Genomic DNA, 144,179 nt, shown 5'->3' with positions numbered 1-144,179 from the left:
CCATAATGACATATGTAATCATGATTTTATGTATTTATTGTTAATAAAAAAATAAATTTATTATTGTTATTCTTCAGGCATAGGTTTCATGCTCAAAGGAAATTTATTTTTAGGTCAAGTACCCATTGAGTGCTTCTAAGGCTTGAAATTGAGTCTACAAGTCAATTGAGTCATTTTCATGTATGGAAGACCCATTTGGGCACGTTACATATTGTAAAAGAAAATTTATATAATGTTAAAAGTTTCAAATAGACCCCTCCAAAACCTTGTCATCATGAAAAGAGTAAGTCGGCCTTCATGAGTAGGCAAGTCAACCTAAAGGAAGAAACTCGACCTAGAAAGAAGCCTATATATAAGAAGACTTCAACCTCATTTGAATATCATCAATCCAACTCTCAAGAAGTTTGATTTAAGAATAAAAGAGGACGAATAAGGAATCTGAATACTTAGCAAAGAAAGAGAAGGAGAAAGTAGATTTTTTGGAACTGTTTTTGGGCTAATATCCACCACATGTGAGAAAGAGTTAGGGCATCAATTACAACAGGAAAGACGAAATTGCAGTCAACTGAGGAGATCAAAATTTGATGTCAAAAGACTAAGGTTACTGGTCAATTACTCAAGAAGGATAAGGCTATCCAAGCGAGGAAGAAAAGTAGGTAAATTAATCTCACACGTACAATCTAGGGTTTTTGCAGAAGAAGTTGTTTGGGTCTAAATTGTAGAAAATCTGTTGGGGTTCGAAATTGCAAAAAAAGGTAGTTGGGGGTCGAAGTTTAAGAAGAAATTAGGATCAAGTTGTTGGAAGAAAAGATTATCAAGAAGGAAGGATAAAATTTCTCTTGGAGGGGACTTTGACAAGGGTCTTAGGTCTTGGAATTTGTCAATTGAAGTTCTATAATAAGAGAATAGTTCTTGTGGGTTTTTCTCTCAAGTGGAGAGGTTTTGGCCCTGGATGATCACCTATATATTGTTTCCTCTTATCTCATTGTTCTTTATTGCTTTGGTAGCTATTTGATTATAAGAACACAATAATAATCAACTTAGAGAAGAAGCTAATCAAGCTAATTAAAAAGACACCACAAGCAGTTATCAAATTAGGAGAAATATTTTAATCTATTTGCCCTAGATTTCTCAATACCTCTGAAGGCATCTATTTTCAACTGTCAGGTGCACATCAAGCCTCAATCTCCTCCAAAGTTGTCACCACTTCTATAAATTCAAAAGCAATGACAACAAACTATTGGTTTGACTTCAACTGTTTGATACTGTTGCAACTATTTACTGTTTTATAATATTTGTTATGTTTTAGTTGAGTGTTTGTAGGAGAATTTGTTTCACTCTCTTATTGTAAAGAAGGCTATAAATCTCTCTCTTGAACTCATGCAAAGGGTTCTAATTTTTGGAGAAAAAAGAAAACTTTGGTTGCACTTTTGTACTTGAGTTTTACTTTATAATATATCTAACCATTCCAATTTCAGCATGAACAAATCATTTGCATATTGGGAACTTTTATCAATTTGGTTTACTTTCTATTTTTAAATGGAATTGTTTTAATTGTTTAAGCATTGTTCATGTATATGTTCTTACTTATTTAAACATAATCACTATTGATGTGTGGGATCAATTCATTATAAAATACAGTGAACAACGAAAGTGCTATTTCATATGTGTTGAGATTAATATTAATTTGATTAACTATTTAATCAAATTAATTCTTTAATCGATATTATGAACGTTGGTTTATGAGAATCTTTATTTTCATTAAATAACGTTATCTTTTTATCACATATGATTTGAGATACCTAGGTAAAGTAAGTAAATTAGATTATTTTTAATTTATATCAATATTTATATTAGTTTTGTCAGCCACCACTACTACCCTTTTCATTTCCACCCAGACTTCATTTTATGAGTATCTAGACCCAAAATACCAGTCAGAACCACCATCCCAAATGAAAAAGAGTCTAATTTGGGGCTCTGACCGGGTGGATTCCCAAATGTTGATGCAGTTAGTTTTGGCCATCAACATTTTTGGCATAAGTAGGAGGGATATCAAACTGTGAATGGAAAAAAATGTCATATATTAAAAGTAGTAGCCATCCCAAGAGTCAATATCCTCCCCAAATATCTCCTTCAACTTCTAGATCCCATTCTAAATCTCCACCTCCTAGATATGAAGTTACAGAACCTTCTCATAAATATCCTAGCCCCGTGAGAAGATATTCCAGTGAGCCTTCGGTAAATACTCCTCTTCTTATTCAATCAATTGAGCCTCCTGAGATTCAAACCATTATACATAAGATTGAATGGTTTTCAATTTATGGAGAGAAAACTGATATTCCCAAGACTTCTGAAGGAAGTATTACATCTTCTTTAAAATATTTTCGAGTCCTGACCAGAGTGCAGAGTGAAAAATTAGGAATCAATCCTTTTAAGTTTCCTTTACAAGATCATTGTAAGAAAAAACCTGTTGTTGTATTTGATTCGACTGCTAGTGAGAATATCACACCTTCTTTGCCTCCTCTTACTCCTACCATTCCATTGATCCCTTCACAACCTTTACACTCTTTTTTTATTCCTCCTTCTATTTCTACTTCATCAAGCACATCTTATAGTTCTCCATCCTCATCCTCATCTATCCTTCCACCCTTGTATACTCTTATTTCTTCCACATCCATTGCTATCTCTTCCACCACAGGTCCTATCATAATCACCAGAATGGAAAATTGACCTTGGAATTCCCCGGAGCTATAAATATGCTAACTCCTTTTCATCCTTTTCCCATACATCTAGAGAGATGGATACCAAAGTGTTGAAATATGTAACTAGGTTTAGTATTCATAATGACATATGTAATCATGATTTTATGTATTTATTGTAAAGAAAAAATAAATTTATTATTGTTATTCTTGAGGCATGGGTTTCATGCGCAAGGGAAACTTATTTTTAGGTCAAGCACCCACTGAGTGTTTCTAGGACTTTTCATTGAGTCTACAAGTCAACTGAGCCATTTTCATGTATGGAAGACCCATTTGGGCATGTTACATCTTGTAAAAGAAAATTTATATAAAGTCAAAAGTGTCAAATAGTCCCTCCAAGAACATGTCATCATCAAAAGAAAAAGCAACTCGACCTAGAAAGAAGCCTATATATAAGAAGAATTCAACTTCATTTGAAGATCATCAATCAAATTCTCAAGAAGTTTGATCGAAGAATAATTAGCAAAGAAAGAGAAGGAGAAAGCGAAGTTTTTGGAACTATTTTTACGATAATATCATCCACACGTGTGAAAGAGTTAGGGCATCAATTGCAATTGGAAGGCCAAAATTTCAGCTACCTCAGGAGACCAAAATGTGGTGTGAAAAGACTAATATTACTGGTCAAGTATTCAAGAAGGAGAAGGCTATCCAAGTGAGGAAGGAAATGTGTTAAATTCATCTCACACGTACAATCTAGGGTTTATGCAGAAGAAGCTACTGGGGGTTGAAATTGAAGAAGAATATGTTAAGGGTTGAAAGTGCAGAAGAAGGTATTTGGCAGTAAAAGTTGTAAACGTAACTGGGATCAAGTTGCTGGAAGAAAATATTAACAAGAAGGAAGGATACACTTGGTCTTGGAGGGGAATTTGACAAGGGTATTAGGTCTTGGAATTTGTCACAGTTCTATAAGGAGTTCTTGTGGTTTTCCCTCTCAAGTGGAGAGGTTTTGGCCCTGGTTGATCACCTAGATCTTCTGTTCTCTTGTATCATTGTTATTTATTGTTTTGGTAGTGGTTGATGAGAATAACACAATAATAATAAACTTAAAGAAGAAGCTAATCAAGTTAAGTAAAAATACATCACAAGCAATTACCAAAGTAAGACAAATATTTTAATCTAGCTGTCCTAGATTTCTCAACATGGTACCAAAGCTAAGGTGATAAGACAAGGAAAGGAAACCTATAGAAGGACCACAAAAAGGATTATCAGGAAAGGTCAAGGCATCAAAGAGGACATTGAACCATCAAGAAGGGATACATAAGGGCCGATAAATCTAAGGAATATTCAAGAAGATCTCAAAATCCTAGCTCATCCAAAGAAGGGTTCCACACATGAAGCATTCTTGGGAAGCTCACACATCATCTAAAGGAGATGAAGATCTTAAGGACCCCATCTCCACTCAAAGACAGGACTACACATTGAAGCATCTTGAAGTCTTTACATCAAGGAAGAAGCATTGTTATCTTCAAGGAAGCAAACACCATCATCAAAATCAAGAAGGCATCAAGTTGAAGGGATAACCATCGAAGGAGCATATTCACTTGAAAAGTAAGTATATTATATCTATGACTAAATATACTATCAAAATGACTACATTCTGAAAGGAGAGCAATAAATCGGTTGGGTCATCAAATTTCCTTGCATGGAAGAGGAGGACATATTTTATCCTCATAGAAAATCAAGTCATTCAACATGTTAAGGGTTTATTATCGAACCACCAAAGGAAGAAGCTCAAGCTCTATAAAATTATATGAAGGCGGAAATAAGGGCTCAAAGAATCCTTATAGAATCAATCAAGGATTCTCTCATCCCTTATGTAGAAAAATTTGAGAAGTCAAAAGACATCTACGATAAGCTTGTATAATTATTCTCCGTAAGCACTGCAGGAGAAGTGATATCTTTGAGAACCAATCTATATAAGATGAAGGTATCAAAAGAAGAAGGGATAGCCTCATATCTTATGAGGGTTTTAGAAATAAGAGACCAACTGCATGAGTTGGGGGAAATAATTTCCAATAGAGAAATGACCATAGGTGTGCTCAATGCACTACTAGCGGAATGGGGCAACATTAGATCAAGAATCTATGGAAATAAGGAAGCCAACCCATTCCATGAACTTCGGTCATTGTGTAAGATTGAATAAACCAGGTTAAAAGCAGAGAGTGATGTGGGACCAAGCAAACAAGCTAAAGAATTTGTTGCCATGACTAGGAGAAAAGAAAATTTTTGAAATTTAGTCCTAAAGAAAAGAAGATCAATATTTCAAAGATCCAATGCTATGGCTGTATTGTAGTGGCTACAACCACCCTCCAAAATTTTTCCTATGCTTTGATTTTGGAGTCTTCCTTCCTATCCAAAGGAGCTTATCTTGCATTGATTAAAGTATTCATGTTATGAATATGAATTACATTTTTCATTTGTGCTTGTGTTTTCTTGTTTCCAAGCTTAACTCATTTTTCTGAGTCACAAGCTGATCTCCTGACTTGGTCTCATATTAGTTCTTGGCTTGCCTCTAGAAACTGCACAATCCTTGAGGGAAAGTAACCTTGATGATTGGAATTGCATAGTTCATACTGGAAGTTAGCCTTGACCTTAGAAACTACGTAGTCATGGAAGGTAGGGTAGCACTGAGCCCAGAAACCGCACAATCCCTCGCTGAGCTCAGAAACTACGCAGTGCACTAAGTAGAAAAGTTTCCTAGTTCCACAGAATTGCACAGTCTTTCTCGATAGTGTGCATGGCAAGTTTCCCTGAAAAATGAAAAAAATCTAAAAAATCTAAAAACATTTCGAAAAAATAGGCATCCATTATTAGTATCCCAAAGGAGGCACTTTCACTATTTTTAGAAACTTCCGCCAAGTGTCGCTTTTTTCTTGATTTTAGGCATGCATGTCATAAACCCTAATTCACTCAAATCTATTTAATAGACGCCTCTAGAGATAATTTTCACATTTGATTTTGGAGCTATAGCATTTCCGAGGAGATAAAGGAACCTTCTGTGCAGTCGTCGTCGCTTTTCTAGGTGATTTTCGCTTTTGTCGTCTTTTGCCACTTTTTCTGTCGCTTTTTGTCATTTCACTTATGTGAGTTTTGTTTTACTCATTTCTGTTCATGGTGCTAGATTTTTGACTTATTTTAACATGTAGAAGTGTTTTTCTAAATTTTCGTTTGCCTTTCACAAGTGTCGCATCGGTTTTCCTGTTTTTTCACTAATGGTCGTCATTGTGGTGACTCTCCTCACATACTTGATTTTCCTTCTATTTGATTAGTTTCTACACTTGATCTACATTGATTTACTCATACTTAGTCAGTTTTTCACTCAAGCTCACATCATCATTCACTTCTGCTCATTTTTCACACTTCCACCGGGCATATCTGCACTTTCCTTGGCCAGATCTTGCCTTTCCCAGCTGGGCACTGCGCAATCCTAAGGCTCAATCCAAGAGCTTGGGCTCTAGAACTCAATAGTGCATAGTACAAGCTGGCCCACCTATGCATTGTGTAGTTCCAAGGCTTAGCCTATCACCTTGGCCTCTGAGACTACAAAATGCATAGTCTCTCCCAGTCTCTACCTAGGCAGAACTCCACATTGCACAGTCTCAAGCCTTAGGATGCACCATTGGCTGTTGGAACTGTGCAATTCATAGTTCACATAGCCAATATCCCTTGCTTGTTGATGAAAATTGTGCAATCCCTCTCATCAATTTTCTAGTTTGCTGCTTGATCATGCTTTGAAGGTAGATTTTCTAAAGCTAATGTTTGCTTTCCATGAGTGTCCTTTTTGTCCCACAGGTACCACACTTGTGAAGCACTTCTCTCTAGTAGTCAATGTTACCATCGAACCAGAAATAGCTACTTCAAAAGAGATCATTGAAAGCAGTACTGGGGAAGCAATTGAGTAAATTTCATTAGACTTTCTAGTGTATGCAGACACTCAACTGTTTATAGAAAAGGGGTCAACACCAAAATTGAAACAAGTTAATGAAGCTCTTTAAGCAAAGAGACTGAAGATAGATGTAGAGGACCGACATGTTTATCTCAGTATTTGGGAGTTAGGACTACACAAGGTTGCATGCAGATATCTAACCTTCCCATGTGCAGATGTCATTAGTCAGATTGTTTCACACATTAATGAGAAGACCATGACATTTAGCAGTTCCAGTGGACAAAAGCTTGCTACTTTTCAGGCAGAATATTATCAACTCATGTATCACTTTCCCGAGCTAGTGAAGCTCATAGACTCATTTTTCTATGCCACCAACAACTATGTGAATACACGAGAAATTGTTAAAGATTGGGTGAAAGATCCATCGAAGTTTCGACATACACCCATCCATTCATATAAGACAAAGTCTCTCAGGAAGGCCTACCATCACTTGGTTATCTTAGCTTTCAGAATCCATGGTCAATAGAGCACAAATACCTTTACTGAAGGGTGGTAAGTCTTATTGAAACAGGTTGTGAATGAGGGGAAGTCATTCAACTGGTCATATCTATTGTCTTGACAGTTGAGAACCCATGTAACACAGGCCCGGAGTCATCCTAATGGTGAGAAATCAAGGTTTTATATGTATGCATATTTACTGGATGCAATTTGTGCACAACATCAATTCCCTCACATGAAATGGACATGGACACCACGAGAAACTGCCACACATATTGACTATAGACTACTTTCAGAGTGCAGTCATAGAGGAGTAATGGAACAACTAACTGACCATTTCATCATCTCGCTTTACAAGCTCATCTTTGAAGAAGATCCACTTTGCGTTTCACGAGGAGCAATAGAGGCAATAACATAGATCACATATTGCTATGCTTCACCACGTGGCACCTTCATTAGAATATTCGGCAGAGGGAAGCCTCTACATGTCTTACCAAGGTATGCCACCGATAAGATTTTCATGCAAGAAGTGTCATATCATCTCGCCACAGGGTTGTCAGTAGCTTTACACAGGTGGAAGAAAGAACCATGGCCCACTCTTCCTTTGCAAATTGGATTATACGAGATAACAAACTTGAAAGTCACGAATATCGATAGAAGGGACATATTGAAGTTTGCATTTGGTACTCAAGACTTTAATCTGTATGATCCCCGTTGTATTTGCAAATACCACTGTGCATGAATTCACTTTCAGTGGCTCAGTGGGGATTTTCATTGGCTAGAAGAGGATCCATGGAGGAAGTCGAACTGAAGTTGCAGGAAGTAGAACAAAATTTGAAGGAAGAACGAGAGTAGAGGAGGAGAGAACAAGAAGAAAAGAAAAAGTATGAAGAAGAATAAAGGCAAGGCATAATGGCAGAAGAAACAAAGCTGATACATGTTGAAGAGCAAGACTAGAACCAACCAACAACTAAGGAGGAAGATGAATAGATGCAGGATAGAGAGCTTTCCCAACAGATTGAGCACTTGATTGAAGTAACAAACATGGAGATTGAACATTAGCCATAGAATGAAGATGTTGATCTGATACTGAGCGCACCACAGGTCATCATTCTGTCTCCACCATCTCCAGTAGTAGAGCCAACACCGAGCGAGGAAGGGGATGTTGTCCCTCTTGATGATGATCCGTAATGGATATCTACAATTTGTCATTTGATGAGTTCCAAAAGAGGATTGTACAAGCACAAAGAAATAATTTTTCGGATGATCACGCATCACCTGCATTCGTTAGAGAAAGGGTGATAGTGGCATACACTAGGAAGAATCCAAATTCCATTGCCGAAGCCAAATTGGCCTTTGCAGGAGCAATGAGATTAGAAATTTAGTATTTGAAGGCCCATAATGATCAATCTGCTCAAAACTTGTAGGCTGCCAAGTAAGAGGCAGAATAACTCTGCGCAACAACACATAATGCAGTTTCCACATAGGTCTACTTGGAGGAGATGAGAGACACGATACTTGTTGAAGTATAAACTCTTAGAGAAACCATCATTACGGGAATTTTGAGGTCTAAAATGGGTCTCCTAAGGAAATTATAAAATAATAGTGGAAATAATAAAATGAGATTAGATTACATCATCGAATTTTAGAGGGAAAAATGAAAAAACTATTTTTTCAACTCATCTCCATATGGGTTTACTCAAATTTTGAGTGACAACACTCATTGGATGCGGATTTTGATTCCTTGTCCAAGGAGTACCCATGTTTCATACTTTTGATGGACCCCGTTGCACGAAAAATGAGATATACATGAAAAACGTGATTGCAATCACATTTTTTCATGTATTTCTCATTTTTCACGTAGCAGGGTCCATAAAAAGTATGCAACATGGGTAGTCCTTGGATGAGGAATTAAATTTTGCATCCAACGAGCACTCTCACTCAAAATTTGAGTAAAAAGTTAGGGTGATAAGTTGAAAATACAAGTTGAAAAAGTAGTTTTATTATTTTATTATTTTTTGATCTTTTTACTTTTTTGCTCCAAAAATGGTGAATCATCCCCTATGGTTGACATCATGATATTGAATCATATTGGTTCTTATAAAGTTTTTTTTGGTTGTACTTTTTTCTTAAGAGGCCCATTTTAGACCTCAAAAATTCCCTTAATGGTGGAAACTCTATGAGGGGTTGTGACTGTACATAAAGAAATTGTCTGTTTGCATGGTCTACAACAATAGAGAAAATATTTTTTTAAAACTCTCAAGAACATACAAGCTTCCATTTCTTATGTGCAAGAATGGACAATGCGATACAAAGGGGCACCACTTGACTTAGTAAAGAAAATGAAGCCATAGGTAGAGCTGGAGAGAGCGAGAGTTCAGATGTTGATTCAAAACAACAAGAAGCTCGCCTCATTTATTGGTAGTATTCAAGCCTCATATGTACGTTTGTTCAGTAGTTTGGATGTCTTGGCAAAGACACACAAGATCCCATTAGATGGTTCACTCACCAAAGCCAAAACCAAGAACCAAGTTCGAAAGGAGATCGAAGAGTACTTAGAGAAGCTGAGACAAATTGCCACCAAGGAATATTTGGAGCTGAATAGACAGAACATGCATAACTACATCGATGGTCCTGTCCAAATTAGAACAATGTTGCTCATGCTTTAGGAAAAAGTTGAAACTAGTTCCAAGTCATTGTACATGTATGCCATGGAGGCTAGAGTCCACTTCCATCCAGGAACCATTACGTAGTTTGGGGATTTCATCACACAATACCGAGCTTGGCACCAATATGTTACTGAGAAGCATCAAGTGGAAGTCGCTGAGCTAGAGTTTTCCTAAACTCAAGCATCATGGTGTTTTGTCTTGTTAGGCTGTCAAGTTGTCTCTCCCCTATTTCGTCTTATATGGTTACAAGTGTAAATTGTAATATTATTTGTAATTCTGTTGCAATTGAAATTCCAAGTGCCAGCATTGCAATATGAAGAGTCATGATGTAATTTAGTGATTCATTTTTTAAAGAAGTTGAAGAGTCATGAGGGTAGTACAAAGGTCACAAATGGGAGTTGAAGAGTCACCCCCTCTTGTTATAAATAGGACCTCATAAATCATGTAAAGGGATTTTGGGAGCCAAGATTTTGGCTAGGATTAGGCTTAGAAGGCACTTGGGAGTATTATGAAGAGCCTTGGCTTCCTTGTAATGTAGAATGAGGCATAACATTACCACCCACTGCTGGGGCTCCTGCTCCAAACTGTGTGAGGTCTAGTTGGGACTTCATATCGAGGAGATCCCCTAAATGTTGGCGGGTCCAGCACCGTCAACATTTATGGTGCTAGAAGGAGGGCTATATGACAAGTTGAGCCCTTGAAGTCTGTTTTGAATTTCTGCACTCATTTAATGACTTCTTCCCAAATCATAACCCCGACATGTTTTTCCAGACACACAAATCTGAAAGTGTCGACGAGAATTATTAATGAATTTCCAAATTTGAAATTCAATGGCAAGGGTGAAATAACCTTGTTTGAGCACATCGCACATTTTCTTGATTTCTGCACGAAGCACAATATCCACTGTGAGGATGTTGGCTATAGGTTGTTCATTCTCACGTTCGAAGGGAACGTACGAGAATGGTGTAACACATTTCCTAATGACTCCATACACTCTTTTGAACACCTTATCACATAGTTGTTTTGTGCTTTTGATATGTATGGTCGTAAAATTCTGTGCAAGAAAATTTTAAATTTTTTAAAAACACCTGATGAATCTATCCAAGATTTTCATGATCGTTTTATTCATCTTTTCTTTGAATTTCTAGAAGATGATGTTGATTGGTATTTCTTGTTTGATATATTCCTATATCTTGTTCACATTTTGGATAATCTGCATGAGCTTAAATCCTTCGAACCTCTCCCAACATACCTCGTTATTAGAGCTTTTGAATCTGTGACGGATGGGGTTTCTCTTCCAAGTGACTCTCCATCCCCTTCTCATCAAACAACTCCAATTATGCAGGTTGAGGTGGGAGAATTTGAGAATTCATTTGCTGATCTACCACCATCTTCTCCCACCCCACATACTAAGAATTTCAGCACAAGTTTTGATTGCGAATTTAATGGTTATGATGAAGCATTATCTCCTCGTCCTCCATCCTTTGGTCCCTTTGATCCTCCAAATTTTGAAATTTTGAGTTCACCTATTTTGAATCCTTCTTTTTATGTTCATGAGGATCAAGTTTGGGATGGAGTTAGTGTTGAGAAACCAACTTGCGATATCATTTATGATGATTATGCATGGGAGCCCATAGCTGAACAATAATTTGCGATGAAGGATGATTCTTCTCCTTCCGCACCTCTCCCTCATTATCCTGAAATCTTCCATGGTCATTTCATCCCTGTCAAATATTCTGAAGAATTGATTTCCGACCAATCTCAGAACACATGGGAGTTCAGTGTTTCATCTGAAGTCAGAGATGACAAATCTATTTTCCCTGATCTTTCCAATCTCTCATATTATATTTATAGAAATATAGAGGGTGAAATTCATCATTCTCCATCATCCCCTCTTTACGATTCGTCAGATCATGAGGATGCCTCTATCTGTAATCTTGAACTTTCTGACCGTGGCTATCGTGATCTTTTCAATTCATTTTATTGCGATTATTATTTTTTCACTTTTGATCTTTCCAAGCCACCAATGTTTGATGATCCATCTTCTGAGGTATTGGAACTTCCCCAAGATGTCGAGACACTTCAGTCCGAGCTGATGGTTATGTGTTGAAAAAATGTGTAGAATATTTCCAGGCTCCTCATCACTCTGTTGGACACATTGAAAATCAATTTGTTTTACAATTTTCACATCCTCCATCTGTATCACATGATCATATCACTCAGTCATTGGAGGAGTCATACATGGCAGGCATGGTCACAAAATTAAAATTTTCTTCTTTCCTTATGTTCACCTATTTTTGTAGTTTGAAAGTTTGTGCTTACATGTCTTCAGGTTGCAGTGTATCTACACACCACCATGCACCCGCAAAATGTCTCCCATGCGCATTTCTTTCTTTATTTTCCGCGCATTCTTTCAAACTTAGAACGCTTGGTTTGTACCGCCTTATCTTTTTTGATTGTTGTTATGCTTGTATATCTTTCTTAACATGCATTCCCTTGTGTACATAGGCCAACCAATGCACCAATAGCTGTATTGGAAGTATCATTTCACGTAAGTCTGGCCTATTCACTGTTAGATTAGGAGTAGGAGTAGTTGTTTTCATTCATTGTTTGTTTCTTTGAATGTTTTATTTTACTTTCCGCTCCACACTTTTCTTTTGTTTGTTTTCTTTCAATCATAGGATAGCTTTCACATGAGATCGTGTTTGGCTTCTCAGAAAAGCGGGGTGAAGTCCAAGCTGAAGTTGTATTAATATCAATGCTTGGTTATTTGTATAATCCCTCTATTTACGTGAATCTTGCATTTATTTTAGTCAATGGTACTCTGATGGAAAATACATTCCTTTCAGAGAAAGTCACATCAAAATCATGATGCTTGTACTTTTAACTAGTACCTCCTACTCTAATCTGTATTCTATTTTTTGGTTAATCCTTGTCAACTAAGTTGAGTAGAGTAAGGAGGGGAGGAAAACCTTAACAAGTATGTTAGAGGTCTACATAAATATCCTTCTTTGAAGGGACAACCTCTTCGGCTCCCAATAAGTCAGGATCCCTCTTCTGCCCCCATGAAATAAATAAGTGCATATGCACAATTATTTGAACAAATAAAATTAAAAAAAATGAAAAATGAAATAAAGGGTGAAATGAGAGAAAGCCTTCCTACTCAGAGAGGTGAAGCAAGAAACTCTGTCAGGTTACTGGACAGGCTCGCTGGCAGCGGAGCAATGCTTGTGTTCCTGAAGTGATTAGGCTGGGGTATTGTCCAGGCTTGCTGGTAGCAGAGCAACACCATAGATGGAAACTAAGACTCTGACATTTTCTTTTACTTGTGCATTTATATACTCCTCATCCCCAATTGAAACAAATTAGTCTGACTTGGCTTGGTATGTGTGCTGCCAATAAAGGGAATGGTAGGGACTATATGTTTAACTCAAGCTAAGTGAAGAAGCAGTGACAATTGATGAAATGAACAATACTTATAGAAGAGTTAGAATTTTTTTGCATGAGACAATATCCATACAGAGAGCTAGAGTTATACTAGTGTGTCACCATTGTTGTAGTGGCTACAACCACCCTCCAAAATTTTTCCTATGCTTTGATTTTGGAGCCTTCCTTCCTATCCACAGGAGCTTATCTTGCATTGATTCAGGTATTCATGTTATGAATGAGACTTATATTTTTAATTGTGCTCATGTTTTCTTGTTTCCACTCTTAACTCATCTTTCTAAGTCATAAGTTGATCTCTCGACTTGGTCTCACAGTAGTTCCGAGCTTGCCTCCAAGAACTGCGCAATCCTTGACGACAAGCATCCTTGATGATTGGAATTGCGTAGTTTAGACTGGAAGTCAACCTTGAGCTCAGAAACATCATATTCATGGAAGGCAACCCAACAATAAGCCCAGAAACTACGCAATCCCTCACCAAGCTTAGAAAATGCGTAGTGCACTAAGCCAAAAAGTTGTCCAGTTTCCCAAAATTTCACAATCTTTCCCGGTAGTATGCATGGCAAGTGTCACACGGAATGAGTCGTTCTTGCGGACAAGATCGACCTCCCTAGTATCTAATGATATCTAGCGACAAACAAACCAATCAACTTCTATCTTTCTCTAAATATGCAGTTTATAAATAAAGCAAACAAGTGTTTTAGGCATACCTTGGGTCCAATGCAAGTTTGTGGAAGCCTTGCTCCGTTGATCCAAATGAGCTCCCTTGTAGAGAATCTGCAAACACAAACAAGCACACAAATTAAATAGCACCTGAAAAGCCATTATAATAAAGCATACTTATCATGATGATCAAGGAATTCATGAAACAAATCACATAAGACAATTTATTGAGAACAATGAATCTGATTGTATTAACTTAAATCAAAGAAGAACTTTACAACCTTATGCCTTGATGCTGTACAAGCTCCTCCCAGCGTCCATCAAGAAGTCTCCTCTACTTTGACAAGTTTCACTCTCTTCCCAATGAAGCCAAAAGGTATGTGATCTCTCCTCTCAAGCTTAACTAGGAAGTCTCAATTCCAACAACATTTACCCTATAAAATGTTCAGCTTCTAACCTCCCAAGAAACCAGCCCAATGCCTTAATTTATAGTGCAATGGAGGGAATTTACTAGGTCCACCTTCAAAGGTATAAAGCCCTCCTTCAAAGGGATAGCTCCTCTCATCAAGGGATTATCTCCTTCTCTTTTGGGATGCATGAACCACCTAAGAGCGAACCATCCACGTCAAAATTCCTTCTAGAATCATCTAGAATTAACCCAAAGTGAGTTTTTTAGAATAAACTTGCGCCTTTTTGACTTTCACAGGGGTCCGCACCCACTCCTTTAGAGACAGAGCGGGCAGGTCCGCAGGTAATATGAACAGGGGGTGTGGGACCGCAGGCAATAGTGAGAGAAAGTGCGGAACCAGAACTTTAATGATTTTAAAGGTCTTTCTCTCATTTTCAAAGCTTGACATGAAGAGCTGAGGTCTGAGACTTGCTTAGGAGGACAGTATGAATGATGATAGACCCATACTGACTGCAAATAGTCATGGTGACAATATTTTGTGTAACAAGTTTCCCCGAAAAAGAAAAAAAGCTAAAAAAGAAAAAATCATCTCTAAAAAATAGGGATCCATTATTAGTATCTCAAAGGAGGCACTTTCACTATTTTTAGAAACTTCCACCCAATGCTTTTTCCTTGATTTTAAGCATACGTGTCATAAACCCTAATTCGTTCAAATATATTTAATCGAAGCCTCTAGGGCTCATTTGCACATTCGATCTTGGAGCTCTAGCATTCCCAGGGAGATCAAGGAACCTTCAGTGCGGTCGTCATCGCTTTTCTGAGTGAGTTTTGCTTCTGTCGTCTTTTGCCACTTTTTCTGTCGCTCTTTGTCGTTTCGCTTATGTGAGTGATGTTTTACTTTTTTCTCTTCATGGTTGTTGGTGTTTCAATTTATTTTAACTTGTAGAAGTGTTTTTCTAAGTTTTCATTTGCCTTTCACAAGTGTCAGATCAATTTTCCTATTTTTGCATTGATGGTCGTCGTTGTGGAGACTCTTCTCACATACTTGATTTTCCTTCTTTTTGATCAATTTCTGCACTTGATCTACATTGATTTACTCATACTTAGTAAAATTTTCACTCAATATCACATCATTATTCAATTCCACTCATTTTTCACACTTCCACTAGGAAAATCTACACTTTCCTTGGCCAGATCTTGCCTTGCCCAGCTGGGCACTGCACAAACCTAAGGCTCAAGCTAAGATCTTGGCCTCTGAAACTGTGCATTATGCAGTACATGATGGCCCAACTATGCATTGTGTAGTTCCAGAGATCAACCTCTCACCTTGGCCACTGAGGCTATGAATGCGCAGTATCTCCTAGTCCCTGCCCATGCTAAACTACACATTTCGCAGTCTCAAGCTTGAGGCTGCACCCTTGGCTGTTGGGACTGCACAATGTGCAGTTCCCACAACCAATATCCCTTGCTTGTTGATGAAAATTGTGCAATCCCTCTCATCAGTTCCTGGTTTTTTGATTGATCATTATTTGAAGGTAGATTTGCTAAAGCTAATGTTTGCTTGCCATGAGTGTCCTTTTTGTCCCACAGGTACCAAACTTGTGAAGCACTTCTCTCCAACAATTATTGTTACCATCGCACCAAAGAGAGCTATTTCAAAAGAGACCACTGAAAGCAGTATTGGGGAAGTAGTTGAGCAAACATCAATAGACTTGCCAGTATATGTGGACATTCAATTGTTTATAGAAAAGGGGTTAACACTAACATGGTAGCAAGTTAATGAAGCTATTTCAGCAAAGAGCCTCGAGGAAGATCTAGCAGACCGACATGTTTATATCAGTATCTGGGAGTCAGGACTACACAAGGTTGCATGCAGATATCCAGCCTTCCCATGTGCATATGTCATCAGCTGGACTGTTTCACACATTGATGAGAAGACCCCAGTGGACATAAGCTTACTACCTTTCAGACAAAAGATTATTAGTGCATGTATCACTTTCCCAAGCCAGTGAAGCTCATGGACTCATTTTTTCTATGCCACCAAAAACTATGAAAATACACGGGACATTATTAAAGGATGGGTGAAAGAGCCATCAATTTTTTCACGTACGACCATCCATTCATATAAGACAAAGTCTCTTAGGAAGGCCTACCAACTCTTGGTTATCTTAGTTTACAGGATCAATGGTCTACAGAGCACAAAGACCTTTCTTGAAGGGTGGGCAGTCTTATTGAACTAGGTTGTAAATGAGGGGAAGCCATTCAACTGGTCAGATATGTTGGTTTGACAGTTAAGAGCCCATGTAGCACTGGCCTTGAGTCCTACCAATAGTGAGTAAGGTTTTATATACCTTCATATTTACTGGATGCAATCTATGCAAAACATCAGTTCCCTGGCATGAACTGGACATGGACACCATGATAAACTACCGTGCATATTTACTGCAGGCTGCCTTTAGATTGTAGTAATCAAGGAGTAATGGAATAACTAACTGAACATTTCATCATCCTACTTTACAAGCTCATCTTTGAAGAAGATCCACCTTGCATGTCACGAGGAGAAATGGAGGCAATAACAGAGATCATAGATTGGTTTTCCTCACCAAGTGGCACCTTCCTTAGAGTGTTCGGCGGAGGGAAGCCTACACATGTTTTGCCAAGGTATGCCACTGACAAGCTTGTGAAGCAAGAATTGTCATATCATCTTGCCACAAGGTTGTCAATAACTTTTCACAGGAAGTACAAAAGCACCATGGCCTACTCTTCCTTTGAAAATTGGACTATATGAGATAAATAACTTGAAAGTTGCAGATATCAAGGGAAAAGAGATAGTGAAGTTTTCATTCAGTACTTGAGACTTTAATCCGTATGATCCCCATAGTATTTGCAAAGACCATTATGTGCGAATTCACTTTCAGTGGCTCAACAGGGCTTTCCATTGCCCAGAAGAGGATCCATAGAGGAATTGCTAAAATTCCTCCAAAATATGTGAGTCAGTCAGTTTAGGAGGAACTTTACAGGCTAATCCGTATAGGGCAGCAAATACAGAAGAAACAACAATGGAAGGCTGAAATCTCATGCAGGACAAGGGAAAGAGAAAGATTGTTGATAGTCCGGAGGGAGAACAAAGCTGCAAGATGAAAGTAGATCCTATTATCATGAAAGCAGCTTTAGCAACAGAAGCAAAGAGGAAGTAGAGGATACAAAGAGTAGAGTGGTGGAAGAGAGACAAGTAGAGGTTGCAGGAAGTAGAACTAAAGTTGGAGGAAGTAGAATAAAAGCTAAAGGAAGAATGAGAGAAGATGAGGAGAGAATAAGAACAAAAGCAGAATCAAGAAAAAGAAGAAAGGAAAGGCACAATGATAGAAGAAACAACATTGATACAGGTTGAAGAGCAAGACTAGAACCAACCAACAACTGAAGAGGAAGGTGAATAGATGCAGGATCGGGAGCTTGCTCAACAGATTGAGCACTTGATTGAAGTAACATAAATAGAGATGGAATAGGAGCTGCAAAATGAAGATGACGATCAGATGCCAAGTGCACCACAGCTCATTGTTCAGTCTCCACCACCTCTAGTAGTAGATCCAACAACGAGTGAGGAGGGGGATCTTGTTCCTCTTGATGATGATCTAGTAATGGATGTGTAAAATCTGTCATTTGACAATTTCAGAAAGAGGGTTGTACAAGCATGAAGAAAGAATTTTCCAAATGATCACACATCACTTGAATTCTTTAGAGAAAGGATGATAGTGTTAGACACCATGAAGAATCCAAATGCTTTTGCCAAAGCCAACTTGGCCTTTGCAGGAGCAACGATATCAAACATTCAGTATTTAATAGTCGAGAATTAGCAATTGGCATAGAACTTGCAGGCTTCCAGGCAAGAGGTAGAACAACTCCACGCAACAAAACAAAATGTAGTTTCTTCATAGTTCTACTTAGAGGATATGAGAGCAACGATACTTGCTGAAGTATCAACACTTGGAGAAACCAGGCAAAAATTATATGAGGGGTTTTTGACCGTACGTAAAGCAATTTTCTATTTACATGGTCTATAGCAGCAGGGCAAAGATTTTGTTAAAACTCTCAAGAACATACAAGCTTCCATTTCCTATGTGCAAGAAAATATAATGCGATACAAAGGGGCACCACTTGACTTATTAAAGAAAATGAAGCCACAAGAAAAGCTAGAGAGAGAGAGAGAGTTCGGATGTTGATTCAGAACAATAAGCAACTTGCCTCATTTATTGGTAGCATTCAGGCCTCATATGTATGGTTGTTCAATAGTTTGGATTTCTTGGTGAAGACACACATGATCCCGTTAGTTGGTTTAGTCACCAAAGCCAAACCTAGTAACCAAGTTTGGTAGGAGATCAAAGAGTACTTGGAGCAAATGAGGCATATTGCCACTAAGGAATATTTCAAGCTGAAGAAATAGAACATGCATAACTACATTGGTGGTCCTGTCCAAATTAGAACAGTTTTTCTCATGCTTTAGAACAAAGTTGAAACTAGTTCCAAGTCATTGTACCTAGATGCCATGGAGGCTAGAGTCCGCTTCCAGCCAGACACCATTATGCAGTTTGGGAATGTCATCACAAAGTACTGATCTTGGCACCAATATGTTACCGAGAAGCATCAAGTGGAAGTTGCTGAGATAGATTTTTCCCAAAATCAAGCATCATAGTGTTTTGTCTTGTTAGGATGTCAAGTTGTTTCTACCCTATTTTGCCTTATATGGGTAAAATTATAAATTGTAATATTATTTGTAATTATGTTGTAAGTTAAATTCCAAGTGTTAGTATTGGAATATGAAGAGTCATGATGTAATGTAATGAGTCATTTTGTAAGGAAATTGAAGAGTCATGAGGGTAGTCCAAAGGTCACAAAGGGGAGTTGAAGAGTCACCTCCTCTTGTTATAAATGGGACCTCATAACTCATGTAAAGGGATTTTGGGAGCCAATATTTTGGCTAGGATTAGGATTAGAAGGAGCTTGGGAGTATTGTGAAGAGCCTTGGCTTCTCCATAACATAGAGAGAGTATACTTATTTGGAGGAGCAGGTGTTCTTGACTTTAATGTTCCACTATTGGGGCTAGTGGTCCGTCAATGGTGTATGTATGAAAGGAACTTTCAGTTATAATAAAACTTAGAGTCGACACACTATCATGCATATGTTGTGAATATAGTAGGACTATTCTTCTTGTATTTGCAATGTATGTTATTTAACTTACGGTCATGCTTATGAAATATTTCGTTTGCATTTGTATGTATCTTGTTGAATGCGTGTTGTTATACTAATTCATCACCTTAACTTGTGGTCTATTCCTCATGTTAGCTCGTGATGTCATCATGCTTGTGTGTTCCTTTTAAGTTGTGTACTATTACAAGCTTACAAGAGGTGCACTTCCTTTTTCCTTCGTGTGTTGGAACATTCATGCATCGCACTTGATTGTTCATAGGTTCACACAATTTCTCTCACCAAAGTTGTTGTACTTCAATTTGTGCATTTTCATAGTCAAGGCATAACATTACCACCCACTATTGGGACTCCTACTCCAAACGGTGTGAGTTCTAGTTGGGAATTCATATTGTGGAGAACCCCTGAATGTTGGCAGGTCCAACACTATCAACAGGCTGTCAGGAATATGGGAATTTCAAGAGGGATTGACTAAAACTCAATAAGGACAACAAGAAAAGGAAAGAAAGGAACGAAACTCATGTCATCGAAGAAGTGGAAGAACCTGAGAAGAAGAAATCAAAGGAGGAAGTGAAAGATCTATACTATGATTAAGATAATATCCTTCACTTAGTTCTTTTCAATTTTTGTGAAAGATAACTATCATGATAGAAATCATTGTAAGGATGCATCATATTAGGATATGGCATCCGATTGAAGCAAAATCTCATTATAAGAAGCTTGGAAGGATAGCTGAAGTAGAAAGTATACATGGATGTTGTAGTCATCATAGAAAGGAAATAACTATTGGTAACCTCATTGAAAGCATAAATGGTTGAAATAAAGTCATTTAGCATGATATAAGATAGAAAGAATTCATCATACATCATCATCATTAGGAAGGAACATTTGCAGGATGAGGACAATCAAAATCCTCCATTGGAATATTCATTAGAAGGTTCACCTATACTTGGGAGAAGCAAGTGTATTTTTGATCATACCACTTTGTGTGAGATCTATTGTTTAGAATAATGATGGCATGGGGACAAAATAGTGCAGCATGTCAAGATGGTTAAAGAACTTTCAAGCAAGGAAAGGAAGTTGTTGAAGAAAGTCTAGATGACCAATAGGAGAAAAGAGGTATGTATATATTTGATAGATTAATTCATGTCATCATATAGTTGCATATAGCATGGGTGAATTCTATACCTCATGAGCATGATCGAAGAAAAAGGATCTCTTCCCTTGGAAAGATGCATGAAGGCATGGTTACCATATTGGCAAGATGAAATCAACATAATATGTCCTCATATGGAATATGACATGGTTGAAAAAGATGACGGAACTACGGGAGAAATATGTAAAGAAATAAAGAAGAGATCATGCAAAATGCAACTATAGTCACAATAAGAAATCAACATCGATGACTAGAGGATTGGCTATGAAATATGCGTAGAGAAAGTATAAAGACTCTGATGAAGTCTATAAAGAAAGGAAACCCTTGGCATTGAATGACTTGGAGATGTGCTTATAAATGTGCAAGACGTTGATGCTACAAGAAAGCATATGTCATGATGAAAGGTCATCATATAAGGTAACTCTGATTTGATGTTCATTTTTATTTTGAACAATATCTGGTTGGGTTGAAATAGGGCAACCAAAGGAGAGTTGTAGATGTAACCTACAACTAACACTCATGTGATTCGGTGGAAGATCCTGAAAGAAACATGACATGGAAAATGTGTTAATTTTTCTTAGGGCTATATTGTTCTTTAATTTGATAATTGGATTTCTTCATTTACACATTAAATTCACCCCTAAACATCATAACATTATTTATGTTTACATCACTATTAAACGACAAATGCAACTATGTAGAAAGAACAATATCATCATCATCAATGCAGTGGAACATAAAGAAACAATAGAATAAAATAAGTCACACATAGAGACACCAGGATTGGTCAGAGACTAGGGAAAAACCCACTATGGGGAAAGCAATTTCAAATTCTTTTTCTTTTTAGATTGTCATTGAATGATTCAATAAAAGAGAGTACACTGAGACATATCTTCATCCATATACCTATCTAGTAAAATCAACTAAAAAATATCCAAGAGATTAACCCAACAATGTTAATACTCAACATCCTACATCAGAAGGCTGAAATAAACTGTCATTTTCTGCGGTCAACTACCGAACCCTGCAGTCAACGAGCGAAAAATTTGGTCAATAGAAAAGTGCAACTTTAGGTCCCAGTTGCAAGGAGGAAGTGGGCATGTGAGCGACTAGGAGATTTAAGTCACTCCCTTAAGCATGCAATCCAGTGACCAGTCGAATCTGTTCTTTGGTAAGCCTGTGGTGATCCATTCGAGTTGTAAGATAGGAATAGTTTGATGAAAACTCTTTTTTTCATCGAATCAAATCACTGCCGGTGCGCCTCTCTCATAAGACTAAGAAGTTTATCCTCTGTCCGCACCTTCCAGCCAGCCTCATCATAAGACTAATCAGTCTCAATCAATCAATCATTCACTTCCGTTGTACCGCCCCACCCCTGAAACATGTTGGCTGTTTTCTGTCTGTTGAACCGCCCCAGCTCCAACTATGTGTGGCATCAATTGAATAAATCACTCTTCGTTGGTGACCCCGCACCTCACACACATTATTGGTTGAGTATGGATTCGTCCGTTCGTAGGCCCACTCATTTCGAAGACCTCTCTACCCCGACATCTTAGTCCCGCCGGAGTATCAATCAAATTTGATCCACTTACTTGTCTTTCCTTCTTCGATAATACGTGTCCAGGGCGTAATCCTCCTCCTCCTTTGTTACGCATAGTGGTCCTTTGGTGACGTGTCCTGGGCGTACTGAATGCGTACTGGGTATAATGCGGCTTGCACGTAATGCGTCCTCGTATTGGGCCGTGAGATGGGTCAGTGGTTGGAACGCCTCTTTTGTAAGATGGGTCAGTTGTGGGATCACTTTTCTCGGAAGAAGTTATCAAGTGAATCAATGCCAATCAATCAATGCCTCTGCTGGAAGATGGGTCAGTGCTTGGTCGGTAACGCCTTTCTTGGCAGGTCAGTTTTTAAGGTTGCATTATATACGTTATAATACAAAACAATTGGCTTAGCGACCTCTCGGTGATAAGAGAGCTAATTATTCTGTCACTTAGGGGGACTTTCTATTGGGAGGTAAACTTTGATTGGCAGAAGGTTCAGCAGTTGTAATTCCCCCCCCTCATAAGATGTTGGCAGTAGCGGATTGAACAGAAAGCGGAGGTAAAGGGGAAGGTAAGGTTCGTTCGTAGGCTGCATGGAGTGTAAGGTCCTAGGAGGTGTGGCGAAGAAGAAGAATTCACCCACATACTGACTCGGAATAGTCCTGGGAACCTCAGAATCATATACCTTGAAAACTACCTTTGAAAACTATGTCTTTGGGTGGGTGGGAATAGCCTTTGGAACAACCTACGCCCTACAGCATATGACCTCACCCTTGGTAACTTCAAACTACTAGACCTTCTTCCTTGCACTAGGAAGCGCAAGCCCCTTCGGGACCTTGGTGGGATCTTGAAACTCCTTTGGACCTTCCTGACACTATAACTCAACCTATGCTACCTACTACTGACCCTCCTGACACTCAGCCTTTGGAACCTTTGCATCATAATTTCTCCTTGCCCTCAGAAGCGCAAGCCCTCTGGACCTTTAAGTAAATGAAGAGGATGCGCAAGCAGGCTCGACTGCTAGGGAGAGGTTTTGTCAATATGTGACAACTAAACTTTATTGCCTTGGCGGCTAACCTCGCTGGTTGATCTCCTTGACATTGGAACCTACCTATGCTCTTATGGACCTAGTTCAACTTCTATATGCCGGTATAGTATTTGAACGGACTACGGGAGGACTCCTGACACCCTAATACGGGATCTCTGCTTGGTCGAGCCTCAATGACAACATCCTGCCACGAGGGAAAAGTCCGGAAATGGCCTAGTTAATATAGCTGAAATTACACTTTAGGTCTCCAGATGGGAGTGATTGATCAATTTGATTTATGATGAGTCTGCTGCTTCCCCTAACGCGCCCAGGCGCCTGTACTATAGCATGGTATTTGAAGAATTTCAATTGATAAGTATCCGTTATATCTACGTATATATAACACTGCAGCTATGTGATATGGGCTATGGCTCATAGTGTAAGCTAACTCACTACGTGCTCACAACGTAATAACGCCCACGACATTCCGGAATGACTCACAAACGACCCCTAACTAACCAACCTCATTGTTGCATATCGTTCGTTGTGGCACCTCAATTGTAAAGCTCCATCGGTTCCCAAATAGAAAAGAAGGCATTGCATCCTGAGATCAACTAGCGACATCTACATCTGATTCGAGTATCGGCATCGCGATTGCATAAACTCTTGGGCATTGAAACCTGGGATTGACTACCGGCGGCTATCGGCTATGATTGGCTCTTATATTATATAGAAACGCCGTAAAGGGTATAGTTCATTAAGAGGAAAATACACATCGCGGGAATACAACTATATTTTCTCTTGACTTAAATAGGCACTTGAAATTAGTTTCTATAGCCGGGATGCCCTTTCCCCCTTCACTAGCCAGAGGATAAGGAAACATTTCCCACATATTCCCAACAGATAAGAGAGATTGAGCTATGTCGTTTACTTACGAGCATATCCAATTTAGCCACGTTATCGCCAGAAAAACGAGATTGATCAATCTCAAATATACCCTTAGGAAGTTGACCTATGATTGCCGGGATGCCACTAGTCGATTCAAGTGGCGATCCACTCGGTGACGATGGATTCTTTTCTTTTTGCGAACGATCGCTAAGGTCATTCAATCGTTCGTTATATATGAGATTATTACATTTTCCCTGCATCGTATTAGGTGGGAAATGATTGATAGATAGTTCTTTTTTTAGGTTTTTTTTCGCTAGACCTCCTCTTCGGGAAGCACTAGATCGGCCGTCCAGATAGTATATCAATCTCCTCACGAACTCGTACAATCGATGCCACAGAGATGGTCAACTCCATCATCGGAGAAATAGGTAAACGAGCGACGATTTGACACCAGATATCTGGAGGTGCGAAAAAAGCTGCTGTGGGAAGCGGGGAAACCATGAAAAAATGACGATTCTTCGTGGAAGTTTTCACAGAAATACCCTTATCTGGCAAACGGATCACAATTACGGGTACTTGGGAGCATATTGATGAAATGAACGAAATACGAACAGTTGACATAATATGGTCAAAAATCTTAGGTTGTAACTTGATCATGAGCAAATTAGTTGATGTTGTACCCGCAAAGCATGGGAAGTGCCGAACATTGGGAACTACCCGGGAAAGAGTGAGAAACAAGAACGGGAAGAAGCGAAAACCACTTGGGTAAAAAAATTGATTGTATCTCGCCCTTCGTTCTCCGTAGCAACTGGGGATCGAAGAGCACCAAATTTGATAACTTATGGAGGGAAAGACGGAGTAGGAGCATGCTACTGGAGACGTAGTAACACATGTTGAAGAGGCCTCCGTCAATCGTGTACGAACGGAATACGGGTCCAAAGGTAGGGTCGGAGAGGGTTTAGCTGATGGAAATATTGACTCTTCCGGGAACTAATGACGCGTAAACCATGTCGAACTAAGACCAATCAATATCCGAACGGAACTAATTCTAGCTTCTCCCGGAGGAGTTTTCGATGCAAAATTCGTATGATACGGATGAAAGATTCATACAATATTCGCTCGTCCGTCCAGCGCAACGAGCGCCAACATCTTCGAGGGAAAGGGATACCGGGGAAGGGATAATGGGAAAGGAAGCAGCACTTTAGCAAGTGGGTGCTTCTGAATTTGTGTAGGGATAGTTTCAGGATAGTGAGTGACAGAATTTGCCTTCCCTACTTATATTTATTCCCCTCAAAGGGCTCTGCGAAGTCCTGGTCTTACCTGCCTGCCTGCCTGAGTGAGCTAGCTCTGCAAGGTCCCGGCCCTTGATTTCTTCCCCTTGGTCGAGGGGAAGGAATCAATATAGGGATAAACTTACCTACGGGAAAGGGATCTTCGCTACGGGTCCTGGCTGGGCATAGCCCTTCGCGGAGCTTGCCTCTTCCGGCACAAGACCTTTTCAGACTTGATTTCAGGTGTTCCTCTCAATTTACTTATTGGGTGGGGGGGCTCTCCTTAACAGTCGAGCACCTAAAGGTGATGGCGGCCTTAACAGTCGAGCTTGCTTACGCATCCTCTCGATGTTGGCCCTCTCCTCTCCTTATCAGTCGAGCCCCCTAAAGGGTCCTCTCCTTAACAGTCGAGCCTGCTTACGCATCCTTAACAGTCGAGCACCTAAAGGTCCTTATGGTCGAGTACCTAAAGGTCCTATGGTCGAGCACCTAAAGGTCCTCTCCTTAACAGCCGAGCCTGCTTACGCATCCTTATGGTCGAGAACCTAAAGGTCCTCTCCTTAACAGTCGAGCCTGCTTACGCATCCTTATCAGTCGAGCCGATGGCGGCCTTGACAGTCGAGTGTGCTTACGCACCCTCACCATCGGAATAGTGAGTGACCCCTATGAAGAAGTAAGGGCCCTCCGGTCCTTGATGCTTATTGGGTGGCCCCTCTCAAATAAGTAACTAAAGGGTGGTCGAGCCTGCTTGCGCATCCTCATCCTTTTCTCCTTTTTCATGGGCAAGTGAAGGCATATTAGTATTTATACATTGCGCTTCTACCTCTTTCTGGTCCCAGACAGATCACTTCCCCTTCTTCTTGCAAGTCTCAGTCAGATCCTAACCCGAATGAACAGCTTCCCATCCATTGAGATAGTCTCAGGCAGAGTCCCGCCCAGAAGAAAGATCCCTATTGGATTCAGACAACGAATTGAAATCGGGAGATCGCCAGATGGAATTCGACCATCACGAACACAGGTTCCTCCATGTCGTCCGAGAAAACCCAGATCTGAAATACCCTCCTTCCATTGCTCAATCCAGCCTTTACGGTTCCCAGATCTCCACACATGGGCGAGTTGTACCTCCAACCGATCGGCTACCCGACCACCCTACTTTTATCTAGCCTTCATCACAGCGGAGTAATCCTGAGGGGCTTCCCGGGAGAGCGATTAGGTGCTCCTTTTCCTTTTGAACAGTTTAGGACCTTGCCGGATTTATGCCTGTGGAAAGCTGTCAAAATCTCTTTCGAGCCAGCAGCTTCATCTCTTCCTTGCACTAGGAAGCGCAAGACCCTACCGGACCTTGGATTTCCTTGGATTCGAATCTGCACTTCCTGGTCTACCATAAAAGGTCCCTACATCTGCCTTGGGATATGGAGATTCCTTTCTCCTTCAGCTGGTAGATCCCCTTGTCCTTGGCGCCACCAACCCTAATTTGAGGCGAGCTAGGAATTGAGAAATAAGAAGTACCCGTGGTTATTTCTCCTCCTCTTACCCCAACATCCCCTACCTACGGACCCATCCCCAGACGAATGTCGGTTGAGGAAAAGTCAATCATAGATGTTTATTGGGTGGGGAGCGATGGTCGAGCAAGAAATTGATTTGACTTATTGGGTGGCCCCTCTCAAATAAGTAACTAAAAAGCCATGCGTTAGCATGATGGCGGCCTTATCAGTTGAGCGATTTTCATTCATTTGACTTATTGGGTGGCCCCTCTCAAATAAGTAACTAAAATCCTACTTCCTTGATGCTTATTGGGTGGCCCCTCTCAAATAAGTAACTAAAGGGTGGTCGAGCCTACTTGCGCATCCTGAAAGGTCAACCCCCAGGACCAACTTACTGCCTGACCGGATGACCAAATTCTTAGGGTTATATTCAGCCTACGCAGGGTAACCCGCTTGGGCGTTTCAAGTAGCCATAAAACACACGCAAATGCCCTCTCCTCTCCCTCTCCTCTCCTTAACAGTCGAGCACCTAAAGGTGATGGCGGCCTTAACAATCGAGCCTGCTTACGCATCCTTAACAGTCGAGCCCCTGACGGACCTTATGGTCGAGCACCTAAAGGTGATGGCGGCCTTAACAGTCGAGCCTGCTTACGCATCCTTATCAGTCGAGCCTGCTTACGCATCCTTTCAGATGATTTCTGAGGTCTACACAACCTTTGGAACCCCAGCTTGAGTGTGTCAAGTAGCCGTAAAACGCGCGCAAATGCCCTTTCAGACGAGATTCCATGGGGCTCTCGATGCATGCCTCTGGAAAACTACCGCAACATAGGCTAGCTAAAGAGAGATAGATCGAGTAAGTCTACATTGAATTATATATGCCATTACGACAGCATCTGAATCTCTATTTTATGAAGCCGCAACTACCACATGCTCATATATAACTACCACCATAACAAGTTGGATTGGTGATATGGAAGACCGGAAGTCAACTTCTGGATATGTGTTTCATCTTGGATCTAGTCCAATTGTTTAGTCGTGTAAAGAGCAACAAAGTTGTTTCCTTATCCACCGTTGAAGCTAAATACAAAGCAGTGAATGCTGGAACTGAGGCAATATGGAGTCGCACCCCGATGAGTGAGCTTATATTCCCTAACATAAATTGAACTACAGTGTATTGTGACAATAGAAGTGCAATACAAGCATAACCTGGTCACACAGTAAGATGAAGCATGTTTAGCTTCATGCGCACTACCTCAGACAGTGGATATAGTATAAAGTGGTTTCTCTTATTTAGAGCCAGACAGATTCTCAAATTACTTCTATTTTGACTAAGCCATTAAGAAAAGCCGTAATATAGAGCCTAGGTCTATAGGTGAATACGTAGTTCTGGTTCAACATGTGAGTAGTAATCTAAAGGTCAATATGAGGTATTCATATCTGTTCCTTATACCATTATATAAGAAACGGGTTGTTAATAGCGATATCTGCTAAGCACCTAATTAATCCAAGTCTAGGAAGTCCCAGGTGGGGCACAGGTAGGTAGGTGAGGAAACCATAAAATAAGGGATTGTTTCATGCATGCAATGCTGGGTCTGCTGGTCTTCTATAACTGTCCCTCCTGAGCGCTTCATTCATTCAGTGTTTTAGGACGTATAGCTCTTAAGGTGGACTGAACACATACATATAAGGGGGGGTAGGTGGTATCATGCCTGTCATGCCATTCAATCAATCTGCTCGGTTCTCTAGCGATACCTCTCGTTTCATTCATTCAATGGGTATAGGGTAAGAGTAGTTAGTAAACACATAAGTGAAGAGGAAGAAGGGTAGGAAGGAGTTGTTTCATGTCATCCATCTCCGTGCCATGCCATCTAATATAATAAGTTCTGTAAGTGATTCATTTTCATAGGGAAGTTACGATCCGATCCAACGATCCACCACCTGAGCGGTCTAACATAAAGGTAAGGCAAGGTCAAGTTCATAGTCATAGTGGTCCCCTCCGAAGTAAGGAATATGTAAGCAAGCGCTGCGGAAGCCGGTCAAGCTATATGGCCCGTCCACCCCACCAATGTGAGACAGTTCAAGTTCAATAGAAAGGTGGGTAGCAATAGGTTATCTCAAAATAATGAAATGATTCAGGCCTAAGCCAACCCATGCCATCCCATAAAAGCATGATAAGAAATACTAGACAATGAAACAAGTCGTTTCCGCGCATACGATCCAAGGGTGGTTCCTGTGCCACTTCCATAAGCTCCTAGCCTAGTAATGCTGGCTGGTTGTTTTCATTCATCAATCATATCTGTAAGCTCGTCTCCCCACCCCAACAAGAATATGAATAGTGCCTGCCTACCCCCTCCGTCTATGAAGATTCATCAAGCATGTAAGTCCAGCCCGTGACCAATGCTCTTTCTATGTTGAAGCCCTTGAAGCAATACCGAAATAAGAATATTTAAGCAGCAAGTGCGGGTGCCCCATGCAGGTGAATGCTCTGCTCTGCACCGTCCATCAAATATTACAGTTCAAGTCTGCCGGTCTCAGCAAAGGCGTAAAAGAGTAAAGGGTTAGTGCCCGGTAACAGTTCTTAAGTAAAGGCAAGTGCGTGAATGCTAATCAAAGTTCAGATCTGTGAGCCTATGTAAGGGCGGAAAAGAAAACAAGTTGGTTGGTAGCGGTAGGTCGTCGATTTAAGTAATGCAATAGGCTAAAGTTTCTAGCAATGGTAAAAGTGCCTCCCTCCCTAAGCAATTAGGCACTGAACGTGAAGTTTGTGAATTCAGGAAGCACATAACCTGGGTTGCTGAGGTTGTGAAAATAGGAAAGGAGTAAAGGTAAGAAGGTCTCTAAAGCCTGCCCGAAAGAAACATCAACTGGTTCAGCTTTGTGATAAGGGAGATCCGTGAATCGACTAAATGGTCTGGCAAAAAAGGGAGGGTTTCTGTTTGGATTCAACCTTGTCCCACAGGATGGTGGGTATGTATGTCCGCTTTCTCCGAAATTGTATGGCTGCTAGTGTAAAAAGTAAGGATAAAGGTCTGGATTACCTAAAGCCTGTCTGTCGTAACATGAATTCTCTGCCCAAAGGTAAGGGGTGAATATCCAATCAAAAGTGAATAAAGAATTGCGCCACCCATCCATATAACGCGAAAGGTTTTGTGCTAAATAATCTAATCCTAAATAGAAGGTGGGTCGAAGCAGGAAAGAGAGAAGGTGAGAAAGGAAGGGAGAAGAAGAAAAGGTCGAGATCAGCAGGTAGGTACCACTATGGCTTTAGGTGAACCGTGTAACGATGGGGAACTTACTGTTACTTCTCTCTCGAGTCTGGATTGTACTTCTATAGACTTCACGTATTTGAACTGAACTGAATGTAATGAATAGAACTGAACTCTTTCATTGAATAGAACGTTAGTAGAGGTTCGAGTAGAGAGTATCGAGTAGAGATAGAGATATATAGATTGGTAGAGAGTATCGAGTAGAGATAGAGGGTAGGGATGGAGGGTAAGGATGGAGGGATGAGGATGAGGTAAAGGATGTTTGGTTTCCAAGGTGCGAAGCCGCTTGTCCCTCCGGGGGCAAGGATATTTCCAAGAATGAGTATGAGGATACCAAGGATGGAGGTTAAGGATGAAGGTATCAAGGGCAGAGGGTAGAGGGATGAGGTTTCCAAGGAAGAGGTAGTATGGAGAGTTGATGGATGAGTAAGATAATGGCTAGGTTAAGTTGTTACGGGTAATTAGTGGTAAGCCGTGACCCGTTCATTGGTAAACATCATGCCAGGTAGTATCGTTGATTCATTTCATTGGTGCACCTAACTCAAACAACTTCTTTATTGCATTATATAAGTGAATACACAAACAAAAAAAGCTAATCATGCCCCCACCTCACACACACAAAACTCGTTCACATTGGAAACATCACTTGCTTAAGCTCTGGTTCGCTCATAGGAAACACATTATGCCATTATCGTGGGTTCGTGTACTCGGTGACCTCCCTCATACGACTTGGCTTTTTTGGTCCCCCATCAATTGGCGTCTCCTCTACGGCCAGCAATAATATCCTAATCTTTGTAAGAATCAAATAAGTATGGGTGTTTTGAGGACTCGTTGCACCCACCCATCCCGAACCATACTTGAAAGACTGTGCTTCTTCCCCCGCCACTGCCACTCTGTCTTGTTCAACGTCAATCTATCTTTCATCATAGGTAAAGGTTCGGTCGGCAAGGGTCAGAAGTAAGGGGTAGATAAAGGGTAGGATCGCTAGGTAACAAGTCATGCCAGTATCGGTGGTTCGTGTACTCGGTGACCTCCTTCATACGACTGGTCTTAGGTCCCCCATTCCTTTCCTCCTTTGTCGGCTCTTTCCCGTCCAGCGAGCAGCATAAGTGTAAGAATCGGATCAGTTCAATCAATAAATCCAGCCAAGCCACGTCGAATGATGGAGTTATGTCTGTTCAGTCCAATTTTCATATTTCCTCGCTCCCGACAAGTCAAATAAAGAAATCTATTAAGTAACACCCACCCCAATAACTCACTCCTTTCCTTCCCTCCCCACAAGCTAATTACTACTGATCAGCTGGCCTTTACTTACCACCGCTCGTTCCGGCTCTTACTTACCACCGCTCCTCGTGCTGGCTCTTCTTTCCTAATCAAGATATCCCCGCCTGTTATATCACACCCACGTCTTCTCGGTAAGGTTAGCTTTGTGAACCCCCACGATAGACCACCCATTATTTAGGGACCATCTATTTAGACTTTGCTTGGTAAAGGGCCATCACAGGGTTTACCTGATACCGCTTGGTATAGAGAAGTGGCTAAGTCGTGAAAAACAGGGTCGGGTGGAACCTTTTGCTTTTTCGGCCATAGGGACCACCCAATTCATGAGATATTCCCTCCGCGTTCTATACTTCAACTGCCTTCCTCTGGGATCATTACCTACCTATAGACTGCTTAGGAGGAGAACGGAGGTTCTATATTGTTACTACCCGTCTACCCTAACGGGGGTTCAATCTCATGGTGTAGGACGACTACTCAATTGGCTCCCCCTCACCTTTTCACATTGGGCTGGCCTACCTCTGCCCTACCTTTTATTGGTCAAGGTGTAGCGTGGTTTTTCCCCCAATAGCTCCCTAATAAATGATGGTGGAAAAATCATATTGCATTTACCGATCAGACCGGAAAACCATGGTAGAGTGAGTGGCTCATGTACAAGTGGTGATTCGGGGGCTTTTGGGGGCTTTACACTTACTTACACTTACTTAGTCCATACAGTATCCATTTCTTTGGGAAGGGAACATGTTTTCTTCTTAGCTTTGGGAAGAACAACCAATAATTTGTTATATAGCTTGGGCTTGGATAGGAGGAAAGGAGGCAGAGGAGATCAGTAGGATTCATCATTGCTGTTACTGAACAACCTAGATAAGAAATACTTAAACTATCTAATATTCTTCTTCGCTATGATGACTTCACCTTACAATAAGAGCTTATACTTATAAACTACACTACAGGCTTTCATCACATCATGTAAGTGATTTAAGGGGGATCACTTGGTATATATAGCGAGTCAAGATAGGAAGAGTTAAGTAGGATAAGTAGTTATGCTAGTTAAAGTATGTTCAGTCTACTAGGAAAAACTATGACTATGTTAAGTATAGTGGTTGCTTGGTCTATCAATCTTGGTTAGGCTCAAGTGGAGTATTTCAACAAGTTACAAGTGGAGTTCAGTCAAGTAGGAAGTGGGAACAAGTAAGTCAAGTTGGATAGGTAGGAGCCCCGCTTTCAACAAAATATTATTATACTTAGCATGCTTCGATGAATTGAGATAATCTAAGTTTTGCGCGTTGCATCGAAAGAGAAAGTAGTAGAAGCTGTGACTTAAATAAAGATCAAGTCCGGGCAGTCGAATCAATATCAATCTCATTGGCTGGGCTAGGTAACTAAGCATTGTATATGAAGTCACTTTAATGGAATAGGATAGCATAGATGATGATCTTTCCACCTCCATCCGGTTGTCTCAATAATAACAGTGTACTGCCGAGCCGATTAGGTCCTTCGCTATTTCTCACTCAACATCCCTGAGCTCCTGAATAGATTGGAAATGAATAGAAATGTTATAATACGAAACACCCTTCGATTCCATGATGCAAAGTTGATATGTTTCAATGTCCTCGATCAAATTGGTAGTTTCCAGTCGTTTGACAAGGTGAAAGGTACTATCCTAGACTGGTTGTTTCAATTACTTCATAATCATGTAATCTTGTTGCTTGGTAAATAGTCCAATATGTAGTATTTAAACAAGAGAGTTCTCCCTGACTTCTCTGGCAATCTGATCTTGCAATGCGCTGACTAATCTATCTTGCTGCTTCATAAACTGAATGATCTATCTTGCAATGAATAAATAAATCAATGGGTAATCTTGCTCCTCAATGTCTTGCAATGTAATTCCCTATGTTGCAATGGAATTCCCTTTGTATGTCTTTCTGATTAATGATACCAAATATTGCATGACGTAACTGTCAAGAGGATCTCCTGTACACGCTAATAAATAAATCTGTGTTTCCTTCCTCTCCTCTCGATGGCGGCCCTCTCCCTCTCCCTTATGGTCGAGCACCTAAAGGTCCTCTCCTTAACAGTCGAGCTTGCTTATGCATCCTTATGGTCGAGCGATAAATCCCTCACCATCGGAATGGTGAGCCCCTACCGGGCCTCTCCTTAACAGTCGAGCCCCTCCGGTCCTTATGGTCGAGCACCTAAAGGTCCTCTCCTTAACAGTCGAGCCTGCTTACACATCCTCTCCCTATGGTCGAGCACCTAAAGGTCCTTATGGTCGAGCAACTAAAGTTTCAATTTACTTATTGGGTGGGGGGGCTCGTAACCTCGGCCGAGTCGATGGCGGCTTTTTAGTCGAGTGTGCGTTAGCACCCTTCGGGCCTACTGTCGAGAGTTCGGCTGGCTCACCCTCACCCTTATGGTCGAGCCTTAAAGCGCACCTCTCCTCTTCTTGCCTCCATTTTCAGTTCCGGTTAGTATACACTTCAGTACACCATCTCATGGGAGCAGGATTACCCCATGGGAAAAAGCTTAGCCAATAAATACTTCTTCTCTTGGCGGAGGTTTTTCAAGATTTCCCTCCTATTATAGCATTTTCAGGAGGCGGAGGTTTTCACATATTTTGATGGCGGCCAGTCGAGCCCTACCAGGGGCATGATGGCGTTGGTCAAGTCATGCTTACACATCCTCTCCTCTCCTCTCCCTTATGGTCGAGCACCTAAAGGTCCTCTCCTTAATAGTCGAGCCTGCTTACGCATCCTTATCAGTCGAGCCCCCTAAAGGGTCCTCTCCTCTCCCTTATGGTCGAGTACCTAAAGGTCCTTAACAGTCGAGCCTGCTTACGCATCCTTATCAGTCGAGCGATGGTGGCCTTTTAGTCGAGCGTTCGTTACCTCTCCCATAGGTCGAGAGTTCGACAGGCTCACCCTCATCCATATGATGGATGAGCGATAAATCCTTCACCCTGCCGGACCTTGCCCGGTGCGGACAAGCGACTACGTACCTTCTCATTTGGTCGGCCTTCGCCCCCTTCAAATGAAGGCCACCCTACAAGGCAAGGCCTGAGATGGATGGTAGAAATCTCTCCTCTCCTTATCAGTCGAGCCCCTGACGGACCTGGTTGGTCGATATTGAAAGGCCTGATTACGCTTCCGAGTCAGGGTACCGCAACATATATAAGAGATTTCAGTCATTCCACTACTAAACTCAGGCATTCCGCGACTAGAATGTGAGCCATTTCTTCATGCACAATGACATATATAGTAGGCTCGATTCATGCATCTGATCAACCACCGCAACATATATAATATAGTGATGGACTTCCGCTAATGGAAGGCATTTCCCTACTGGAATGTGAGCCATTTCTTCATGCATAATGACATATATAAAGAATGAACCAATCTCTCCTCTCCTTATCAGTCGAGCCGATGGCGGCCTTATTAGTCGAGCGTGCTACGCACCCTGACGGACCTAATCAGATCAGTGACAATCTTTCTCACGGAATGACCTATCTCATTCAGGCAGGGCAGGGATCATGCTTGGATCATTCATTCACCGTAATGACATATATAATGAATGAATGCATAATGACATATGCCCATAGCAACATCTGCTATCCACACCATTTAGGAATAGCCAAAAGCGCCGGCACGAAGATCTGAGATGTCTTCCCGGGCGGGCATCATTGTCAGACGGGAAACACACTCGATCCCATACCAACCTCGATATGTGAAATCGTCTTACGCCATATGTACTGATCTTTCTCAGGAGACATGGTCAAAGCCTGCTCTGAGATCTGAAACTCAAAGGATGCGTAAGCAGGCTCGACTGATAAGGAGAGGACCTTTAGGTACTCGACCATAAGGATGCGTAAGCATGCTCGACTGTTAAGGAGAGGACCTTTAGGTGCTCAACTGTTAAGGATGCGTAAGCAGGCTCGACTGTTAAGGACCTTTAGGTACTCGACCATAAGGGAGAGGAGAGGACCCTTTAGGGGGCTCGACTGATAAGGAGAGGAGAGGGCCGTCATTGAGAGGATGCGTAAGCAGGCTCGACTGATAAGGAGAGGTCCGACAGGGCTCGACTGTTAAGGACCCTTTAGGGTGCTCGACTGATAAGGATGCGTAAGCAAGCTCGACTGTTAAGGAGAGGACCTTTAGGTGCTCGACCATAAGGGAGAGGAGAGGAGAGGTCCGGCAGGGTGAGGGTGAGCCTGTCGAACTCTCGACCTATGGGAGAGGTAACGAACGCTTGACTAAAAGGCCGCCATCGCTCGACTGATAAGGACCGGCAACGGGGCTCGACTGATAAGGATGCGTAAGCAGGCTCGACTGTTAAGGAGAGGACCCTTTAGGGGGCTCGACTGATAAGGATGCGTAAGCAGGCTCGACTGTTAAGGAGAGGACCCTTTAGGGGGCTCGACTGATAAGGATGTGTAAGCATGCTCGACTGTTAAGGAGAGGACCCTTTAGGGGGCTCGACTGTTAAGGAGAGGTGTTGAGTCTTGAAAATGTCATTCATTTCCATTACACTTTCACTATTATGTCCATTATATCACCTCCATTTCACCTCCATTTCACTACTATGTCACCACATTCATCCCACTTTCATTATCATTGGGCCACCTTTATGTTTTTCCAATCTTTATTATTTCTAAGCCTTTTAAGTGAATTTGTGGTTAAACATTAGAAAATAATGTGCATATGCTTATACCTAACAAATGGGTTGAGATTGTTGACATGTGTAGGTTGAAAGGAGGCTTCTAGAAGACCCTTATGTGGCACCCCAAGGCCAAATTCGAATTTGAGTGGAAAGAATCATGGGATCATGAGGATATGTGTCACATCTCCTAATTGTATTGTAACTCTAAAAAGACATGTGTCTTATCAGTTCCTATTTTGATTAGGACTCTAGAGGTAGAGGGAGAAATTCATGGATTCTCATTAATGAGATGGCTCTCATCTTTTTGTATAAATAGGAGATCTCTCTCCTTCATTAGTTAGTCTTTTTAGTCCTTTTTAGTCTTTAGTTCCTAGTTCTTAAGTTTGTAGTTTTTTCCTTGATGGCTTTTGGAAGCTTTGGAGAACTTTGTTGTACTTTGTACTTTTGAAGAATTTGAATAAAGCTTTGATGTTCTCAACATGGAAGGAGATGTGAAGTAGATTTCATGGAGCACATTAGGATGTAAGGTAGAGTAGATTTCATTTTGTAAATATTGCTTTGTAGAATGTAAGGTAGATTAGATTTTTCATTCATGCAATTTTAATTCATGCAAGTGTGTTTAATTTTGCTTTGATTTCATAGGTAGTAGGGGGCCCCTGCCTTGTATAGTTGTCATTTAATTTTGCATTTTATTTCACCATGTATATTAGCTGTACATAACAAAGTTTTTTTTGATTACTGTTGTTTTACATTTTTCTCATGTATATTAGCTGTACATAAATTGCTTTCAAGTTGATTGTAGATTAGTGATGCACATAGCCTTTTAATGACTAATGAATGACATGATAGAATCATCTTGTCCTTTTGCTGAAGCAGCAAGGATACTGGGTCTCATAGTCACTAGCTCATTGTTTTGTTATTGCATTTTATTTTGATTGAACTAATGACATGATAGAATCATCTTGTCCTTTTGCTGAAGTAGCAAGGATACTGGGTCTCATAGTCATTAGCTCATTGTTTGGTTATTGCATTTTATTTTGATTGAACTAGTTGTATATTCACACTTTTGTTTAAATACTAACTCCATCAATAACATGTTTTAAGTTCTTTTGAAGTGCTAAGTTTTGGAAGTTACCATTAGAGACATAGGCCTTGTCTTGAAATCTTTATCCATACTTGTCCTTTAAAAGTATTCTTAAGACCTTAGAATAGGATTTCCATTTGCATTAAACACTTTAGAAAACCAACAAGAACAAAACCCCAAAAACAAACATAAACTATAAAACAATGAAGTAAGAGAAAGGTTAACTAAGCACATATAGTGCACCACACTTCATCAGTTTACGATACCCGGATTGATAATTTATGTAGAGCAATTTAAGACATTAAATTGACTAGACATTTTTGGCGCCGTTGCCGGGGAAGTGTAATTATGAGACCTTATTTCTTACATCTGAAAAAAAAAAGGTTAATAATTCTTGAGTATGCTCTCCTCTTGCACTTTGTGTGATCTGGAGGATCAGAAAAAGAATTGTTAAGTAAAAAAAAAAAGAAAAATAATAATTCTTGAGTATGCTCTCCTCCTGCACTTTGTGTGATCTGGAGGATCAGAAAAAGAATTGTCAAGAAAAAATAGGAGACAAAATAAACTTCATCACTTCAATTGATTCAAGAAAAAAAAAGAAGAAAAAAAAAGGAGAAGAGAAAAAAATAAACTTCATTTCATTTCCATTTTCACTCCATGCCATCCATTTCATCAATAAAAGTTATTTCCCCATGATAATTTCCATTAAGATTGCCTAACTATCTCTATTTAGCTAAGTGGTTGCTGTAACACTGGTTTCCGCAGCTGACACTGGTTTCCGTAGTTGATACCGGTTTCCGCAGCTGACACCGGTTTCCGCAGCCACCACTCTGTTTTTCAAACTTACAGTCAAGATGTTAGTGCAATAAAATGAAAATACAAGAATGACTAAGTAATATAAAAATTCACAATTTCAGAGAAAAAAAGAGAAGAAAAACAATCTATGGCTATCTCCATTCCTAGTTTTCGCTGTGGCTTCGTGACTCTTCAAATAGTGTGTTCTTTATTGATGTGTCTTTCCTATGGTTGGATTGGAATTTCTTGTCTCCCACATAGATCTCTGATAAGGATCAACAGTGTGAAACTACCACCATCAAACAATGTCGTACTGTCTTACTTATGGTATTGATATAGTGTTTAACACATCCCTTTTAGTCCTGGTCATGAGATTATTGTAGGAAGCCGACAGTGAGGAAGATGATATTTAGCGTCAGATTAATCAAATAATTCATCTTCAGCAAATAAGAGAAGAGGTTTCACTAAAATGTGCTCATAACCATTGCAACAATGGAATAGATAAGCACTTCATTTTCAGCAGTTAAAAACCACTGTCTCTCTATGCTCTAGGTCAGCTCATATAAGTCATCTGTATGCGTCCTATCTAGATACCCTACCCTCTAAGATCATAGCAAATACTATCTCTTCTTATTGGAATGATGTTCTCTGTCTCAAGGCAATAACTTCTAGCTGCACCGACAAGAGCTAATTGCTGCACTGAAAGGAGCTTCATTCTTTCATTCACGGGCAGACCAGAGCTTCATTCATGTTGACCAGAGGTTCACGCACTTAACTGAGTGTCCAATGAGTCTTTCCATGGACTAGACCTAATTCCCGATTAACAAGAACTTAATGCACTGCCTAGCTGCATCTACCTTCTAGCTAATACTTCCAACGGTAACTACGACTAGGTACTATCGGCAATAGAGAAAAGCCAATGACTAGGGACAATGATTGAACCTGTGTAATACACCTACAAAACAGTAGATCAAGCAAGAGAAACGAATGCAAATTCATAAAAGGTAGAACAATGAGAACAATAAAACTCAGAAAAACGTAAACACAGAAAAAACGTCAAACTTCAAACGTTCGATTTGCCCAAATGGAGACGAATTTCAAAAAACTAAAACTTGGGGTTTTTTTCCAGGTGGGTTAATTAGATAACCCAGAAATCGTTTGAAGAAATTTGTGGCGGTTTGGGAGAAATATTCGGTTCTTTGGAGCCTCTTTTTTGCCGCCGCGTGAAAAAATTGAGTTATTAACTGACAGTTTGATGTATTCCGCGTGCCTGAAGAAGGAGAATTCCAATTTGATTATGTGCTGGACTCTTTGCCACCACGTCCTCTGCCCATATGCCACCCGTTGCAATTCATTAAAACCAGCAGTTTCAATCCCAGACGGCGCTCCATTACATAAACTGGTTGGATACGGCTCTTCACAGCCGATTGATAGACGTGGCGTGAACCAAGTGACCAGTTTCATTACGGCTCTTCTCCACCGTATAACTCTTATTTCCGTTGTTTATCTTCTACTCCCTCATACTCATACCATTTCTACTCTCCATTCCCGCTGCAAACTCCACGGCTGTGCTTCAAACCTTGATTACAGTCACCAATACGCCTTGCAATTCGATTATGGCCACTCCACTTGCCTCAAGAATCCCGTAATCAGTTTGTTTTTCCCTTGAACATCCACACACAGTAAAATTTTCAGCCGGAGTTGAAAGCCGAGAATGGGAAAGCTTGGCAGAGCTGAACCGTGAATTGCATTAGTTAAGTTAGTTGTCTTGAGGGGGCACTTACACTGTTTCAAAAGATTAGCAGTCAGTAGCATTAATCATGGGAATAGTTTTCCATCTGCTATTGTAGTCTCTAGCAATACATAATTGTGTAAATTCCCATCATTTGCAATTGTGTTCTTGCTACAATAGTCTTTTACTGCAGTGAGTTTTGAAGCAGAAGAAACATTGCATTTTACAATCTTCACGTATATGGACTTTGAGTCAAGCACAAAATCCTTCAGGTTCACCACTTCTGCAATAAAAAAGGGTGGTTCCTTTGCTATTGGAAGATCAGTTCGTTTACACCTTAACTTTCTGATGCTATAAACTATTAATGTCACACAGCGTTTCCACAGCTCACACAGGGTTTCCGCAGCTGATCTCGGTTTCCGCAGCCAATCCCGGATTCCGCAGCTGTTTTCTTAAATGCTATGTTCCAGGTGTCCTCCGGGTAGAAGAGCCACATGGGCAAGTTTGTAGGATCAAGGACATGGTGTGTGTCCTTCCAGCTCATCCAAACCGGTCATCAAAACCCGTGGTCAACGAGGAGGCAAATACGGTCAAACTGAACTAAAGGCAGAACCGGAAGGGCTTAAGTCTATGAAAGGGTCAAATAGTCATGATAATGGTTATAGACTGTTTTTTCATCAATAAAACTATTTTTCTCTGCAGACAATTAAAAAAAAAAATAAATTTTTTTGATGATCAAACTGTTTTAGCCACTTTTCGCAGCCAGCTCAAACTTTCCGCAGCTGTTTTGTTAAACTCTAGGTTGCAGGTGTCATCAAGCAAAACAAGTCACATGGGTAGCTGGGGGAATGTTGGTACATGGATGGTGTCCTATTCATTCAATCAAATTTGATGAAAAAGACCCCGGTCAAAGGGAAGTCAAATTGTGTGTTATCACTAAGTCGCCACACTGAGTCGCCACACTGAGTCGCTGCATGTCAAGGAAAAAATAATAATTTTGAATCAATGAAATGAACAAGTTATTTTCTCACTTTTCTGAAGGTATTGATTAATTTTGGATTGATGATGAAAAATGAATGGCTAACTTTGTATCCAAGATTTTTTAGCTACAGAACTGTGCACATTCCGCAGCTAAAGTCCAATTCCACAGCCAGAAAAACCTCATTGTTCAAATTAGCCTATCTTTCTCATACAAAATCAGATTTTGATGATTTAAGTATCGTTGGAAAGATCTCAACAAGATCTATATAATTAGAAATCTATCATTAGAGTTTGAAATGGAAAATAATGAAATAAATTGCTGAAAAGAAGCAACATCAACTTGAGGCACCAATTTCAAAGCAGGTATAAATTCTTTTGATTTTTCCTTTGAGAACTTGTTTCATTAATACAAATTCTTAGTTTTGTGTATAAATATCATAACTAGAGAGATTGATCACCTCTCTCCTTTGATAATCTTACATTCCATTGCAGAAGAAGTATTAGTTTTTTTGCAGGTTCCAGGAGGAAGGACAAATGACTACAAGAGAATGGTGTCTCTCTAAGAGACCAATTTGTTTCATAAGAGGATGATCAACAACAAAGAGGAAATATGTTGATGAAAAATCAGATCCAAACACTTGAAAAACTTTCAGATACTATTGTCTCCATTACATCCATCCATCACATTCATCCATCACATCCATACTTCATAATAAACCATTCACCTCATTCCACTCCATACTTTCCATTTTCATTCACATACACTTTCCATCTCTTTTTGTCCATTCATAACCCACAAATAAAAGCAAGAGGCTCATTCATATGCTTATTTCCCATTGCCATTTCTACTCTCCATTGCCATCTTCCATTTTCATCTTCCATTCCTTGTCATTTTCATTCCGCAAATAAGCCCTGCTTCAATGCAAATTATTGAGTCCATAATCCTTTGAGTCTAAGTTCTTTGTAAAAACACCTTGAGGCTTGCATGCCTTAATGGCAAGCCCTCATGCTGACAAAAAATGGGAATACATTAATGTCCCTTGTTCGTTAGATCTTCTAGGTGACTCGACATCAGCAAATTCATTCGTACCTAGCAAGATGTGTTTGGGCATCTTGACTCTCATTGTCATCAATGGTGAGAGTTCTCGTGTTGACTAGTGGCATCCATTAATGGCCACTAAGCCAAAAATTTCCTACTATGTTCGACGTCAGAACATCTTTTCACATAGTAGGAATTGTGCCAATGAGTTTTGAAGACATGAAGACTATTATTTTCAGCATTTTGGAGCAGATTCAGCAAGTTTTAGTAGAAGCAATAAAAATCATCTTATCTCTCTATCCATGACTCCTCTTGTTCAGCCACTTGAAGAAGAATATGATCAGAAATTTTCAGCCACTACACATACAACTCATCCATTCCAAAAGGGTAAGTGAAGGTACGTCATTTTCTAACTTTTGACCATAGAATTCCATAAAAAGCTAGAATGATAATTGTTGGAAAAACATTTCTCTTCCTCATTTCATAAAATTGCCAATACCATCAGTTGGGGGGGAATACATTCATATTCATATCTTGCCATGTCCATATCATATTCAGGAGCTCACATACTTCCAACATATATTGATTATTACATTGCTATTATAAGCATACAATGGCTTTTGAAAAAGTGCTTAAAGGATAAATTGGATACAAACAAAATCATGGTTGTCACACAAGAACCAACCATCATGCAATCCAATAAAGATATACTTTGCAACAATAATCAAAATATCATTATGCAAAGTTCAAAGATCAAAATAGAAGGCAACAATAGAAAAAAATTGGTTGTAACACAAGGACCAACCATGTTGCAATTCAAGTAAAACACTTTGCAGAAATATGAAGTTATCAAATGATATCATGCAAAGTTAAGCCAAAGCTCAAGGATCAAAAGAGTTAATGTAATATATATTGCATGAGGACATGCAATAGCTTCAGTTGGGGGGTATGTTGAGTCTTGAAAATGTCATTCATTTCCATTACACTTTCACTATTATGTCCATTATATCACCTCCATTTCACCTCCATTTCACTACTATGTCACCACATTCATCCCACTTTCATTATCATTGGGCCACCTTTATGTTTTTCCAATCTTTATTATTTCTAAGCCTTTTAAGTGAGTTTGTGGTTAAACATTAGAAAATAATGTGCATATGCTTATACCTAACAAATGGGTTGAGATTGTTGACATGTGTAGGTTGAAAGGAGGCTTCTAGAAGACCCTTATGTGGCACCCCAAGGCCAAATTCGAATTTGAGTGGAAAGAATCATGGGATCATGAGGATATGTGTCACATCTCCTAATTGTATTGTAACTCTAAAAAGACATGTGTCTTATCAGTTCCTATTTTGATTAGGACTCTAGAGGTAGAGGGAGAAATTCATGGATTCTCATTAATGAGATGGCTCTCATCTTTTTGTATAAATAGGAGATCTCTCTCCTTCATTAGTTAGTCTTTTTAGTCCTTTTTAGTCTTTAGTTCCTAGTTCTTAAGTTTGTAGTTTTTTCCTTGATGGCTTTTGGAAGCTTTGGAGAACTTTGTTGTACTTTGTACTTTTGAAGAATTTGAATAAAGCTTTGATGTTCTCAACATGGAAGGAGATGTGAAGTAGATTTCATGGAGCACATTAGGATGTAAGGTAGAGTAGATTTCATTTTGTAAATATTGCTTTGTAGAATGTAAGGTAGATTAGATTTTTCATTCATGCAATTTTAATTCATGCAAGTGTGTTTAATTTTGCTTTGATTTCATAGGTAGTAGGGGGCCCTTGCCTTGTATAGTTGTCATTTAATTTTGCATTTTATTTCACCATGTATATTAGCTGTACATAACAAAGTTTTTTTTGATTACTGTTGTTTTACATTTTTCTCATGTATATTAGCTGTACATAAATTGCTTTCAAGTTGATTGTAGATTAGTGATGCACATAGCCTTTTAATGACTAATGAATGACATGATAGAATCATCTTGTCCTTTTGCTGAAGTAGCAAGGATACTGGGTCTCATAGTCACTAGCTCATTGTTTGGTTATTGCATTTTATTTTGATTGAACTAATGACATGATAGAATCATCTTGTCCTTTTGCTGAAGTAGCAAGGATACTGGGTCTCATAGTCATTAGCTCATTGTTTGGTTATTGCATTTTATTTTGATTGAACTAGTTGTATATTCACACTTTTGTTTAAATACTAACTCCATCAATAACATGTTTTAAGTTCTTTTGAAGTGCTAAGTTTTGGAAGTTACCATTAGAGACATAGGCCTTGTCTTGAAAGCTTTATCCATACTTGTCCTTTAAAAGTATTCTTAAGACCTTAGAATAGGATTTCCATTTGCATTAAACACTTTAGAAAACCAACAAGAACAAAACCCCAAAAACAAACATAAACTATAAAACAATGAAGTAAGAGAAAGGTTAACTAAGCACATATAGTGCACCACACTTCATCAGTTTACGATACCCGGATTGATAATTTATGTAGAGCAATTTAAGACATTAAATTGACTAGACAAGAGGAGAGGAACTTTAGTTGCTCGACCATAAGGGAGAGGAGAGGGCATTTGCGTGCGTTTTACGGCTACTTGACACGCCCAAGCTGGGGAACCTGCGTAGACCTAATTGCAAAGCAATATTGATTAGTTAATAAGTATCATGCATTCGCTTTACCCTCATACTAGCTGGCTGCTTCTACCTTCCCCACGATAGCTAACTAAGGACCTTCATTCCACTCGCCTCCCATTATGAAATGCACCCCCTTACTTCACAAAGAGAGCTTAAATCGCTCGCCCATAACATTACTTCGCTAACCTTTCCGGAACGGGAAGAGAGGGGGGGCATGCATCCACCAGGTTTGATAACTCTCAATTTGCTTTAGCTAAATAGACTCCGTGCCTGCACTGCATTGAAAGTTATTCCATCTATTCATGCAAGATCAGGGGTCTGGTTGTTGCAGTTCATCAATTCAAGAGGGCAGTTTCCACGTACGATCAAACGGTGGTTCCTGTGCCACCCACCTACTGAAATGAATCTAATCTAGTAAGTAAGTTTTGGTTTTGTTCATATGAATGCTGAAAGTGCCGACCCGAGAGCCAGCCAGCCCTTCCTTCCGTCCAATATGCGGAGGTCGGGTTTTAGTTCCTGAATAGGGCAGTTCCGATCCTCCGACGATCCCACACAAAACTCAGCGGTCTAAAGAAAATAGGGAGAGTACTAACAAAGGTCTAAGTGGTGCCGTCCGTACCAAGTACGAAGATGTAAGCAATTGTTGGTTATTGAAGCCCCCCGTCTAACAAGGCTCTCCTCTCTGATGGACCATCACTCCGTGCCTAAAGCAAGTGGTTGTTTAGAACGCTCTTCCAAGAGAAAAGTGAAAATAGACTCAACTGCATTCAAAGTGTAATGGTTTTTATAGCTTGTACTAATCACTAGTATAAGCTGTGCAATCACTACGAGTCTAATGGTTTGAATAAGGTAACAGACAAGATGCTTAGTGACTATGAGTAAACCGTATTCATTACAGGTGATATCGAAACATGTATACAAGCTAATACAAGTACCTATGTAGTTACGTAACCATTACTGTTCAATCTTGTCACTATGATTCCATAATACAGGTAATGCCTGAATACGGGTAATCAATACAAGCTGGTTACAATGGTTAACTATGTACAAGCTGGTTCCTTTATCATGACTCTATTTGCCTAATCAATACAACACCCTTATCGATGTGACTACTTCATAATGCCGAGAGATATGAGTGATAGTAAACAGTGGTAAGAGATAGAGTTGCACGTTTCACGAGTACTGTCTGTTTCATCATATTGAATAAGCATAGGTTTATACATTCCATATAGTGAGCTTAGATACTCTTCATACTTAATCACACATCCATATCATGTAGCTATGGCAGATCCAATTGATGATTCAGTGGACCCACCCATCAGTATCAGTAGAAGCAAAGGATACGGAGACATAGGCCATAGCAGCAGAGTAAGCATCCTAACCAGATCGAGTGCCAGATACTGTAGTAATAGAGTCAGAGGCAGCTAGAGCAGCAGCTTCTTTCCTAGCATTACTTCCTGTTCCTACTTTTGGTACATAGATAGCTGTTCCGGGAGCATTGACAGTTGAAGCAGCAGTTTATTCAGTTGAACCACCCGCCTCAGTTTATGGACTAATCGCATAGTCCTTTAGTAATCGCAGTAATAAGCCTATGGTTGAGTGTCTCGGTTATTGGGATGGGTCCCTGGACCAAGAAAGAAGTATACGGTTCTAGGTTAGTGAATTGGCAAGTAGTAATTAGAATCGTTTTCTCCTGGTTTGTATTGGTCGCAGTTATTAGTCTACAAGAGGGTGACCGCGTGAATAAGCCTGTTAGCGCTTTTCTTGGAGATAGTGATGGGACTGGTGTACGCAGTTGGTCCATTGGCCCAGGGAACTAGTATATGGACCTAGGTATAAAGGAGTCGATTGGCCCAGGTAAGAAGGAGTCACTAGTGGTACGGTAAGTCCAATCGCAGTCAAAAGCCTATTGGTCTCGTCGGTGATTTGAATTGGTAAATGAATAGGTTAAAGGAGAAGGCCCCTACTAGTCAATAGGTGTACTGAGTTAGTTCATTGGCCTAGGTGCGTAAGAAGTAGGTCTGTCAGTAATAATCAGCCTATCCATTTGAGGGGCGGTTAGAAGCGTATTAGTGCCGGTGATTAGGAGCGAATAGTTCGTTTACCCATAGTGATAAGCAGTCCTTGGGCTTAGGGGAGGGTTTAGTCCCTCGATTAGTCAATTGAGAAATCTGATCAATAATGAAGTGGATGAGTCGCTGGCACAAGGGGATTAGTCCAAATCAAAGCGAAGCAAAACGAGTAGGACTATGAGATTTCCTCTCCTTATCAGTCGAGCCCCCTGTCGGGTCCTTGCACTCGGAAGCGCAAGACCCTCCGGACCTTCCTAAGATTAGAGTGGTGAATTTCCCAACATTTCTGCTTGGAAGCAGATGGGAGAGAAAGCAGCTAGTAGCTCACTATAGACTGGGTGAAATGCCAGTTGTTACGGGGAATCGGCCCGACGAGACAAGCCAGCATGTTCCCGTTTGATCTCCCAATTATAGTCTTCACCACTTGTATCTCATATATAATAAAGCTTGCTTGCATGTGCTGACCTTTGTTGAAGAACACCGCTTCGGCCAGAATGAAAAAGAAAAAGAGCCCCCCTCCCTGGAGTCAATTCTATAGTAGGAGACAAGCCTTCCCGAAAGGTTCTCTAGGAGGATAGGAGGCAAACCGAAACCCGACTGAGGTTATCTGATAAGCTTTCCCATCTACTCTCCTTTCCAGTTCGCCCCTCACCAGCAAGGCGAGGAAGCAAGCCGGGAACGGAACACTAGGACGAATAGAAAGCCAGCGGGGTGGGGCACAGCAAGTCAATTCGGGGCGAGCCAGCGCATTAACCAATAAACACGGAATCAGAGAGAGAAGTCACACTCAATTCATTGCGACTACTCGCAAACATATCCTTGCGGTTCGATTCGCTGACGATTCATTTCATCATTATAGACGAGAAGTCGGTTCGATTCATTCACACGTTCCATTCACACTAGCACTTGAAGGAGAAGCGCCGGCCTACCGCTTGCTCATCCATCCCTTCTGGCTTATCCATTCCTTCTGGCTTGCTTATCAGTCGTGAAAGTAAGTGTGCCGCTTCCTTCTTGGCATTCGGTGTGTTGGTAGTGAAAGAATGAATTGAATAATCCCGCCTTCCCCTTCCTTTCTTCGGTTCAATAGTGCATTGGGCAAGCGTCACCACCTAAATCAAATCAAAGAATTTGTCATCCCGCACACGAATTTATGCTTCAGCCCCTCCTGTATTCGAAAATAGAGAAGCCCCGCCCGCCAGTAAGAGATGGAGAAGCAGGCAGGAAAGAAGTGATCCCCCGGCCCTCGAAGGAAGGGAAGGTTATGAATTGGGCGGGAGGTAACTCCTATCGAAGCTTTTTACCTATCGAAGCTTTTGAATGGATATTAATACTAATGTAACAAAAGGCGGGTGGGCCGGCAGGTGGAGGGGATTTCTTACTGTGTTCCCTGCCTTGTATTCATTCCTTGATGAACGGGATCCTGATTTCTCCTTAGCAGGTTAACTCTCCTCAGATTCCTCATTCCTTGACTCGATTCATCACAAGCGGAAATATAGAATTGGCCTATATCTAGTAGGAGTGGGACATCTTTCTTTCATGGGCGGGATATCCTTATTACTCTTTCGTGGGATGAGATCATAAATAAACAGATTGGGAGGGGCAGGTCATCAAAAGGATTAGTTACTGGTTCATTCACTATTACGTCTATAAGAGCTCGCATTCGCCAACTATAGTCGGGTTCAATAGGGCCATCACTCAGGTTGTCACTATCCTATTCCCTCCCAAGCTTAGCGGGGAAGGGGGTTGGTGATGAGTCCGCATGTCGCCTACCTATCAACAAAATCTGGTTCCATATTAACGTGAGTAATCTGCCTACCCGCGGGCAACTATAGTATAGAGCGTGGGTTCTACTCATTAGTTAGCTGGTGATGCTCCTTCAGAAACTATTGAAACTCTTAATATTCGCCTCGCCTTACCCGACTAGAAAGGAGTAAGGTAGTTCATTAATAACAGTACTTATTGGGGAATTACTATGCTTAATCGCGTGGGATGGGCGCTACTATAGTTGTTGGCAGGTCATCAAAAAAATGAGTTAGTTACCAGGCGGATGTTACATCATTGGTTCAGCGTATAATTTGGTTTCATCACTGGCTCACTGCCCAACTATAGTAGCGGTAGGGCCCGCCATTATAGAGTAGGGACCTCGCTCACTATGCTTGCTTATCACATGGGAGGTCTACTTCTTTATCACATGGGCTTGAATCACTATTGGGGCTACGGCATCTACTATTGGATTTACGGTATCTATTTGAATAATGGGAGGACCCGCCTGCTCATGCTTTCTGTCCCGCTTATACTATGTTTCCTGCTCATGTTTTGTCTCCTGCTTATGTTCCGTTTATTGAACCCCAACCCTATACACCCGATGAACTCAGGGAAGTCAGCCTATCCATATATATCTCCTCATGAGCCAAGGAACAGGGGGATAGAGATAGTAAGCAATATAATAAATGAAGCCCCCTCCTCTTCTCTAGTTTATGATAACCATAAGCCCAACTCACACACATAATGCCCCATTGTTTATATAGGCGTCCTACCTTTCTATAGTGGTAGTGGTCGAAGAAAGGGGATTTGAGGCCCCATCATGATTGGATGGATTGAATTAGCTAACACCAATGGAGGACTAGTGGAGATTTCTAAATCAAGGAGATCCCATCCCAACCTTATTCAGTCTTCCCCCGGCCCCCCACTGGAGCGAGACCTGACATTTTGTTTCTTGTTCTTGGATCAATATCTTCATATTCGATGTAATGCCCCGCCGATCCAACCACTTGAGAAAGGATTGGGCATTCGCAACGTTGAGTTCTGATCCAGCTAGCTCTATTCGCTCCGTGTTCTGTTCCAACCTAGCCTTCTCCATTCAATCTGTTTCATCTCTGTATCCGGATCCAACGCTCTGCTCTGACCTAGTTATGTTCTGATCCAGCAGCTCCACTTTGCGCTGATCTTTGTTCCTAATCCCACTATAGGAAGGAAGGATAGAGCCCATCGATCAGCTTCCTCATTCTATTTAGTGCAACCGGAAGGGTGCCACCACCTACAATATGAGTCTACCTGGCTGAGAAACAAAACCTTAGAAAAATATGTGTGAGCTTAGAACCTTGCAATTTCACCTTCGAGCGAACCCATTTCTCTGCGGACTTGCCTTAGATATGTGTGAGTCAAAAATAAGAAAGAGAATATAAGAATGATCCATGATGATGTACAAATGTGGTGGAGGTCACTTATATTTATAGCCTTCCAAGGGTGTCCAATTTTATTTAGGGCCCATTACCCACCACTTGTGGGTAGTGTATATAGGAGAAATTTTTTCTCCTAGATGGTTGTTAGCCAACATCCAACAACCCCTTACAACCACAAGATAGCTCAATGTTCCATCGTCTCCGCCACTTGAGCTAGCCATATGGTCCCTCGATCACTTGTCATGAATGTATGTTTGAAGGTGGCACTCCCGACCCTAAAGGTATGGATTTTCATTAGTATAATTGAGTAAATTTCCTTGATTATCATGTACACTTTTGGGCATGAATTGGTGGGGGGATTTGATGGAAAGACTAGGTTAGGCTTGTATTCTTGTATCCACTATCCGATTATGTGGTTACCCTTGTATCGAGTCTTGTGGATCTCCTTTACTAGCTATTAGCTTTAGGAATGGAACTACATGAGAAATCCTGATTTTGGTTGCATGGTCCCACTTCCCGATACCACCTACATCACTCCCCTTCCACTCATCTATTTTCCCATCTGGTTCCACATGTGTCCACTTGGTCAACATAGGGTTAGCCTCGCCCTCCCCTTGTCCACACCTTGGATTGGGCCTAGAACGATCCCTCGGATGGGTATGCAACTAAAAGAAAATAAAAAAGCATAATTTGACCACTCTCAACAGGAAATGTACAAAAAAATGCAAAATATGTCTGGGACACACAAATTTAGCATGCTGGCAAAAGTCAAACATGAGCTCTACCCCTTATCCATGGCCATCACTCTAGTTCCTATGGGCCCTAAATGATCCCTCTTCATCATTAAGGAACCCATGATTGTCCCAACCCCTTGTGGGCAATGATTTGCCCCACTTCAAGGGGGTATCCACTGCTACATATTACACATCATGTTCTCCATCCCTTAAAGCCCCGAGCCGTTATGAAGAAAAAATAATCAAAGGAAAAAGGCATATGAAGAAGGGTAGAAAAATAAATGTTGGGGTAACTCATGTACCATGATTTGTTCCCTCCTACACTCATATACCCAGGTGTGGGCTTCCCCTTATTGTAGCTGTCCATGAACCATGACATGTGGTCTGGATGATTCCCCCTAATCTCTACTTCGCACCATTATTGTATCATTGCCGCCTACCATTTTAGGGATGTACCATGTAGATGTCACCCATTTAGAGGTTGAAACCACCTAATAGGGTCCTTGGTTAACCCCCCTAGTGAGTTTGGAGACACTTGTACATGACAAAGCCCACTATGGAAGGGCATGCCACCATGAAGTGCCTCATTGATCCCGTGACTCTTAAGCTTTATTACTTGATTATTCTAATGAATTGTTGTATTTGATGGAAAATAAGATGCATTAGATCTTATGCAGGATTGCGAGTGAATCTCCATTTGGGGCTTGGCCTCCCTATTCAAGGTACTAACCATCTAGAGGGCCACAATGACACTTGTAGGGTGAGAATTGAGAGCCCTAGGCCTCCAACATAGTAGAGATTACTTCATGGATCCCTATCAAAGCTCATGGATTGTTTGTATTCCACCTTTTGAATGAGGATGATGTACCTGGTTCACCATGCCCAACCGACTCCACACTTTCACCATACACTTGGCAGATGTTCCAAGTTCCAGAGGATCTCTCCTACTACAGAAGGAGGGCTTATGTCATCATTCTAGCCCTTACAGATGGTTTACAGAAATCTTCAATCCATTTAGAGACCCATGAGGATGTCCTTTATGCACTCACACCCACTTGGGAGCATTACAGGTTCTTGCTTGGAAAACAAGGGACCAACCCCTTGTCCACTATGTTTGGAGTCCATTTTCACATCATGGCACCCCTTGGATTTCATTAGGCATTCTTAGAGGCCCAAAAGCTCACTATATTGATCATTCTTCCCTCTTGAGAGGCTAATTATTCTTATTATGGAGCTATTTGGTGGGCTTGTCACCAAATCTAATGTTATTATGCACATTATTTTATTTTAGGGGCTCAATTAGGCCAATTTAGCTAAATCGAATTCATTAGAGAGTGTATAAATAGAAGTGAGATGATTCATTTTCATCATCATCACTTGGATTGGGTTATTTTCTCTTGTGAAATTTTCGCTATCCCTTTTGGAGGATGAGTTTGGATGTTATGGATGAATTTTGATGTTTGGATATCTCTCTCTTGTCTTGGAGCTTCATTATTGGCATAATTTGATGATTGGATATACTCTTTTATACATGTAAGTACTATTTTAATGCTTATTCTTGTCATTTACTTTTGTCACATGAATGTTGCTGGGATTTTCGCTATACAAGTTTGAAATTTACTACTACTCTATATGAAATTGTGGGAATTTTTGTTCTTTATAGCGTTGCATCATGTCATGGGCCATGTATGAATGGGTGAATGTTCCTAGAGATAATTTATGTTAAATACATCTCGATAAGTCATCATTTATTGCAAACCGAAGTATAAATCCTTGCAACAGTTGTTCTCATGCTCTAAATGCCATGCAAAGTTGTTGAAGGCCTCCTTGATTGGGTGAATTATTCCCAAATCATAAATTCTCCTTGACTCCATCTCTCCCAAAGGACAAGGCACTAATCCTCCATTGATGATCATTTTCAATGCTTATTATTTTTCACCTCCCTCTTTTTCTAGGCCTAGTCTACATAGGTCACCTAGGGCATCAATTATCTCATAATATAGCCATCCAAACACTTTTATTTTTGGTCCACAACTGTGTTGAGGTTTTCTCTAGAGTCTCTCCAATTTTGAAACAATTTTGATGGTGGGATCTCAAGATATAACAAGCCCTAGCTCAAGGACCATTTATTTCCCTAGTTTTCCCTTGGCTAGTGTCCTCATTAAGACCATTGAATTCAAATATCAAAGAAAATTTGTCCTTTTATCCTCTTCTCCTCCCTAATTAGGTAAAGACCCTCACTTGGTGATAAAATTCATACCCTTGACCTAATTTTGGGTCCACTTGGTCCTGTGTGGGCCCACAACCTATTGATGCCAATTCCATAACAATCACACAAAGACCGATTCTCCATAAGGATTTCTAGGCATAGGAATCATATTTTCAAGGTATATTCCTAAACCTAGCCTTGATAACCCTCTTATCCCTTCCTAGAGAGCATATCACCTTGCTTCCCGAGTAAGAAAGCCATATAATTGAGTCTGTCTTGTGAATAGGCCTTAGGAATCACTTCTTGCACTCTCATTGTTCCATTCATCTAGTGATTCCCATTTATACTGGGTCTCCTCCCATCAGTGAAAGTTCATAAAGAGCATGGAGCTTTAGTTGAGGTGATAGTGGGCTATCGCTCCATTATTTCCATTGACATAGTAGTTGCTCTATAGGATCCTATACTAGGACCCCTACAAGTTTGAGTGGTAATATTTTTGGCACCGTTGTAGGGGACACAAGACACGTGTCTTGTTTCCTTTATGAAATTATTGATATATCATTCTTGGTGACTCCATTGGAAGAACAAAGCCCTATATATTCATTGTACTTTAAGGTCGATGCTTGTAGGGTGAATCAAGCATTTTTCTAGGCATCCTTAAATTCACCCTAGTGAAACCTACATAATTTACATGTATATCTCAATAGGATGTCTTTCTTTGATGATTTTCCCATTTTTGACATCACTAGCATTCTTGGGCACCCTAATTATGTCACAGGAAGGATGGTATGTGGGGTGCCCACATTTGATGGTGATCCACTCTTCGTAATTGATCATGTGGAAATATTTATTGCGCATGCTTCAAAGGAGAAAGTGGTCCACCAGGATGTCCTTATACTATTGTTCATGAGCTCTCTCCATGGTCATAACTCATGGTTGCATAATCACAAACCTAGGAGCATCTCATCTATTGAGGAGTTCGTTGATGGCTTTCTTAGACATTTTCAAGTATGCCCTGCATTAAGCATTCAAGAGGAAGCCTTCATTAAGCATCATCAAAACCTTGAGAATCTAAGTGATGAGCGGGAAGACAAGTCCTCCTTGGGTCCACATGATGAAAACGATGATTTTGAGAACACATGTGTTGGGGAGGATGAGTCTATGGAAAGTCAAGTTGAGGCTAACCTTACCTTTCTCAAGGACATTACTCCTGATGACTCTTCTTTTGAGAACCTTGGGGAAGGTAATCCCATTAGCCCCTTGGAAGTTGATATTGGAGATTACTTTCATATTGAAAAGGAGAAATGGGAAATTGTTGGTCCTCAATTTGATTGTGCTCCCATTTATGATACTGACAAGGAGGATGAGGTTGGGATTGGTCTTCCCTTTATTTATGATGACATATCCATTGATACCCTTGGGAAGGAGGATCATTATTTTCCCTTGCATGAAAGAGGGCAGTTGGAAATAATTGATTCTCCTTTTTGGGAAAACCCTATCTTTGATACTAATGATGAGGCCCTTGCTCCTACCTGCCTTCCTTGTGATTCTGGGAGTATATCCAAATCACTTGAGCCTTTAGAATATGATTTTTAGGAAAGGAGCCCCATTGATACCTCACCTTCCCCATCACCTTTCCTTCTTGTTCATCATTTTGAGTCATCCATAAGTGATTCCCTCACCCCTTTTCATATGATCTCAAGTGACCATGAACCCTTTCCCCCTTCTGAGTATAGTGTCAAGGAAGATCCCCTCATTGAATATACTTTATCTCCTTAGACACACCCTCAAGATTATGATAACTCCATGGCCTCCCCTCTCTAATGTGACCATCACCTTGAACAACTATTTGTTGCACTCCTTCCTTCCCTCACCCTTTGTACCCCTCTGATCTGATAATGAGGATATTAGATTACTTTTAAGGTATTAACGACTCATGTGCATGGATTTTCCTATATCACTTAGTGCAATGGATCGATAAGATTGCGAATAATATAGACAATGAGCAGTTAGAGAAACATAATAGACATAACACATAACATAGCAAAATAATCAAGAAGTTCACCCAAAACTCCTGGGCTACGTCTCCTGGTCCAACCTTTAGTGGTGACCTCTCTATTATGTCTTCAAGAGCAGAGTTTTACAAAAGTGAGCTCAATTTGAGTCTCAACACAACAGATACAAAAAAGCAGGAGTTTACTTGAATCCCTCAAGTCTCTCTGATTACATAGATTCTCCCTCTCACTTTCTGTCTCTGTCTTCTCTCTATCTCAGTACTACCTCCCCCTGTCTTTGTCATTCAGTGGCTTTTAAGCCAATTGGCATTGGTCTGTTTATTTTCTCCTTCGGGCTCTCTGGCTCTCGACCTCTGTTCGTTCAAATCCCCTCTGAAAATTAAACAATCATTGTTGAACGTATTCAGGGATGGTGGCCACCTGTTTTGTAACGGAAGGGACCATCGGCGCATTAGGAATCCCAAAATAGTTGTTCTCTATTTACATAGAGAAATACACAACAACACTGTAAAAATCTGCCAAAATGCCTTTTTCCGGACTTAAAATATTATTAACTCTGCCCTAAAATCCGTCGGGTCCTCCTTTGATCGTTATCGCAAGTCGCAAGTGCCCTTGTGTCGTGGTTTCCTTTGTATTTGCAAAATACATTAAAACACTGAAAATCCCGATGAATGGCTTTATGGTGGACTTTAAATAATACACAAATGCATTTATAAACCCTTTTGGGTTCGGTAATATCACATTGGGCGCATTTCCTTTGTATTTCATTTATTTAACGAAAATGCAAAATACATAGAAAAACCCATTTACTGGAACTCAAAATATATCAATTATCATCTATAACCCCATTGGGTCCAGCTTATCGCAAGTCGCATTTGTATCGGCCCCGCTCCTTTGTATCGCTCCGATGCGATATTGCGATGCGATATATCACAATCGCATATCGCAGAGTCCCCGGGCCTTTGGTAGCACTCCTTGTATTTTGCCGATGTGATATTGCGAGTTAACCTCGGCCATTGATTTGCGCGCTTGATCGACGATCCTCGTTGGCTCGCACTGATCGCTATCGCAAATTTCACATGGTAGCCTCTGATAGCCTCCGCTTGCCACCTTCGATCGCGATATGCTGATCATATTTGGATCGTTGATCGGCCAGATCCGATGGCTCCTGTGCAAAGTTGTTCAAGCCTCTGATAGACTCTGTTTTTGGCCATTTTTTCATGTTTTTCCTCTCCCAATAGTATAATCCACCTCATATGAAGGTTTTTCCTTCGCGATAGTTTTTGATCTTTGAAGACTTAGAGGGTTTTTAGGATCCCTTTTGGATCATGCCTTCCCACTGAAAAGCTTTTGTACCACCAAAAGTTGGTTTTTAAGCATCGATCAAGTGAGGATACAACTTGCTCACTTGTCCAATTTCTATCCATCATGCACTACTTGGTTTTGAACCTTTGAGTCTGATTCTGAGGTACTCAACATCCCCTCTGCATGTAGTTCTCACCTTCCTGTCCAGAACTGTGTCTTCTTGCAACTCATTGAGATATTCAAGCAACAGATCATCAATAGAAGGCAACTGACTTTGCTCTTCGGGATCTTCAATTAATGAAGGTTCAAACAGTCTCAAGTTTTCTGCATTAATGACTGAATAGATATGCATGTAAGATGGCAAATCAAAGTGAAAAGTGTTTCACCAATTTTCTCAAGTATTTGGCTTCAGCTTCTTACCTTCACCCTGCATTCTGTCTTTGCTAATATACAGCCAGACTTGATAACCAACTTGGAAGCTATGCTCAATTCGATGCTTGTCATGCCTTGCCTTGTACTTGGCCTGGCTTCTTTCCAGTTGTTCCTGCACTGCTTGGTGAATTTCTTGGATCTGTTCAATGAACTTGGTTGCTTTGTCCACATCACTGTGTCCATCAACTGCTATGTCTTTACTAAAGACAAAATCCAAGGGAGACTTTGGTATAAAACCAAAACAAGTCTCAAAAGGATATCTCTAAGTAGAAGAGTGCTTGGCACGGTTGTAAGCATGTTGCACATAACACAAATGTTCATCCCAAAGCTTGGGATGCTTGCTGCAGTAGCCTCTAAGCAACTAGATCACTGTCCTGTTGACCACCTCTATTTGACCATCTGTTTGTGGATGAAATGCTATTATTTTCTTCAATCTGGTGTCCATCAACTCCCATAGACTTGACCAAAACTTCCCAACAAATTGGGAATCCTGATAAGATACAATAGAAGTGGGTAACCCAAAATGAACCCATACATGCTGAAAGAACAACTTTGCTGTTTGTTCAGCTGTAACCTACTTGTTACAAGGTATCAAAATACACATTTTGCTGAACCTGTTCATAATAGCATATAAATAATCATGACCTTTTCTAGATTTTGGCAATCGCCCAACAAAGTCCATGGAAACACTTTCCCAAGGACGAGAAGGAACTGGAAGTGGAGTGTACAAGCCTAATTTTCTATTATTGGGCTTGCTTTTAGCACACATAGTACACCCTTTAATATATCTAGAAACCATTTCATGCATTCTTGGCCAATAACAGAACCTTTGCAACTGTGGAATTGTTTTACTTATACCAAAATGACCTGATATAAGAGAAGTATGTGCTTCTCGGATTATGTTAACTCTTTCAGTTTGTGGAATACATAACTTTCCCAAATGATACAAGAGTTGGTCCTTAACATAATAATCCAATTCTTCTACTTGTTTGCCATGACTTAAAGTTGCATATACATCTTTAAAATCTACATCTTGAGCATATTGTTCAATGTAGCTTTCATGCATTACTGAGTTATGCTTAAGTATAGTAGATGCATTTATGATTGGTCTTGATAGCATATCTGCAACCTTGTTGTGTATGCCCTTTTTATACCTGATGACAAGATGAAATTGCTATAGGAAACCCATCCACCTATAATGTCTTGATTGTTGCAGTTTAGTTTGTTAGTGAAAATATTGAAGTGGTTGATGATCTGTATGTATGATTGTTTCTTTGCCCATTAAGTAATGTTTCCATTTTTTCACACTTTGCACTAATGCATACAATTATTTATCATATGTGGGATAATTAACTACTACAGAATTAAATGTCTCAGAATGATAGCATATGGGTTTACCGTGTTGCATCAACACTGCTCCCATGGCATAGTCACTGGCATTTGTTTCAATCTCAAATGGTCATTGAAGATCTGGCAGTGCTAGTACTGGTGTTGTACTAATTTTTTCTTTTAAGGTGTCGAAGGCTTTCTGTTGTTTGCCTCCCTACTGAAACACCTTGCTCAATCCTGTTAAAGCATGTAAGGGAGCTGCAATTGAGGAAAAGTTAGAAATAAACTTTCTCCAATATTGTGCTGCTCTTAGGAAACTCCTAACTTCTGTATCAGATTTGGGTTTAGGCCAGTTCACAATGACTTCAACCTTAGAGGGATCTATCTTCAATTCACCACCCCCTACAATGTGACCCAAATAATTTAAAAATGTTTTGCCAAATTCACATTTTGATAGCTTCACATAGATATTTTCTCTTTTCAAAAAATCTAAAGTCTACTTTACATGCTTCAAATGTTCTTCCCATGTTTTACTGAAAACAAGAATGTCATCTGAATATACAATTACAAAATCATGAATAAAAGGTCTGAGTACATCATTCATAACTCTCATGAAAGTGGCAGGAGCATTAGTTAAGCCAAAAGGCATAACCAACCATTCATACAACCCTTGCTTTGTCTTGAAAGCAGTCTTCCATGCATCTTGTTCTGCAAATCTGGCCTGATGATAGCCACTACATAAGTCTAACTTGGAAAAGTAAATTGATTCTTCCAACTGATCTAATAGATCATCAATGCGAGGAAGAGGATAATGATTCTTGAGCGTTATTTTATTTAGTGCTCTATAATCAATGCACATCCTCCATGAACCATCTTTCTTTCTCACCACTACGATTGGAGATCCACATGGTGGTGTGCTTGGTCTTATGAACCCTTTATCGAGTAGCTCCTATACCTGCGTCTTGATCTCTGCATTCTCTAAAGCGGATAACCTGTACATTCTAATGTTAGGCAATGGAGCATCTTGCTGAAAATGAATATCATGTACTATTTCCCTTTTGGGTGGCAGACCTTTAGGTTCTTGAAATAGGATATCATATTCTGAAACAACTTTATCTAAATCAGCTTTCTGTTTAGCATCACAACCTTCAAATACATTGGTTTTATCAGGGTTCTTTTCCTTTACAACCATTAATAAAAATTGCTTGCATGAATTTACAATTCTTTTCATCTGCCCTGAGTTTATGAGAGAATAGTTATTTTTGAGTTTATGAGCTCTTACAATATATTCTATTCCATCTTTAGTGAGTTGATACTTATTTTCAGCTCTATAGAAAATGGCTTTTCTATCATACAAGTAAGGACTTCCTAAAACAATACCACATATATCCAAGGGAACTATATCTAACTCAACCTCATCTACAAATGTTGACCTAATAACAAACCTAAGTTTACATTGTCTTGTCACTTGTAGCTTTGCTTTATCACATACCCAACCTAATGGATATGGCTTCTTGTGAGGTGTTGTTAGTAAGCCCAACTTCTTTACAATTGTTTTAGAAATCAAGTTTACTTGTGATCCACTATCAAATAAAGTATCAATATTTTGGTGCTTGGAAATAACTCTAATATGAAAAAGCTCATGTCTTTTCCTCTCATTATCTTCATTATCAATAGATTGTGCAGAATTACTTGTAGATGCTTCAGAATTTTTACCTTTTATACTTGTGGTTGTGACTGTTGTTTCATCACCTGAGTTTGACCCCAAGTCTTTCTAAATAGCAGCAACAGTCTTCTTCTTCTTACCACCGAACTTCTTAGGTTTTAGCTCCAGATGCAAAGACCAGCAATGTTCATCATTGTGCGCATCCTTCTTGCAGTGAGTGCATGAAGGTTTTGTTGGATTGTGTTATATTCTTTCTACGACTAGCTCACATAGTTAATCGGGGGTAGAGGGGGGGAGGTCACAGGGGGTTTGAGGTGTACCCGTAATCCCACTTTATGGGGTTCGGGGTAGTGCCTCGAAAATTTTTGGTTTTGGACCCTATGTTAGGTTGGGTAGACCCATCTATGGTTTTGTGCATGATTTTCGCACATGTTTTTGGACGCGATGGTTTTCAGTCCATGGTATTGGATGCTTTGGCATGTATAAATATGTATTATAACATTGAAAGGAATATAATGAAAGATCAATCTGGTAGTCCTGGTTTTGGGATCCAGTGGGAAAATCTTTGTGTATATGTTTTTTGTGTGTTATGCTCTCGCATTGTTTATTTTTCTGTGTTTTAGAATTCGTATGCAGGTAATTTCTGTACGAGGTTAAAACCTACATTTGGTATCGGAGTTGTTTTGGCTTCAAGGGGACGCCTTTGTTGCTGAGGGGTTTCGCTCGGGCTTGTGGTAGACCCTGTTTAGTGGGAGATCTTCGAGATCGATTCTAGTGGTGAAAGAAGATGGCGAGCAGTGGAAAGATAGAGATCGAGAAATTTAATGGTCAGAGTTTTGAGTTGTGAAAACTCAAGATGGAGGATCTGTTGGTGGATAAAGATCAGTGGATCGCGGTAGATCTGGGTACTAAACCAACGTGAGTGTTCGATGAAGAATGGAAGAAGTTGGATCGGAAGGCAAAGAGCACAATACGATTGCGTGTCTCAGTTTCAGTATTGCTGAATGTATCAAGGGAAGCTACGACGAAGGCTTTGTGGGACAAGTTAGGGACTTTGTACCAATCTAAGTCTCTGTTTAATAAACTATTCTTGTGGAAAAATCTGTATAACCTGAGGATGAAATATGGAGACTTGGTGACAGAGTATCTGAATGCATTTAATATTGTGGTAAGTTAGTTAGCATATGTTGATATTAAAATTTTAGATGAAGATAAGTGCATTAGTTTGTTGTGTTCTCTACCAGATTCGTGGGATAGTCTGGTTATTGCAATAGGTAGCAATGCAACTGCCTTGCAGTTTGATGAAATAGTCTCAGCCTTGCTGACGGAGGAGATGAGATGGAAAAATATGGAGAGCCAAAATGGTGATGCCTTGTCTGTACAAGGACGGTCCTAGAATAGAAACAAAAATAAGTCATCGAGTGGGAGATCTAAATCTAGAGGGAGATCTAAATCTCTAGGAAAACTTGTAAAGGTGGTGTGCTGGAAATGCGGAAAGGAAGGCCACTTCAAAAGGGACTGTAAATCTAAAGCTCTTGACAAAGGAAAGGATATGATGAGGCTCCTTTTGCAAAGGCAAAAACCACCTCAGATGAAGGTGGGGATGTGTACTTGGCTTCTTCAAGTACACATGTAGATCATGAGGCATGGTTGATTGACTCAGGTGCATCCTTTCACTTCACTCCCCATAGAGAGTGGTTCTGCGAGTATGAGAAATATGATGGTGCTGATTGCTTCTTAGGGGATGACAGGAAGGCTAGAATCATTGGTCGCGGAAAAGTAAAGTTGAAGTTGCAAGGTGGAAGGGTTAGAACGCTTCCAGGTGTTCTACATATTCCTGCATTAGCCAAAAATTTAATTTCTGCAAGCAAGCTAGATGATGCAGGTGTAAAACCAGTGTTCGAGAAGGATACCTGCAAAATGGTTTGGGGAGCACTGGTATTGATGCGGAGAGTTCGGATTGGAACTCTGTACAAGCTACAAGGTAGCACTGTTATTGATGGGTGCAATAGTTCTGTGGTTCCTGAAAGTGGAGCAGAAAATCTAGTGGTCTCTGGAGAGAAGACCATGCTGTCGCATCAAAGGCTTGGACATATTGGAGAGAAGGGCGTTCAAATACTTCATGGTAATGGTATGGTAGAAGGTATGAGTAATAGCTCTATGGATTTTGACTTCTGTGAAAATTGTGTATATGGGAAGCAGAATCGGGTGAGTTTCCCTTCTAGTGGTAAGAGGTTGAAACATATATTAGAGCTTGTGTACAGTGATGTGTTTGGACCTGTGAAGGTTTCATCACTGGGTAAGTCTGTGTACTATGTATCATTTATAGATAACTTATTAAGGAATACATGGATATATTTCCTTAAGAAGAAATCTAAAGTCTTTGACCGGTTTAAAGAATTTAAGGCTCTGGTGGAAAACTAGATAGAGAAGAAGATAAAGGTGCTAAGGACAGATAATGGTGGAGATTTTTGTAGCAAGGAATTTGAAGAATTTTGTAAGAAGTGTGGTATATCACGGCAGAAGACTACTCCATATACACCTCGGCAAAATGGAGTTGCAAAAAGAATGAATAAGACATTGATGGAAAGGGTAAGAAGCATGCTCAGTGGTGCCGGGTTAGGACAAGAATTCTGTGCAGAGGCGATGGATACTGCATGTTACCTAGTCAACATGTCACCTTCATCAGCGTTGGAGGATAAGACTCCACAAGAGGTATGGACTGGTAAGAAACCCTCTATTTCACATCTAAGGGTATTTGGATGTGATGCATATGTACATGTTCCAAAGGAGAAAAGAACCAAGTTGGATAGTAAATCTGAAAAGCATCTTTATTGGGTATAAGGATGGTTTAAAGGGTTATAAGCTTTGGAATCCAGTAACAATGAAGGTTGTGTACAACCAAGATGTGGTGTTCAGAGAGGTGAAAGATATTATTAAACATGAAGTCCAACCAAAGGAACATGAGAAGATAGAGTTTGAGCTAAAGGAGGAAGAACCAAACTCTACAACAGAAGAGGAATCAGAAGATGAAGAGCCACAAACTCCGGGTGTGAGAAGATCAGTTCGAGAAAGAAGGCAGCCAGAAAGGTATAGTCCATCTGCTTTCTGTTCAAATTTTGCTTTATCTATTACTGATGATGATCCAAGAACTGTGAAGGAAGCAGTAGATTCAGAGGATGGCAAACTCTGGAAAGAGGCCATGGTTGATGAAATGGCATCTTTGCACAAAAATGAGGCTTGGGATCTGGTGGAGTTGCAGGCTGGAAGGAAACCCATTGGTAGCAAATGGGTGTTCAAGAAGAAGACAAATGTAGAAGGAAAAGTGGAGAAATACAAAGCTCGGTTGGTAGCAAAAGGTTATTCCCAGGCGCTGGGAATTGATTTTGGTGATATTTTTTCTCCTATTGCCAAGGTAACTTCTATTAGATTACTTTTGTCTGTTGCTGCTGCTTTTGAATTTGAGGTAGAATAGATGGATGTGAAGACAAAATTTCTTCACAGGGATCTAGAAGAGGAAATATCTATGAAGCAACCTGAAGGCTTTACGATGAAGGGTAAGAAAGAACTGGTATGCAAGTTAAAGAAGTCTCTGTATGGGTTAAAACAGTCACCAAGGATGTGGTATCAGAAATTTGATACATTGATACGGGGACTTGGCTTCACTAGAAGCAAAGCAGATCATTGTGTGTATTTTAAATTAATTGGTGACCGTGTTATTTATCTGGTCTTGTATGTGGATGATATGTTGCTGGTTGGAAATGACAAAGAAATTATCTAGGATTTGAAGACCCAATTGTCCTCCAAATTCTAAATGAAAGATCTTGGTGCTGCAAAGTATATTTTGGGCATGGAAATTAAAAGAGATCGGGCAAAGAGGAAGCTCTGGTTAAACCAGAGGAAGTATGTCAAGACAATACTGCAGAGGTTTAATATGTAGGATAGTAAACCGGTGAAGGTTCCCAAGACACAAGAAGAGGAAGAGGACATGTCCCGTGTTCCATATGCAAGTGCAGTCGGTAGCCTAATGTATGCAATGGTCTGTACTAGAACAAACATTGCACATGCAGTGGGAGTATTGAGCAGGTTTATGTCAAAACCAGGAAAGGAGAATTGGATAGCAGTGAAGCGGGTTTTCAGGTATTTGTGTGGCACTAGTGATTATGGTTTGTGCTACCAAGGAAGACCAGGATTGGATAGAGTGTTGGATATTCATGGCTTTGTTGATGCAGACTGGGCTGGAGATCTGGATAAGAGAAGATCTACAAGTGGGTATGTGTTTAACCTATTTGGAGGTGCAGTCAGTTGGATGAGTAAGAAACAATCTATAGTGGCACTATCCACTACAGAGGTAGAATACATAGCAGCCGCTCATGCAAGCAAGGAAGAAGTTTGGTCGCAGAGATTGTGTTCAAGTATGGGGTTAGTACAGGAAGCTATAAGGATAGACTGTGACATCCAAAGTTCAATTTTCTTGGAAAAGAACCCTGCACATCATTCAAAGACAAAGCACATCGATGTTTAGTATCACTTTGTGAGGGATATGATAGAAGACAAAAAGGTGTTGCTGGTAAAGGTGGACACTTTGAAGAATATTGCAGATGCATTGACAAAATCTATGAGCTCTGAGAAGTTCTCTTGGTGTAGAGAAACAATGGGCATTGCAGGGTCGGATAAATGACTAAGCTCTCGTGTGGCCCCATGTGGAAAGAAAACAACAAGTGGGAGAATGTTGGGTTGTGTTATACTCTCTCCATGACTAGCCCACATAGTTAACTGGGGGTTAGAGGGGGGGACGTCACAGGGGGTTTGAGGTGTACCTGTAACCCCACTTTATGGGGTCCGGGGTAGCGCCTCGGAAAATTTTGGTTTTGGACCCTATGTTAGGTTGGGCGGATCCACCTATGGTTTTGTGCATGATTTTTGCACATGTTTTTTGATGCGTTGGTTTTCGGTCCATGGTATTGGATGCTTCGGCATGTATAAATATGTATTATAACATTGAAAGGAATATAATGAAAAGTCAAGTTGGTAGTCCCGGTTTTGGGATCCAATGGGAAAATCTCTGCGTATATGTGTTTTATGTGTTATGCTCTTGCATTGTTTATTTTTCTGTGTTTTAGAATTCATATGCAGGTAATTTCTGTACGGGGTTAAAACCTACAGGTGTGTCTTTCTGTACAACGTTTGTCTTCCTCTCCTTCCATTTCAGCTTCTTATTTTCCTTGTTCTTGCTTGCAGAGGGTTTTGATGATCGCCGAATCTCTGGGTTCACATTCTTGCCTCTAGCTTCTAGATGTGTAGTCTAAACTGATACATCATCTAGGCTAGTGGGATTAAACATGAGAATGGCATGCTTCAAATAGCTATGCAGACCACCTATATACTTCATCAAAGTTTCAGGTGAGTCTAGAGAAATGCCTAAAGTTAAAGCTCTTTTTCTAAATTCCTAGGTATAACTTTGTATACTTTGGCCCTTTAATTGTCAAAGTGTTTGCCAACTCATCATTGCTTGCTGCATATAAGCTAGAGGATAGAATTATTTTTTGATGGCAGAAACAAATTCATTCCAGGTAGAAAGAATTTTACTATGTTTCTTCAGATCAGCTTGTGTCTTGCCTTCCCACCACACTACTGCAGTTCCTCCAAGGCGAAGGCTAGCCAGCTGAATCTTTCTCCTTTCTGAATCAATGTTTTGCACCCTGCAATTTACATCAATCTCTCTAATCCAGTTATCTAGCTTTTGTGCATTTAATTCTCCATCATAAATTGGCAAATCAAACTTTACATCTAATTTAATCAAAGACGTTTTCTTCTTTTTATTTTTAGGGCTAGCTTTATGCGAAGAAGATGATGAGGATGGTGATGATGGAGTAGATGGTGGAGAAGGCCTCTCTTCTTTTCCTTTGCCTTCTAGACGGGCAACTAGAAGAGGTTTCTCTGCTCCTTTATTTGGTTGAGGTGCTGAAGTGCTTCCACCTCGACCTTTCTTAAACTCTCGATACATCTCTTCCATCATGGCTCGCATAGCCATAAAACTTTCCATGAATTGGGCTTCTGATTCCCGTGGAGTTTCTTCTACCATTCTCCTCTAAGAATAGACTCTCCCAATCTCTGGATTAGCCTCAACAAGTTCTCCTTCTCCTAGTTTGAGCTTTGACCTAGTTAGCATTCAAAATCTAGCACAAGCTTGTCAAACCTTAGCAAACCTAAAGCTCTGATACCACTTGATTTGATAATGAAGATCTTAGATTACTTTTAAGGTATTACAGACTCATGTGCATGGATTTGCCTATATCACTTAGTGTAATGGATTGATAAGATTGCGAATAATATATACAATGAGCAGTTAGAGAAACATAATAGACATAACACATAACACAACAAAATAATCAAGGAGTTCACCCAAAACTCTTGGGCTATGTCTTTTGTTCCAGCCTTCAGTGGTGACCTCTCTATTATGTCTTCAAGAGCAAAGTTTTACAAAAGTGAGCTCAATTTGAGTCTCAACACAATAGATACAAAAAAGCATGAGTTTACTTGAATCCCTCAAGTCTCTCTAAGTACACAGGCTCTCCCTCTCGCTTCTGTTTCTGTCTTCTCTGTGTCTCAACACTGCCTCCCCCTGTCTTTATCATTTAGTGGCTTTTAAGCCAATCGGCGTTGGTTTGTTCGTTTTCCCCTTCAGGCTCTCTGGCTCCCGACCTCTGTCCACTCAAATCCCCTCTGAGCGTTAAATAATCATTGTTAAACATATTCAGGGATGGTGGCCACCTGTTTTGTAACAGAAGGGACCATCGGCACATTAGAAATCCCAAAATAGTCATTCTCTATTTACATAGAGAAATACACAGCAACACTATAAAAATCCACCAAAACGCCTTTTTCTGTACTTGAAATATTATTAACTCTGCCCTAAAATCCGTCGGGTCCTCCTTTGATCGTTATCGCAAGTCGCAAGTGCCCTTGTGTCGTGGTTTCCTTTGTATTTGCAAAATACATTAAAACACTGAAAATCTCAACGAATGGCTTTATGACGGACTCTAAATAATACACAGTTGTGTTTATAAACTCTTTCTGGTTCGACAATATCGCATCGGGCGCATTTCCTTCGTATTTCGTTTATTTAACAAAAATGCGAAATACATAGAAAAACCCATTTACCGGAACTCAAAATATATCAATTATCATCTATAACCTCATCGGGTCTGGCTTATTGCAAGTCGCATTTTTATCGGCCCCACTCCTCTGTATCACTCCGATGTGATATTGCGATGCGATATATCACAATAGCATATCATAGAGTCCTCGGGCCTTTGGTAGCGCTCCCTTGTATTTTGCCGATGCGATATTGTGAGTTAACCTGGGCTGTCGATCTACGTGCTTGATCGACGGTCCTCGTTGACTCGCGCTAATCACTGTCGCAACTTTCACATGGTAGCTTCTGATAGCCTCCACTTACCACCTCCGATTGCAATATGCTGATCAGATCTGGAACGTTGATCGGCCAAATCCGATAGCTCCTGTGCAAAGTTGTTCAAGCCTCTAATAGACTCCGTTTTTGGCCATTTTTTCATGTTTTTCCTCTCTCGATAGTATAATTTGCCTCTTATGAAGGTTTTTTCTCCACGATAGTTTTTGATGTTTGAAGACTTAGAGGGTTTTTAGGATCCCTTTTGGATCACCCTCCCATCATGACCCTGTGGCATCCACACATCATAATATTATGAGCAATGATTGCAATAGGGAGTTCTTGAGAGTGATCTTTCATTCCACTATTGTGTACTTAGAGGGAAAGCCTCACACTTTGAGATCAACTTATTTTCATAGGGCTTCCTGTTACCTCGAATGGAGATCATATTTTCCCACCTCTCACCCATTTCATCCTCTCTGTGATTGTGTCAACATTCACTTTTGGATTTTCTACATGAGTAATTATATTGGCAGACATATGTATATTGATATGATGATATGTTGGTTGCACTGGATTTATGATTTCACTTAGTATTAACATTGTACTATATGCATGTTAGGGTAGGATGAATTGCATGTTGATTTTCTCATTAGGACTAACATCATATGAAATTTCTCATGGTAGATTAGCTACAATTATATTAAATTTGCATATTTTTACTTTCTTGTTGATTTTTAGGACCTAATACTAGGTATGGGTGATCATAATACACCAAAAAATCATGCTACTCCTTGTGCTTGGTCTTTGATATGTATAGGTAATAGGTCCACAATACCAAGAGATTGTTGGTGTTCTCATGACCTCCCGTTCGAGTAGCTTCATGCACTTTCTTGAGAGCTCATGTACCAGTTGGAACTAGATGTTACCTACCACCTGTGGGTAGTGTATATACAAGATTTTTTTTTCTCCTAGATGCTCCTCAGCCGACAGCAAGTAGCCCCTTGCAGCCACCACATAGCTCAATGTGCCACCGTCTCCGCCACTTAAGCCAACCATGTGGTCCCTCAACCAATTGTCATGAATGTATATTTTAAGGCGGGACTCTCGACCCTAAAGGTACGGCTTTTCATTGGTATAATTGAGTAATTTTCCTTGCTTTTCATGGAAACTTTTGGGCATAGATTGGTGGGGGGATTGGTTACCCTTATATCCAGTCTCATGGGATATTCTTTACTGGCCATTAGATTTAGGGTTGGCGCTATGTTTAGTCAATTTAGTATTCCCAAATTGATGTCATTAATTGTCAACCCGGGGCTCGTAAGCTGATGAAGTGAAGGTGTACTATATGTACTTAAGCAGCCTCTTAGAGCTTTTTGTCGTTTTGGGGGTGTTGTTTATGGACAATTTATCTTCCTAAAATGGAATGGAGTTTTATAAACAGATGAGTGATAGTGTGTGTAAGGTGAGTTCTAGATGAGTGAGAGTGTGTGATTAGTGGTTTCTAACTACTTGCTGAAAAGGAAAAGCTTGAAAGAAATAAATAACTTGAAATGACTTGAAAGCAAAGAACCACTTTCTAATGGCACTAGACACCATTCATGCTGCTGCAAATAAAAGGTAAGAAAATCACTTTAAAACCAATGATAATATTTATCTCTTCCTAACTCTCTGTTTCTAACACATAGTACTGTGTAAAACACGATTAGGAAGTAGCTAAAGATGAGTTAGAAAAGTGATCAAAAATGAGAAAAATCTACTTTAAAGACCAGTTATAATGTTTTGCTCTTTCTAACTCTCTGCTTCTAACACATAGTACTGTGTAAAGCACGATTAGAAAGTAGTTAAGGATTAGTCTAAAAAGCACTCAAAGCCAGCTGTAAGTTATTAGTATTCTGATCTCTAAAAGATAAACAATTTGTGATAAAGAGATCATTCATATGTTAGCAGACAACTTTGAGAAAGTAAACTAAAAAATCAGCTATGAAAATAAAGTAAAGGCAACAACTTTGAATCTGTCAACTGAAACTACCACTAGATATAAAGCAAATACACAAACACAAAAACAATCCTGGGTTAAAAACCTGCAAAAGAACAATGCTGATCAGCTTAAAATAAAGGCTGGAAATGAAATAACATGAAAGTGAATTAAGCTGTACATGTTTCAAGAAAAGGAAATGTTGAATGGAAAATGAAGAAATAGCAAGAATATAAACATGAAATACTATACAAGGGCAGTCATGAACAGGGGCCCTCCATTCATAATACCCAAAGAAGACTCAAGGAATTGAAAACTTCAGAACAACACTGCTTCTATTACTCCATGTGCAGAAAATTACAGTCAAGAGTGCTAGAACAGCACTATTAAAACAGAGTCTTGGAATGCACTAAAATGATAACGAGTTCATAAAACACAGCAACTAAAAAGTAACATTAAGCGTATGCAAACGCTAGTTTTTATAGGCATCTGAAAGATGGCCTAATGCGTACAGCTAAAACTTGAAAAATAAACTAACTGTCATGCGTAATTAAGGTTCAATAACACGTCATAAGCCTCGTGGATGAGCTGGAGGTTCTGGTCGTTATGGGCATTGAATCCAGAGTTGGATTATGTCCCCCACAACCTGCGTAACACGGACAAATCACCGTTTGAACTGACGTGACCCAACAGCTTACGTATCACCGTTAAGCTGCCTTTGTTAACCGTAACTTGACCCTCGTTGACCGGAGGTACAGATGACGTGGCTGGCTGAACCAATAGCACAGGAACCTCGAGCACCTTGATTCCTAAGTGCCCATGTGGCTCATTTGGCAAAATGACACGTGGAACCTTGAGATTAACAAAAAGGCTGCGGGATCATCAGATGGCTGCGGAATCATCAGATGGCTGCGGAATCATCAGATGGCTGCGGAATTCCTGTAAATATGTCAAAATCTAAACAAAACAGTCACACATTAGCAAAATTCCTTAATCATGCTTAAAGTCATATAATGTAATGATCTGGGTTGGTTTGCAAGGAAAATGAGGCAAAAGAGAGAGATGAATGAGGGAAAACTGTAGGTAATGATGGATAATCAAGTGTAAAGTAGAGGCTCTACATACCCCTACTACGAGGGCATTGCATGTCCTCATGCAATCAAAAACATTGTTCAGTCCACCTACTGGGATGCCTCTGCTAAGACATCCAGCCTTCTCTTCTTTCTCTGTGTGGCCACATTGACTCTTGGTCTTTTCATCAAACACCTGAATTTTAGATTGATCAAAGCTCTGTTTAATTTCCTGCATCTCTTCTTGAGCTTTTTGTTTTCCTTTTGCCACAGGCCCATATGAAGCATGGTGTTATCTTGGACCATCTTGTCCACATTGCTCTATATCTTCAGTTTTTCATTTTCTTGTTTGATGTGGCGATTTAGTACCTCCAGCTCAAATATTTCCTGCTTCAGTGATTGGACTTGCTGCTCCAAAGGTTGAGCAGTGCTTGGACCAGCAGCTGCGTGTTCTAGCGTCTCCAGGTAATTATAAACTTTCTGCTGATCAGGGTCAACCTCTGGTGACCTCTTTGGGCTAGGCTCAAATTCACGTTCATGTTCAAATTCAGGCTCGTGCTCAAATGGACTTTCCTCACGTGGAGGACTGGTGTCAACATACTCAGCGTGTGGAGAGATTTTCTCAAAGTCAGGACTTGTAGCAACCTTTTCAGGTGTGCTCAAGTCAATGATGAGTGACTTTTTACCCTTTGTGGCCCCCATTTTTCTTTGTAACCTGCTACTTCTTCTCACGGTGGTGATGTTCTGTTTTTCTTTTTGTGCCTTTTGCTTTTGTTTTTCCACCTTCTTGGAAAGGGCAGTTTCATGGAGTTTGGCCATTCTTTGTGCTAAGGGCTGAGTATCTTCTTCACTAGAGTTCTCAGGAGTAGCGTAAGTTTCTTGGGCTACAGCTTTGCCTTTATCTTTCTTTTGTTTCTTTCTACTCTCTTTTCTCTTTTGAGCAACTTCTTGGGCAAGTTCTGAAAGGGTTTCTGTGATGATTCTTTGAGCTGTTTGATCAGTGTCCACAGCAGGCTCAGGATCAATTTCATGTTCAGAATGATGTACATCAGTTTCTTCTTCAATCTGTTCTTGGACAGTTTCCTCTTGGACAACAGTTTCAGGGGTAGCCCCTTTTCTTTTTCTTCTACTCTTTCTAGGCACAGAGGTTTCTCCTGCTTCTTCAAAATGGTTTCTCACAAGAAATCTCTCCCAGGTATCTCTTTTTGCTTTCAACTGTTCCTCAACTAGCATCTTAACAAGACCATGATGATACAGATGTGATTCAATGTTTCTTGGGTTCCTTTGGACAATTGAACACATTTTTCTAAGACTTGAGAGTAGAAAATATGGAAGGTTAATATCATCTCCTAGGAAATGCATCATAACTTTGGCATGGTAAACATATAAAACTCCAAACCTTCCCTCACAAGTAAAGAATTTTTGCACTAATAATAGTAAAGTTGTCCATTCTTCCTTGACATAAGTAACAGGAATCCCTTTTGTAAAAATGCTGGTATCCATACCTGGATTCTTTAAGATTTGCTTCCACTGTTGGTCTTGTACTGATCTGTTTTTAAACCATCTTTCTCCAGTTTGTGGAAGTGAAGTGGCCTGTGCTATACTGCTCTCAGTGACTGTAAACTTCAGGTCCCCTATCTCCACTTGATTGTCTTTGTCTCTGAAGGAACGTGCAAAGGCCTTCGTAACCTCTTTGTGGTAACCTCTGAATTTCTGGATGCATTGTAGCCAGTTTGCTTTCTGCAAAGCTTCTTTAACTTGAGGATATCCCTCCAGAAATTTTGAACCCTCGGGTTCTACTCTTAAGAGTTTACCCATTGGCTCTACGGCTCTGTTCTAAAACTTTTGGAAAAAAGGTTACACGGCTTCAACAGTGGCCCTAACACAGTAAATTTACGGCTCTACTGTAACAGCCGTAACATACGGTCACTGATACCCAGAATTAGCAGAGAGGAAAAAGAAAAACAGAGTATGGCTAAGGTAGCAGCGTAGTGAGCACAGCGGAATAAGGGAACTGTGGAAATGAAACAGCGTGAATGGAATGATACGAGAGTATGAGGGTTATGAAACGATGGGTAGAAACGGTTAGGTCCTTAGGTTTCGGTCATAGGTTCACACTTGGCTGCGGGATTATGACTTAAAGAGACGTAGTACAGTAGTCTACGTCACTTAGGTACGAAAACCTTAATGGAGGAGCAGCTGCAGTTGAGTTTCAAAATCGTGTTGATCATGACCGATAAGTGTGGGGGATTCGTGGATTTTTGGTCGCATGATGGGAAAAACTGGTAATCATTACATTAAATGGCAAGAAACATAACCCCGAAAACTTTGCAAAATGAGATAACCGTAAGTTTAAGATTTAGATCATACCTCAGATTCGCGCCTGGATTGCCTTTGATCATTTTCCACTAACCCTTCATTGTTTTATTGTTGTTGCATGACTCTTTTCCACTTATTGTTGATGACTTCTGAACTGTAAATTTCTTTTCAAACAGACTGTGTTTTTTTTTTTATGCAGGTGCGGAGAGCTGTGGAATCGTTAGATGGCTGCAGAATTGCCAGACAGCTGCGGAAATTGCAGTGATACCCTCCGGCTGCACAAAACAACTTCAGTTAAAAAAAAAATGACTTTATTGATGGAATGAAATGTGATGAATGGATGGATGGATGGAAAGAAATGAGGTGGAGTGAGAGTGATGAGATGGTGAATGAAGTGGATGGAATGGCGAAATGAGATAGAAGAGAGAGAGATTTTTTTTTTTTTTGGAAAACATGAGGTGTCAGGTGACCCTGATTTTCACCTCAGGTTTTCTGCATGAGACTGCCAATCAGAGATTGGTTTTCAGGCTCATACATTTATTCTTTCTTTTTTTTTTTCTTTTTTTTTTTTTTTTTTCAAAAACCAAAGATTAGGCTGATGGAGGAGAAGAATCCTTCTCCACCAACCTGATTGAAGAATCTTCTTTAAACAACTTGACAAACTCTTCTTTTGAGAATGGCTTTTGGTAGATTTTCAAACGATGGCCATTCACAATAAGAGGAGTATGAAATTCATCAATAGTTTTCACTCGAACTGCTCCATTGCTAAAGACTTCATCAATCTCATATGGCCCAAGCCAATGAGTTTGAAACTTTCCTTTGAAGTCTTTGAACTTTGAATCAAACAATAGAGCCCAATCTCCTTTCTGAAACTTTCTTTCTTTGATATGACGATCATGCCATTTAGATCTTTGGTGCTGAACTAGATCGGTCCTTAGAATTGCATCTTGTCTTATTTCATCTAGCTCATTTAGCTGGTCCATTCTGTGTCTTTGAGCTTCTGAGAGGCTCATTCCCAATTGGACTGCCATCTTGAAGGTCTTGATTTGGAACTCAATGGGGAGCAGGACTTCCTTCCCATAAACAAGTTCATAGGGAGAATGTCCTGTTGTGTTCTTCCATGTAGTCCTATAGGCCCATAAGGCTTCAGGGAGCCTTTCCGCCCAATCTCTTCTATGAAGATGAACAGTCTTGGTGATAATGCCTTCAAGAACTTTATTGGTAGATTCCACTTGGCCATTGGATTGTGGATGGTATGGAGTAGATGTTCTGTGCTTGATCTTATATTCCTCCATCAGCTTCTCCATCAATTTAGATGTAAACTGGCTGCCCTAATCTGTTACAATTTCCCTTGGGACACCAAAACGAGTGAAAATATCCTCAAAAAGAAATTGAACAACTGAATTTTCAGTGGCAGAAGGCAATGCTTTTGCTTCTACCCACTTAGTAACATAATCAGTACAAACCAGTATATACTTCTTTTGCTTTGATGGTGGATTAATTGGTCCAACGAAATCTAGAGCCCATTTCTCAAAGGGTTCGATGCATACCTGAGGCTGTAGAGGCATTTCATTTGAAGGAGTTGGTTTCCAAACTCTTTGGCAGCTGTCACACCTTCTAACATACTGCTTTGCATCTTTAAAGAGAGAAGGCCAATAATATCCTAGAGAAAGGATTTTATAGGCTTTTATAGGCTGTCCTCTTGTCAGCAAAGTGCCCACCGCATGGTTCATCATGACATGCCTTAAGGATGTCAGGCATTTCATCTTCCCGAACACACCTTCTGATTATACAATCTGGCCCTGTTTTGAACAATTCATTAGAAATCCAAGAATAATGTGCACTCTCCTGAATGATTTTCCTTTTCTCATTAGGAAATAAGTGTAGAGGAAGCTTCCCTGTAACAAGATAATTAGCCATATCTGCATACCAAGGAGTCTTGGTAGTCACTGCAAACAAGTATTCATCTGGAAACTTATCTTCTACTGGAGAATCTTCATTAGTGTTTTGGATTCTAGACAAGAAATCAGCTACTGTGTTTTGTTTTCCAGGTCTATCTAACACAGTAATGTTGAATTCTTGTAAAAGTAAAAGCCATCTTGTAACTCTACCATTGGTGACAGGTTTGTTCATTAAATATCTTATGGCAGAGTGATCAGTATGGACAAAGGTTTCATAGCCGGTTATGTAGTGTCTAAACTTGTTGATTGCATGTACCACAGCTAAGAACTCTTTTTCTGTAACAGTATAATTTAACTCAGTGGGAGTCAAATTCTTACTTGTGTAATAAATGGCATAAGGGATCAAATCCTTTTGTCCCAAAACAGCTCCTAGAGCTGTATCTGAAGCATCAGTAGAAATGTGGAAAGGGAGTTTCCAGTTTGGCCCCCTTAAGATGGGTGCTTCAGATATTCTAGTCTTTAAAGCTTCAAAGGCAGATTGACACTCAGGATCCCATTTGAACTCACAGTCTTTGGTAAGCAATTTGAAAAGAGGGGATGCTATCTTAGTGAAGTTTTCAATAAATCTTCTGTAATACCCAGTAAACCCAAGAAAACTTCTAACATCTTTCTGGCAATTTGGAACAGGTAACTTAGAGATGACTTCAACTTTGGATCTATCAACCTTAATCCCATCTCCTGAAATATGATGTCCTAAAACAATCCCTTCAGTAAACATCATAAAACACTTTTCATGACTTAAAGAAAGATTTGTTTCCTTACATCTTACCAGTACTTTTTCCAAATTTTCCAAAGCTTCTTCAAATGTATTACCATAAAATGTGAAATCGTCCATGTATACCTCTACACAATCATGAATAAGATCTGAAAAGATTCCTAGTACAGCCCTTTGAAATGTAGCGGGTGCATTGCACAATCAAAAAGGGAGTACTCAGTAGGCAAAAGTTCCCCAAGGACAAGTGAATGTGGTTTTGTCTTGATCTTCAGGTGCTACCTGAATTTGATTATACCCACTAAAACCATCCAAGAATGAGAAATACTTTTTACCTGCTAAAGTGTCTAGTACCTGATCAATAAAAGGTAAAGGGAAATGATCCTTTAAGGTTGCCTTGTTCAATTCTCGATAATCAATGCAAACTCTCCATTTACCATTCTTTTTGGGCACTATAACCAAGGGAGAAACCCATTGGCTATCTGAAATGGGATAAATGAAGTTTACCTTGAGCAATTTCTGGAGTTCTTCTTTCACGATTTCCCTAAGGTTTGGATTCATCCTTCTTTGTGGTTGCCTAATAGGTCTGCTATTTTCTTCAATATAGATGTGATGAATACAAGTCTTAGGATCGATTCCTTTCATGTCAGTGTATTCCCATGCAAAGGCAGTGGAATGTTTTTGCAACAGTTTAGTTAATTCTTCTTGTTGTGGTCTTCCCAAGTTTTTGTTAATGTTCAATGTTTTTCCTGGAAGGATTTCAACTGTAGAACTACCAAAGTCTTCCATTGAGAAGAGAGACATCTGTCTAGAGGAGAGATATTCAATGTCTGCATCTAACTGAAACTGTGTAGAGTCATATTCTAAAGGTATTTCAAAATTTTCTAATGTATTTAGAATTTGACTGTCTTCACTGATTTCAGAGATGGTTAAAACATGTTGAATAGTATTCTCATCATCAACCCACTCATCTTCTCCTATTTCTGTTATTGCCTTTGCTAGAGGATACAAGTTGAATTTCTTGGTGGAATTACCATCTGATATATACATGTCCCCAGACCTACAACTTATGAAAGCATGAGCTGTGGCCAGCCAAGGTCTTCCTAAAATAAGAGGATGTCCTCCTAGATTATTCTTGGGAGTTAAAATCATAAAATCAACTGGATATTCCCAAGAATCTAGGGAGACTGGAATGTCTTCCAATACACCATCAGGTTTAATGATTGATCTATCTGCAAGTTGCAGTAAAGTAGGTGTAAAGAGAAGGTTAGGAAGCTTTAACTGATCCATGGTCTGTCTACTCATGATGTTGATAGCGGCTCCTAAGTCAATCAAAGTATTTGGGATTTCAACCCCATTAATATGAGTTTTGACAATAGGGCTACCAGGATCCACATATTTTTGCATGGTAATCTTACCCATCATTATGTCTGCAATTTTTCCAACTAGATGTATCCTTTTTGTATCTCTGGTTCTCTTTCCTGTTTTCTTCAAACTCAACTCCTTTATTGTCTTCGCTAGAATGGGAATTTCTTTAATGGCTTGTAACAAGGGGATCTTGATACAAACATTCTTCAATTCATCTAGGAAACTATAGTCAGGCACCCATATTTGCTTTTCCACCCCTTTGTCAATTTGCAATCTTTCAGGAAAAGGAGGTGTAGCTAAAGGTGTAGGTTGCTCAACTATGGGAGTTGTAGAGGTTGATTCTTTTTCTTTTTCTTTTTGGATATTTTGGTTTTGAAGTGATACTTCAGAACCTTTATTGACTTTGAGAGATTCTTCCTTAGAAATGCTTGGTTGTTGAACACTTGTAGAAGGTTGATCTAAGATTCTACCTGATCTGAGTTGTACTTCATTGAGAGGAACAACCATATAGGTAGGGAATGGTTGACCTTCCATCATGTAAGCATTTTGAGGGTTCCTATTATTTGGATTTGGTAATGGCTGAGAGGGAAGTTGATTTGATTTCTGCTGGGATTGAAGTGATAGTTGAGAATTTTGATTTTGTGGAGGAGGTTGTTGTTGTTGAGGGTATGGCAATGATAGTTGTTGACCTTGATTTGGAAGTTGTGGGGCTTGCTGATTCTGAAATGATGGAGGATATTGATAGAATTGAGCAAATCTCCCATAAGGATTTTGCATGCTTTGCATCCATGCTTGAAAAGCATTTTGAGGTTAAGGCCAAGGTTGTTGCCAAGGATTCCAATTTGGTTGGGACTGAGAATTCATAGAGTTATTAAACCCTTGATTCTGTTGTCCTTGCCAAGGTCTCCTTGCAATAAAACAGAGAGATTCAAGTGTATCTGGATCCTCTTGAAAGACTGCTTTGAGGCCAGGAATTGAAGGACAATCCTTGGTCTCATGAGTTTCTGAGCAAATTACACATGTTTCTACAACGTGTGCATCTAAGGGACATTCCCTTAAAGCATGTTTCTTTCTACATTTCGGGCAAAAGATAGCCAAAGCCTCAGCTTCTGCTTTTTGTTTATTGTGAATCTTAAGGGTATCAAGTTGTTCACTAAGACTCCCTAAGATATCAGTTTTAAATTCATCAAGCATATTGCCGATTTCAGCCCTACTCACTGATCCTGTTGCAGATTTATTTGCCCTAAGGAGAGAAGGATCTCTAGGCCCTTTTTGAGTTTTTGATTTGCCTCTTGAGAGATGGATACAAAGTTCTGCTATATCATTGAGTGAAAGTTGAGAAATATCCCCTTTCCCCATCATGTTTAGGATATCTATCCATTCATCCCTAATGGCTTTTAATAAGAGGGCTTTTAAGGTCTCTTCATCCAAGGTACTCATTTTTGCTCTTTTCAAGTTATATTGAAATCTCTCAAGTAAATCTTCTAAGCTCTCATCTTCTCTTTGTATCATTTTAAAAACCTCATCCTTGTGATTAGTAGGCATACAATAATCCAAATACCTATCCAAAAATGTCTGTTTCATTTCATCCCAAGTCCTAATGGATTGAGTGAGTAACCCCATGAACCATTTCAAGGCTTGATCCTTCAGTGTTGAAGGGAACAATTTGAGTTTCTGGGAGTCATCCAGGTAGTCATAAGTTCGACACACCACTTCAAACTCAAATAAGAATGTTTCAGGGTCCTCAGTCCTTAACCCATGGAAGTTAGGGAGGACAGATGGTGATATGTTTTTCATAGTGGCTCGGGAATCCTCATTAACAATGGGAAATCCAAATGAATTATCCCCATCTCTATTTCCTCCTCCAAGGGGACCTCTAGCTCCATTATTGTTATTGTTGTTTCCTCCTCCTCCTCTACCTCTACCTCTACCCCTACCACCTCCTTCTTCTTCTGCCATGATGATTCTCCTAGGGATTTCAAAATCTTCTGGTTCCTCTACAAAAGGCGAATGAGAAGAGATTTCTCCTTCTTCTTCAGATGATTCCACTTCCTCAATTACAATTGGTCTTTCTGTAGGAGAGAGAGAAGAGTCTCTTCCTGGTTCAAACTCAATAGAAGGTGTAGGAGAGTCAACTCTTGGCTCTTGAATTCCAGGAATTCTAGGACTAGGAGTTTCGGTTGGAGATAAGGGGGGTGTCTCTTGTCTATCCCTTGAAGCAGATGGACTTGTAAAAATTGAACTTCGAGCTCTAGCTAAAAACCTTCCTCTAGAATCTCTAGCTCTATGCATGTCATTTTTTACTATTTTCTTCAAGTCAAGTTAATAGTTCTTTTTCTGATCTTCCAGTTCACTCTAGGTGCAAGAAGAGAGCATACTCAAGAAACTACCAAATCAATAACTTTCTCTTTTCTGATCCTCCAGATCACCTTGCAGTGCAACAGGAGAGCATACTTTGATAGGTTATCAACTTCTTTTCTTGAAATTTTTATGTTTTTTTTTTTAAGAATATGGCTACTTAATTTCACTTCCCCGGCAACGGCGCCAAAATGTTTAGTCAATTTAGTATTCCTAAATTGATGTCATTAATTGTCAACCCGGGGCTCGTAAGCTGATGAAGTGAAGGTGTACTATATGTACTTAAGCAGCCTCTTAGAGCTTTTTGTCGTTTTGGGGGTGTTGTTTATGGACAATTTATCTTCCTAAAATGGAATGGAGTTTTATAAACAGATGAGTGATAGTGTGTGTAAGGTGAGCTCTAGATGAGTGAGAGTGTGTGATTAGTGGTTTCTAACTACTTGCTGAAAAGGAAAAGCTTGAAAGAAATAAATAACTTGAAATGACTTGAAAGCAAAGAACCACTTTCTAATGGCACTAGACACCATTCATGCTGCTGCAAATAAAAGGTAAGAAAATCACTTTAAAACCAATGATAATGTTTATCTCTTCCTAACTCTCTGTTTCTAACACATAGTACTGTGTAAAACACGATTAGGAAGTAGCTAAAGATGAGTTAGAAAAGTGATCAAAAATGAGAAAAATCTACTTTAAAGACTAGTTATAATGTTTTGCTCTTTCTAACTCTCTGCTTCTAACACATAGTACTGTGTAAAGCACGATTAGAAAGTAGTTAAGGATTAGTCTAAAAAGCACTCAAAGCCAGCTGTAAGTTATTAGTATTCTGATCTCTAAAAGATAAACAATTTGTGATAAAGAGATCATTCATATGTTAGCAGACAACTTTGAGAAAGTAAACTAAAAAATCAGCTATGAAAATAAAGTAAAGGCAGCAACTTTGAATCTGTCAACTGAAACTACCACTAGATATAAAGCAAATACACAAACACAAAAACAATCCCGGGTTAAAAACCTGCAAAAGAACAATGCTGATCAGCTTAAAATAAAGGCTGGAAATGAAATAACATGAAAGTGAATTAAGCTGTACATGTTTCAAGAAAAGGAAATGCTGAATGGAAAATGAAGAAATAGCAAGAATATAAACATGAAATACTATACAAGGGCAGTCATGAACAGGGGCCCTCCATTCATAATACCCAAAGAAGACTCAAGGAATTGAAAACTTCAGAACAGCACTGCTTCTATTACTCCATGTGCAGAAAATTACAGTCAAGAGTGCTAGAACAGCACTATTAAAACATAGTCTTGGAATGCACTAAAATGATAACGAGTTCATAAAACACAGAAACTAAAAAGTAACATTAAGCGTATGTAAACGCTAGTTTTTATAGGCATCTGAAAGATGGCCTAATGCGTACAGCTAAAACTTGAAAAATAAACAAACTGTCATGCGTAATTAAGGTTCAATAACACGTCATAAGCCTCGTGGATGAGCTGGAGGTTCTGGTCGTTATGGGCATTGAATCCAGAGTTGGATTATGTCCCCCACAACCTGCGTAACACAGACAAATCACCGTTTGAACTGACGTGACCCAACAGCTTACGTATCACCGTTAAGCTGCCTTTGTTGACCGTAACTTGACCCTCGTTGACCGGAGGTACAGATGACGTGGCTGGCTGAACCAATAGCACAGGAACCTCGAGCACCTTGATTCCTAAGTGCCCATGTGGCTCATTTGGCAAAATGACACGTGGAACCTTGAGATTAACAAAAAGGCTGCGGGATCATCAGATGGCTGCGGAATCATCAGATGGCTGCGGAATCATCAGATGGCTGCGAAATTCCTGTAAATATGTCAAAATCTAAACAAAACAGTCACACATTAGCAAAATTCCTTAATCATGCTTAAAGTCATATAATGTAATTATCTGGGTTGGTTTGCAAGGAAAATGAGGCAAAAGAGAGAGATGAATGAGGGAAAACTGTAGGTAATGATGGATAATCAAGTGTAAAGTAGAGGCTCTACACGCTACATGAGAAATCTCAATTTTTGTAGCGTGGTCCTAATTCCCAATACGACCTACATCACTTCCCTTCCACTCATTTTATTGCCATTCATATGTTTTCCCATCTAGGTCCACATAGGGTTAGCCTTCCCCTTCCCTTTTCCACATCTTGGGTCGGGCTTGGAAGATGCCACAAAGGTTGATGTAGCTAAAAGAAAATAAAAAGCATAATTTGGTCACTCTCAATAGGAAATGTACCACAAAAATAAAAATATGATCAGGACACACAAATTTAGCACATGGGAAAAATTGAAACATGAGCTCTACCCCTTATCCATGGCCATCACCCTGGTTCCTATGGGCCCTAGATGAGCCCTCCCCATCATTAAGGAACCCATGATTGTCCCAACCCATGGTGGGTGATGGACTACCCCACCTCAAGGGGGTATCCACTACTACATATTACACATCATGTTCTCCATCCCCTAGACCCCCTAGCAATTATGAAGGAAAATCAATCAAAGAAAAAAGGAATATGAAGAAGGGTGGAAAAACAAAGGTCTGGGTAACTCATGTACCATGATTTTCTCCTCTCCTACAGTCATATAGCCAGGTGTGGGATTCCCCTTATTGTAGCTACCCATGAACCATGACATGTGGTTTGGATGATTTCCCATGATCCCCACTCCATTCCATTATTATATCATTGCCACCTACCATTTGAGGGATGTACCATGGAGATGTCACCCCATTTAGAGGTTGAAACCACCTAATAGGGTCCTTGGTTAACCACCCTATTGAACCTGGAGACACTTTTACATGCCAAAGCCCACTATGGAAGGGCATGCCACCATCAAGTGCCCCATTGATCCCATGACTTGTAAGCTTTATTACTTGATTATTCTAATGAATTTTTGTATTGGAGGGTAAAGGGGATGCATTGGACTTGTGCATAATTGTAGGTGGATTTCCATTTGGGGCTTGGTGTCTCTATATAGGGTCCTAACCATCTAGAGGGCCACATTGGCACTTATAGGGTGAGCGTTGAGAGCCCTAGGCCTTAAACATAGAAGATATTACCTCATGGATCCCTACAAATGCTCATGGATTGATCATATGCCACCTTTTGGACGAGGATGATGCAACTGGTTCACCATGCCCAATCGGATCCACACTTGCACCATACACTTGGTAGATGTTCTAGGATCCAGAAGATCTCTCCTGTTGCATAGGGAGGGCTTATGTCATCATTCTAGGCCTTACAGATGGTTTACAATAATCTTTGATCCATTTGGAGACCCATGAGGGTGTCCTTTATTCCCCCATACCCACTTGGTAGCACTATATATTTTTGCTTGGAAAACAAGGGACCAACCCCTTGTCCATTATGTTTGGAGTTCATTTTCACATCATGGCACCCCTTGGACTTAATTACACCTTCTCAGAGGCCCAAAAATTCACTATATTGATCATTCTGCCCTCTAGAGAGGCTAATTATTCCTATTAATGAGCTATTTGGTGGGCTTGTCACCAAGAGTATTGTTATTATGCACATTATTTTATTTTAGGGGCTCAATTAGGCCAATTTATGTAAATCAAATTCAATAGAGAGTGTATAATTAGAAGTGAGATGATTGATTTTGATAATCATCACTTAGATTGGGTTATTTTATCTTGTGAACTTTTTGCTATCCCTTTTGGAGGACGTGTTTGGATGTTATGGATAAATTTTGATGTTTGGATATCTCTCTCTTGTCTTGGAGCCTCATTATTGGCATACTTTGATGATTGGATATAATTTTTTATACATGTAAGTACTCTTTAAATTCTTATTCTTGTCATTTACTTTTGTCATATGAATGTTGTTGGGATTTTCGTTATACAAGTCTGAAATTTACTACTGCTCTATATGAAATTGTGGGAGTTTTTTTCTTTATAGCATTCAATCATTTCATGGGACATATACGAATGTGTGAATTTTCCTAGAGATAATTTACGTTAAATACATCTCGTCAGGTCATCATTTATTGCAAACCAATGTATAAAGTCCTTGCAACAACTGTTCTCATGCTCTAAAATGGCATGCAAAGTTGTTGAAGGCCTCCTTGATTGGGTGGATTCTTCCTAAACCATAAATTCTCCTTGACTCCATCTCTCCCAAAGGACAAGGCACTAATCCTCCATTGGTGATCATTTTCAATGCTTATTTTTTTTCACCTCCCGCTTTTTCTAGGCCTAACCTACATAGGTCACCTAGGGCATCAATTATCTTACAATCTAGCCATCCAACCACTTCGATTTTTGGTCCACAATTGCACTGAAGTTTTCTTTAGAGGCCCTCCAAATTTGAAGTGAATCCGAAGGTGTGATCTCGAGATATAGAAATCCCTAGATCAGGGACCATTTCTTGCCCTAGTTTTCCCTTAGCTAGTGTCCTCATTAGGATAATTGAATTCAAAACTCAAAGAAAATTTATCCTTTGATCCTCTTCTACTCCCTAATTAGGTTAAGCCCCTCATTGGGTGATCAAATCCATACCCTTGACCTAATTTTGGGTCTGATTGGTCTCGTGTGGTTCAAAAACCTATTGTCGCCAATTCCACAAAGATCACACAAAGAGCAATTCTCCATAAGGATTTCCAGACCTCGAAATCATCTTTGCAAGATATATTCCCAAAACCTAGTCTCGAGAATCATCTTAGCCCTTCCTAGAGAGCATATCACCTTTAGTATTGAGAAATAAATCCATATAATTAAGTTTCTCTTGCGGATAGGCCTTAGGAATCACTCCTTTCCCTCTCATTGTTCCATTCATCTAGTGATTCCCTTTATACTAGGTCTCCTCCCATTGGTGAAAGTTCGTAAAGATTAGGGAGGTTTAACTGAGGTGACAGTGGGCTATCGATCCATTGTTTCCCTTGACATAGTAGTTTCTCTATATGATCCCCTCCTAGGACCCCTACTAGGTTGAGTGGTAACAAGGCTGACCTGACCAAATATGCACGTGGGATTATAATTCAAAAATACACTTTCCCTTCTCCAAATTTGATGATCTTTAGGTCCATTTTGGTCCTCTCGAAAAGAGGAATTCAATGCAATCATCATATCCATCAAATATTCTTTCAAAGTTGAAACTTTTCCCTAGTTTCCAATTTTAACACTCCCTCTCAAATAAGGAGAATTCCACCTACATCATGTCATGTGTATCCTGTCATAAAATCATATCCAATATCAAGTATCTCATCATAAAATGCCATCATTGATCATATATACTTATCTCTTTATTATCTCTACTCATATGCTGAACATTCTCGAATCTAAAAGAAGAGGAATTTGACATTGGAGGGGAGCCTAAGCTACCATCCTCTATTCATCAGGGAGCCATTGCTACCACCTAGAGTCACTGCTAGTGGGGAGTAAAATATAGAACTTGCATCAACAAAGTATATACTATATCAATACAAAACAACATCAGGGAGCACCGATCAACCTAAAACCACATTGGGGAGCTCAGCCTCAACCCATAATCTCATGGGTAGAAAAACATGTCCAACCCCATGTCGAGAAATAGGTGATATAGGTGAGAAAATATCAACCCATATTATTGCCTACCAATCTTCAAAACAATGAACCTCAAGCGTCATGTGGTAGAACACCTGCATCATAATCAACTTGGGATGTACACCCCTCAGTGCACTCTCAATCCGTTGGCTAGATAGGGAGTGGTATTCCCAACAAGCCTTGAGTATGGGTATGATTCCAACTGGGCTATACTATGCAAAGACCAAGATAGGGGAGAAAAATCTCTAACCCCATGGGCAATAGATAGGGGAGAAACATCCATGACCCTACTGTCTGATGTTTTCAAGTGGTCTGTGGTTCGACCCTGCGCGCACGTTGCTATGCGCACTTACTCGTACCTCACAGCCTGAGATGCTGCTTGCGTGCAACCCTACTCAAAGGCTGAACAATGTTATTCCCAAGTCCTTACTAGTAATCCTATCTGAGGTGATTAACTTAGCTTATTTGTATGCTTTCAGTTATACTTAATAATATTCATAATTCATACAAGTGTGCACAGTAAATAAACAATATAACTGAAATTCATATCTAACAGATAATAACCCAAGACAGATACATGTAATTCAGATAAAACTTCTCTTTATTATTCTCTTCCTTCTGTTACAGACTCTATTCTGCCCTGTGCACTCAACTGTAGGGGTTTTCACACTCAGCTGCGAACTCTACTAGGCCTCTGTGCACTCAGCTGCAGAGCCTCTTCCTACTACTACGACCCAAGACACACTTAGACTCTTCTGCTATGCTTCACTATCTCATTCTATTCATTAGATTTCATCATTCTCTTCCCTTTACAACTTAGAGCCTCGATCTATTTATACAATCCCATGGTCCGTGGACCATGGGTAGGCTGACATTGCATTCAACGCTTAGGGCGGACAACCCTATGACTCTAACATACACTTCGCGCCCGTAATTCATGGAGCTTTACAATAATATCACTCAAAACTTGGGCTTTGAGTCCCAAAACATGCTGTGGGGGGATTCCATTCCCAACAGACCCCCAACACAAACATCGTGACTCACCCTTGAGTCACTCGGTCGGCGCGACGATCTTGGCGCAGAGTCCCTCCAACTGGTATTGAACGGTCCTGATATCCGCAACGCACTGAGCTGCTACTTCTTGAACTTGTTGCATCTGTTCTTCTGAACCCTTCGTGTCTGAATTGTTCCCTTACATCTGTACCATCATCTGCTGCGTATGTTTATAGTCCTGCACCTCTGTCCGGTTCCTTGGAGCGCGAAGATTGTGCTTCAGCCAACTAGTTAGATAGCTGACCCACCCATGTAGGGCTTCAAATAGCTGCCATTTACTTTGCCTAGGAAGGGTTCTCCATTTAGTTTGACTAGCTAGACCGCGCCTTTGTTTGTGACCTCCTTAACCATGTATGGTCCCAGCCAGTGCATTCTGAGTTTTCCCGAAAATTTTTCAAACTTACTATCATACAACAGCACTAAGTCATTTACCTTGAAGGTGTGAAACTTGATATGGCGGTTGTGCTAGGATTTTTCACACTGCTTTTGTACCTGCTGATGAAACCCAGCCAAAAACCATTCTTCCTCAAGTTCTTCCAATTGCGCGAGCCTTTCCTCTAGAGCTTTGTGGTCCATCATCCCTGTGAGTGCTGTATTCATAGACTAGGTATGATGTATTCCATCGGCATGATAGCTTCCACGCCATAAACTAACCAGAAAGGTGTCTGTCCCATCAGTTTCTTACACGTTGTCCTGTAAGCCCATAGCACGACAGGTACGCGCAGGTCCCAATCATTCGTTGTGCATTGCACACTTTGGTCAACACAGTCTCCAGTATTTTGTTGAAAGCTTCTACAGTCCCATTGGCTTGTGGGTGATACGACTTACTTTTCTGATGATAGACTTGTAACTCTTCTGTGAGTGTGTTGATGGTTTCATTTAGGAAATGTGTTCCGTGATCACTCATTAAAACTTTCAGACATCCAAATTGGGTCAACACATTTTCGAACAAAAACTTCGCAGCCGTAGCAGTCATGCAGTCTTTGACCAGCTACGCTTCCACCCATCGTGTCAGGTACTCTGTTGTGGTGATGATGTAGTGCGTGCCCCGTCTTTCCTTGACGTTTTATCGGTCTCATAAAGTTGATTGCCCATTTTTTGAATGGTTGCAGTGTCATTTGTGGATTTAATGGCATCTCGTCCCTTCGCGATGGTTTTCCAGTCCTTTGACATATGTCGCAGGCCTTATAGTGCGCTTTCGAATCCTGGTGCAGGGTTGACCACCATAACTCTGTGTGAAGAATCTTTTATGTGGTCGCACGTCCTACATAGTTTCGTCCTGCAACACCCCCATGTGCTTCCGCGAGGATTTGACTTCATTCAAATTCAGGTACGTATCTTCGTAATATCTCATCATTTCCCGTTTCGTATAGGTGCCCCACGATGACAGAAAAATGCTCCGCGTGCACCACCAATTCCTTCTTCTATTGGACAGAGTATTCCTTCGGCGCAGTCCCTGTTGTTAGAAAATGGATTATATCTTTGAATTTCCCATCCACGACGTGCATCGCAAAGAGCTATGCATAAGGTAATCCTTCCTCCAGATTAGTGGGTTCCTTGCTCGTCTCAATGCACGATAAATGATCTGGTCTTGCGTTTAGGCGTCCTGGCTTTAGTACGACTTCAAAATCATATTCCTAGAACAATAAGAGCCACCTGCATATATGCCCCCCCAACACAGGCTTATTGACTAGGTATTTCAGTGTGAAATGGTCGGTATACATCTTGAAATATCCTTTGAGCAAATAGTGTCGGTATTTTTGGAGCACGTACACCATTTCCAACCCCTTGCGCTTGGTGGTGGAATAGTTCTTCTCTGCTTTGGACAACCTCCGGCTTGCAAACGTGATAGGGTGATCCAAGCCTTCCTTTCCCTCCTGTGTAAGCACTGCTCCCAGCGCGATACATGATGCATCAACATGGACATGAAACTCCACATCCCATTTTGGGAAGGCCAGGATTGGAGTGGAGGCCAATTTTCCCTTCAGAACATCCAAACTTTCCATGCAATCATCATTCCAGCAAAATGTAACACCCTTTTTCAATAGTTTTTCCATCGACACGGTGATGTCGGGATCCTCAATCAATGGTCCTTGAACCTCGCGACAGCCTTCCGTTTCGGGAATGTTAATATTTCATGGGTCCTCATCATCCTCCTCAACATTTACATTGTAACACTCCAGCGCGTAGCTCAGTTGTGTCACCCATTCTTTCTGAAGTACTTCTATTGGCTCCTGGGGTATTTTGAAGATAGCTACTTTTACTGCTTGTAGCGCTTCGTCAACAGTATCCAACCAACGATCTTCAAACGTGAAGGTTAGCAGGAATCCTTCACGCAAGATATCCTATTTGCTCGTGCCATGGCAGAGCTCTGTCTCAGTATACCAATTCATTGGTATGGCATCCATAGTATGACAAAACAAATGCACCCATTCTCGTTGTGGCTCTTCCCCATAGACCTTGGTCCATTTCGCGAGGTGTGCACATGGATCATCCCATCCATCATACTTATCTACTAGCCACATTTGCAGTTTCCTAAATTGTAGGTGCATCATCCTTCTGCATCCACGCCAATCCTCAAAGCTTCTTTGATGCTTACCCCACCACCTTACGAGCGTAGCGTGCAGTGCCCATTTTACACCATCAAAACGTTGCTGTTCTGACACTTATCTTTCAAATTTTTCCAGGAATTCATCCACCACTGTTAACCTGTCATACATAGGCAGATTTCTTACCTCGGTTGTCATGCAGTGTAGTGATCTTACCATCATGTTACAATTGAGCATGGTTACCTCGTGTAACCAGTTCTACTATCGTTCTATTTCTTCGTGTGAATCTGAAGTGCAGGAGCTTGCGCGCTCCCACGAAATTCTACCATCTGCTGTTGGATTCACCCAATCCTGTTCTCGAGCGGTTATCTTGTAGATACAGTCTAGCTCGTCATCACTTTCATTGTCACACATTGGCTCTATGTAGCGTGATCCTTCCACAGGGTCTAAAGGTACCACTACACGTAGTGACTTTTTCTCAAAAATCATTTTGTGCTTCTTTAGATTTATGACTCCATTCATATCAGTGGCCCAATCTAGTCCCAGTAGCGTGAGATAGGGATTGCTATCATCGACAATCTCTATCACCTCGAAATCTGCAAGCGCGCTTGCACCTTCAATGTCTACCATTATTCCCTGTAATCTTCCCATCATTGGGATCTTCGGCTGGTTCGCCATTCGTAATTGAATAGGAGACCACTGCAACATGGGCCTACCCATATGCTCCCATGCCTACTTTGGTAGCACATTCACGTTCGATCCTAGATCCAAAATTACTTGATCCATCTCATACTCTCCGATTTTCTCAGTCAGTCTCATTTCCCTTCCTGTTCACAATGCATGCTTTCCAAGTTTTCGGACTACACATGGTTCTCCTGACCAAGCACACCTAGTGATAAGTTCCTGTAGTCCCTTCATCGCTTTGCTGTCACGCAAAAACTTCATACATGTCTCCAGAAAGGTAGTGAGCATTAAAAGATCCATCCTCGGTTCTAGTTGATCCTTACTACCTAAAGTGGAGGACTTTGTGAAGCTCTTCTTAGCTTCCATGAATGTATTCTTTGCGTGCTCCAAATCAAATTCAGGTTCCTTTGTAGGAGCCTTGCAAACCCACGCACTTTCTTCAGGTTTCTTACCTTTGTCATCTCTTGTCGTGATACCACTTTGGAGCACTATGTTTACATTCGGGTCCTCTTTGCGCGGCTCAGACCTCATCATTTTCAAATTCTGGGTCGGGGGAGGCTGGAGCATCCCTTTATCGTGCAGCCACACTATCAGTGTATGGCATTCCTCCCTCTCATGATCAAACTAAGTACAATATAAACATGATGCTCTCGTCAGATTTGTACAATTGCGGGCATAATGCCTTGGCCCTCCGCAATCGTAACAAATCAGCTATCCGTGACCCCTTCCTAGTCCCATTCCTCCTCAACCTTGTCCGTGCCCTTGAAATCCAGCGCATGCCATCCCTGGATTTGGATCGAGGGCTCGTGTTTCGGTTTGTACTCTATAGGCAGGAGTTCAATCCATCATCATCTCGTAGCTTCTGTTGTAGAAATTACAAAATAATTGTTGGGACGTCTGCGTATACTTCTGTAATAGGTGACAATTATTTGTAGTGTGTTTTCCTCCTATCTAACAAATCGCACACCATAATGCAGGTGCCACGCTCGGTCCTAATTTTGCCTCTGGTCTTAATGGCATCAACACTCCTCCCTCCAAGTAGTTTGTGAAGACTAGACGATGGTCCTTGTCATGCCCCTGGCCTTCACATTTTATGCACCATACTTCCTCGCATGCCTTTGGGTAAGTTGTCCTGTACTGTTTCAAACTCTGCATTTCCAGACACAAATTTTGTAGTTGTGCATGGATTTGTTGGACTCCCAGGCCAGGATCTTGTATTGGGGTCTCGTGCAGCCTCATTGCAATCTCTAAAGCCTCGGCTTGGGTGGATAACTTTTACTGCGACAACGCCATCCTCAAATGCAGCATTAGTGACGCTACAGACCATGCGTAGTGCTATCCATCCGTCAAGGTCATTTTGGCTTCGCGAATCATACTATTTAGTCTCTAATCCAAATCCCACGGGATCTTGCCTAGAAGCATCGCGATTTCTTTAAATCCGATAATCGATTGTGTCTCTGACTTTGGCCTGCTAAATTCTCTGTTCAGCGCAGCCTAGATATCTGCGATCCCTGCGTTTGGATGGTCATTAGAATGCTTAATGTACCATGTTAGTGCGTGATCCTGCAATGTTCTTACCAGTGTTGCCTTCTTAATATTTTCATCCACAACTCCTTGTGCTTCCCATACAGCCTTTACCATGAACCAAAATTGGTTCAAATCTTCGTTCCCTACTCCTCTGAATACCGGAAATTTAATCGCGCTCGCCATATTGAACTGTGGTGGTGGCGGAGGTGGTGTGGGCAGAGATGGAGGTGAATATGGTGAGATTGGTGGTGGCGTAGGTGGAGGTGGTATGCGCGGAATTCGCTGCCTTATCAGACTGATCACGCTTCTTGGAGAAACTTTCACGAGCTCTTCCTCACTTTCCCGCTAAGGCGAAATCAAGGGGCTATTTTCTATCTATGCACTACCTTCGTTTCTATAGATCCTCCCACTTCGCATAGTACCAAACATCAATTTATTCGCATAACCCTCTTTTCACACAATAGCATTTTAATCCAAGTGTTCAACAATTTAATGTACTTACCTCGTGGTCCCTTGAGGAAGCGTCATTCCGCCTAGCTGTAGCTGAAGGTTGTATCTACCATGAACTCGGTTATAAAACCTCCTATAATTCGATCGAGTCAATGGTCTATAGTGCGCGTGATCTTATCTTCTGATAATTCTATTATGTGCACCAATTCTGGAGTCCACACAATCGGTTTGTCGAGCTTACACCTTCCCTGACTGTCTGCTAACTTCGCGATCCACTCATACAACTCAGAGTGGAAGGATGCAAAGAAAATTTCATGGATTTCCATATATAATTAGCGCTCTAACTAGTGTTCCTTTGATACTCACAGATTCCTATTTTCCTGCGCCGCGAACTTGTGAATCTTTTTGTCCAACCACCCTTCAATTTCTTTCTTTGTTGGATTCTAGTGACACGACATCAGACATCCCTTATGCAGATCTCGGTCCCGGCAACGGAACCATTTGTTGGCTTGTTGGGGCCTGACCCAGGTTTGGAGGTGATTTAGCCAAACAAATCCTGCTACTACTAGCCCTTTTGGCAACAGTCCGCGGAGCGTGGACTGAGGTCTCACTCGAAGTAGTATGTGAGGGTGCTCGAACTAGGTTTTCACACCCTGGAGATGTCTGATGTTTTCAAGTGGTCTAACACTGCATGCACATCACTACGCACACTTACCCGTACCTCGTAGCCTGAGATGCTGCCTGCGTGCATCCCTACTTGGAGGCCGAACAACGTTATTACCCAAGTCCTTACTAGTAATCCTATCTAAGGTGATTAACTTAGCTTATTTGTATGCTTTCAGCTATACTTAACAATATTCATAATTCATACAAGTGCGCACAGTAAATAAATAGTATAATTGCAATTCATATCCAACAGATAATAACCCAAGATAGATACATGTAATTCAGATAAAACTTCTCTTTATTATTCTCTTCCTTCGGTTACAAACTCTATTCTGCCCTGTGCACTTAGCTGCAGACTCTACTAGGCCTCTACGCACTCAGCTGCAGAGCCTCTTCCTACTACTACGACCCAAGACACACTTAGACTCTTCTGCTATGCTTCACTATCTCATTCTATTAATTAGATTCCATCATTCTCTTCCCTTTACAACTTAGAGCCTCACTCTATTTATACAATCCCATGGTCTGCAGACCATGGGTAGTGTTGAGTTATGCAATGGGTATGTATTTACTCTCAATTACATTGCCTTTTTCCTCTTTTCTTATCTATTTCGTACCTTGATACACTAACATATTGATGGATTATGATAAGAAATGAATGAACTACTCTCGATTAATATTTAGCCACTGTAACTAACTCTTATTCCTTTTTATGCAAAAAAACAACGAAAGGAACAACTGTTGTTCCCTAGAGACGGAACAACGTAAACCAACAAAGGAGGAATGAGGCGCATCGGTTGCGGTCAGGCTAGAGGAAGAATCAGGGGGATCAACACTAAATAAGAAGAATGTCAAAAGATAGCGTTTAGTTGTGAATCCCTTAGGATATCTCGATCTTGAGGGATCACATTTATCTTTTATCTTTTTGACTATAAAAGTGAAAACTGTAGGAGGAAAGGGGATTGATCTTTGTTTATTTCAAATTGTAATCTTAATTTATAGACTCGTTCTTTTGAGGAACACAACCGTATTGTAATGAGGATTGAGTTCAATGGTTAATACATAATTTACGTTGCTGTTCATTCGTATTCTTTGAAGTAGCTCAGCAGTATTCGCTGGTGGCTAAGGGCCCGACCTCTGGTGGATCAAACTGCTATCCTTTGTGTTATATCTTTCTAATTCACACAAGTTTAATTGGTTTGATGTTTTACCATTCTCTGCTAGTTTATCTTGTTTGCTATTTTCCGATTTCCTGTATTGTAGTTAATTTACTTTCCTTTATTCCGACCTTATGTACTTTGCAGCTTTGTCATTTGACTCCATTTATGCTTACTCTAGATTAAATTGATTATCAATTAAGGCATTGAATCTTGTTGATTATGATAAAAGTGTGGTTATTTTAGAATCAACTGAAAGACATTGGTTAATGCTACTGAACTCTCGGTTGACATCATTTCCATTTGAATTTCTTAATTGAGATTGAGTGCGATTTAGATAGAATCAGCTAGAAGAGATTGGTTAATGCTACTACACTCTAAGTTGATGCTATTTTCAATTGAATTTCTTGTTTGATATTTGATTACGATTTCAATTGAGGATTAAGTCTTGATGCTTAGATGTAATATTTCCGTTAACAGTTGCAGTTTGAGTTTTATAAATGCATATGTTTACTCTTGTATCAAAGGTTTATATTTCATTTTAAAAAGCATTACTCTTTGGATTTATAGCTTGCACATATTGTGTACACTCTTGGAATAAAAGGACTTGCCCGGATTGATAACTAATGTGAGGAAATTAGGAGTTGTAACAAACACCTTTTAACACTCAACATTTTGGTGCCGTTGCTGGGGAGATTGTTTCCATTTTACAAAGAGTGATGTATATTTGATAATTACTACTGGGAAAGAATTGGGTATTGAAAACGGGAGGTAATAGCCTATGTAACGAGCAAGTAAAGTGCTTGCTCCTCTTCTCGCTTTTCAACACAATTGCATAGAAGTGAAGTAGGTGTTTGATGTTTGTCTATTGAGGGAGAACTGGGTATTAAAAATGGGAGGTAAGAACCTGCGTAAGGAGCAAGTAAATTGCCTGTTCCCCCGCCCGCTTTCCAGCAGAATTGCTAGGAATTTAAGGTAGAAATAAACGTTTGAATTTTTGCATGAATGACTAAGAAGAAAAGAACAGAAAGCGATATAATCCCACATCCCAAACTTGAAAAATATAAGGGACCAGTGACCCTTGGACGATCAAATTTTATCGACGAAATCATAAGGAAAGATGAGTCTCAGCCATTAGTAGGACCCCGAACTTTTGCTTCTAGATACACTACTGTCTCCCTTTAGGCCATAGGATCACCATCTGTAGCCTACGTTGAACAGAGTTTTCAAGATATTGAAAATTCACAATCAATTCCCTCACAAGAAGAGAATTCGTGCAACCTCCATGAAGGAGAAGGAGAAACAGGTAAATCTGAGGTTAAATCAGCAGAACCAAGATCTCTTGAGGTAGTAATTGAGCAGAGGACACCCAGTGTCCCAGATTAAGGGAGTGCTGTTAGAATCATTCCCGCCTCTTCTGGACATCCTAGGAACAACTCTCCAGCTCCGGAGATCCCAAAAGGATACTGGCATATCTTTGACCAAATGGCCAATAATCCACAACCACCCCAGACCTCTACACTATAGTATCCTATTGTTGACACAGATGTCAACGCCCCCATGAAAGCTATCCCATTACAAAACATTCCCACCTTTCATGGACTCACTTCAGAAGATCCAGATGCATTCCTGTTTGAATTCAATGTCCTATGTAGGGGTTATGATTACACCACCGACCCCTAGAAACTGAAGTTGTTTCCCTCCACTTTAAAGGGAGCAGCCTTGCGTTGGTTTATGGGACTGGGTGGAGGCACCATCAATGGTTGGGACCAAATGAAAACTGCCTTCCTTAAAAAATATCAAGATTATTGCAGATATAGAGAACTAAAAGATGAGATATTCCAAACGGTAGCAAAGCCTAACGAAAATTTGGAAGAATATGTGGAGCGTTTCCAATATAACCTCCAAAGGTCTCCTTATGCAAATTTTCCTGATAATGTTCTAAAAACCACGATGATTAAAGGGATGAAAGACCAGTGGATAGAGACACTAAATATCATGGGTAAAGGTGATATTTATCAAGAAGACTATGCTAATATTATTGATTTGTGCATCAGGTGCTTGAGGGGCATTACAATGGGAGCATGTCACCAAATTGGTTCTCTGATTCCTGAATAGCCTTTGTATCTGCTTCCTCTTCTTGGTTTATATCTTTTGGGGAAGGAAAAATTCTCGTATGGCTAGAATTCCCTGGAGATTGGGCTTCTCCTATGTTAGTATTAAGAGGTTCTTCAGGCTGCATGTAGACGTTCATATTGGCGAGGACCTGGGCCATCCCTGCCTCAAAATCCTACAAAATATCATCTTGAGAACTCATATTTGGTGTTGGAGGAGGCCCTACTTCGTTTTCTCGTTCATCGTCGAAATGCCCTACTCCTTCCTGCACTGAGTCAGGTCTATCTCCTCCCTCAGGTTTTGATTCAGGATTATCTTGTCCCTCTGACTCTGGTTGCAAGTCCTGTACATTTACGGGCTAGATGATTCTTGGTTGACTAATGCTGCCTTGAGGATTTTCAAACGTTCCCTGGTCTGAATTCAACCTTGTAGATCATCTACGCTTGTGAGGTCTGCTTCCTGAAGGGGCAGTCCTTTTTCTTTTTGGAATAGGGTTAGGTGCTAACAGGTTTTCACCTATTTCGAGGGCTGATATGAGATCATCCCATGTTGATTGTTGTTGGGCAAGGTTGTGACTAACTATTAACCTGATTAGACAATGGTGGCTAACTACTATCTCTAGGTGTTGAGCTCGTCTCAGCCTCTCGGTCGTGTCATGCAATAATGAATTCAACAGTGCAGGCAAATTAACAGAACATTTTTATTTTAAGACTGCTAAAAGTTTGAGTTGTCGCGGCCTTACCATGTCTTGACGCCCATCGCTAGTAATATAGTTATGGAAAATTCATGACAATTCTCCCCATGGCTCTTCGAGAGAAGATGGCTGAATTCCTTTGCCCTTCTTGATTCGCTCTTGTCCTTCTTCCTTAAAAATATCCATAGCGTCGTGTAGCTTTAGTTGCTTGTCAGCCCATATTGGTCCTTCTGCCGGCAGCCCAGACACCTCTGCTATCACAACATCTGATATGGTGATTTTTCTACCTCTCACCAAGGATTGTCCATTCTATAGATGTTGTAGAAATTCAATGGCGATTTCCTCATTGGGGGGTTGAAATCTTGTAAAATATGTTGTCCATCTTGCGCGAGCTAGAATTTCCCTGGCTCCATCGGAGACAACCAATATTAAAGGTTCTCGGTGCACTGTTTTACCTCCCATGATGCTTGAGTTCTTCCTACTCCTGCAAACGATTAGTGCAGTGGAGAAAACACAACAACGAGCAGCAGCCGAGAGATGGAACAACGAGCAGTTGTAACAACATTGTCAGGTGATGTTTTATGAAAATAAATACTGTTAAATCGAGGACTGTTATAATGCCACACGCTCTATGATTATGGGATGTCGTATTATCCTACAAAATCCAATAAAACGATGATAGTGCATGCATGAGTGTACTGGAGGTCCCTACCCCCTCTCGAAATTAAAGGTCGCCTACGACTGAATGGATGGAAAGATGACATTTTGGCGGCGAAGTACAGGGGTGATGGATTGGGCAGTAAAGGCGACAGAGTATGTATTTTAATGAAAGAAGCATAAAAGGATATTGGAGTAATGAAAATGAGGCATGTAACGAGAATTATTAATAAGTGATAAGATGTCGTGAGGTGATGCGATAAGTAAAAAGGACAGCATATGTAAGAGATGATACCTTACTGTTGTTATTCCACTTGAAAATGATGTGATTGATTTAGAAAATATTAACTCATGCATAAAGGTTCAAGGTAAGGTAAGTTAGGGAAATAATCTCTCCGTAGAAAAAATAGAAAAATAAGAAGAGGGCATTGTAATAATTATTGATGTAGGAAATAAAACTTCAATACCATAAGCAGAGCTTCTGTTGCCTATAGGCATCCATAGCCTTGACAAAGTTGCTTTCTAACCTTAGGATCCAGGATCCTCTATGTAAAGTTGGGGAATGCATTATGATGTCCACAGTAGAGATCAATGTGCTAGCATGGAAACCAGTTGAACGCGATACGATCACCAGGGACAGGAAAGTCTCTGGAGGAAGCGTTACTCGTGCTGAAATTGGAAACTTGTTGGAAGATTTCAAAATGGATATCCTGGGAACCTTAACAACACAGTTAGAAATTATGCAAGCCAAACATAATCTGGTCGATGCAGAGCAGAACCTGGTTATTTTTTTCCCTCGATGTAGAAAGGAACATAGTCATAAAGAATGCCCACTGGATAGGGTATAGACCTATGCCATATGCACTAAGGAACATGCAACAGAAAATTGCCCATCGGTCCCATGATTAAAAGTTGTCTTCAAGGAGATAAAGGAAGAAGCAGAACCAGTATACTTGTTAAACCAGCATCGCCAATGGCAAGCATGGAAAACAGGTATGCCTACCGACCCATCTTCATTCTTTCAGCCTTCACAATATAATTCCTAGCAATATACAGGAGCTACATGGCAGAACCAACCACCTTTTCCTAATTGGCCACCACAAGCATTCTCCATGCCACCTTGGTCCAATCAGTCAAACCCGAACAATAGTTGGCCAAATCCCTCTTACCTTCCATCATTCTGGCAGAACAACCCATATCCATCTCAATGGTCCCCCTCCACTTCACAAAACCAAAACTGGCAATCAAGCTGGAAAAGACCCACGAACCAGCCAGTAGGGACAGTCCCCCTGCCTCAACCCACGCTACCAACACCTTACATGTTGCAGCAAAATTTTCAATCCAATCTATGACTGCAACTCCTAGACCAGCCCAACCCAAATCCTAACAACAAACCAGTTCAGTCAGTACAAATCATTGAAGGTCTAGATCCAGAAACTGAGTTGAGAGAATGTAATGAACTCAAATTGAGGTTTGGATGAATAATTGCACCAGAGGATGATAAAAATCTGCAACTTGAAGAACCATACCCAAATAAGCCATTGATTGTAGAACAAACACCTCAAAGGGAAAATATAGTCAAGCAGAAAAGTCACGAACAAATCATTACCTCTTCTCTGCCATTCCCAGAAAGATTGATTATACCTCACCCAATTGAATATCATGACTTTGATCTCCTGGGAGAATTAAAAATTCTTTGCATAAAAATACCCCTCCTCCAGGCTATTCAAGACATTCCAATCTATGCAAAAACCATTAAGGAATTGTGTGCCAAAAAGTCTACGAGGAAAATAAAGGTAACACCAACTGTCCATGTAGTCGGAACTTTGTCTAATCTATTATTAGGAAAAGAGAAACCAGTGAAATATGAAGATCCAAAAAACCCTATTGTCACAGTACAAATAAATGGATGCTCCTTTTCCAATGCGTTAGTTGATTTAGGGGCAGCTATTAATATTCTCACAACAACAACCTGTGAGAGCCTTGGCATCACAGCCTTATATCCAACTACGACCTTGCTGGAACTTGCTGACCATTCAATTATTAAACCAGAAGGGACATTACAGGATGTGATGGTGTATATAGACACTTGGGAATACCCGATGGATTTTTTGATTATTAATCCTAGAAACTGGCTAGATGGACATCCTTTAATATTAGGAAGACCTTGGCTAGCGACTGCAGATGCTTATATAAGCTACCAAACAAGTAGTATGACTATAACTAGAGGGAATGAAGTGAAGAACCTAGCTTTATACCCTCCAGCTCAGCCAAGCCTAACCATAATAAAAACTAGGAAGCAGCCTGTAACATATTTAACATAAAATATTCGATCACCATTAACTGTAGCAGATGCTCTTGAATTTAAAACCAAACATAAGACGGTATTATTAACACTTGCATTAACCACCCTGCTGCAGTATCTAATCCAAAATGTCACATGATTGAAGCAATCCTTGATAATGAAATTGAAGAAGATCCTTTAAAAGATAGCAATGAACAAACAATACCAAAAACAACTATCTATAATAGCAAACCTATTGAAATTGAGCTAGGGAAAATCCTTAACATTAACAAAAACTTAAGTGATGACCAGTAGTAGAAGCTTATTCAAAACCTTAGAAAATATAAAAAGGCTTTCACCTAGGATTACCCAGATATGAATGGGATTGACCCTCAACTGTGTATGCACCACATTTCCATTGAGAAAGATGCAAGACCCGTACGACAACCTCACCGTAGATTAAATCCTCACCTAAAGGACATAGTTAAAGACAAACTATAGAAACTGTTAGATGTGAATTTTATCTATCCTATATCTGATAGTAAATGGGTCTCTCCATTAGTTGTGGTTCCTAAAAAGAATGGGAAATGGCATATATGCGTCGATTACAAAGAGCTTAACAAAGCAATGCAAAAAGACCATTTTCCCCTTCCATTTATCGACCAAGTTCTAGACACATTGGCAGGTAAAAAATTCTTCTCTTTCCTGGATGGCTTCAGTGGCTACAACCAAATCCAAATTTCCCCCGAAGACCAAGATAAGACTACTTTCACCTGCCCTTGGGGGATGTTTTCTTACAAGGTATTACCTTTTGGACTGTGCAACGCACCTGCTACATTCCAAAGATCCATACTCAGTATTTTTGCAGACTTGATAAATGAAGGATTAGAGGTATACATGGATGATTTCACACCCTATGGAGATGACTTCGAACAGGCATTATAGACATTGGAGAAAATCATGGAAAGATGCATTACTACTAGGCTCTGTTTGAGCCACGAGAAATGCCATATGATGATGATAGAAGGCTTGATCTTGGGCCATTACATCTCAGCAGCTGGAATTCAAGTAGATCCAGCAAAATAATACAAGCAATCCTCTTACTAGCTATTCCCTGCACTCAAATAGAGGTACGCGGTTTTCTGGGATTTGCTGGATATTATTGAAGATTTATAATAAAAAAATTCACAGTTTGTTGCACCATTATATGCCTTGACAGGAAATATTGATTTTATATGGAATGAAAAATGTGACATTTCCTTTGTAGAATTAAAACGGCTATTATCAATAGCACCAGTATTACGAGGCCTAAACTGGGATATACCATTCTAGATTTCATCAGATGCATCAGATACAACCATTGGAGTAGTTCTTGGCCAAGAAGAAGACAAGAAACCCTATGCAATATACTACATTAGCAAAAAAATTAACTCATGCTGAGTTGAATTACACAATGACAGAGAAGGATTTTCTAGCTGTAATCTATGCTATTAATAAATTCAGACACTATATAACAGGATACCTTGTGGTCCTTTATACTGATCACTCTGCTATCAAATATTTAGCTAATAAACCTATTACGAATGGAAGAGTGACACGATGGTTAATCCTTTTGCAAGAATTTGACATAACGATCAAGGATTGACCAGGAAAGGAAAATATGGTGGCAGACTTCCTCTCCTGAGTGCCAAGAACAGATGATGCAGTGGCAGTAGAAGACCAGTTCCCTGATGAGCACCTGTTTGCTGTGACCGTGAAAACACCGTGGTACGCAGATGTGGCGAATTACTTAGTAGTGGGAAAACTACCCAAACACCTGACACCCAGAGAAAGGAAATTAATAGTGCAATGCAACACTCGGTTCTCCTGGATCGGAGGATACCTCTTTCATGCAAGAGCCAATATGCATATCCGCAGGCGTATCAGGGAAGACAAAATTTACGATATCCTAAAAGCCTGCCACGATGGACCTTGTAGTGGACACTTTGCAGACTGGAGGATTGACATAAAATCTTATAGATGGGCTATTATTGGCCCATGATTTTAAGGACGCCAAGAAATTTGTCCAGGCATGCGATAGCTACCAAAGAATGGGCCACCTTGGCTAGTCTGATGAGATGCCCCTACACCCACAACTAGTCATTGAACCCTTTGAATGCTGGGCATCAGATTTCGTCGGCCCAATAAATCCATCATCTAATAAAAAATCATATATACTGGTTGCAACGGAATACATGACTAAATGGGTGGAGGCAGTAGCATTACCAAGAGCAATAGAGGAAACAGTAATCAATTTTCTCTTTGAAATTTTTGTGCGGTATGGTTTACCCAGAGAAATAATTACGGATGGAGGGCCACAATTTGTAGGCCATAAGATTGTTGCTACACTAAAAAATCATCACATTTTGCACAGAATCACCTCTCCGTACCACCCGTAGGCAAATGGCTAGGTAGAGAGTACCAACAAGGTAATCAAGGCCATTCTAACAAAGATGGTCGTCTCGTACATATGCGGCTGGACTACCCGATTGCCGAAAGCCCTATGGGCATATCGCACGACTTGGAGGAATACAACAGGATACTCCCCATATCAACTGGTGTTTGGTAAGGAACCTATCTTCCCCATAGAATTTGAAATATAGACATTAAGGATAACCCAAGAAGTGGGGTTAGATTTGAATGAAGCATAAATCAATAGATTACAACAAATAAATGAATTAGATGAAATCCGACTATTGGCTCTTCAGCATACTGCACTTATTCAACAAAAAAGAGAAAAATGGCATGACTCCCTCATCAAGAAAAAGACATTCCATGAACGCAACTGGGTGCTTCTATATGATTCCAGGTTCCAGGACTTCCCGGGCAAACTCCAGACTAGATGGTTAGGTCCCTACGAGATAAAAGAAGTGCACGATAATTGACCCAGGATGTTTTTGCTTATAGATGTATAAAAAAGAATCACATGTAAAATTGCAGCTTAACACATAAATGTGCACATATGAAAAGAAGAAGGAAACACATAAAAGGCACAAAAGAAGACACCAAGGCTTGATAACGGAGTTCATCCAATTCGGACTACGTCTCTGGGCCCAACACAATAATGGGGAGGCCTTTCTTATTAAATGGCATGAAAGAAAATAAAATTACAATCATCAACTGTCCACAACGAGGCTTATACCTTTAACCTGCAAGATGGCTATGAAATGAATGCCTGGGTGGAGAGGTATGCAGCACTAAAGCTTCCCATAGCAATAAAAGGGGTTGGAGTATGTAAACTGTTAAAAAAAAAACAGACCAATATGTGCTCTCAGCCTCCTACAAAACAACATGCTGCCACCATTAGATGCCTCCTCCCTCGTGCTTTTTCCATCGACTGTGTTTTATAATGGGTTCTTTGGACAAAATCCCATTCAAATCAGGCCTGTCTGGTTAATAAGAGAGGTTGGTGTCATGGAAGGATCGGCCGGTGTAACCACCTCTTAAAATGGTCCTTTTATCGTTGCACCAATAATATAAGAAAACCCCAAAAAATCACTTAAAATCCAATCCAAAACCATTTATCAGACTTCAAAAAACATCAAATCGGGCTTATTTTGTTATCGGGTCTGGCCCATTTATCGCAATCAGCATATCGGGGGTGTACTGTCTCGATACCGGGGAAGTGTCGACTGCTGATCGCCGATATCGGTGTCAAATGATTGCATCGGTGTTCTGCTAACGATCCCGTTGATCTGTTTATCGCCGATCTCTATGCCTTCTCGTCGATAAACATATATATGACCCCTCCGATCGCCGATGCGCCTTATCGCCGATATCTATTTCGCCGACCTGACTGCCCTCTGATTGTTAATTTGATTTTATCGGAGATCGGTAATCGGGGGTTCCAATGCCTCTTCTTAAGTCCGCCTATCCAAGACCTCTGATTGCGATTTTTCCTCTTAAGGATAAAAACCCATTTTTTAAGGGAAAAAGCCTCATTTCCTTAAGGAACAATGCAACCTTCTCTTCGCAATAACTTCATCATCCGGACTTGGATTGAAGTACCGTTCACGCCGTTGGAATCAAGATGACGAGACCTAAGCTCTAATCCTAAGTTGACTTCATTCTGAGCACTTTGATTTCTGAACTTTTCCATGCCATTGTATCTGAAGATCCACCTAGATCAATCCTCCCCACTATTATCGGGAAATCTAGTGTCTATGCAGAGCTGCTAGTCCCAATAAGACTGGTAGCTATCTTAGAAACAAACAAACTAAAACTACTTTCGTTTTCCTTTATGAGAAGTAGATAAGAGGGGAACAAAGGAGACCAACCTCTGTCTTGCGCTTGGTTCCTTGCTTGATTCCTCTGCTTTCTGATAGATCTTTGCCACTCGCTTCCTCGTCTACCCAGCTTCAAAGAGCACCCGTGGAATCAAAGCAGCATAAAACTATCCAAGAACAGAGATCTACTATCACAAACAATATAGGACCAGATATATATTGACCACACAAATGCATATATCATCAATCATACAAGAATGTGGAGGAAAACTTGAATAGCTTTATTAATATCAAGAATAGAAAAGAGGATTACAACCAATTGTTCTGACCCAGCGTCATCCTCTCAGCAAGAAAGCCCTTCTTGACCTCATGAAAAGCTTAGATCACCCAACACTATGATGTTACACCAAGAAACCAGCAGCACTTCCTTACAGGATACAAAATTCCAGCCCCTGGATCTCTGGGATGAGGGATCCATATATAGATGATTACAGGGAGGTGAGTCAGCTTCTGAGATTTGATTAGTTTCCTCTCTCTGATAGTTCTTGATTCCACTTGGAGATTGATGATCTCTTACTCATCCCTTGGCGAATGCAGAGAGGCAAGTGTCACAGGAGAAGTTTATGGAAGATTCCATGATCATCCACCTCGCAAATTGACTCTGCCATTTGCCCACTCTCACCCATCGCACCCAATAGAAGGGATTTTCAGTATGAATCGCACCTCCTGTGTGCATTTAGGTGGGATGCATCGCACTTTGACCATGGAGCAGGTGAGATGGTCCAATTTTGACCAGTTCTGAGTAGTTTTTCATGGAGAACTTCTGGGAGATGATGTAATCAGCTGACCTTGTTCTTTTAGGGGCTGGAACAACACTTTTAGGGACTTATGAGCCCTTGGTTTATGGACATATATGATTGGGGTTGCAGTGCCCAAAAATGTCTATAACAGTTGCCCCCTAAAGCATGAGGTCGTTAATCTTTTGATGTCGGGTGAAATGCTTTATCATGAGGATCCGAAGTTTTTTCGAGCTGGAAGGTGACCTGTAATACGATATAATACAATACATTATCTTCATAATATTTTCATGATCTAGCTGAGGCGGGCATTCCCATGCTCAGCTTTATAAATTCATTTTCATGTACATAAGACAAACAATCGTCGTTGTGCAGACTGATGATTCTGGTAGAGCCATCATCCCTTAGATTGGATGATTAATTGTGCAGCAATGATGTACATTTGATTTCTTTATTTTCCTGAATATATATCGCAGCTCGGATGGATGAAACTAGATCCGGGGTCTTCAATCTCGTTCGATATTCACTCAAAGTACAAGTCGATCCATGTGAGAGATGTTCTGGAGTCGAACATGGAAAGACATCACCTGATTACCAGCCAATGATGTAAGCTGTTAACAGGCGCGAGAGAAATCACCGATAATGATGATGACCCTCAAGGTACTATAGTACAATTCACGTGGTGTAAATAAGGGACTTGGCGTCGAACACCACACAAAATATTTTGGTCGAAGGCCATTGATGTAAACCTGTCACCGGAAGTGAAAAGCTTGCCATTGAGGCATGCAAACTTCAAAGTACTGAAAGGGTTGTCCCTAAGTCGACTTCTTGGATAATGAGCTGATGTTGACAAGAAGCGACCCGCCGTAGGAGGGACTTAATGAATCCCATATCTACGGCGCAGAACGGAGAAAATGATTTTGGAGGTGACACGATCTGATGATAAAGGGTTCAAGGTGGCGGTCATGAAAGAATGGAGCATGAATGTATTGCAGTGGATGAGACATAGGTGAATTCTCTGAGCGACTTCTCTTGAACATGTCGGCGACACTGACATGATGGATTGGTAGCGTTAACCCCAAATGTGGATGGTGTGATGGACCAATGGTGATATGACTAGTGAACGAAACAACCCAACCCGACTCGGATGAAAAGTGAAAGTGTCATGTTAAAGAGCGACTTGCTACCAATAAAGTTTCTTCAAGTTTTATTCCCAAATTTTCCCTAGTCATTGCTGACCAGTACCTCTTTATTTTTGTCAAGCTTGAGGAGGATAACATATGCTTGTTCTATAATTTTCCCTTTGGGCAAACCCATTGCTATGTTTTAACGAGCCTAGCGACAGTGAAACTCGTTCTTGTCCGTATGGACAAGTTTGTCGCTATTTGGTTTTAATGAGTTTAACGACAAAGATAACTCGGTCCTTTTCAATTTTAGAGAGCTTGAAAGGGACGTAAAGAAAACTCCAACAATCCTTTTTTGTCATATAATCCCTTAAGTCCGAAAAAGTATAAAATAATACAAAAGGGATGAATTTTTCGGTAATTTTAACGAGCCGAACAAAACAAGCGCTCAATCTTTTTGTGTAATAATCCCTCAGGTCCAAAAAGATTAAAATCTAAAGGAGGGATAGCACTTCCGGTCACTTTAACGAGCTGGAGAGGCCAATTTCTCGACAATATTTTCATATTTTGCGAGTCAGATGAAAAGAGCTTAAAGGAGACTTGTTTTTTGAGAAACAAGTGATAAAATCGGGTAGCAGCTGGTTCCAGGTAAGGTTTGGAATTTTCCAATCACGGCAGTGTCACAAGGATGGCTAATAGGATCACTCTTTGCAGCTGTTCCTCAAAAAGGGTAAACAATCAAATGGAGGTGAATGATTAGCTAATACAGAGTGGAGGTGATGATGAGAACACGACCAAGGCTTCAAAGGCTGATGATAATGCATTCACGATGGTTATTTACCGGAAATTGGTTCATTTTTTAATGAATGAGCTTAAAATCTGGGGGAAACATTTGCTCATTGCTTATGTTTAATTTTTAACGATCTTGAACTCCACATAAAAAATGCTCGATCCAGTCATATAATAAGGATGTCTCATCTAAGATGCTATTTTTTATGGAGCTTGCACCTTTCAAAGCTTTGCCCTGGCACCTCTCGCATGCAAGCTAGGAACGACCAACTACACCCCTCTACTTAACTACCAAGATCACCACCAAGGTTAGGTAGGAAACTTTTTCCTTTACTTTGTTGGTGCCATGGTGGCCCCTGCAAAGACGAATGGTCGATTTGACCACTCACCCGACCTAGGTGGTTGAAGTCAGCAGAATCATAGAGTTAACGTTAGTTGGTAATTTCTCGCTTGCTCACAAGAGGTTTGCATGCCCCCAGGTGTAGCGAAGTAGAGTTTCTAGGTCACCCCTCAATTTGCAGACAAAATGTTTGTTTTATCAGGAAATGCCTACCTTTTCTAGGTTACCCCTCAATTTGCAGACAAAACATTTGTTCTATTGGGAAAGGCCTACCTTCTAACAGAGGTATCTTATTTCGGTCTAACCCCATTTTCCTAAATGGATGGGTGTGTCAACCAGTCATATATCGTTCGCAGAAACCTACTCTATGCCCAAGGTTTTCCTGCCGAAACAGACCAGGGTGCATGCCCCCTGGGTTTCAGTCATGTCCTCCCGAATCACTCGCGCTCATCAGGTGGATGGACTGGGGATTGATGAGACATTCCTTGCATGAAAAGACCATTCAAGGATGGTATTTGACTATTTTCTATGTGTGAGCCGGGGAATGAAAGCTGGTCTATGAGCTTGACCACTCTTCCTTCATGCGGAAAACAAATTACTCTAAAGAGCGAGGAGACAATGGCTCCCATGCAATAAATATAGTCGCATCCAAGGAGTAGATTATAATCTAGGGGTCCTTGGACTACCATTACATTCATGTGAACAGTTTTCCTTCTCAATGTTATCGACACATTGGGAAGGATCCCTAACGGTCCACTGGTTCCTTTGTCAAAACCTGTTAGATTTCTCATCTCAGGAAAAAGAGATGGTGAACCAAGCGCTTTCCAAGTAGTTGAGGAAAGGATACTCACAGAAGCCCCTTCATCTATGATGGTACCGACCATGACCATTCTGTATATTTGTGCAATGATTCAAAATGGTACACTAGCCGGTAAACGGGGTCTGCCTAGTAGATTCCAATTGAAGGAAACAATTAGGTTGCTTGGAGGTGGGACCGAATAGATGACCGGATAATCTGACGAACTTCCTTCCTGCAGTAAAGGAATGGGTAGACTGCCCCCATGTTCATCGGAGTCTATGTTTACGAAGAGAATTTGAACGGTGTCGCTCTTGTTCTCTCCGGTGACTGTATCATCTGAAGATGGATCCTCTGAAGGCAAGACCGGGTCAACTACCGCCTCGACCTTTTGACTTTCGTCTGGTGTGGATTCAGATGGTTTATCTTCAATGATAGACGATTCGACTAACCACAATGGCATGTCAGTAGGATTTTCAACTAGTGATGGACTCGGCAAAAGTTTATTATATCTAGGAGGAAGCCGTAACGGTGAAATCAGACGATCGTCCAAAACTCTTTTAGCCTTGTCTAGGAAGGGACAATAGTGGACGGCGTGATCACCTTCACACAGTTTACAAAGGGATTTACTTTTCCTTTTCTATCCCGACACTTTGCTTTCACTAGTTGACGGTGTACTTTCAAGATGATCATCAGAGGTTGTTGACACCGGATTGTGCAAACGAGGAGACCAGTCCCTTAAGATCCGAGGGATGCAAGGACAATCTCGATGATAGTGATCTCCTTTGCAAATGACACATGGAGATTTAGGCTTCGAAAGTGCAGTGTGTGGATTTTCATAGATGATGCTTGGTTGCCCCTTTTCGCCTTTGGCTCCTTCTTCTTCTTCTCTTTCTTCTCCTTCCCCTTCTTCTCCTTCTTAGTTACTTGTTTTTTGGCTTTACCAGCTTCATCAAGCGAGGAGGAAGGAGGAGAGGGAGAATCGGACGAAGTAGAAGGTTGAGGGGTAGCTTTGGTGTTACTCCTTGGATGTTGTTACTCCTTGGGTGTTGTTACTCCACCGTGTTACTCTCGAAAATTTTCTAAGGGTTGGATGCTATTACTCGGATGTTGTTACTCTGCTGATGTTGTTACTTCGTCGCTGCTGTTACTCCTGAAAATTTTCCAAGTGTTGGATGGTGTTACTCTTTTGATGTTGTTACTCACGAAAATTTTCTAAGTGTCGGATGTTGTTACTCCTCCAGTGTTGTTACTCCTCTAATGATGTTACTCCTCCGGTGCTGCTACTCTGTGGTGAATTTTTTTTTAAGAACCTGGTGCTGTTACTCCACCCATGCTGATACTCCACCAAGGTAAGTTGCTAGGTACATTCCCGATCGACTTCGTGTATTTGATTCACGTTTCACTTATGACATGACCAACCATGACCGAGGATGATCATACCTCAGTTTGGGGGAGAGGGGGAGGTGTTGCATTTAATAGAAAATGTATCATAATGATGTCATGTCATCATTGTTATTAAAATCTCGCGTCAACTCGTACATCTCATGATTATTACTACTATAATCCACACACATTGGAACTTGAATCATGCACGACGACATTAACGTGGTGAATGGGAAATACTTTTAAGTGTCTAGGTCCTCTTTGACATAATGATTGGGTAGCCAATTTATCTTTGTTTATCTATAAACATAATATTATATTTAAGGAATAATTATGCAAAGATGATTTCATCATGCCAACTTTCAACTTTCCTAATTTGTCGAGTCCCTAATCATTTAAAATTTATGATGATGACCACAAAATTGTACTTAAATATTTCCGTCACTATCTAATGAACTATTCCTCAACCCTAATCTTAACAAAGAAAAATATATTTATCAACAATCATTTGAAGGTTATTAGTTTTTGAGAAGAAAAATTACCCAAGTTGAAAATAGTTACTACAAAACTTTTTACGCCATCCCTAGCTTTTAAGGAACTGACCTGCCACCCCATCTATTAAGTAATATTTTGTTGATTAACAATAACCATAGTTGAATTTTAAACATAAATAGTCAACTGGAGGATAGGAGGTCTCATCACAAAGCGACCTACCATGATCATAGGTCCTAATAGAGTGACGTTACCACTACTGATCACCAAGCTAGGGTAATGGCGTTCGGTCATAAAACTGAAGGACAAGAGGTCTCATCACGAGCTAACTTGTTCACTTGTGTTAGATCCTGTGAATGACATTGTTGTTAACTAGTTACCAAGCTAGAACAATGATCTTCAGTAGACATCTAAGTAAATTGAAATCTTTTGTAACTATGTTTCTAATAGATGGGACACTGACATCTCAATGGGTTAAAAAGGCATCCCTGTCAAGGCTATGGACGCCTGCTGGCAGCAATGGCCATGCCTATGATATAGAAGTTAATTCAATACTATGATCCACTTGGTTACCTTGTTTTCTGAAAACTAACTTCCAATAAAACCACTGTTGCATATATAAGGTTTTCTAGAACTCATGGTTCATGGGGTAATATTTAATCAGTTCTTAGATAATGGTGGTTATGGTTTATATCTATTATTGAGTTATAAATATTTACTTTACATGTTAAGGATGAAACTTTTAGGATATTTGATATTTGACATTTTGTATCATCTAATCTATCATTCCTTTATTCTACAAGTTTCATATATTTAACCAAAGATAGTTGCTTTACCCAATCAATATCTATTTAATCCTAGCTTAACAACACTACTATTATTTTGGGGTAGGATAAAGAGGCCTAATTTTGATTCTGATCCTAATGAATTACTGATTGAGGATACTCATGAGATGTGTTATAGAAATATTGATGATAGGGAAACTAATGAGTTTGGGGGAAGGAAATCTTGCTACACTTTCTAATTACTTTCTTTCAACTTGCATGGCTTCCACCTTCCACATCACTTTCAATATCAACTCAGCATACATTAACTTCAACAAATATCAATCCACACATGCCATTCCACATTTTTATGGAGGTGAACTTGAGGTAAAATAACATAAGTTTTAATTTACTAGAATTTTAGGAGAATGTCATGAAGAAACCACTGAGCATATTCATTCATATTTTTCAACCACTATTTCCCCTTCTTGGTTAATACAAAGGAATTGGGTTACATGAGGACATGTATCGTGTTCAGCTTGGGGGATATTCCAGGTCCCTAATTTGTCATTATTATTATCACTTCTTAACATCCATTTCATCCATTTCTACTATTCTTTTATCACATTATTTACCATAATTTATTATATAATTCCATTTCATAATTAATTATGCTCTTGTGGATAAGTAATATTTGTTCTCCTTTATTTTTAATAAATTGATGATTATTATGAGTGATATTGCTAATAATGGTTTATAGATAAATTTGTTATAACATCACTCATGATTTTAGCCTCCAAGTTCTCTTGCAGATTGCAAATCTGATCTTCAACGCATAATCAAATATTCCAACTCAAAATTTTGCTGGAATAAAACGTGACAGTTTTGCATTGGACATTTCGGGCAAATGAAGAAGAATCTTAAAAATCCGAGACATGGGTTTTGTTCAGAATGGACCAAATCAGTTTCTCAATGAGCAGTTTTTAGAAATTCGATTTGTATTGGGAGAAAAGCAAGGTTCTTCGAAGGATATATTCGTAGATTTTCTGTTGTGGCCGTTTTCCAAATTGCCCCAATTGCAATGACCAAATTTGACTTGTTCTAGCTGAATCATGATGGAAAGATCTCTCAGATCTCATCTTTATTTTGTAATCAATCTTGTTGTAAATTCCCCTTTGTTGTTTACATATTTAAAAGACACAAATCAAAGAGAATGGAGGATGTAGGGGAGCAGATCAGATATTGAAGGTTTTGCTTTGAGAATGTAACATGAGACTTCTGTATTTTCATTTTTATTAATGCAATATTGATATTCTGATTATCTAGCCTTCGATCCTTTCTACCACAACCCTGATCAGGGAGTTGGGCCCACTCTTCTGATCAGGTGCTGCATGTTTTCCTTTTTATGTATGTTGTTTATTTGTTGTATTTATTTTCTTATTGCTGTTACAAGTTTCCATAGATTGCTGGGAATGTCTTTTTAAGTTTTGCAATTTAATCTCTATTACTGTTACAGTGATGCTTTAGTTTCTTAGTCATGAACCCTTGGTTGATGTAAGATTGTAACCTTGCTCCTGCATATACCTTACCTGTTACCTTGAAAAGTGTATGCAACCAGATTGATGAATTAATGTAGAAAACATGATTGAATAATTTGTTCATACTCGGACACCAACACTAATTTCTCAGAGCAACATTTGTTGTGTGATTTGTATCTACATGACCTTGCCTGTTTTACCAATCAATCTTTTAATTTGACACCTTATGTGGGGGATGTTCAATTGAGGGATTTTGTATTTTTTGTTCAAAACCAGGTAGGCTGCATATGACACTGTAATAGCCAATGAGGGGTGGGTAAAGTTATGCATCAGAAATGAACTTGACTCAGTTGAGGCTATTGCACACATATACGATAAGATATGGCAATTTCCAACCACCAAAACATTACTAAATGGACTATCGAGATTCTTTATTACAGAGATTCCTCAGGAATATACAAGGGATTAAAGCTAGTTCTTTATAAGGGAGTAAGCTAAGATGAGATCTTTGTCTACATGAGTTAAAAGAAGAGGACCACTATTATTTTCTAAACTTTATGCAAGGTCTCTCCAAGGTTCATCAATATGTGGAGTGTATTAATAGAAGTGGCACATGATGGATTGGACTTAGATTCAAGTTTCCTCTTGTTTGGCTTCCAACTTATCAATATCAACATCCATACCATCTTTCTGATAAACTTTGGGAAGTGGAGTTGGTCCTTTCCCAAGGCTACAGGGCCAGAGGAGAAGATATTGTAGGATCTTATGATTTCACAAGACTACACTCTCAGCATGTTAGGAACTAGTCACAAGGGTTTGCATGAGGACATGTAAATGCTTAAGCTGGGGGGAGATGTTGGGCCATGGAATTGTCATCTTTTTGCATCTATTTTCTTATTTCTTTTTCCCTCCTTTTTGACTAACAAGACCACATTTTACCACTGTAACAACCTTTATTCACCTAAGTATGTCCTTTTCCATATGTCACTTTCTTAGTCTAATTATGCTTATAATTTAGCATAAGAACTATTGTTTTAGGAAATTTTATCATAAAACTAATATATGTGTTGTTTTAGGTTTAAGTGGTCTATTGAAGTTGTTGTAATAGGATTGCATTTTCAATTTCCTTTATTAATTTGGAACAAAGGCTCCGTGAGCTATTGCTAATACATGAATAGTTTTCTTTGCGCATGTTGTCATTTTCTAAATCAATCATATGGACCAGATCTAGGAGCGCATCAAGTAAATCTAGTTCAACCACTAGGAGATATTCATGGAGCATACATATCACTTAGTTGAGATTCTTCATAAAATCATTGTAATTAAGGGAAACTATTACAACTTCACCCCTACCATGGAAAATGTATGAATTATTAAAATATCTCTTTATTTTAATATCACATGAGAATCAAAATATTCTCATGATGATCTTATTGTTGTGTTAAAAAATTATAAAAAGGATAATTGTTTTCCAGCGTGGGCAGCGAAGATTTTAGAAAGATAAGATTAGAAAGAAGGGGAAACACTAAAGAATTGTAATCCTAATGTTTTATTAATGCAAATATCGACCTTGTGGAATTATGTCTTTCTCCGAGTAACCTGTGTGTCATTTGGTGAACCAATCCCTACTCAGGAGGAAGGGCCCTCCTTCTTAGTAGGGATCACTAGTTAATTAGAGTATAGTAATTATTTGCATTAATTCTTACCAGTTATGTCCTTGTTGTTACTATTAATTTTGTTTATGAGTTAATGATTGCAGAGAGATTTTGAATGGTGTGACAACATAAGTCCTAGACTGACCCCTCTTACTAGTGTAACAACAAGTTATTTACTTTTATGTTACATATTGGATTGCACTTTCTTTGAATGTGTGTGTTCAACATTTGATTGAGTGATTGATGGGTTGCAAGAGTGTTGTTTCTTAGTGAGAGTGGTTGAGTAACAACGTGGTGTCTTCTACAATTGTGTGACTATTTTCTAGTGTTGTTGAAGAGTGAAACAACTTGAATTTTTTACTGAGGGTGAGTCTGCAATGACCTTGGGTTGAGATTCATTTTGCTAGTTAGAATTTCCCCTGCATAGAATTTTCATGATAGCCTTAATTATAGCCTACTTGGATTGATAATTAATGTAAGAGTGAAATCGTTGCTCTGATTTAAAGGAAAAAAAATTTTCCCGACAATTTTAACAAGAGGCCCAAGGAGAGTTTTAGTATTTCCTTTTTCTCTGTTGAAGATATAATTGTGCAGATTACATCTCCATGTCCAAAGTGTTATCCCATATTTCACACCATGAGTCTATAATTGCATCTGAGAAAGGTATATGATTGTTTTGTTTAGTTCTGGGTGATTTTCAATATTCACTTCATCACTAACCATTTTATTGTCATTTATTTAATTAGAATTACAACCATTAATTTTCATCCTATTTCTCTTGATGATGATCATAAAAATATGGTGCCTTTCCAAAGCACAATACATATGATTTTCCTTTGTTGTGTCAATAAATACAAATACAAATCAATGTGTTCATCAAGGTTTAGAAATTGTTGGAAATATTGAGAGGGAGGGTGAATCAACGTTTCTTAGCAATTATTATATTATGTCAGTTAAGATCATTAATTAAACTAGAACACATGATATACAACAAGAAATTAATTTTAAGAATAGAAAATATGAGGACTCTAATCCTCTTATAAAAAACCATGCTCTAATCTGTATAGTAGAATTCTAAGTCCTTCAATGCTCCAACCTTGATCTCAACGAGGCTCCAACTTCTTTTGAGGACTCTAATCCTCAAAGACAATAAAAGCTCCAACCTAGTTTCATACAAGGCTTCAACCTTGTATGAGGAGTCCAATCCTCTAAGGCTCCAACCCTCTCTACTTGCTTCAGTCCAAGGTGGTTTCAATACTAGTTCAAGTCTTCCAAAAAATTCTTCAACAAGATTTGAAATATTTCTTCAATAATACTTCAATAATACTTCAAGGATGTCTCCAATAATTCACAAACAAGGCTTCACATACTACAACAAGACCTGCTTCAACAAATACTTCTAGAGCTTCTACAAATGGCATCCAAGATACTTCAAAATATGTTTCAATTCATGGTCAATTCCAAAAGAAATTGAAAATGTCTCCAAGGCTCTTCATGTTTTCTCAAGAAATACTTCAAATATTTTCTTCAATAAAGTTTCCTCTTCAAGCTTCAATAAGTCTATCTCAAAAATTCCTAGGGTCCATTCAATTTCTGACTTAAATCTCATCAATAAATGCTTAAAAGGACAGATCAAAAATTTCTACAAGGGCAGATCCAAATAATGTATACATCTACTCTACAATCAATACCAAAATATGTCTTTAAAAAATGCCTACATCTGGCTTCAAAAGACCTAAATTTCCTACCTTAGGTTGAGAGAAGAAGGGTCAAAGTTATGGTCACATGCCTAAGCTACAGAGGGTCAAAGTTCTAGTCATTAGCCTGAGCCACAAAGGGCCTAAGTTTGGGTCACAGGACCGAGCTACAGAGGGCAAAATTTCTAGTCACAGACTCAAGCCACACAGGGTTGAGGTTTTGGTTACAGGTTCGAGCTACAAAAGGCCAAAATTTTGGTTACAGGCCTGAGCTACAAAAGGTCAAAGTTCTTTATCATGCCTAAAAATTCTATTAAAAAGGGGTCTACTTCAAATTCCATAGAATTATTCACCCTATAACAACGAATCCAAAAAAAAACATTAAAAAAAAAAGACAAATAGAAAAACCACCAAGAGAACCAAATCCATATACTAGATTTAAAAATGAATTCTTCCTTTTAAACTTGTATTGTTCTTGTACTTGCCCAGTCAAATTGTTCTTCAAATCCATGAATTCAGTCTCATATTTCTTACCTAGATAAATCATCGAAATGGAGGAGGTGTGGATCTATTTATTATCATTTGACCATGTTGAATAGACACGTCTCTAGAGGGAGCTGAATTGAATACATGGAAGTTGACATGACCAAAAATGCTCTATAAAATTGTTTGAGAGTAATGCTTTCTCTTTTCTTTTATCCATCTCATAGATATGGCCGATTCATTGTCTATGACACTTTAGAGCTCATGGTTATACTTATAACAAGTTGGTGTTAGTTAAATTCATCCCGTGACCATAAATTTCTCGAAAGCTAGTTGGAATTTTTGTTCTTTACAAGTTCGTTGAAGTGATAAGCATAGTATTATGAGAGTAGGGACATATATGGAGCATTCAAACTTTCATTAGGCACATCTTTGTAAATTTTGTTTATTTATTAGTGTTGTTTATATATTAGCACAAAAATAATCAATCCTTTTCCTTATAGGCTAGTTATCAACCTTTAGTTACTAGCCTGAAGTATTTATTTATGGCTAGGGAATCAAGGTTTAATTTATATTAATATCTTAGTTCATCCTTTGAGCAGGTTTATTATTATCATAAATGACAACCACCATCTATCCTAAACACTATTGCAATAAGAAATACCACATTTTTCTTTTCTCTTGAATAATTCGTGTTCTCATTATCTACTGTCAAATATGATTAGAAAAATATCTTGAACTGAGATTTGACATCAATAAAAAATTACTCAGCATTCACCAAGTTGAGAACCAATCCACTGTACTCAAGATGACATGTAATATCAATGGTATACTTTTTTTTGTTTTAATAAATCAAGGAGCTACTTAATATTTTATTTCGAACAATGCATTATAAGAAATTAAACATGAGGCATTTGTGAAACATGATCTTAGGCATGTAGAAATGGCTTGTGGGATTAAATGGAACATTAAAGTTAGAAAGATATTTTGAGATCAAACTAAACATGTGTAAGATTAAGATATCATTATACAATATGGTCCTAGGATCCTATGACATTGTGTTGGGTCCCTATAATACTAGTGATTCCCCCATTACTATTGTAGTTGTATCCCTTATTAATATTGTTGTGCCCCTATTGTCCCCATATTGTTATTACTGTGCCCCATAGAATCCATCTATTATTATTTTTGTGCCTTCATATTATTATTGTTAGGTCGGCTTGGCTATATTGTGAACCCTTAGACTCCTATATATATAAAGTAGGTTTTGTCATTTGAATCATCGAAGAATTGTTCATTTGTGTAATGTAAAGGAGGTTGCCCCCTCGAAGAGGCTGAATTTTAAGGCATTGATTTATCTTTTCTATCTTTTTTTGAGCTAGTTTCATAACATTTGGTATCAGAGCTTTGGATTCTAGGGTTTTGCTTCTCCAAATAGGCCATCGTGGAATTTTTGCTATAAATTTTTTTCTGCGACGTTTCAGAAATGAAAAAAAACCCATTTGAGACGAAACTGCGCTGAACCTTAGGTCCGAATTTCAGAGATTTTTGTGCTATATTTGTAGAGATATGATCTGAGGAAGTTGGTCTTTTTGCAGACTCCTAAATTACATTCCAAACATGTGACCTGGGGAAAATAGTCATAACTTTGGTTTTGAGCATCAGATTGAAATTTCGTAAGAAGTTAGAGAAAGAGGACGGACCGTAGTTTCCTGTGTATATGTTTCAGATCCTAAGGTCAAAATAGTGACACGTGGCACTTCATACAAGTTCGCTATTTTGAAAAGGTATATAATCAGGTCATCTTGGGAGATTGTGCATAATTGTGTCTTGGAGAATCTAAATTTGATCAGACTGGTGGCATTGGAAAAACGACATAGAGGGGTACTGCAGATCACAATTTTAGAACTAGATGATTCAAAATTACAGAGATACATCAGATTCAATATCGAGCTCCTAGAAAGTGGAAAAAGGTGTGTATTTTTTTTAAATATTTACATAAGCTTGGTTTGAAAAATTAGTTTGAAGGAATTAAAAGGGTATAGTGAAGCATTTTTATCGGTAATTAATGCCCCAAAGAAAGAAAATGGAAACACCTAGCAAACAACCTGAAGGCTTTAGCATGACTCATAAAGAAGAGGAAGAAATGCTACATGATATATCAAAATTACGAGACCAAGTGCAACAAATGTCACTCTCACAAAAGCTAATAGAAGCTAAAATAAATGGCGTGGAATCTAAGATGCATGGTGTGGAAACTAAGATGGATGGCATGGAAGCTAAGATGGACGACATGGAAGCTAAGATGGATGGTATGAAAACATTGTTACTAGAAAGGCTTCCTAATGGAAAAAAGGTAGGAGAGGAAACTCATAATGAGAACAAAAGGAATGTTAATCATGATTTGAAGAATGACAACATGGAAGATTTGAAGAAAGACATTGAAGGATTGAAGGAAGGTTTCATAAAGTTGCTACAAGAAAGGATTCTTAATGGCGAAAATGTTGTAGAGGAAACTCATGATGAGAACAAAAGAAATGTTGATCATGATTCCATAGACTCTAACATTGGAAAAAAGGCCCACCATGTTCCAAAGGTCGATATGATGAAGTTTGATGGCAAAGATCTCGTAACATGGATACTATAGATGGAGCAATTTTTCGATCTCCATAATGTGCAAAACACACAAAAGGTGCGCATTGCAACTTTATATTTGGAACCAAACTAGTTTGTATGGTATAAATGGCTTTGCTCCCGTAAACAAATTGTGACTTGGGAAATTTTTACGGAAGAAATGACAGCCCATTATGAGGATACGAAAAACAACACTTTTTTTAGCCAATTGATAAACCTCAAACACAAGGGTTCAATGAGGGAGCACATTGAGGACTTCCAAAAATTGAATATAAGGGTAAAAAATATTCCAGAGGAGCATAGGATTGCTATGTTCATAGGGACTTTAAAGGATAACAACCAACATGACGTTTGCCTTTGGGAACCTGATTCATTGGAGAAGGCATTCAGGTTAGCAAGAAAAATGGAAAGCAAAATTATGGCAACCAGGAAGCCTACCACTCACAACTATAATAATGGAAGTGTTGTTGCCCCTAGCCTTCCACAACCTATAAGGTTGACACCACAACAATTGGAAGAAAAAAGAGCAAAAAGGCTTTGTTATAGTTGTGATAGCAAATACACTAAAGGTCATAAGTGTGACAAGAAGAAATTATTCTACATAGATTGTGAAGAGGAGGAAGAAAAGGAACAAGAAATGTCAAAAGAAGAGGATATACTCCAAAAACAAATCCTAGATAAAGAAGAAATGAATCTGACCATATCTTGTAATGAATTGGCTAGAATTACCACTCCTCAAACTATCAAGATAGAAGGACATATCAAGAAGAAAAAGGTAATAGTGTTAATTGATTTAGGAAGTACCCACAATTTTATTCACTGTAAGAAAGCCAAAGAATTGAATTGCTTCCTATATCCAACACCAGAGTGTCAAGTAATGGTTGCAAGTGGAGGAACCATAAATTGCTCTGGAAAGTGCCATAATATCAAGCTATCCATGGGAGAATATGTATTGAATAGCCCAATGCTTTCCATTCTAATGGGAGGTGCTGATACTGTACTAGGAGTCCAATGGCTACATTCCTTAGGTACAACAGCTTTTAATTTTCAAGAACTTTTCATGAAATTTTCAGCGGATGAAATGAAGTTGAATTAAGGGGTATTGCAGGGAAAACGGGAAAGATAATAAGCTCTAACGGTATGACAAATCTTTTAAAAAAGGAACAACGAGGTGTAATTGCACAATTATGTTCGCTAGAGGTTCCCACATCAAAATCATCTATTTCTCCAGATCTCCAAAAAGTCTTGGACAATCATTCCAAGGTATTTGAGACTCCCAAAGGTCTCCCACCTATTCGTGATCAAGATCATGCTATTCATTTGATTCCAGGAAGTGTTCCTCCAAACATCAGGCCGTACAAATATCCTTATGCCCAAAAGAGTGAAATTGAACGTATGGTTGCAAAAATGCTAGAGGTTGGTATAATTCAACCTAGTCAAAGTTCTTTCTCTATTCCAGTAGTATTGGTGCATAAGAAGGATGGATCATGGTGCATGTGCGCGGATTATAGGGAGCTCAACAAGCTCACTATTAAAGATTAATTTCCCATTCCTGTCATTGATGAATTATTGGATGAATTGCATGGATCAATTTACTTCACCAAGTTGGATCTTCGTTCAGGATATCATCAATTCAAAATGAAGATTGAAGACATTCCGAAAATAGCATTTAGAACTCACGAGGATCATTATGAATTTTTGGTCATGCCTTTTGGCCTTACCAATGCACCTTCTAAATTTCAAGGTTTGAAGAATTCCATTTTGAAACCCTTCCTTAGAAAATTTGTGTTAGTATTTTTTGATGATATACTAATCTACAACAAGTCTTGGAAGGATCATGTTGAACATGTTGATAGGGTGCTACAACTATTGGAGGAGAAACAATTATATGAAAAAAGCTCCAAATGTTTCTTTAGAGTACAAGAGGTGGAATGTCTAGGTCATATTGTATCTCATGAAGGTGTTAAGGTAGACCCTAGCAAAATTAAATCCGTTAAGGAATGGAAAATCCCCACATCCATAAAGCATCTGTGAAGATTTCTCGGGTTGAAAGGGTATTATCACAAGTTTGTTAAGTATTATGGGAGAATAGTAGCACCTCTAACAACATTATTGAAGAAAGATGCATTTTCATGGACTCCAGAAGCAACAAAGACCTTTCAACATCTTAAAGAGGCAATGTGCCAAGCATCGGTCTTAGCTACACCGAACTTCACAAAAACCTTTATTGTGGAATGTGATGCTTCAGGAAATGGAATTGGTGTTGTTTTAATGCAAGATGAAAGACCCATTACTTTCGAAAGTTGTCCAATCAAGGGAAAGTATTTACACAAAGCTATTTATGAGAAGGAAATGTTGGCAATACTACATGCACTTAAGAAATGGTGACCCTACCTAATGGGAAGACACTTCAAGGTAAAAACGGATCATGATAGCCTTAAATACTTTTTAGAACAAAGATTATCCTCTGAAGAGCAACAAAAATGGGTCACAAAGATGTTGGGTTATGACTTTGAAATCATCTACAAAAAAGGGAAGCAAAATGTTGTGGTAGATGCACTCTCAAGAAAGGATGAGGATGTGGAAGCATTGTTGTGCACCATTTCTATTATCCAACCAGATTGGATAAACAAAGCAAGGGAGGAATGGAAGAATGACGAAGAAGTGGGGGCACTTATTCAAAAGTTACAACAAGATTCCAGTACATTTGATACATTTAGCTAGAAAAATGATTCATTATGGTACAAAGATCCCTTATACCTCTGTAAGAATTCCCAAGTCAAACAAAAAATTCTTATGGAATTGCACACTTCTCCCTTAGGAGGGCACTCAGGATTTTTAAAAACATACCACAGGGTTAAGAAGGAATTTTTTTGGGTTTGCCTTAAATCAGATATTCAAAAGTTGGTGGCAGAATGTTTGGTTTGCCAACAAAATAAAGTTGAAACTATTAAGACCCCAGTTCTATTACAACCTTTATCCATTCCAAGCCAACGTTGGGAGGAGGTTCCAATGCATTTTATCACATGTTTACCCAAGTATAAAGGAAAGAGTGTCATCATGGTGGTAGTTGAAAAACTTACTAAGTATGCACATTTTTGTGCATTATCACATCCATTTAAAGCCAGTACAGTTGCTACTGCATTTATGGAAACAATTCAAAAGCTGCATGGAAACCCAAAGATTATTGTAAGTGACAGAGATCCCATTTTCACTGGAAATTTTTGGACAAAATTATTTTCTTGTCTTGGTACTCAGTTAGCTCATAGCACATCTTATCATCCTCAATCTGATGGGCAAACTGAGATAGTAAACAAATTTTTGGAAGGGTATCTTCGTTGCTTTGTATGTGATAAACATACACAATGGATCAAATAGTTGCCTCTCGCTGAATGGTGGTATAACACTTCCTTCCATACGACAACAAAAATGACCCCATTTATGGCACTTTATGGATATCAGCCACCATCCATCACAACATATTTAAGAGAAAATTCTAAGGTTCAAGAAATGGAACATCACATCGAGAATCAACAACAAGTTCTCCAACTCTTAAAGGATAACCTCATGTTGGTGCAGAATAGAATGAAACAACAGGTAGATCAACATTGCAGTGAAAGAAGTTTTGATGTAGGTGATTGGGTATTCCTATGGCTACAACCATATAAACAAATGTCCCTCAAGCAAGCTAAGAAGGATAATAAATTATCACCAAAGTATTATGGTCCGTACAAGGTGTTGCAAAATATTGGTACTATGGCGTACAAATTGGATCTTCCTGCAACTTCTCGAGTACACCCAGTTTTCCATGTTTCATGTTTAAAGAAGGTTATAGGCGAAAAGCTCCCAGTTCAAACAATATTGCCAGAACTTGACGAGGAAGGAAAAATTATATTGGAACCAGAAGCAATTATAAAAACACAAACTCAACAGCTACGAAATCGATCAATTTCGAAGTATCTTATCAAGTGGAAAAACTTATCCACTGAAGATTCCACATGGGAGGATGAGAATTTTATACAAAAGCATCTAGAACTACTCAAGTGTTGAGGACAACACTTTTTTGAAGGAGAGGGGCATGTTGGGTCCCTATAATACTAGTGATTCCCCCATTACTATTGTAGTTGTATCCCTTATTAATATTTTTGTGCCCCTATTGTCCCCATATTGTTATTACTGTGCCCCATAGAATCCCTCTATTGTTATTTTTGTGCCTTTATATTATTATTGTTAGGTCGGCTTGGTTATATTATGAACCCTTAGACTCCTATATATAGAAAGGAGGTTTTGTCATTTGAATCATCGAAGAATTGTTCATTTGTGTAATGTAAAGGAGGTTGCCCCCTCGAAGAGGCTGAATTCTAAGGCGTTGATCTATCTTTTCTATCTTTTTGTGAGCTGGTTTCATAAAACATTGCCATAGGAATGGACTTGTTAGAGCAACATGAGATAGTTTTATATTGTAAGGATAAGGTGTTGTATTTCAATGAAAATGAGAATACGAGGAAATACTTGGTGGGGAAGAACTGAGGGATGCCTTTAAGGCTCATGTTTTCCATGCATACGAAAGAGTTTCCAACTAGATGTAATTGCATCATTAAACAATAAAGAGAATCTAGTGGAACTAGATAAATATCCAATTCTTGTTGAATTCAAGGATGCATTTCTAGAAGAGTTACCTGGGATATGACCTAAGACGGGGATCAATTGAACTAATGATCCTAAACATGGCACTAAGCCTAGAAAAAACTCCATATCATATGTTGAATCCTAAATTAAAGGAATTACAGATTCAATTAAACGAGTTTTTTGATTTGGGATTCATATGACCTAGTGTATCTCCATGGGGAATGCTTATAATTTTTGTTAAAAAGAAGGACAGGACCTAGAGGTTATGCATAAACTATCATCAAATTAACAAGGTAACTATAACAAATCAATATCCTTTGCCAAGGATACATGATTTGTTTGACCAAATGAAAGGGGTGATTGTATTTTCTAAGATTGATTTGAGATATAGATGTCATCTATTAAGAATTAAGGAAGAGGATATCCCAAAGACAAATTTCAAAATGATATTTGGGAATTTCAAATTCATGGTACTAGCTTTTGGACTGACAAATGAGCCAAGTGTTTTTATGAAACTGATAAATAGAGTATTTAGAGAGTATCTCTACAATTTCATACATGTTTTTATTTACAAAATTTTAATCTATTCAAGGGTTATAAAAAAAAATAATGAACACTTGATATTCCTATTGTGGTGCCTCAAAGAAAAACCAACTATATGGAAAGTTATAAAAGTATTCATTTTACTAGTTTGTGCTTTACTATCTAGGACATATCACTATGGGGAGGGTTTTTCAATGGGTCATGCAAATATCGAGGCCATGATGGACTGACCGATTGTTAAATTTTGATATCAAAGGTATTTGTTGAGAGCAGAAGATAAAGCTTGTAATTGCAAGGGTCGAGATTTACAATTCATGTATTTTATTACTTGACAAAGTAATTGGTTCTCTAGACTATGAATTGAAGCATGATGTTCAAGCCAACTTATTGAAATGGGTACAACCACAATGAGTGATATATTTGGAAAGCTTCCTTAAAATAGGGGAAATGGAAATGCATAATTATTTACAGAGCATATGTTGACCAACTATGGGATTGTAATTATAATGTTTGTGTTGCAAATATGCTTGATTCCTAGTTTGTATTAGACATAACATATTATATTAGTGGTTGTATGTCATCTCTTTCTACAATGATGCAACTCGAAATGCCCCATGTAAATGTTTGGACTAGGATGGATCCTATTAAAAACAAGAAAGAAATCAAGACTGCTACCATCACCATCGTTGATGTTATCACCCGACTAATGTTGTTACCATGGTTGCTATAACAATTGTAGTCCTTGTATTTTTGAAATTTGGGGAAATTGGATCATTGTTGGGAAATAAATAAGAAGTCTGGAATTGTGTTCAAGAAGCCAAGGGTACATGATGAGGCATGCGACCTAACAATGTGAGAAAACTCCTACAACCTTGTTGGGTTCATCATTACTAGTAGATGTATTTTTTGTGTATTCCTGATTTCTACATCCATAAGAGGGATGGAAGTGAAAGACATATACAAGAAGTTTACTGTTATAGTGAAATTAAGAGAGCTCAGAACTCTGTAGAAAAGTAAAAATACGAGACCAAAAACATGTGTTAAGACTAGAAATAACAAGAGAGTCCAGAACGGCATGAAACTGTGTGAGGACTGGAAGTGTATGTAAGGTTTAACCTAGAACACTGACAATCTTACCTAGTATTATGTGTGAAGGCTAAAAAACATATATAAACTACATCAGTAGTAACTTGTGTATATCTCTCACTATTGTGACTCAAATTACCTTGTATTGGATAGTGGGCCACTAAGGGAGTACCATAGTTGAATGGCCAGAGAGGTTATGTCTTGAATGTGGGAGCCTTGGTGTCAGGGCATGCAAATCAAGTCAGACCTCATCTCAAGGGTGCATTCAAACAATAATACCTATAGATGGTTGTGAATCTTCATAATCTTGTCTATTTTAAAATATGAGTATCTCAATACTTAACTTTGTTCACATGTTACTTGTAACACTAAGCAATTGCTGTGTAATTATTAGTATGAGTTAAGTACTCTATTGTTTTTAATGACACAAGGATGAAATCACACTTTATGAAATTCTAAGAGGTTAATGAGGCTAATAGCCTAAATACCTTCAATGTTCTCATTTGAGAAATTTCATTGATTTTATTGGGGTGATCCATTGACAATATCTCATAATAGAGAAGAATGAAGGAAATTAAAGGTTATTGGAGATGCAATGGATGCATTTGCAAACTTGATTGAGGACTTTGGATCAAGTTTTATACAATATACTAAAAAGAAATTAGTGGTAATTGTAAGGATTAAATTAGGTCACTACTTGGCTACTGGGCCCTTAGAATTTGTTGTCTTTATCCTGTTTGACAACTAAATGACCATTCAAATTAGTTTATAATATGTTAAGTTTTTGTTGCTTTTAATCCTTCTTTCATTATTCTTGGATTTTTTGTAATATTTGGATACTGTATATTCCACTAAAATATTTTCTACATATTGATATTGAACTTGAAGGAAGGTACCTTCTCTGAGCAACAACCTATATCATGCTATCAAAGGAATAGGTAGAAAGCAAGTACTGGATGGACTACTTCAGCTATTTTGAATCATAACTAGCACTTGATATGTTGACAACAATAGTAGCTCAAGTTTTTGTGAACAATCACATGAGTTGGCTTATGTTATTTTTTAATATTTTAAGGTCCATTTGTGTTGTTTTGATCTTCAAAATTTGAAAGAATGTTAAACGAATGGGTGGACCACAAAGAGACAATTTTGGAATACAAAGCAATAGATTTTCAATTTCAAATCCTTTCATTGGAATACAAAGCGACAATGAGTTATATAAATATATATTTCAAAATGTAGAGCTTCTTGTTGATTGATCTCTTGAGAGACTTAGTTCATGAATTGTTTGGAAAAGAGAGAAAAATAAAAAGAACTTGAGGAGGAGAAGCAAAAATAATTTGAATTGATATAGAGGAGAAGAGAAGATAAGGAATTGTAAAGGATCATAGATTGAGTACAAAATAGAGGCAAACATAAAGAATAATTCAAAATTAAAGACCAGGTAAACTGACAAAACTTTCATGTATCAGAGGATTGGTGTCTCCTTTCAGGTAGTAGTATGAAAAAAGAACATGTTTGATATGAATTTAAGCAGGAACACAACAAATTATAAATATAACCATACACATAGAGATGCAATGGAAATAAAAATTCATTTCATTAATATCAAAGAACTAAAATATGCTTGCATATAGAATGGAAATAAACTAGCTTGGGCGATGGTGGCTTATCATTGAGGAGAGATGTCATGGCCACATGCCCCTAAACTATGTTACAATGAGGCTTGAAGGCCTATTTATTATTAATAAACAATGGAAAACCCTAAACATCCAAAAAACTAACCCTAGGAGATGAAATGCCCAAACTATAGGCCCGCGTTGGGGCAAGTTGGTACATCAACTTCCTGGGGTCGTAACTTTGGCATACGATCTCTGTTTGATGCAAATGATACCTCGTTAGAAATATCTATCCGAGGATTACAATTGCTAACAATGAATACCAAGTTTAAAACTCATATTCTCCACTTGTGGTTTTCCCAAAAGACATCATTTAGGGCCTCAAAACAGCTCCAAAAGTCCAGGACCTGAAAAAATCCAAAAAATAGTAAACTTTGCTACAGTTAAGGAAACTGAAAAAATGAAAGAAACAATGGTGGGGGTCCAAGTGGAATAGGTGGGTGGCCACCAATATCCACTTGGATCAAGGTTGGAGCTTGTAAGAAGAGGGAGTGGGTGCTCCCATCAAGTTGTAGCTTGCAGAAAAAATGAGAGTTTGAAGCCTCATATAGGTAGAAGCCTACAAAAATTGATGCAAAAAGGGAGTGGGTTCTTGCTTTACATCACAACAAAATCTGTGGTTTTTCCCTTTATGGGTTTCCACTAATATCTGGTGTCTACATGTGTTGCATGAGTTTCCTGTGTGTTTTTACTTTTGATTTTATGGTTATTTGTTGAACATATTTATACATTTGCTAAGTTTTAAATAAAAATTTAAAAGGTTATTAAAATAATTTGAATTGGTAATTACAAAAAGACACACTTACTGATTCACCCTCCCTCTCAGTAATTTCTTAGTTTCTAACACTAACACCAACCAACATTCATGAAGTACATATCTTTATTGGAATGTAAGGAAATTATTGCAAATTTGTTGAAGGATTTGAACTCCGAAGGAAGAATAAGAAGTTCAATTTGACATAGAAATGTAAAGAGTTATTCAATAAGTTAAATAAATTGTTAACAACTACACCAATTTTGAAAGTGCTAGGAGTTTTTGGTTTGTACAAATGCATCAAACAAAGGTCTAGGATTTGTATTGACGCAAGATGGAAGGGTAATAACTTATGCATCAAGGAAGCTCAAACCACATAATGAAAGCTATGTGACACATGACCTATAGATGGCCATGATTGTATATGCATTGAATATTTGTAGACATTACTTGTTGGAAATAAAATTTGAACATAAAATCAATCATTGTGAGCTACAACACATATTCACACAGGAAAACTAAAATGCCAAAAAAATATGTGGTTGGAGTTAATTAGTGAATATTATTTTGAAATTACATATGTAAAGGGGACAATGACCAGGGTGGTGGATGACCTAAGTCGAAGGCCATATATATTTTCAGTAATCCCCTTGAGGAAAAATCTAAGAGAATGATTGCTTGGATTGCAAGTGGAGGATGATTATTACAAAGAATTGAAACTGAATTTGGATGAAAATGAGATGAGAATTCCAAATTACAAAGGGTATTCTTTATACAATGATGGTATGTTATGATTTCATGGAAGGATATGTGTGACATCGAACAAAGAAGTCACCCATTTGATCTAGAGTGAAGCTCATTAAGTAGTTTAATTAAGACATCTTGGTGTCAAGAAGATGAGTGCAAACTTGAAAGCACTGTTCTTCTAGAGAGAGACGAAGAAAGACATCATACATTTCATGGAAAGGTGTTTAGAGTGTTAGAAAGTAAAGGCTAAACATAAGAATCTTATAGTACTATTACAACCTCATGCAATATTAGCATTTAAATGAGAAGTTATCTTGATATATTTTATTGTGGGATTACCAATGACAACAAGGAGACATGATTCTACTTTTGTGGTGATGGACACATTGACCAAAAGTGCTTGCTTCATACTATTTAAGAATAGATATAAGGCTCCTAAGATGGACCAGGTATGTATTGATGATATAGTTAGATTGCATGCCATATCAAAGTATATCATCTCAGATAAGGGATCTATGTTTACTAAAATATTTTGAACTAGCTCCCAAGAGGCCTTAGGGATCCAATTAAACTTTAACATCACTTATCATCCCAAGATGGATGGATAGAGTAAGAGGAAAAATTAAATCCTTAAAGACATTTTGCTTATGTATGTGTTTGATCAACAAAGAAGGAATAATTTTTAACATTTCTAGAATTTGCTTATAATAATAGTTACCATATTTCCATCAAGACAATGACATTTGAGTTGTATGGTAGTCCTTGTAGGACGCCCTTCAACTAGGATAGGCTTGAGAATTGAGTATTGATAAGACCCGAGGTCATGAAATAATTGGAATATCAGATGACCGAGATTAAGGAAAGATTTAAGGAAGCTCAAGATAATAAAAATAGTTACATAGAGGCTCATCATATTGACTAAAGTTATGAAATTGGAGTTAAGGTATTTTTAAGAGTGAGACCTCAAAATAACTCGATAAATTTTGGGAGGGGGAGAAAATTTATCTCCATGGTTTGTGGGACCATTCAAAGTCATAGAAAATAAGGGGTTTGTAGCATATAATATTGCATTACCTGCATCATTAGCGTGCATGCATGATGTGTTTTAGGTATCTATTTTACATCACTGCATTTCTTATCCTACACATCTTATTGACTTAAGTCATTTGGAGTTCATGGACGAGGGGATGGTGATAAGAAAGTCAATTCACAAAATGGGCCAGTGAAATCTATAACTTAGGTGATGATTAGTGGAACTAGTGAAGGCCTAGTGGGATAGTTACAAACCTAGTTCAGTCACTTGGGAGGATGTGAAGGATATTTATTATCATTTTCATTTCTTGTTTTGAGACTTCAGGATGAAGTCTAAGTTTAAAAGGGGGCGTATGTAGTTCCCCACTCAAGTTTACCCACGATAAACATTATTTGACTCGTAGATGGTATGATGACATATACATTGTTCTTTAAGGACATTGAATTTTGATGAATCAATTATTATTATTTCATATGATGACTACTAGTGATGTGCTTATTTTAATTTTATACACTATGTTGATGGTTATGATATATGTGGTTATTGATGATTTCATTGATGTTATCTCACGTATATATTTTGATGACTATTTTTGTAATTAGAATTTACTGATAGTTTCTTTTGTGGAAGCCAACAATGTTGACACACATGCGTGTGATGATCTAGTACTTCTGGTTTGGTTTTTTGAATACGTTCATGTTGAAAAATTTAATTGTAAATGATATATTATTTCTGTAACACCCTCCTCCCACATCCACCAAAGTAACCATGCCAACTAGGGTAAACATGAGACGAGAGGCTACTGTGACCATATTCAACCTCCTAGATAACCTTAAGGAAGTGGAATCGATGAAACATCACACAAAACCATCCAACATCATCAATAGAACCCTCAAGAGACAAATCAGCCACTCAGACAGCCTGTCCCTTGGTCCCACTACTGTTCTAGACAATTTAAGGCTCAGTCACTCTCATGTTATGGGAAAGGGAATGACCAAATACCTAAATTCGCTCTCATAGGCTTGCATGCCAATGACTGTGGCTGAAACTTTCCAATTCTGTGCCAGCGACTTCGAGATTTGAGCCACTTTTTCAGGCCCAGAGCCCAGGCCACTTCCAAGAATGGAATGAAAGCCCAAAATTAATTAAAGTACAGGGAAAAAATGATGCAAAAGTAAACAGTTGATCAAGGCCTTAAACAAATCCCTACTGGCCATTGCAGGAATTTCACCAAACATATCATCGACATGTAACCTACAGTTGTAAAAAACAAAGTTAAGTGTAGGGATCTCTTAATTATCTGAGAATCACAATGAACCATTGTTTCCTCATGTCATTTGCTGCCTTATCACTTATTAGGTCATAGATACAATATCCATTCAATTACAACTAAAACCATGTTGAGAGCCAAACATAACTACTGCCATAAAATGAACATATAACCAACATAATAGGAAAAAAATTACAATAAACATATCAACCATCAAAATCCATATATACACTAGTACATTTACACATGAAAATCAATGGAATGAATTTCTCATTAATCAATGCAATGAACTAACCAGAGATGGGACTACCACATTCCACCTGACCATAAATTGGCTGAGCGAAGCCTCTCTTCAGCCAATCACCCCCGTGCCATATTCTAAGCATGAATGTGGGACTCAAACCAAAAGAACTCAACTAGGGAATACCGATGCTAAACCACCTCACCCTCATCAATAGAAACCAGGATTTACCGTAATCCATCTCGGATCACTAGGGAAACACAATGAACACATCATAATAGGATTTATCATGATCTCCACCCAATCACTAGGCCAAACAAGAATGGATGCCACCAAATTTCTCCACCTACATGTGAGGAATTTTCCTGTCTCCTAGTCTCTTAGTCTTTACCGCAATCCAAACCTAGATCACTAGGCCCTAAACTGAGACCCACTCTCCTGACTTTACCACATATCCCAAACCTGGGATTACTAGGCCCAATGGAGAGCAAACCATCTCTAGGATTTACCATATATCCTGCCATTCACCTACAAGGATTCATAGGCCATCTGAGGCAACACAAAATCTAGCTTTACCGCAACCCACAACCCAGTTCAAGGGTTACTAGGCCATGTGTTCTATCATTTCAAAGATCCACCTCACTTAACTTTGAATCCATTCACAAATCCATATCAACCAAAACATGAGAACCCCATCACACCATGACTATTCAGAAATGGAAAGGCTAGGCTGAAAAACATTATTTCACCTGGAAAAACCCATGCCATGATAGAAAACAACCACATGTAATGCCATACATGCCAAAGCTAGCAAGGAAAATACACATGCAAGTTGATAACTGTAATGAAGTCGGTTGTAGCTGACTGATCTTGTCTTTCCCTGCTTTATCCTTGCTTCCTCTTGCCTTTTTTTCCTTTCTTGCTCCAATGCCAAAGCGTTCCAAGAAAAAACTCTAAGTATCCAAGAGTATGAGAGAGAGAGAATAATGAGATTGCTCCAAAACTGAACTGACAAAAGGTTACCAACTGATCCTTAGAAACCTTTTTATGAATGAGGCCTCTATTTTCTTCATTTTCCATTATTTTCCTTCATTTTCCTCCTCACATGCAACCTGTGACCTTTCACCTCCCTTTTCTCCTAATTTCCATTATTTTCATAAATAACTATGCTAAAATGCCAATTTTCCTTTCCAAATCCTTAGCCATTACCTTTGCAAATTTCCCTAGCCATAAACAACCAAATGAACACCCCCTAGGATGTCTTGCCCAAAATTTAGCTTGGAATAAGTGTCCCAGTCATTCGTGGTTATCTTTTTTAACATTTGTTAGATGGAATTTTCACTAGGGTTGTTATAGAACCCTCCCCCTTGAGGGACACCATCCTAGGTGTTCAATCACACACATACGTCAACAAACTGCTGAAAGAAGACACATTTCTTATGGAGATTTATAACACAACTTGATGCAGTATTTACAATGAAAGATATGCTCAACAGAAGAACATCATGACAACATAACAACATACCACATAGTGGAGCTTTATAACGCAACTCATTACGGTATTTACAATGATCATATTGCTAAGTGCCAATCCATATGACATCATAACATCATGATAACATAACCACATGATAGCATAGTAACATAACCGTAATAACATGCCATCCATACCGGATAGTGGAGCTTTATAACACAACTCATTACGGTATTTGCATCCATGCACAAGTGTACATATAGAACCATCATCAAAATTATATATACCAAAATATATGCCAAATCGTATACCAAAAAATATATCAAACATATAATAACATCATATGGAATATATCAAAACATCATAAAGCATATATGAAAACAACATATTACATATATCAACCATCATAAAGCACATGTCAATCACCATAAAGCATATACTAAACCAACATAAAGAAAATACTAAACCACCATGAAGCATATACCAAGCCATCATAAGAAAATACTAACCCACCATAAAGAAATTACCAAACCACCATAAGCAATCACCAAACCACCATATCAAGGTTGCTTTGCCTCAGCTGAAAAACAAGGAAGGATACATAACCTGCATCTGATCTGCCATCTCCCATGTAGCTTCATCGGGCCCAAAGTGCTTCCATTGCACTTTAACTTGCTCTATTGCTCGGTTCTGGAGCATGAACACCTTTTTCTGCAATATAAACTGAGGCTTCGGCTAGAATTCTCCATCTGGTTCCACCTGCAATACAAATCAATCAATCACATGATCAACATCCTTAACATACTTCTTAAGCAAATATACATGGGAAACATCATGGACTTTCACTTTCAGAGGAAGTGCAAGTTGATAGGCTACTGGCCCAATCCTCTCAATGACACTGAAGGGTCCACAAAACTATGGTGCCAGCTTGGCACATGAGCCAATCTACAAGGAGATCTTCTTCGATTCGATGCGAAAGTACACCTGTTCCCCAACCTAGAACTCCTTGAACAATCTGTTCTTGTCTGCATAACTCTTCTGCTTATCCTGTGCTGCCTTGATATTCTTCTTGATCACTTGCATTCCCTATTCCATGTCTTCCAACATATCTGGTCCAATCAATACTCTGTTAACCGGATCACTCCAACTAATGGGAGTGTTATAACTTTTCCCATACAATGCTTCAAAAGGACTCATCCTCAATGACTCCTGATAACTATTGTTGTATGCAAACTTTACCAAAGGGAGATAATCTTCCCACTTCCTCTGTTGATGTATCACATACATCCTCAACATGTCTTCCAATATCCTGTTGACCCTTTCTATCTGTCCATTTGTATGTGGATGATAAGCTGTGTTGAATGCCAACTTAGTACCCAGACCTACAAATAACTCCTTCCAAAAATTGGAAGTGAACTTCACATCCCTCTCTGACTTAATATTCTTTGGAACACCATGTAGTCTAATCACACCTCAGATGAATACTTGTGCCAAATCACTAGCTGATAATGGTTACTATACAGGAACAAAGTGTGCAATCTTTGTTAACCTGTCCACAATGACCATGATGGAATCATGTTGCTTCACTGTCTTCAGAAAACCTATGATGAAGTCCATGGAAATTACCTCCCATTTCCACTCGGGTATAGCGATCAGCTGTAGCAGTTCACCTGGATGTTTGCACTCTACTTTCACTCGCTGACGGTTGAAACATCTAGCCACAAACTCTGCTACATCCCTCTTCGGATTCGACCAATAGTAATATATTTTCACCGCTATGAGTGTCTTCTGATAACCTCGGTGACCCAAATAATATTTCACATGAAATTCCCTAAATATCACCTTCTTGAGTTCACTTCTATTTGGTACATATATCCTATCTCGGAACTTGAACAATCCCTCTGTTGTAAGAAATAGTCCATGCCCTGTGCACCTGCACCTGTACCTGTATTTCCACATCTACCTATAACACTACATGTATATGTACCTGCACCTGTACCTATACCATGACCTGTACCTATACTATCACCCTACTGCAACTTGTGCACAATCCCCATATACGTGACATCCTGTTGTCTTACCTACAAGATCATATCCTGTAAGTCTGTCCCATAGGAGTTCATAGTTTCCAAGTGACATACCTATACCCTTCTGCCAAGAGCATCTACCACCTTGTTCTCTTTACCATTGATGTACCTGATCTCAATGTCAAACTCGCTGATCGTGGCCAACCATCTAGCCTGCTTGGAATTTAGATTTGGCTGGTCAAAAAATACCTCAACCCAATGTGATCACTCATAAGCACAAACCACTTGCCAAGAGGATAGTGTCTCCACATATTCAGTGCATTTATAATCGCTGCTAACTCAAGATCATGTGTCAGGTATTTTTTCTCATGCTCGTTTAGTTTCCAGGACTCATAACATACCACCTATCCATCTTGCATAAGTACTTCACCAAGTCCTCTCTTGCAAGTATCTGTACATAATACGAACTCTTTGTCTGGATCCGTAATTTGTAGCATTGGTGCATGTGTTAGCAATTGCTTAAGCTTCTCAAAGCTGGCCTCACACTCTTCGGTCCATTCAAACTTCTTACCTTTCCTCTGCAATGATGTAATAGGATAAGAAATCTGTGAGAAGTTCCTAGTGAACCTCCTACTATAGCTTGCCAAACCCATGAAAGATCTCATCTCATCCACACTCTTAGGAACTACCCACTCCATGATGGCCCTTATCTTCTTTGGATCTACTACAATGCCTTCCTTGGAGACAACATGTCCCAAGTAGTGAACCTCAGTCTGAAAGAAACTACATTTTTTGAGCTTAGCATAACACTGATTCTCTCTCAACAACCTTAATACTTCTACTAAGTTCTCAACATGCTCTTCCTCATTTTTAGAATATACCAGTATATCCTCAATGAACACAATAACAAACTTATCCAAATTTGGATGCAACACCTTATTCATCAAACACATGAATGTAGCCGCAACATTAGTTAAGCCAAATGGAACAACAAAAAACTCATAATTCCCATACCTGGTCTTGAATTCAGTCTTGTAAATGTCCACCTCTTTGATGTGCACCTGATGGTATCCGGATCTCAAGTCAATCTTCAAGAACATTGATGCTCCCTTCATATGATCAAACAAGTCATCAATCCTCAGCAAAGGGTACTTGTTCTTGATGGTCTCTTTGTTCAACTCCCTGTAATCAATGCATAATATAAGGGTACCATCCTTCTTTTTCATAAATGAGACCTGTGCACCCCAAGGTGATACACTTGCCCTAATGTACCCCTTGTCCAACATTTCCTTCAGTTGCAACTTTAACTCAACCAACTCAGGTGTGCTCATCCTATAAGGTGCTTTCAATGTTAGAGTTGCCCATGTCACTAACTCAATTGAAAATTCTACCTCCCTATGATGTGGAAACTCTGTAATTTCCTCAGGAAATACATCCTTGAATTATTGTAAGACCGGGTACTTTTGCAACACATTTGAATCCTCAACCTCCTTACCCTTATCACTAGAAATATGTACAACAAATAGCTTACACACTTTCCTGTGGCTACGCTTTTCTTGCATAACTATCACCATCGTAACTGATGTGGATTTCTTCTTACCCTGTAAGACACTTGGTTCTCCATTGTCATCCACACATTCAATATCCTTGTCATAGTAGTCAACCTTAATTCTATGAAGATACAACCAATCCATGCCCAATAACATAATGTATGAACCCAACGGCAATACATTCAAATCGGCTACTGTAGGCATATCATTTAAGTCAAATGCATAAGATCTTACCCAATGATGAACTCACTTCTTTTTACCTGTAGCCAACTGCACTAACCAAGGCTCTGCATGCAATTCCTTACTCAAACCACACTTATCCACCAAGTCAGGACTAACATAGCTATAATTATATCCAAGATCAATCAAAATAGAAATAACTTGATCACAAATCTAACCATCCATCTCAATGATAGATGCCTGGTGTTCTTCCTGCTTGTTTTCCATTTCTTCATAGATACGTGGAATACTCTGACCAACGTCCCCAACACCTTGCGCCTCCTATGCACTATATATCTGATGCCCACCACTATGATTCTATGGACAATCTCTCTTAAGGTGTTCCTTTCCACATGTCTAACACTCCAACCGGCTAGTATCAACACCTCTATGCTACTACTGTGACTCATGTCCTTGTGTAGCCACATTAAATCTCTTTTGCGGTGCCACATTCTCCTTCTCATCTGCATGTTGTGGCATATTTCTCTTAGGATGCCATTTACCTCTACCTTTGTCCTTTCCTTTCCATCCATGTTTAGATTCATTCTTATGCTTTGATTGTTCATAACAATGCTTGAGTTTCCCAATAACTTCCTCAAGTGACCGAGCCTCATCATACTCAATTCAATCTCTAAACGCTAATGGAAAACCACTTACAAATTGTTGAACTGTAGCCTTCTCATCAGTAAGATACGATGCATACCTCAATAGCTCCAGAAACTTGGTCATGTACTCTTCATCTATCATTGATCCCATCTTTAGCTCATAGAATTATTTTGCCTTATTATCATAGTTCCTTTCTAACAAGTACTTCTTGAAAAGCCTCTTGAATTCCCGCCAACTCAAGTCATCTATCCTGATGTCTCTAACCCGCTTAACATCTTCCCACTAGATGTCTGCTTTACCTTTCAAGCTAAATATATTTATCTGGGCCTTCATGTTATCTGTGTACTCATGCAACTCTAAGAATTTGTTCATGCCAAGTATCCAAGCCTGTGCATCTTCAGGCTTCTTCATATCTCCAACAAAAGTAGGTGGTTTTGATTTCTTGAATTCATCTGACAAGTACCCCCTATCATTCCTCCTGTAAGGGTGATAGCGATGATAACCATGATGCTTATCAGAACTAGAACTAGAATAATACCTCTACTCACCGACCCTCCTGTCCGGAGTGTCCAACAACTTGCCATCTCTCATCGTGTTAGATATATTTGACCTATGTCTACTCGGAGATCTACTTCCCTATGCCCCATTAGTTCCATCCTCATGTGCATGGATGATCTAAAGTGGCCCTTGTTGCTGCAAGTCTGACAAACTCTGAAGAAGTATAGCATTAACCTCCACTTGCTTCTCTTGTGCCTGTATGATCTGGTCATTATCTTCCTTACAACTCCTTATCTCTTCCTTCAAGCTCCTCAGTGTATCGACCAAATCAGAAGTATGCCCCACACCACACTACTCATATGATGCATAGGGAGATTCTACATAGTCTACCACCTTGCTAGCCATTTGATCTCTTTCTTCCTGTAATGCATAATATGTCAGATAAACCAAATCACAATAAATTGACATACCTTAGTATAGCTTGGGGAGGATACCTTGTCTGCAAGATCACCAAATCAGTGTGATACATGTATAACATAATCATAACAACGTATAGACATGCACAATAAATGTATCAACACATAAACATCACTCTAACTAGGATCCAATCATCAATGCAAGGCCATATCAATAGTGCATGCTATGAACTCATGCATGAAAACAACCATTACTCCATTGTACACATTTCTACACGCAATCGACAATATGTATAAGCAATGCCTAACCAACTCTAAATACACATAACGACATGTAGTCGAACATAATTGATTAGTTCTTGAAATTAACCTACAAGACTGATACATGTAATCAAAATACTCAAGGATGTAACCTAACATACAAGGATGTAAGTAGGTGACATAATATCAACATGTAAGTGACAAATAACCATATACAATCAGTCACATACTCATGTCGAATACTCTTCACAAAATCAACATCAAATTCTTCATGATAACCATGCTACAATCCTAATCCATCATCAAGAAAATTCAACAAGTATATAAGTGTAAGAGACACACATGCAACTAACATGCATGCATGACCAACACACATTCAACCCATTTAGTCTGAGAGTTCAACCATGCTCTGATACCACTCTGTAACATCCTCCTCCCACATCCACCCAAGTAACCATGCCAACTGAGGTAAACATGATACGAGAGGCTACTATGATCAGATTCGACCTCCTAGGTAACCTTAAGGAAGTGGAATCGACAGAACATCACACACAACCATCCAACATCATCAACAAAACCCTCAGGAGATAAGTCAGCCACTCAGACAGCTTGTCCCTAGGTCCCACTTTTGTTCTAGACAATTTAAGGCTCAGTCGCTCTCATGCTATGGGCAAGGGAGTGACCAGAGACCTAAAGTCGCTCGCATAGACCTACATGCTAGCGACTGTGGGCAAAAATTTTCAGTTCTATGCTAGCAACTTCGAGATTTGAGCCACTTTTTCAGGCCCAGAGCCCAAGCCACTACCAAGAATAGAATGAAAGCTTAGAATTAAGTAAAGTACAAAGAAAAAATGATGCAAAAGTAAATAGTTGTTAAAGCCCTTAAACAAACCCCTACTGGCCATTACAGGAATTTCACCAAACATATCATTGACATGTAACCTACAGGTGTAAAAAACAGAGTTAAGTGTAGGGATCTCTTAGTTATCTGAGAATCATCATGAACCATTGTTTCCTCATGTCATTTGCTGCCTTATCACTTATTAGGTCATAGGTACAATATCCAATCAAATACAAGAAAAAACATGGTGAGATCCAAACATAGATGTTGCCATAAAATGAACATATAACTAGCATACTAGGAACAAAATTACAATAAACATATCAGCCATCAAAATCCATATATACACTAGTACATTTACACATGAAAACCAATGGAGTTAATTTCTCATTAATCAATGCAATGAACTGACCGAAGATGGGACTACCACGTTCCACCTGACCATAGATTGGTTGAGCCAAGTCTCTCTTCAGCCAATCACCCCCATTCCATATTCTAAGCATGAATGTGGGACTCAAACCAAAAGAACTCAACTAGGGCATACCAATGCTAAACCACCTCACCCTCATCAATAGAAACCAAGCTTTACCATAATCCATCCCAGATCACTAGGCCAACACAATGAACACATCATAACAGGCTTTACCATGATCTCCACCCAATCACTAGGTCAAATATGAATGGATGCCACCAAATTTCTCCGCCTACACGTGAGGAATTTTCTTGTCTCCTAGTCTCTTAGTCTTTACCGCAATCCAAACCTAGATCACTAGGCCCTAAATTGAGACCCACTCTCTAGGATTTACCACATATCCCAACCCTGATATTACTAGGCCCAATGGAGAGCAAACCATCTCTAGGATTTACCATATATCTTGCCATTCACCTGCAAGTATTCATAGGCCATATGAGGCAAAACAAAATCCAGCTTTACTGCAACCCACAACCTGGTTCAGGGATTACTAGGCCATATGTTCTATCATTTCATAGATCCACCTCACTTAGCTTTGAATCCATCCGCAAATCCATCTCAACCAAAACATGAGAACCCTAGCACACCATGACTATTCGGGAATGGCAAGGCTAGGCTGAAAAACACTATTTCACCTAGGAAAACCCATGCCATGATAGAAAAGAACCACATGAAATTCCATACATGCCAAATCTAGTAAGGAAAATACAGATGCAAGTTGATACCTACAATGAAGCCTATTGTAGATGTCTGATCTTGTCTTTCCCTGCTTGATCCTTGCTTCCTCTTACCTTCTTTTCCTTTCTTGCTCCAATGCCAAAGTTCTCCAAGAAAAAACTCTAAGTATCCAAGAGTATGATAGAGAGATAGAGAGTAATGAGAGTGCTCCAAAACTGAACTGAAAAAAGGTTACCAACTGATCCTTAGAAACATTTTTATAAATAAAGCCTCTATTTTCTTCATTTTCCTTTATTTTCCTTCATTTCCCTCCTCACATGCAACTTGTGACCTTTCACTTCCATTTTCTCCTAATTTCCATTATTTTCATAAATAATTGTGCCAAAATGCCAATTTTCCTTTCCAAAGCCTTAGCCATTACCTTTGCAAATTTCCTTAGCCATAAACAACCAAATGAACAACCCCTAGGATGTCTTGCCCAACATTCAGCTTGGAATAAATATCCTAGTCATCCGTGGTTATTTTTTTAACATTTATTACATGGAATTTTCACCAAGGTTGTTATAGAACCCTCCCCCTTGAGGGACACCGTCCTAGGTGTTCAATCACACATATACCTCAACAAACTGCTGAAAGAAGACACATTTTCTATGGAGATTTGTAACACAAATTGATGCAGTATTTACAATGAAAGATTTGCTCAACAGAAGAACATCATGACAACATGACAATATACTGCATAGTGGAGCTTTATAATGCAACTCATTATGGTATTGACAATGATCATCTTGCTGAGTTCCAATCCATATGACATCATAACATCATGATAACATAACCACATGATAGCATAGTAACATAATCGTAATAACATGCCACCCATACTACATAGTGGAGCTTTATAACACTACTCATTATGGTATTTACATCCATACACAGGTGTACATATAGAACCATCATCAAAACTATATGTACCAAAATATATCCCAAATCATATACCAAAACATATATCAAACATATACTATTATCATATGGCATATATCAAAACATCATAAAGCATATATCAAAACAACATATTACATATATCAACCATCATAAAGCACATGTCGATCACCATAAAGCATATACTAAACCAACATAAAGAAAATACTAAACCACCATGAAGCATATACCAAGCCATCATAAGAAAATACTAACCCACCATAAAGAAACTACCAAACCACCATAAGCAATCACCAAACCACCATATCTAGGTTGCTTTGCCTCAGTCGAAAAACAAGGAAGGATACATAGCCCGCATCTGATCTGCCATATCCCATGTAGCTTCATCGGGCCCAAAGTGCTTCCATTGCACTTTAACTTTCTCTATTGCTCTTATGGAGCATGGACACCTTTTTCTTCAATATAAACTGAGGCTTTGGCTCAAATTCTCCATCTAGTTCCACCTGTAATACAAACCAATCAATCACATGATCAACATCCTTAACATACTTCTTAAGCAAATATACATGGGAATCATCATGGACTTTCACTCTCGGAGGAAGTGCAAGTTGATAGGCTACTGGCCCAATCCTCTCAATGAAACTGAAGGGTCCACAAAACTATGGTGCCAGCTTGGCACATGAGCCAATCTGCAAGGAGGTCTTCTGTTATGAAACCAACTCACAAAAAGATAGATGAATGCCTTAGAAATAAGCCTCTTCGAGGGGACAACCTCCTTTACATTACACAAATGAACAATTCTTTGATGATACAAATGAAAAGACCTCCTTTCTATATATAGGAGTCTAAGGGTTCATAATATAATCCGAGCCGACATAACAATAATAATGTAAGGGCACAATAATAACAATAGTGGGCTTCTATGGGGCACAATAGTAACAATATGGGCACTACATGGGTCCATCAATATAATAAGGGGGTTGTACTAATAACAATAAGGGGTTACACTGGTAGTATAGGGGCCTAACCTGCCCCTTTCCTTCAAAAAGTGTTGTCCTCAACGCTTGAGTAGTTCTTGATAATTCTGTATAAAATTCTTGTCCTCCCATGTGGAATCTTCAACGGGTAAGTTCTTCCACTTGATGAGATACTCTGAAATTGATTGATTTCATAGCTATCGGGTTCTTATTTCTATGACTGCTCCAGGTTCCAATATGATTTTTCCTTCCTCTTCAATTTCTATCAATATTGTTTGAATTGGGATGTTTTGCAACTTTTGAATAAGTGGCCATACTTCTTCATCCTTCTTCCATTCATCCCTTGCTTCGTTTATCCAATCTGGTTGGATAATAGAAATAGCACAAAACAATGCTTCCACATCCTCATCCTTTCTTGAGAGTGCATCTGCAACAAAATTTTGCTTCCATTTTCTATAAATGATGTCAAAGTCATAACCCAACATATTTGTGACACATTTTTTCTATTCTTCTAAAGATAATAGTTGTTCTAAAAAGTATTTAAGACTATCATGATCCATTTTTACCTTGAAGTGTCTTCCCATTCGATAAGGTTGCCATTTCTTAAGTGCATGTAGTATTGCCAAAATTTCCTTCTCATAAATAGCTTGCTTGAGATGTAGTAGTAAAAATACCCAATCACCTACATCAAAACATTTTTCGCTACGATGTTGATCTACCTGTTGTTTCATTCGATTTTGCACCAAAGTGGCATTATCCTTTAAAAGGTGGAGAACTTGTTGTTGATGCTCGATGTGATCTTTCACTGCTTGAACCTTTTTCTTCTTGATATGTCCTTCTATCTTTAGAGTTTGAGGAATGGTAATTTCTGCCAATCCTTTATAAGATATGGTCGGATTCATTTCTTGATGCTCAATGTGATCTTTCACTTCTCGAACATTTTTCTTCTTGATATGTCCTTCTATCTTGATAGTTTGAGGAGGGGTAATTCCGACCAATGAATTACAAGATATGGTTGGATTCATTTCTTCTTTCTCGATGTGATATTTCACTTCTTGCACCTTTTTCTTCTTGATATGTCCTTCTATCTTGAGAGTTTGAGGAGTGGTAATTCTTGCCAATGCTTTACAAGATATGGTCTAATTCATTTCTTCTTTCTCCGGGGTTGGGTCCTGGTGTATATCCTCTTCTTTTGATGTTTCTTGATCCTTTTCTTCCTCCTCTTCATACTCTATGTAAAATAATTTCTTCTCAACACACTTATGACCTTTAGTGCATTTGCTATCACAATTGTAACAAAGCCCTTTTTCTCTTTTTTCTTCCAATTGTTGTGGTGTAACCCTTGTAGGTTGTGGAAGGTTAGGGGCAACAACACTTCCATCTTTATAGTTGTGAGTGGTGGGCTTCCTAGTTTCCATAATTTTTCTTTCCATTTTTCTTGCTAGCCTGAATGCCTTCTCCAATGAATTAGGTTCCCAAAGGCAAACATCATGTTGGATATTCTCCTTTAAAGTCCCTATGAATACATCAATCCTATACTCCTATGGAATATTTTTAACCCTTATGTTCAATTTTTGGAACTCCTCAATGTGCTCCATCATTGAACCCTTTTGTTTGAGACTTATCAATTGGCTAAAAAAGGTGTTGTTTTTTGTATCCTCATAATGTGCTATCATTTCCTCTGTGAAAATTGACCACATAACAAGTTTTTTATGAGAACAAAGCCCTTTATACCATAAAAATTGATCCGGTTCTAAATATGAAGATGCAATACATACCTTTTGTAACAGTGGTACACCATGTAGATCAAAATATTGCTCCATCTGAAGTATCCAATTTACTGGATCCTTGCCATCAAACTTCTTCATATCGCCTTTCCTTGATTTTAGGAGCTCGATATTGAAATGACTATAACTCTATAATTTCAGTTCTTCCAATTCTGAAATTGCGACCTATGGTAGTCCTCTGTGTCCTCTTTCCAATGCCACCAGTCTGATCAAATTTAGATTCTCCAAGAAAAAGTTATGCACAATCTCCCAAGATGACCTGATTATATACCTTTTCAGAAGAGAGAACTTGTATGAAGTGCCATGTGTCACTATTTCAACCTTCAGGTATGAAATATATACACAAGAAACTACAGTCTGTCCTCTTTCTGTAACTTCTTACAAAATTGAAATCTGATTCTCAAAACAAAAGTTATGATGATTTTCCCAAGGTCACGTATTTGGAATGTAATTAAGGAGTCTGCAAAAATACCAAATTCCTCAGATCATATCTCCACAAATATTGCGCGAAAAGCTCTGAAATTCAGATTCACGGTTAAGCGCGATTTCGTCTAAAATGGGTTTTTTTTTTTCTTCTGAAAAGTCGCAGAAAAAAAGTTATAGTGAAAATGCCACGATGACCTATTTGGAGCAGCGAAACCCTAGAATCCAAAGCTTTGATACCAAATGTTATGAAACCAGCTCACGAAAAGATAGAAAAGATAGATGAACGCCTTAGAAATAAGCCTCTTCGAGGGGACAACCTCCTTTACATTACACAAATGAACAATTCTTTGATGATACAAATGAAAAGACCTCCTTTCTATATATAGGAGTCTAAGGGGTCATAATATAATCAGAGCCGACATAATAATAATAATGTAAGGGCACAATAATAACAATAGTGGGCTTCTATGGGGCACAATAGTAACAATATGGGAACTACATGGGTACATCAATATAATAAGGGGGTTGTACTAATAACAATAAGGGGTTACACTAGTAGAATAGGGGCCTAACATCTTCTTTGATTTGATGTGCAAGTACACCTTTTCCCCAACCTAGAACTCCTTGAACAATCTATTCCTGTCTACATAACTCTTCTGCCTATCTTGTGCTGCCTTGAGATTCTTCCTGATCACTTGCATTTCCTGTTCCATGTCTTCCAACATGTCTAGTCCAATCAATACTCTGCTAACCGGATCACTCCAACTAATGGGAGTGTTATAACTCTGCCCATACAATGCCTCAAAAGGACTCATCCTTAATGACTCTTGATAACCGTTGTTGTATGCAAACTTTACCGAAGGGAGATACTCTTCCAATTCCTCTATTGATGCATCACATACATCCTCAACATGTCCTCAAATATCCTATTGACCCTTTCTGTTCATCCATCTGTCTGCGGATAATAAGCTGTGTTGAATGCTGACTTAGTGCCAAAACCTGCAAATAACTCCTTCCAAAAATTGGATGTGAACTTCACATCCCTTTCTGACACAATATTCTTTGGAACACCATGTAGTCTAATCACGCCTCGGATGAATACCTTTGCCACATCACTAGCTGAGAAAGGTTACTATATAGTAACAAAGTGCGCAACCTTTGTTAATTTGTCCACAATGACCATGATGGAATCATGCTGCTTCACTATCTTCAAAAAACCTATGATGAAATCCATGGAAATTACCTCCCATTTCCACTTGGGTATAGCGATCGGATGTAGCAGTCCACCTAGATGTTTGCACTCTGCTTTCACTTGCTGATAGTTGAAACATCTAGCCACAAACTCTGCTACATCCCTCTTCAGATTCGACCAATAGTAATATCTCTTCACCACTATGAGTGTCTTCTGATAACCTCAGTGACTCGAATAAGGTTTCACATGAAATTTCCTCAAGATCACCTTCTTGAGTTCACTTCTATGTGGTACATATATCTTGTCTCGGAACTTGACCAATCCCTCTGCTGTAAGAAAATAGTCCATGCCCTGTGCACTTTCACCTATACCTGTGTTTCCACCTCTACCTATGCCACTACATGTATATGTACCTGCACTTGTACCTGTACATGTACTATCACCCTACTGCAACCTGTGCACATTATCCATATACCTAACATCCTGTTGTCCTACCTGCAAGATCCTATCCTGTAAGTGCGTCCCATAGGAGCTCATAGTTTCCAAGTGACATACTTGTACCCTTCTACTAAGAGCATCTACCACCTTGTTCTCTTTACCCTTGATGTACCTGATCTCAAAGTCAAACTCGTTGATTGTGGCCAACCATCTAGCCTACTTGGAATTTAGATTCGGCTGGTCAAAAAATTACCTCAACCCAATGTGATCACTCATAAGCAAAAACCACCTGCCAAGAGGATAGTGTCTCCAAACCTTCAGTGCATGTATAATCACGGCTAACTCAAGATCATGTGTCGGGTATTTCTTCTCGTGCTCGTTTAGTTTTTGGGACTCATAACATACCACCTATCCATCCTGCATAAGTACTCCACCAAGTCCTCTCTTGCAAGAATTTGTACATACTACGAACTCTTTGTTCGGATCTGCAATCTCTAGCACTAGTGCATGTGTTAGAAACTACCTAAGCTTCTCAAAGCTAGCCTCACACTCTTCGGTCCATTCAAAATTCTTACCTTCCTCTGCAATGATGTGACAGGATAAGAAATATGTGAGAAGTTCTTGATGAACCTCCTATAATAGCTTGCCAGACCCATGAAATATCTCAGCTCATCCACACTCTTAGGAGCTACCCACTCCATGATGGCCCTTATCTAATCTGGATCTATTGCAATGCCTTCCTTAGAGACAACATG

The sequence above is a fragment of the Pinus tabuliformis genome, chromosome 8 (assembly GCF_031772625.1).
Source record: "Pinus tabuliformis cultivar Carrire ecotype Pingquan chromosome 8, CPIR1, whole genome shotgun sequence".
Classification (NCBI taxonomy): Eukaryota; Viridiplantae; Streptophyta; class Pinopsida; order Pinales; family Pinaceae; genus Pinus; species Pinus tabuliformis.
This window is presented reverse-complemented; position numbering follows the sequence as displayed.